Source organism: Nicotiana tabacum, chromosome 24 (genome assembly GCF_000715075.1).
Source record: "Nicotiana tabacum cultivar K326 chromosome 24, ASM71507v2, whole genome shotgun sequence".
NCBI lineage: Eukaryota > Viridiplantae > Streptophyta > Magnoliopsida > Solanales > Solanaceae > Nicotiana > Nicotiana tabacum.
Window position 1 is genome coordinate 73,684,930 of NC_134103.1, and position 144,179 is coordinate 73,829,108.

Genomic DNA, 144,179 nt, shown 5'->3' on the forward strand with positions numbered 1-144,179 from the left:
ACCATTCTGCGTGAAACAGAAAAAAATTGAAGAAATTTGACATCATAGTTGTCCAATGTGTCGAAAGAAGACCTATCTCTACTTACAAAGGGTAGGGAGAATGACAAGAAGCTACAGTATGGGAAGGATCCTTCTCAGTGGAAATGGTAGTGATGCTAGCTGAAATTTCATTGCCTCCAGCAAGTTGTGGTGCAGTTTCTGTTGATATTGAGGCTTTCGGACCACTTGGTGTTGGACTCGGAGATATAGGTGGCTTTAAATCTTCATAACTGTCAAGATTGAATTAGTCAGCAAATAAGCTACTCTATACTTGGTGTTTAAGTAGTTGGACTAACTCGAGGAATGACTTAACGCAGTGTATGGAGACAAAGGCCTTGCAGTCAGCAATTCTGCTTTGTCAGAAGTACCATCAACAACAACAGAGGCTACCGTATCGGGTTTCCCATCTTCTGCTCCACGTGCACTTACTAAGCGACCACCGGGAGGATTTGGGGTAGGAGATGTCGGCGGTTTAAGATCTTCATAACTGCATTAATAACAGTAATGATATGTAAGATTTCAGTGACATCAGTAGATAAAGCTTCAACTGATGTTTTCTTATTTTGCGTAGATGCATTCCTTAATGAGCATTAGATCAGGTTGCATGAGACAAGCACAGAGTGAAAATACAAAGCATATCTTTTGAATCAACTGATATCGCAGCATCCTTTCACATTTGAGGTGTTTCCTGAGTGCCTATCGGATTCTGCCACCATGAATCTGAAATTCCGTAATACTGTGGACCATGATGATTCTACTTGAAAGATTCTGGGGTGTCTTTACATCTTATATAAAGTCAACAACAGTGAAAATTAAAGTGGAGGCTGTGAATGAGCTTACAATATATAAGGAGAGGAAGGAGTTGTTTTCTTTTTGTCTGTCCGTTGAGTTGTGCTATCCGTGTCAGGGATTGAGCTTTCTGAAGAATTAATTTCGGAAGAAGAAGATGGTGAATCATTTGCTACCACTGTTGACATGGCTTTGCTCTCTTTGGTCGAACCTGTCCCGACGCTAGGGGTTGGAGTAGGAGATGTTGGTGGCTTTAGATCTTCATAGCTTCCAGAAAAAGAAAAAGAAAAAAGCATCTAGGTTAATTTGAAGAGGAAACATAAACCTAATAGAAAATAAATAAATCATCAAGCTTACACAGCATATGGAGAGAGTGGTGCTGCTGCCTTTAACTTTGTTTCAGCAGGTTCTTTCTCGAGCGAGGTGCTTGGGATCTCAGACGTAATACTGCTTGAAGCTGCAGGCTTCTGTAAATCACCAGTTTCCTAGAAATAATCGGTGTAATAAGTCTAAAACAGAAGATTCCTTCAAAAATAAGAAAAATGAAGTAACATTTGATAAAGATTATTGAATGCTTCAATATCATATTTTTGTATAAAAGCCAATTTGGTCAATATCATCTCTCTGTTTTCCGTGACGAACTAAATGAAATTACCTTGGTTGGTGAAACCTCAACACGTTGGGGAGGAATTTTTGCAAGAAGGTCCTCCATGGGGGTCAATGGTGCTGTTGTTTCTGCAATTACTTCAACCACTTTACAATATGAAAGGCTGCGGTTTTTTGCCATTACTGCCATTAGTTCTGCCACCTGATTTAATCAATCAGAGTTGTCTTAGCTTCTAACGGTAAAATTGCTAGCTCTTTATGTAAATAGAATTTGTGAGACTTAGCAAATACCTCAACCACTTTTCGTAATGTCAATAGATCTCGTACGTGCCACTTATGAATGTTCAAGAAAGTAAATACCGCTTATAAGAGGAGCTACCCCCTAACAGCCTAGTTAAAATGCTATTGGATGACACTAGAGATAACAAATGCATGTGGTTTTTAACTCATAATCGCTCGTCACCCACTTGGCCAATGGGATTATTCGTTATGTCCTCTTCATTATGTCCTGTAGGACTACTGTGCTTGTGAAATTTGAACCACAAATAAACATTTTAACCTTAGCAGTCAATCTATACTTCTAGTTGAAACTTGACACAGAAAAAAAAAAAGAACTTTTCACTGAGCAGAATATAAAACAGTAGCTAGTGCAATTCTCAACATGAAAATTATTTATGGAAACTGTTATACATCACAAGCCAATTGAATTTTCAAGTTGCAATGTATTTTCATGTCATGTCAAATTTTGTTATAGCAGAAAACATATCAACTTACACTAGAGAGGTATATGCTTGAAGAAATTCTAGTTGCAAATAAAGATTTGTAAAAACCTGAAGGTTCGACACTTGACCACCAAATAAAGTATCTTCCTCCGAAAGAAGAATATTATGAGTTTCTTTGTAAGAATCAGTAGGACGTTCCATTCCTCCAGGTCTCACAATCTGAAATAGCAGGGGAAATATAAGCACCATATTGCATTTCACACAAATCCAGATCACCTCACTTATGTAATCTTTCCAATGCATAAAATAGAAGAACTCACAGTATAAGGAAGCCCACTGGCGAGCAGTGCCTCCTCTGCTTTCCTTTTCCAAACAAGGACTCCCCAAAACAAACTTCCATACCAAAAGAAAAAGGAGAATCATATTCATATTTAAAGCCAAATAATCTTTCGGGGATTCTCATGTGAATCAGAAGACTCCCAGACTTACTTGAGAATGGCTGCAGGAAAACCGACCTTGTTTGTTCCCAAAGATGTGAGCAAGATAAAGTGGTCAACTTTTGCAGCAGTTGCTGCACGGAGAAAGATATCAACTTTCTGCCACTCATTCTATGTTAGTTTGAGTAATTTATTGGCAGCACATCTGATTTTAGTCAATACCAATTGCTTCTATAGGAACTAATTGAAGAGGACAACATGAGGAGAAATTATCTAGTATAACATTTCCTATAACAGTATGACCAACTTATTGGCATTGTAGTGAGGAAGTCTACAACTAAAATCAGAACTCTTTTTACCTGCATCAATAAGGTTCTTAGTGGCTTGGTAATCAATTCGATATGGTCCAGTAACATCAAAGATCTCCTTCTCACTGGCACCAATGCAACATATAACGATTGATGCATTGCCCAGTGCAGGCCTAATCCGATCAATTTTCTCCAGATCGCATTCCACAATTTCAAGCTTCTCTATAGCTGGGCTAAAGACCAAATGTAACATGTGATTTTCCAAAGAAGTACATTTACTCTAAACTGTTAATACCATAACCAGTTACCAGTCGTCCTTTCCACATCAATCTTACCTTTTGCTCCTCCGTCCGCAGCATTCTCAAGTTTCATCTGCTCAACACTCTGTAACAAGGAACACTTGATGAGTCATAAAGGATCTAGATGCACGTTAACCAGTAAAATTGATATGTTTCCACTAGTCAGAACTTTTACTTTGACAAGAGGTTGAGCTCTTTGAGCACTCCGAACTCCCGCTCGAACTTTAAAGCCTAATTTCAAAAGCTCCCTGAAAACATTCTGGTCTTTCAGCAAAACAGACTTAATAGCAGGTTTATTGGATTTATATAATCTAAAGTCAATGTTGTAAAAAAAAAAGTACAACCTTACAGTCCGAGAACCAACTTTACCGGTTGCACCGGCAACAAAAACAAGATTTCCATCTTTTGATTTGACATCTTTTGCAGGTTCCAATGAGCTAACTTTTGCTGCACATTCAGATATCCATATAATTATAACACCAGTTAGAAGGTTGCATATTTGTTAAGTACATCTAAATCACAACATACAGAAATGAATAAATTTGTTTCCTTCTAGAGATGGCTCCACAGGCCAGCTATCAGAAATCATCCTGTAAAAGCTCTCCAAATCATGCTTATAAAAGCTAATAGAAGATCATCCAGAAAAGGCATAATCATAAAAGGGCAGTCCGGTGCACTAAGCTCCCGCTATGCGCGGGGTCCGGGAAAGGATTGGACCACAAGGGTCTATTGTACGCAGTCTTACCCTACATTTCTGCAAGAGGCTGTTTACACGACTCAAACCCTTGACCTCCTGGTCACATGGCAGCAACTTTATTTAATGTAGGTGCAAATGCTCCCAATCTGTGGCCTACCATACTATCCGTTATATAAATAGCCAAATGCTCTTTTCCATCATGGATAGCAATAGTATGACCGATCATTGTGGGTATAATGGTAGATGCCCGGGGCCAAGTTACTATTATTTCTTTTACCAGTTACGTCAAGGCTTCCTTCAGAAAAGGCACAATCATATATCCCAAAAAATTCATCTATTTGAAGTTCATACACTGAGGAGTTTCTACCATGCCTTATAGGAAGAACATAGGACTCTACTATAAGCATTAAGCTGCTTCGGATTCAGGTACCACTTTCCTGATTGAGACCATCCGCCATTTGCAAGTTTGACGCATTGCCAGTAACTTTTGGTTGAATTTAATGAGGATTATTGACAATTAAATGCCACTTCTTTCCACTGTTACCAGTGATTAGATGAATGTCGAGCCAAATTTACAAATTACAAGGAAAAACAATCTAGAATCTAATTAGAAACTGTATTTAGTTGACTTCTGAACGAAATTCGAAGCTAAAAATTGCATTACCTGAAGTTTGAGCTCTGAAACGAAGGCATTTGAAGTTGTTGGAATTTGGGTTGTATCTCTTACTACTAGTCTGAATCAAAGTAAGAGGCTGTCCACACAAAAATGGCTTCTCTGCTAACCCATTTCGAGGTATATTGCTGGTGATGAGAGACTGTAGACAGCGGAGTTCCATTGCTGACATTCTTGATTTCGTTGGAAATCAGCAAATTAAAGTGAAAAGAAACTGTTGTAGTTGTGTGTTTAAACGGTTGGCAGGTATAAGCCATGTGGATGTAAAGGTGGAAAAGTCAGGAAATTCTGACCACATAGTGTATATCATAGCAACTCTTATAAATAATAAGTTATTCAATATTATCTATAAAAATAATCTTTTGTTTGGTTTAATATTGACTTCTAGAATTAAAAATATATTGGACAGAAAAACTTGTTTTCAAGAGCTATTCAAAAATAACAGATAAATTATACGTATATTATATATTTTTGGGATGTTGTCTGAGCAAAAGATTGAAAAAAATAATATTGGACGATTTACACGTTGCTAATAGTTTTTTTTGTTGTTGGTTAAACTGAAATTTTTTATTTAACCAAATAAAACATGTAAAGTTGACTCTTTTGGATTCAAGAGTCACATCTCACCGCGAAAAAAAACATCTCCATAAAACTTGGATGAAATTCATAAATAACCGGATTTACAAGTGGTAATTAAAAAATAGTCATAGTTTCAAAAGTAATCAAAATTTAATCACTTTTTATGTAAAGATAAATCTGAACGAATACACTGTTCAAAATCCGGAAAATATTGCAACATAATATACTGGAGTTCCAGTATAATATACCGGACTTCCAGTATAATATACCGGACTTCCAGCATAATATACTGATCCAACATAATATGCTGGAAGTTCATACACAGGTGCTCCAATCTTCAGTATATTATGCTGGCACTTTCCGTGTGTTGGAGTTCCAGCATAATATGCTGGAAGTTCATACACATGTGCACCAATCTCCAGTATATTATGCTGGAACTTTCCGTGTTGCAGCAAAATAGTGGCTATTTTTCAATAATTTTGCAAACTCTGGCTATTTTTTAATTATCAACCCGAAAACTGGCTAGCCCGTACCATTTTAATATAAAACTTAATTCTATACAGGATAAGTGTCACATTGCTAATAGTCATATAGTATTTTAACCTTTTAATTAGTCTTTTAATTGCATTTGCATCAATATGCTTAATTAGGGATCAACTTTAGACTTGCACTAGATTGGTTTTTCTACCATTTATTTCAAAGTTCTTGGTTTGAACTGTCGTTGAATACTTGCAATACTTGTCCATTTGTGAGTTGTGTTTCAATGAACGTGTGTGACATACTGACATTAGCCAGTTTCATCACGAGATATTTAAATACTTCATTTATTTTATTTTGTATGATGGTATTTGATTGAATATAAAGTTTAACATGTTAATTCGGCTTATCTAATATGGTGGTGATAGAAGAAAATATTAAAGTAATGGTTGAAAGAAAACAAACATCAATATCGATGTTTAGGTGTGAATAGTTTAAAATTTTACTTCAAAAGTTGATGAAAGTTATATAAAATTAGAATGGTGTCAAATACTATGAAACGTCTTAAAATGAAAGGAGTGTCAAATGGACTACAGGCTACAGCCCAACGAGTAATTACTTATATCATTTTCAAAAGCCAAACTAAATGAAAACAATTGACTGTAATGTACATGGACCCCTCAATATTTACCAAAAAGAATGTCAAAAGAATGAAGGAGAGTTTTGGCGTAACTGATAAAGTTGTTGTCATGTGACCAGAAGGTCACGGGTTCAAACTGTGGAAACAGTCTCTTGTAATAATGCAGGGTAAGACTGTGTACAATTGACCCTTCTATTCTGGTCCTTTCTTGGATCCCGCGCATAGTAAGAACTTAGTTTTTTTTTTTTTTTTTTTTATAATGTTAAAAGGATGGGAAGTTGAAGTAGCCACAACTTGCCACATTTGCTAGGCAATAAAAAAAACCAACACAAGACAAGAAGCAAACATGCAGAATCAAACTTCAGCTGATTCCCTTCCTTATATTAACCTCTCAAAAGTCCATAAACAGACTGATCAATATGTATATAAATTACAATGTAGAAAGATTTATAATAGGAGAAGAAGGCAACAATTGGAGTGAGCTTGCCCAGAGATGCCACCTTCAATAATGTACACTGACCCTTGTGTTAAAATAGGATCGAGTTTCGCTTGTTTGTTTCCTTTATTGAATTGAATTAGGAATCGATTGAAAGGGACTTGCCTATATTAGGACTTGATTGATTCTCCACTTCACCACCCCATGTTCTCACTCTCTCCTCTGCTTGAAGAGCCTGCAATATATAATTTCATTTCTTAGTTAGTGTGCCCGTATCTACCGCATTAAAAGGGAGCCCGATGTACGAAGCATTCTATGTTCACGCAAGGTGCGGGAAGGGCCGCACACCAAGGGGTATGACGTAGGCAACCTATCCTGATGCAAGCATCATTAGCTGATTCCACGGCTCGAACATGTGACCTATAGGTCACACACGGACAACTTTACCGTTGCTCCAAGGCTCCTCTTACTGATACATTAATATCATAACTAGTGGTAGGTATCTGGTGGAATAGTCGAAGTGCACACAAATTTTGATTCAGATACCACCGTTATGAAAAAGGAAGTCATAATTACCTGTTTGTGCCAACTAGTTCGAGCAATGATAACAAACTGGGAGAGGGTCTGAAGCAAGCTTCCAGCAAGCATAGCTGAAAGTATGCCTTCAACTCCAAATTTGAACTTGTAACCAAGCAATGCACCCATTGGTAATCCAAAACCATAATAACATCCAATGCTAATTAAGGCTACTTGAAGCTGCCATCCTGCACCAACTGCCACTCCTGTATTTTGCAAATTGGATTAATATTTATGCTCTACATCTACTTTTCCATGTTCAATATTTTCCTTTTCCTTTTCCTTTTCCTGAGATGATGCTAATCCAAAACTATTTGCAACGACCCCATTTGATCAAAAGTTCATGACATGCTACAATAAGTAGTTTCCATAGGTTCTAATAAAATGTTAGGGCGTCTAGTAACAAGAAAACATTTTTATAACTCGTTCAAATGACCTTTATAACTTGTTCTAACTGTGCTTGCCTGAGCCGAGAGTCTCTGGAAATAGCCTCTCTACCTGCATAAGGTAGGGGTAAGGTTTGCGTACACACTAGCCTCCCCAGACCCTATATGTAGGAATATGCCGGGCAATGTTGTTGTTGTTGTTGTTATTTTCGTGAACTTAGTTGCCTGGATTTGTGAGAAAATTTGTATATTCATGTACCACGAAAGTATATCAATCAGTAAAATTTAAAGAGAAATGTACCGAGTAGAACAGGTTGGATGCCATTAAGAAACATGATAGCTGCAAGAAATGTAGCCTAGTTTTGATGTCTCCCTTATCACATGCTGCTCATTTGTGAATAATCTTGGAAACTCTTTTTTGGTAGCTAATATTGTAGCTGAGAATACAAGGCCAATTACTGCTGATATCAAAACATTGACTGAAATTGAGAATTTTGCAGCTTTTGGATTTCCAGCTCCTAATTCATTAGAAACTCTCACACTGCAATGCCAGAATAATCTCGGGGTAAGGTAGATTTCCAACCAAATGGGGGAAAATTTGTTGAATAGAAGCAGAAAAATGTTATCATCCGAGTTAGTTTTGCTAACGAAAATCGTGTAAAGGTTACATGCTTTAAAACCATTACTCCTACTATGTTTCTTGGACTGTTTTCATTCTTTTTCTTGTGGTTTATTCGACCTTCTTCCGCTATGCATTGTTAAGGTGAGGCAACTAACCTGGTTGAAGATGTGAAACCATAGGCGACAGTCAGTGTCCATAGTTGCAAGCCGATGCTGCCATATCCAGATCAGTTGGTTAACAAATAGGATTGGTAGTGAAAGAGAAAATCAAGAATCAAAATTTGTGAGACAAGAAATGGGAGGTTATCTCAAAAACTGTTAAACCGAGAGGTGAAGGATGTAAAGTACAGTCAGACTTTTCTATAACAGAATCGCTATACAACAACCATTCACTATAAAAGTCAGGCTTCTTTTGGAACCAACTTCCATGCTATGTTATAATATATGTTCTCTATAACAGCACTTCGCTACAACAACCAAATGTTTTTTGGAACAAACGAGACTGTTATAGAGAGGTTTGACTGTATCTCAAGAATGTAGTCACTATGGAGCAACATTGTACTAACCAGATCGATATGGCGTCAACAGAAGTTGTAGCATTTTTAAAGCCTCCTACCATCAGAATCACTGCTGTGAAGTACCAAAACTCTAAACTGCCACCATTCAATTAGCCACATCAAAAAAATGATACAAGTTGAACATTACTCAAGTCTAGTACAAACTTTTCGAGGTTCCATTCACAACTTACCACACCATTATTGCAGAGGCAAGTGATAGCTTCAAGAAGTTAGTCAATGACTTGAAAGCGAGACACGAAAAACCAGTCCATGCCTCGGGAAAATAGCCCGAGATTATGTAAATAAACTGAGCAATGTCCAAAAGCCACCAAGAAACATTTCCAGCAATTGCAGCACCAAAAAGGCCCCACCCTGCCTTTACTACAAGAATCCAATTTAGCAATACATGTACTGCCAAACCTCCCATTGAAGTGATGGCCATGAACCAAACTTTACTCTGAGATTGCAGAAACTTTTGCATAGGAAAGTTGAGTGCATATGCAAACATTTGAGGAATGATCCAAATTGCATATTTTCCTGCAAGATGAGATATGTCTTTATCTTGATGTAGGAGCTTTAGTATTGGCGAGGTGAAGACGAACATTGGCGTGAGCAACAAAGACGTAAATCCAGTAATGATCCATGACCTCTGCAAGTAAACTCCAAGCATGTTGAACTGTCCTGCTCCGACTGCTTGACCACAAAGTGTTGCCAGAGCACTTGCCATCCCTAACTAATACCCAAAGAGTTAACAATGCAAAGAAATCTTTAATGAAAAGATCCAAATCATGTTAAACTTAGATACAGTCAAACTTCCCTATAACAAACATCCTCAATAGCAACACTTCAATAAACGGCCAAGTTTACTTTGGAACTAATTTTTCATGCTATGTTATAATATATGTTCTCTATAGACAAGGCTGTTATAGAGAGTGTTTGACTCCAGGGCAAGCGAGTTTTGTGGGTTCAAGTGAACCTATTGTTTTTTGGCTCGAACTATGAGAACATATGATATAATAAAGTCATAATGATTCTGAATCCACTAACTCTAGATCCTATTGTCGTCTATGTTATTAACAAGTTCAGGATGGAAAGTATAATTTTCATTTGAAGATTATTTCAAAGGGTCCAAAAGCAATTAAAGAGGAGCTTATTATCATACCATGACACCATAGACAAAGCCTGCTATAACATTATGAACTTCTGAGACTGCAGCAAGCTCTAAATCTCCCAATCTTCCAGCAAAGGCAGCTGTGACAAACTCAAGGGAGAACAAAGAGACTGCATTTAAAATAGCTGGTCCTGCTATTTGCCACACCTTCTTTGCTTCAACACACCATTTCTTGGCTATCTTTTTCTTTAGCTGAATGTCACCATCAGTTTCATGGCTGCCTATTTCAAAGGTCTTTTGTTCCATTTTAGAACCTGATGCTTGAAAATCTGTTGTTTTCTCTCTTTTACCTTTAAAAATGAATCATTGGATTCCCCCCTTTATGTCAAAACTAACTATACTAAAGAATTCAACACCCTGGAAATTTCACATGAATTGTCTAAGAAAAAAGGTGGATGTTTCTTTATTAGAAGTATAGTCAAAGTTATGTCTATTATATTATTATATGTATACATGTTCCTCCTTGTCTTTGTGTCTATTATTTATACAAATCATCTGCAAATTGAGTTATTAATCTATGGGTTTACAAAGTTCTAAAACATAATTTTGGCAGGTTATATGAGTTGGGTTTGGTATGCATAGTTATATCAAATATAATATTAATGTATAATAATATCCTGTCTGTTTCATGAGGTGTAAAAGATTTTCAAATTTGGGCTCCTCTGACCCTTTTTATTGACCAAGGACAATTTGGTAATATACTGTACATTGTCCTGTCAAATATAATATTAATGTATAATAATATCATGTCTGTTTCATGAGGTGTATAATAATATACTGCCCATTTTTATTGACCAAGGACAATAAGAAAAGATTATTGAAAATAGACAATAGGAGTTTAGTTGGCTAAGACCCCAACTTGTTGCCATTCAAACAGACTCTAATTCAATGCACACAGCAGAATCAAACTGAATTTAAGTTATATATATCGACCATGTACAGTATCAATGTAATTTAATCTATCATTATAGGTTACTTATCATTTTATCACTAGTTAATATTCATCAAAACTATTACGTATAATAACCTTATAACTGACTCGATTTATAACTAATAAAAAAACTGAAGTTGGCATCCTTGACATAAGACTCTGACTAGTTTCCATTCAAAGTTCAAACAGACTCTTAACTCATGGAACATTTTCATTTCCAACTTTTTGGAATTTGTTATAACAAATCAAGAATTAAAAAAAAAATTGACATTGACATACTTGACTTTAGTTCCCATTAGGTCCTTGAATCTTTTCAGGAAATTAGCAGTTTCACTTGAGTGGATTACCTTAAAAAAGGCATATGTCGATTTTTCTTAAATGGTTCGCAAAATGCACTAATGTTCAATTTGGCAAAGAATAATAACATCTCAGAGAATTTATTCATTATTTGTTTACCAATTAGCTCCATGTTCAAGAACGGCTGACAAAATAACGGGCTTAGTTGAACCTACAAAACTCGCTTTAAATCGAAAAAACAAGCCGACACGAATAGCCGAGAATAGGTAGGTCTCAAATCCTACCGGGGCCGTTATTGGACTTTTAGTGACGACATATATGACTTTTAGTGGCGACTAAAGTTGCCACAAAACATAAATAGGTAGGTCGACTGGCGCCATCATTGGACTTTTAATGGCGACATAATTAGCTTTTAAGGACGACTAAAGTTGCTACAAAAGTAAATAGGTACGTCGTTAATTCTACAGGCGCCGTTATTGGACTTTTAGGCAACCAAAGTGCTTAGTTGTGGTTTCTAATGGCCCACTATTTACAAGGGCAACCAAATCGACCTTTAGTGGCGACCTAATCGACATTTAGTGGCGACCAAATTTGCCGCAAAAAGCAGGTCGCGAATTCTACAAGCGTCGTTATTGGACATTTTAGTGGCGACTATGCTTGCCAAAAAAGGTGGGTCACCAATTCTACCGGCGCCGTTAATGGGACTTTTAGTGGTGACATAATTGACTTTTAATGGCCGACTGAAGTTGCCAGAAAAGGTGTCGCTAATTCTATTGTGCCTTATTGGACTTTTAGTGGCGATGTGATTGACCTTTAGTGGCACCTTAGTTGCCACAAAAAGTAAATAGATAGGTCACTAATTGTAGTGGCATCGTTATTGAACGTTTAGTGACGAAATAGCAGTTGAATCAGAAGAATGACGAAGATGATGACTATAGGGTCCCTCGATCCTTCGTGGTCCCCGATGATTCCGACGCTACCCAATCAACGGTCGAATAACTGGAGCAAATCATGCTAATCGAATATCTACCCGAGCGAAAGGTATACCTGGGCACGAGGTTAGATCCCGAGCTCAGAAAAAAGCTTATTCAATTTCTTATAGCTAACATGAACTGTTTCGCTTGGTCTCATCTTGACATAGCAGGGATCTCTTCGGAAATAACCACTCATAGACTAAGCTTGAATCCGAAATTCCATCCGGTAAAGCCAAAAAAAAAGGCTCCAGTCCGAGGTCAAACATGCCTTCATCAAGGACGAGGTAATCAAACTTCTTAAAATAGGATCCATTCGAGAAGTAAAATACCCCGAATTGCTAACAAATATGATGGTAGTCCCTAAGAAGGGAAACAAACTTAGAATGTGTATAGATTATAAAGACCTGAATAAAGCATGCCCTAAGGATTCTTTTCCTTTGCCTAATATCGATCGCATGATCGATGCCACGGCCGACCACGAGACTCTCAGTTTTTTCGATGCCTACTCCGGGTACAACCAGATACAGATGAACCCGGAGGATCAGGAAAAGACCTCGTTTATCACTAAGTACGGTATCTACTGTTATAACGTAATGTCATTCGGTCTAAAAAATACCGGTGCAACTTATCAACGCCTAGTAAACCGAATGTTCGAAAAACAAATAGGAAAATCAATAAAAGTTTATATTGATGACATGTTAGTTAAGTCCCTGCGAGCAGAGGACCATTTAAAGCATTTGCAGGAAACTTTCGACATACTGAGGGAGTACAATATGAACTCGATTGTCGGGGTTGAACTCAGGCAAGTTTTTGAATTAAATTCAAGTTTAACCCCGAGATCTGGTTAGGTTGGCTCGGGCAAGTTTCTTGGTTTCATGGTATCCAATCGAGGAATCGAGATCAACCCCGATAAAATCAAAGCTATCGAGGACATCACGATAGTAGATAATGTGAAGGTCGTGCAGAGGCTAACGGGACGGATAGCCGCCCTAGGACGATTCATTTCGAGATCCTCATATAGGAGCCACCGATTTTTCTCACTACTTAAGAATAAAAGCAACTTTGCATGGACTCTGAAATGCCAACAGGCTTTGGAGGGACTGAAGCGGTATTTATCGAGTCCGCCTCTACTTCATACCCCGAAAGTGGACGAACAACTTTACTTGTACTTAGCTGTCTCGGAGGTAGCGGTAAGTGGAGTCCTGGTTCGAGAAGAACGAGGTACGCAATTCCCTATTTATTATGTCAGTCGAACCTTAGGCGAGGCCGAAACTAGGTATCCACACTTAAAAAAATTAGTGCTTGCTTTAATAAGCGCCTCTAGAAAACTAAAACCATATTTCCAATGTCATCTGATACATGTTGTAACAACTTATCCTCTTCGAAGTATTTTGCACAAACCCGAGCTTTTGGGTCGATTGGCCAAATGGGCCATAGAAATTGGCAGGTATGATATTGAGTATCGACCCCGAACCTCTATTAAATCTCAAATCTTAGCGGACTTCATGGTTGACTTTACGTCGGACTTCGTACCCGAGATTGAAAGAGAACTACTGATAAAATCGGGTACCTATCCGGGAGTTTGGACCCTCTTTACGGATTGAGCCTCGAACACAAAGGGGTTCGGACTAGGCATCGTACTAAAATCGCCCACAGGTAATATAGTTAGAAAATCTATCAGAATTACAAAATTGACTAACAATAAGGTCGAGTATGAGGCCATGATTGTAGGTCTCGAACTAGCTAGAAGCTTGGGAGCGGAGGTCGTAGAGGCTAAGTGTAATTCCCTCCTCGTGGTAAAATAAGTTAACGAGATTTTCGAAGTCCGAAAAGATCGAATGAAGAGGTACTTAGATAAATTACAGGTGACTCTACATCGATTTAAGGAATGGAATTTGCAACATGTACCCCGAGAACAGAACAGCGAGACCGACGCCCTTGAAAACTTAGGTTCATTGGTTAAAGATGACGAACTCAACTCGGAGACTATCATACAACTCATAAGATCGGTGATCGAAGAAGGTCATGCCGAGATAAACTCCACGAGTCTAACCTGGGATTGGAGAAACAAAGATATAGAGTACTTCAAGAACGGGAAGCTTCCATCAGGTCCAAAGGAATCGAGAGCTCTGCGCATAAAGGCAGCACGGTTCACCATGTCCGAAGACGGAACGCTGTTTAGAAGAACGTTCTATGGACCATTGGCAATATGTTTGATATCGGGAGATACCGATTACATCCTACGGAAAATTCACGAAGGCACTTGTGGAAACCATTCTAATGCCGATTCGCTGGTCCACAGAGTAATCAGAGTAGGGTATTATTGGACCGATATGGGAAAGGATCAAGACCAAAAGGATCCTATTAACACTGTATCATCCCAGCGGGAACGGACAAGCCGAATCGACCACCAAAACCATCATCCAAAATCTTAAGAAGAGATTGACCGACGCCAAAGGAAAATGGAGAGAAATACTACCTGAGGTCCTATGGGCATACCACACAACATCGAAATCCAGTACCGGAGCAACGCCATTCTCATTGGTTTATGGCGCCGAAGCTCTGATCCCGGTTGAGGTCAGAGAACCTAGTATCAGGTTTCGATATGCAACAAATGAGTCAAATAACTATACCATGAATATGAGCCTAGAATTGTTGGACGAAAGATGAGAAGCCGCTCTCGTCCGATTGGCCGCCCAAAAATAGCGGATCGAAAGGTACTATAATCGAAGAACCAATCTTCGACATTTTAAAATCGGGGACTTGGTGCTAAGGAAGGTCACTCTCAACACCCAAAATCCGAATGAAGGGAAACTGGGTCCAAACTAGGAAGGATCGTATCAAGTTCTCGAAATCGTCAGAAAAGGATCCTACAAGCTCGGTGTGATAAACGGCAAACAACTATCGAGCAATTGGAACGTATCGTACCTAAAACGATACTACTGCTAAGGTATGACCCCCCCTCCCCCCCATGTTCATTTATATTTCTAAATTAACCTTTGCATGTATTCGACCAGAAACAAGATGGATTCTTCAACTCAAAGCCTTTAGGTCTGAAAGCACGCGTTGCACTCTTTTTTCCTTAGACCGGTTTTGTTCCAAATGGGTTTTTCAACGAGGTTTTTAATGAGGAAATCATTGATCGTACTAACTTAGAACAATTCAACAGTATCCGAGTCCTTTTTACAATCAACCTCGAATACTAGGGAGCATTGCCCTCAAATATTTCAAGTTCGATGCAAGGAAGTTACTTCATGGCAACATGGTATCGATAGGAAAAATTTGTAAGGGCCAAATGGTCAAATGAACCATGCCCGCATAGTTTGCTCGAGCCCTGGCGCAAAACATGAACACATGTATAATGACTTATAAAGAGAAATTTCTTCTTCACCGATATCTCATATCTCAGAAAGATTCTTCTACTTCATATTCTCGATCTATTATGTAAACAAGCTTAAGGGCCGACCATGACTGGAGTTCGAATAATTACCCCATAAATCGGGGACTTCCATCCGAAAAATCAATGAGATAAAGCTCTATAAATCCTAAGGGCTACCTTAATTCGAGTTCGAGAAATCATCCTCAATCGACTACAAAGCCTAAGGGCTACCTTAATTCGAGTTCGAGAAATCATCCTCACTCGACTCCAACGCCTAAGGGCTACCTTAACTCGAGTTCGATCAAACCCTCACTCGACTACAAAGCCTAAGGGCTACCTTAACTCAACTTCGAAAAAATCCTCACTCGACTACAAAGCCTAAGGGCTACCTTAATTCGAGTTCGAGAAAACACTCACTCGACCATAAAAGCCTAAGGGCTACATTGCTTCGAGTTCGAGCAAACCCTTACTCGACTACAAAGCCTAAGGGCTATCTTACTTCGAGTTCGAGCAGACACTCACTCGACCATAAAGCCTAAGGGCTACATTACTTCAAGTTCAAGTAAACACTCACTCAACCATAAAGCCTAAGGGCTGTTAATTTAATTCGAGTTCAAGCAAACACTCACTCGACCATAAAGCCTAAGGGCTACATTGCTTCGAGTTCGAGCAAACCCTCACTCGACTACAAAGCCTAAAGGCTACCTTACTTCGAGTTCGAGAAAACACTCACTCGACCATAAAGCCTAAGGGCTACATTGCTTCGAGTTCGAGCAAACCCTCACTCGACTACAAAGTCTAAGGGATATCTTACTTCGAGTTCGAGCAGACACTCACTCGACCATAAAGCCTAAGGGCTACATTGCTTCGAGTGTGAGCAAACCTTCACTCGTCTACAAAGCCTAAGGGTTACCTTACTTCTAGTTTGAGCAAACACTCACTCGACTATAAAGCCTAAGGGCTATTATTTTACTTCGAGTTCGAGCAAACACTCACTCAACCATAAAGCCTAAGGGCTGCATTACTTCGAGTTCGAACAAACCCTCACTCGACTACAAAGCCTAAGGGCTACCTTACTTCGAGTTCGAGCAGACACTCACTCGACCATAAAGCCTAAGGGCTACATTGCTTCGAGTTCGAGCAAACCCTCACTCGACTACAAAGCCTAAGAGCTATCTTAACTCGAGTTCGAGCAAACACTCACTCGACCATAAAGCCTAAGGACTATTTTTTACTTCGAGTTCGAGCAAATGCTCACTCGACCATAAAGCCTAAGGGCTGTTTTTTACTTCGAGTTCGAGCAAACGCTCACTCGACTATAAAGCCTAAGGGCTATTTTTTACTTCGAGTCCGAGCAAGCACTCACTCGACCATAAGGCCTAAGGGCTACACTAGTTCGATTTTGATCAAATTATCTGAACCAGGTCCTTAAGATACAAATTTCACTATTCTATAAGGCAGTAATAAAGAAAGTTTTTATATACATGTCAAAATCATTTACAAGGGCAACATGGCCCGATCAAATTTCTTTACAAAAGACCAAAAAGGTCTTATAAGAAATACAAAAATACTAAAAGACTTAGTCCTCGTTGGGAGCAGTGTCTTCGCCCTCGTGGCCCCCTTCACTTTCAGATCCGCTCACACTCCCGGTATCATCATCATCAGGAAAGGCCAACACTCTAGCTTTGGCTTCAAGCTCCTTAGCTTTCTCGATCTCGGCTGTTAAATCGAAGCCACAAGCATGAATCTCTTCGAGAGTCTCCCTTCGAGACTAGTATTTAGCATGCTTGGCAACCCAGTTTGCCCGAGCCTGAGAAACCTCAGCAACCTCATTTGCTCGAATTTGAGTAGCTTCGGCATCAGATTGATAAACGGCCAATATTGTATCAACATTGGCCATGGTTTTCTCGACCTCCGATTTGGCCGCTGCAAGTTCTGTGGCCAATCTCTCTCGATCAGAATTTGTTGAGTTCAACTAAGACTGGAACTCCTCGATTTTCTTGGCTTGCACCAAGGCTTTCTCTTTCAAGCTTAGGATTTGGGTCGAAGCCGAAGCCAGTTGAGTTCGGGCAGTCTCCTTTTCTGGGGCGAGGTGGTCCATGTTCTTCTTCCATTCCTCGGCCTCCGATTTTACTACGTCCACTTCAGCACGAAGCTGCCTAATCACATCGAACTTTTGCTCGACCTGCGGGACCAAATTATTAGCCATCACTCCCGAGTCAATATCATTAAATTAAAAGATTCTTTGTACCTGCTCGACCAGCTCAGCTTGTTCTTTACGAGATGCTTCCAGCTCAGCCCAAAGTCCTTTTACTTCTCCTTCTCTCTGCTCACTGAGAAGCTTTAAGGCATCTCTCTCCTTAGTAAGCCTTCAAACTTCGGCCTCGTACCGGCTCAGCTCCCCTCGGGATTGGAAAAACGCCTCGTGATAAAGCATAAAAGCCTACAAAAATAAGAAGGGATTATACAAGGAAAGAAAAACACAAGTATAAAAATTGGCAAAGAAAGTATGAACTTACCCGATTCAGGGTCTGTTGGGCTTCGTTAAAAAGGTAAGGCGCTCCCACCTCGCTCGAGCTCTTCTTCGGAGACTCCAAGTCAATCGGACCGGTGACATCTTCTACCCCGATAAAATAACCACGGAAAGGATCCTCTCCTCCATGGACTCCTTCCCCGTGACAAGTCACCACAGCTTGAGCATCACGTATCATCGATTGGGGAAAATAAGGGAAAGAGGGGTAATCCCCGATCTCTATCTCCCGGAGTAGGTCTCTTTGAGCGCCACTCAAGCTCAGTTTGTGCACTGGCATCCACCGCCTCTTCGACGATCTCTTTACCCTGAGGTAAAATGTCCTCGGTCTCCCTCTTCTCGGGAACTTGGGTCGAAGTCTCCTCATCGACCTCATCAAGCTTGGACGGAGTAGTATCAACTCCCACCGATACCGAAGTATTTTGAGTATCGGTGCTAGCCCGTACACGGGCCAACAACCCGAAATCACTTTCTTCTTCTTCTTCATCGTCATCCCTTAAACTCAGGACCGACTCCATAGTCAAAGGGATTGTGTTCACCTTGGGTTTATGAGACGCTCTCTTTTTGGGTTTTTGACCCTCGGAGTTCGAGGCCCTTTTTCTCTTAATCACCTTCTCCGGTTTTGAGATAGGTGGTAAAACTTCTTCATCACCTGATGGGGGTCTCATAACCGCATCTTTTACGAGACCTACAAAGAAAGAAAAGTAAGTAAAACTTATGCCTGAAAAAATACTTTAACAATAAGCAAATAGGTGAGCCAAGAAGAAGGTTTACCATGAGTACGAGCCTTTCACTGGCCCTTTGACAAATTGCGCCATGCGTGCTCGGCATATGTCGACATCGAAACCAAGCTCCTGACCCAGTTCTCGAGATGGGGAACCGCACCTGGAATCCAAGCAATGGATGTGTCAAGAAAAACACGGATAAGAAAAGATGAAGAAATAAGAACAACAAAAACTGAAAACGGAATCACACTTACGGTTCATATTCCATTTCTCGGGAAATGGCATACTCTCAGCCGGGATTAGGTCCGAGGTCTTCACTCGAACAAATCGGCCCATCCAGCCCCGAACTTTGTCTTCATCTATGCTCGAGGTGAATGCCTTGGTGGCCCGGCGTTAAAGCTTTATCACCCCACCTCGGTAAAGACGAGGGCTATATAATCTTACGAGGTGGTCGAGGGTGGAGGGAAGCCCGTCGATTTTGCTCACAAAGAAATGGAGCAATATTACAATCCTCCAGAAAGAAGGATATATTTGGATGAGGGTCACTTGGTACTTCTTGCAGAAGTCAATGATCACCGGATCGAGGGGACCCAGCATGAAAGGATAAGTGTAAATACTCAAGTACCCTTCCACGTGGGTAGTGATCGCTTCCTCCGGTGCCGGTATCACAACCTCTTTGTTTTCCCAACTACAATCTTTCTTCACCAAATCAAGAAGGCTTTTTGGTATCGAGCATATATATCTCGATACAGGCTCACATCGACCAGCAACCGATGAGGGTTTCTCGACCTTAAAGTCGGAATCGATAACACATCCTCCGGGAATGAGTTCTTCAAGGCGTGGCTCCACCATCGATTTCTCATCGGCCAACCGAGATGAGGAAGCAGCCTCTTTCTGAGGAACGATTTTAGATATCTTGGCCATCTAAATTTTCAAGAACAAAGAAGATGGGAAATTGAAATATTCTGGTGTTTGGTGAAGAACAAGAAAAGAAATTTTTAAACCTGGAAAAAGAGAACTTTGGAGGGGGCGAAGAACTGTGAAGGTTGGAATGAGAAGAGTTGAAGGTAAAAGTTTAAAATAATGAAGAAGGGGGGTTATTTATAGATTTCACAATGACGGTTCAAAATTGACAGTGGCAGACCATCGACTGACGCGCATTTAATACCTTGGTAACTGAACCGACGGGACATTTGTCATATACGTCACAATCGGGCTCGACGCGGACGTCAATGTATATCTAGTCAGAGGTTGAAAAATCATATCGTTTCTTGCCACATTCTTTCCGAAAAATGAGGGGACTATCTGTATACGATCAAAACCGAGTTTTCCCTTCGTATGACTAATCAAGATTGGGGCATGATGGACCGAGATTCGTCATTGTAATAACGAGCTATGATTTGAAGTTGGGTTGCTGAGTTCGAGCCCTAAAAACCGACCAAGGTCGGGATCAGCCAAGATCGATATCGAGCTCAGATAGAGGTCAAGCAAATAGAGACCGATCGAGACCGAAATCAGCCGAGACCGATATCGAGCCCAGATAGAGGTCGAGCGAATAGAGGCCGATCACGATCGAGAGCGGCCGAGTTCGAGCTCGAGCCAAGGGACAAAAAAGCTGTTATAATCGCATTTGGGGAGAGAATCTCGGCAAAAATCAAGGAAAAGACAATTAATTATTCTATCATGGGATCCACCTATGTATTTTTAATTATATCCAAAGTAGGATTCCTCCATTATATTAAGAGTAGGTGTCACGATCCAAACTAACCCCTGTCGTGATGGCACCTATCGTGGAACTAGGCAAGCCGACTCATTTCCAAAATAAACCGATATTTTCATTTCAAAGAAAATTTCAATGTTATTTAACATAAAAACCTTCGTAAAGGAGTTCAAATCAAAATAAAAGTGCAGGGAAAAGCCCGACATCGAGGTGTCACTAGTCATGAGCATCTACTACCATTTGTCTGACAATATCGAGACTAACATAGTCTGGAAAATAGCTAAATACAACTAAAGGAAGATAAGAGGGAGAAGAGCAGGGGCTGCGGTCGCCAAGCAGCTACCTTGCTATCCCCGAGAAAATCTGCAACCAGAATAATCAACAACCACTACCATGTCCAGCTACACCTGGATTTGCACACAAGGTGTAGGGAGTAACTTGAGTACGTCAACTCAGTAAGTAACAACAATAAATAAAGACTGAGCAATAGTGACGAGCAATAAAGCATATCAAGTTCATATCACAAAACTTCAGTAAAGTACAACATGCTTTAAAAATCAGTGTTTGAATCAAATCATCTCGTCTAAACCCGATTCTAGTAAAAATCATTTAAAGATATTTTTCAACAGTTTTTCAAACAGAGGAAAAATGCAAAGGTGAGCAAAAAGGAAGAAATCATAAACAGCCCCTTGGGAAAACCTTACAATCAGTCTTGCCACTCGGTCTTACCTCACAATCACTCATGCCTCCCAGTCACACAGCACTCAGCACTCGCACTCAGTAGGAACCTGCGCTCACTCAGGGTGTGTACAGACTCCGGAGGGGCTCCTTCAGCCCAAGCGCTATATCAAGCCAAATCATGGCATAAATCACTTAGGCCCTCGGCCTATATCAAACATGTTGCGGCGTGCAGCCCGATCCCATAATTATGCAACATGCTGCGGCGTGCAGCCCGATCCCATAAATATGCAACATGTTGCGGCGTGCAGCCCGATCTCATAAATATCCTCACAAATCAGGCCCTCGGCCTCACTCAGTCATAACCTCTCAAGCCACTCAGGCATTTCAGTAAAACAAGGCATTCGGTCCAAAACATTTATATGCATCAAAACAGAGTCATAAAACTGAGTTATGCGGTAAACAAGTATAATCATGACTGAGTATATATTTTTAATGGAAAACAGTGAGAGGATAGTAAGAAAAGGCCCCTAAGGGTCCAAACAACACTGGCACAAGGTCCAAACATGGCATTCAGCCCAATTTACAGAAACTCTTTCTAAAACATATAAGTATCATATAGTTTCAACAAAGTATGCAACTTTACAGTTTCTACGGGACGGACCAAGTCACAATCCCCAATAATGCACGCCCACACGCCCGTCACCTAGCATGTGCATCACTAAAAATAGTAGAATGATACAAAACTCCGGGGTTTTGTACCCTCAGTACTAGATTTATAATCGTTACTTACCTCAAACCGGTCAAAAATCTCTACCCCGCAATGCTCTTGCCTCTGGACTCGGCCTCTAAATGCTCCGAATCTATTCACAATCAGTACAATACCATCAATACGCGTTAATGGAATGAATTCCATAAGAAAAGCTACAAAATTAAACCAAAACCCGAAATTGGCTCAAACCCGGCCCCCGGGCCCACGTCTCGAAATCCAACAAAATTTATAAAACTAGAAAGCCCATTCACTCACGAGTCTAACCATACCAAATTCATAAAGATCTGACATCGTTTTGTCCTTCAAATCCTTAAATTACTCCTCCAAAAATCTCAAGCCCTAACCCCTCATTTTCACTAATTACATATTTAAACAACGGTAAATCACCATATATACGAGTATTAGGTCTCAAGTAACTTAACTCAATGAAAACCCCCTTGAATCCCTCTTCAAATCTCTCCCAAAAGCTCCAAAACCGAATAGAAATGGTGAAGAATGCACCAAAATTCGCGAAGTATGCAATATGTACCTTATGCCCAGGCTTCTCGCACCCGCGCGACCGCACCTGCGGTCCAAGGAGCTGCACCTGCACAACTCACTTATCCGCCCAGCCTCCTCATCTGCGGCAAACCCGTCGCACCTGCGCTTGAGCACCTGCGCATGGCGTGCCGCATCTGCGAAGCCAACCTTCTTCCTTCCTTCCGCTTCTGCGCCCAAGGTCTCGCACATGCGCATCCTGCCTAGCCCAGCATTGCCCGCACCTGTGAATACCTTTTGCGCACCAGCGACCTTGCACCTGCGACTTCTCCTTCCGCAGGTGCGGAAATAGCAGAAGCAGCAGCTCCAGCTGCAAATTCCAACTTCGACAAATCCGTTAACTACTCGGAATCACCCCGAGGCCCTCGCGGCCTCAACCAAAAATACCAACAAGTCATATATCAACATACAAACTTAGTCGAACCTTTGAATCACTCAAAACAACATCCAAACACCAAATTACCCTCGGATTCAAGCCTAAGAACTTCTAAATTTTCAAATTCGGCAACCGATGTCGAAACCAACCAAACCACGTCCGAATGACCTCAAATTTTGCACACACTTCACAAATGACACTACGAACCTACTCCAACTTCTGAAATTCCATTCCGACCCCGATATCAAATTTTCCACTACCGACCGAAATCGCCTAATTACTAATTTTGCCAATTTAAGCCTAATTCTATCACGGACCTCCAAATCACATTCCGGACACACTACTAAGTGCAAATCACCTAACGGAGCTAACAGAACCATCAGAATTTAAATCCGAGATCGTTTACACATAAGTCAACATCCGGTAAACTTTTCCAACTTAAGGTTCTAAATAAGAGACTAAGTGTCGTATTCCACTCTGAAACCACTCCGGATCCAAACCAACCAACCCGGTATAACACAATATAGCTAAATAACACATAAAGAAGCAGAAATGGGGGAAACAGGGCTATAACTCTTGAAACGACCGGCCGGGTCGTTACATCCTCCCCCTCTTAAACAACCGTTCGTCCTCGAACGGGTCTAGAAACATACCTGGAGTCTCAAATAGGTGTATATATCTGCTCCGCATCTCCCGCTCGGTCTCTAGGTGGCCTCCTCCACAGGCTGACCTCTCCACTGCACCTTCACTGAAGCTATATCCTTTGACCTCAACCTTCGAACATGCCGATCCAAAATAGCCACCGGCTCCACATCATAAGTCATATCACCCTCCAACTGAACCGTGCTGAAGTCTAAAACATGGGACGGATCTCTGATATACTTCCGGAGCATGGAAACATGAAACACTGGGTGCACACTCGACAAGCTGGGTGGCAAGGCAAGCTTATAAGCCACCTCCCCAATCCTCTGAAGCACCTCAAAAGGCCCAATGAACCGGGGGCTCAACTTGCCCCTCTTCCCAAACCTCATAACACCCTTCATGCGTGATACCTTCAGCAAAACCTTCTCCCCAACCATAAAAGATACATCACAGACCTTCCTATCCGCATAGCTCTTCTGCCTAGACTGCGTTGTGCGAAGCCGCTCCTGAATCAATTTTACCTTATCTAATGCATCCTGGACCAAGTCTGTAACCAAGAGCCTAGCCTCACCCGGCTCAAACCATCCAACCGGATATCTACACTGCCTCCCATATAAAGCCATGTACGGAGTCATCTGAATACTCGACTGATAACTGTTGTTATATGCAAACTCCGCGAGTGGCAGAAACTGGTCCCATGAACCCCCAAAGTCAATAACACAAGCGCGCAACATGTCCTCCAATATTTGAATAGTGCGCTCGGACTACCCGTCCGTCTGAGGGTGAAAAGTTGTGCTCAACTCAACTTGAGTACCCAACTCTCACTGCACGGCCCTCCAAAACTGCGATGTAAACTGAGTGCCCCTATCTGAAATGATGGAAACTGGGACACCATGCAGGCGAACAATCTCTCGGATATAAATCTCAGCCAACCGCTCTGAAGAGTAAGTAGTATCAACTGGAATGAAGTGCGCGGACTTGGTCAGCCGATCCACAATAACCCAAATAGCATCGAACTTCCTCGAAGTCCGTGAGAGCCCAACTACAAAGTCCATGGTGATCCGCTCCCACTTCCACTCCGAAATGTCTAATCCCTGAAGCAAGCCACCCGGTCTCTGATGCTCATACTTAACCTGCTGACAGTTGAGACACCGAGCTACAAACCCAACTATATCCTTCTTCATCCGCCTCCACCAATAGTGCTGCCTAAAATCCTGGTATATCTTCGCGGCACCCGGATGGATGGAATACCGCGAGTTGTGGGCCTCCTCAAGAATCAACTCTCGAAGCCCATCTACATTAGGCACACATATCCGGCCTTGTATTCTCAACACACCGTCACTACCAATAGTCACATCCCTAGCTTCACCTCTCAGAACCCTATCCTGAAGAACGAGTAAGTGGGGGTCATCATACTGACGCTCCCTGATACGGTCATAAAGAGAAGACCTGGAGACCACACAAGCCAATACCCGACTAGGCTCTAAAATATCCAATCTCACAAGCTGGCCCGCTAAGGCCTAAATATCCAATGCCAAGGGTCTCTCTGCTGCTAGAAGGTATGCTAAACTCCCCAAACTCTCCGCTCGGCTACTCAAAGCATCGGCCACCACATTGGCCTTCCCCGGATGGTACAAAATAGTGATATCATAGTCCTTAAGAAGCTCCAACCATCTTCGCTGACGCAAATTAAGATCCTTTTTCTTTAACAGATACTGCATACTCCAGTGATCAGTACAGATTTCACAATGAACCCCATACAAATAATGGCGCCAAATCTTTAAGGCGTGAACAATGGTTGCCAACTCAAGATCATGGACAAGATAGTTCTTCTCATGGGTCTTCAACTGGTGCGAGGTGTAGGCAATCACCCTACCCTTCTGCATCAAAACACAACCAATGCCTATCCTTGAGGCATCACAATACATAGTGTAAGAACCGGAAGCTGATGGCAGAACTAACACTGGAGTTGTGGTCAAAGCAGTCTTGAGCTTCTGAAAGCTCTCCTCACACTCATCTGACCACCTGAATGGAGCAACCTTTTGGGTCAATTTGGTCAAGGGCGATGCAATAGATGAAAATCCCTCCACAAAGCGATGGTAGTAACCCACCAAACCAAGAAAGCTCCTAATCTCTGTGGCTGAGGACGGTCTGGGCCAACTCTACACCGCCTCTATCTTCTTCGGGTCCACCTGAATACCCTCACTGGACACCACGTGCCCCAAGAATGCTACTGAACTGAGCCAAAACTCAAATTTTGAGAACTTTGCATAAAGCTTCTCCTCCCTTAATCTCTGAAATACAATCTTTAAATGCTGAGCGTGCTCCTCCTGGTTACGAGAGTACACCAGGATGTCATCAATGAATACAACAATGAATGAGTCCAAATAGGGCTGGAATACACTGTTCATCAAATGCATGAACGTTGTTGGGGCATTGGTCAACCCAAAATACATCACCAAGAACTCATAATGGTCATATAGGGTCCTGAAAGCTGTCTTAAGAATATCTGAATCCCGAATCTTCAGTTGGTGATAACCATACCTCAAATCAATCTTGGAGAACACCCTAGCTCCCTGAAGCTGGTCGAATAAATCATCAATACGAGGCAAAGGATACTTGTTCTTGACTGTGACCTTATTCAACTGCCTGTAATAAATACACATTCTCATGGAACCATCCTTCTTCTTCACAAATAGAACCGGTGCACCCTAAGGTGACATACTAGGCCGAATAAACCCCTTATCAAGTAGTTCATGAAGTTTTTCTTTCAATTCCTTCAACTCCGTCGGTGCCATACGATACGGTGGAATAGAAATGGGCTGAGTGCCCGGTACCAAATCAATACCAAAGTCAATATCCCTGTCATGCGGCATGCCCGGCAAGTCTGCAGGAAACACATCCGAAAATTCACTTACTACTGGAACAGAATTAATAGTAGGAGTCTCTGCACTAACATCCCTCACAAACGCCAAATAAGATAGGCAACCCTTCTCAACCATACGTTGAGCCTTCAAATATGAAATCACCCTGCTTGGTACATAATCTACAGAACCGCTCCACTCAACCCTCGGAAATCCCGGCATAGCTAACGTCACCGTCTTAGCGTGACAATCTAGAACGGCATGACATGGGGATAACCAATCCATACCCAATATCACATCAAAGTCAACCATACTGAGCAACAATAGATCCACTCGGGTCTCCAGACCCCCAATAGTCACCACACATGACCGATACACGTGGTCTACAATAATAGTATCGCCCACAGGAGTAGATACATGTACAGATGAAACTAAAGACTCACGGGGCATATCTATAAAGTGGAAAAAATACGAGAAAACATATGAATACGTGGAACCAGGGTCAAAAAATACTGAGGCATCTCTGTGGCAAACTGAGACAATACTTGTAATCTCAGCATCTGAAGCAATAGCATCTAGTCTGGCAGGGAGGGCATAGAAACGGGCCTGGCCACCCCCTCTAGGGCGACCCCTAGCTGACTCACCTCCACCCCGAGCTGATTGGGCGGGTGGTGAGGTAACGGTGCTGAAGTCGGAGGCTGACTCCTCTGCTAAGATAGACCTCCATGACGACGAGGACAATGCCTCCAAATATACTCAAGCTCCCCACACTCAAAACAACTCTCTGGTACTGGTGGCAGGAACTGAAGGGAACCCCTAGCACCGGGATAACTAGTAGAAGAACTTGGCATGGAAGAGCCCTGAATAGGTGGAGCACGGGACAAACTCTGAGCTGGAAGGGCACTAAGTGATGAGTGGCCCTGATGAGAACTGTGAGAACCATGGCTAGATAATGCACCACGATGAAATGGCCGAGCTGACTGAGCCTATCTGAAATGACGACCTCTACCGTGCTGGGACTGACCCCCAAAAGGAGCACTACTGAATCCACCCTGACCACGAGGTCTCTTGGCCTCCCTCTCAACCTTCTCCTGATCGCGAACCATCTCAATCTACCGAGCAATGTCGATAACCTCATCAAAGGTAGCACCTGAAACCCTCTCTCTGGTCATGAGCAACTGTAGCTGATAAGTGAGACCATCAATAAACCTCATGATCCTTTCCCTGTCCGTAGGGACCAACCAGATAGCATGACAGGCCAACTCCAAGAATCACATCTCATACTGCGTCACAGACATATCACCCTGGCGAAGCCGCTCAAACTGTCTGTGCATCTCCTCTCTGCGGAATCAAGCCACAAATATCTCCAAAAAGACCACGGAGAACTGTTGCCAAGTAAGGGGTGCTGCGCCAACAGGCCTACGCCTCTCGTATGTCTCCCACCATCTGAGTGCAGCCCCAGAAAACTGAAAGGTAGTGAATGAGACCCCACAAGTCTCCAAAATACCAGCAGTACGGAGTATCCTCTGATATCTGTCCAAGAAGTCCTGAGCATCCTCTCTCTCTGTGTGTGCCACTGAAAGGTGGTGGCTGGAGTCTCATAAACCACTCCAACCTACGCTGATCATCCTCAGGCATAGCAGGAACCACATAATCTTGAGCAACTGCAATCGGTTGGGCTGGTGGTGCCTCCGGTGTCTGAAGTCTCTGAACAACCTGCTCGGGCATGCGAGCAACAGGAGTTTGAGTGCCTCCCCCGGCCTAAGAAGTGGTTGTGGTCGTCGAGATAGAGACCTCCTGAGCAAGGCCAGTACACGCTGTCAGAATCTGAGCTAGGGCCTCCTGAAGGCCTGGAATCACAATAGGCACAGGTGGTGCTTGAGCTGGTGCATCAACAACTGGAATCTGGTCCTGATCTGGGACAACTTGTGGATCTGTGGGTACTTCCCCAGTTGCGGTACGGGCTACACCTCTGCCCCTACCACGGCCTCTACCGCTGCCTCGGCCTCTCGCGGCCCTGGCTGGTGGTAGTGGTGGCTGGCCCTCCTGACCGATAGTATGAGTCCTCACCATTTGTGAGAGAATAAAACAACAGATGCTTAGTTACTAGAATCAACAGATTCGCACGACAAGAATTCAAGAATGTGTAATCTTCCTAAAGGTTCTACAGCCTCTCGAAGAAAAGTACAGACGTCTCCGTACCAATCCGCAAGACTCTACTAAATTCGCCCATGACTCGTGAGACCTATGTAACCTAGGCTCTGATACCAATCTGTCATGACCCAAACTAACCCCTGTCGTGATGACGCCTATCGTGGAACTAGGCAAGCCGACTCATTTCCAAAACAAATCGATATTTTCATTTCAAAGAAAAATTCAATATTATTTAACATAAAAACCTTCATAAAGGAGTTCAAATCAAAATAAAAGTGCGGAGGAAAAAGTCCGACATCTGGGTGTCACTAGTCATGAGCATCTACTACCATTTGTCTGACAATATCGAGACTAACATAGTTCGGAAAACATCTAAATACAACTAAAGGAAGATAAGAGGGAGAAGATCAGGAGCTGCGGTCGCCAAGCAGCTACCTTGCTATCCCCGAGAAAATCTGCAACCAGAATAATCAACAACCACTACCGTGTCCAGCTACACCTGGATCTGCACACAAGGTGCAGGGAGTAACGTGAGTATGCCAACTCAGTAAGTAACAACAATAAATAAAGACTGAGCAGTAGTGACGAGCAATAAAGCATATCAAGTTCATAACACAAAAATTCAGTAAAGTACAGCATGCTTTAAAAATCAGTATTTGAATCAAATCATCTCGTCTAAACACGGTTCCAGTAAAAATCATTTAAAGATAATTTTTAACAGTTTTTCAAACAGAGGAAAAATGCAAAGGTGAGCAAAAATGAAGAAATCATACACAGCCCCTCGGGAAAACCTCTCAATCACTCTTGCCACTCGGGTTTACCTCACAATCACTCATGCCTCCCAGTCACTCAGCACTCGGCACTCGCACTCAGTAGGTACCTGCGCTCACTTGGGGTGTGTACAGACTCCAGAGGGGATCCTTCAGCCCAAGCGCTATATCAAGCCAAATCATGGCATAAATCACTCAGGCCCTCGGCCTATATCAAACATGTTGCGGCGTGCAGCCCGATCCCATAATTATGCAACATGCTGCGGCGTGCAGTCCGATCCCATAAATATGCAACATGCTGCGGCGTGCAGCCCGATCCCATAAATATCCTCACAAATCAGGCCCTCGGCCTCACTCAGTCATAAACCTCTCAAGCCACTCAGGCATTTCAGTAAAACAGGGCATTCGGTCGAAAATATTTGTATGTATCAAAATAGAGTCATAAAACTGAGTTATGCAGTAAACAAGTATAATAATGACTGAGTATAGATTTTCAATCGAAAATAGTGAGAGGATAGTAAGAAAAGGCCCCTAAGGGTTCAAACAATAATGGCACAAGGCCCAAACATGGCATTCAGCCCAATTTACAGAAACTCTTTCTAAAATATATAAGTATCATATAGTTTTAACAAAGTATGCAACTTTACAGTTGCTATGGGACGGACCAATTCTTAATCCCCAACAGTGCACGCCCACACGCCCGTCACCTAGCATGTGCGTCACTAAAAATAGTATAATGATACAAAAATCTGGGGTTTCGTACCCTCAGTACTAGATTTACAACCATTACTTACCTCAAACCGGTCAAATCTCTACCCCGCAATGCTCTTGCCTCTGGACTCGGCCTCCAAATGCTCCGAATCTATTCACAATCAGTGCAATACCATCAATACGCGCTAATGGAATGAATTCCACAAGAAAAGCTACAAAATTATACCAAAACCCGAAATTGGTTCAAACCCGGCCCCCGGGCCCACGTCTCGAAATCTGACAAAATTTATAAAACGAGAAAGCCCATTCACTTACGAGTCTAACGATACCAAATTCATAAAGATCTGACATCAATTGGTCTTTCAAATCCTTAAATTACTCCTCCAAAAATCTCAAGCCCTAACCCCTTATTTTCACTAATTACATGTTTAAACAACGGAAAATCACCATATATACGAGTATTAGGGCTCAAGTAACTTACCTCAATGAAAACCCCTTTGATTCCCTCTTCAAATCTCTCCCAAAAGCTCCAAATCCGAATAGAAATGGTGAAGAATGCACCAAAATTCGCGAAGTATGCAATATGTACCTTCTGCCCAGGCTTCTCGCACTTGCGGCCTTTTACTTGCACTCGCGCGACCGCACCTGCGGTCCAAGGAACCGCACCTGCACAACTTACTTATCCGCCCAGACTCCGCATCTGCGGCAAACGCGTCGCACCTGCGCGTGGCGCGCCGCATTTGCGAAGCCAGCCTTCTTCTTTCCTTCTGCATCTGCGCCCAAGGTCTCGCACCTGCGGGCTCGCAGATGCGATAGCCTTCTCGCACCTGCGCATCCTGCCTAGCCCAGCATTGCCCGCACCTGCGAACCCCCTTTGCACACCAGCGACCTTGCACCTGCGACTTCTCCTTCCGCAGGTGCGGAAATAGTAGAAGCAGCAGCTCTAGCTGCAAATTCCAACTTCGACAAATTCGTTAACCACCCGGAATCACCCCGAGGCCCTCGGGACCTCAACCAAAAATACCAACAAATCATATATCAACATACAAACTTAGTCGAACCTTCGAATCACTCAAAATAACATCCAAACACCAAATTACCCTCGGATTCAAGCCTAAGAACTTCTAAATTTTCAAATTCGGCAACCGATGCCGAAACCAACCAAATCACGTCCGAATGACCTCAAATTTTGCACACACGTCATAAATGACACTACAAACCTACTCCAACTTCCGAAATTCTATTCCGACCCTGATATCAAAATTTTCACTGCTGACCGAATTTGCCTAATTCCCAATTTCGCCAATTCAAGCCTAATTCTACCACGGACCTCCAAATCACATTCCGGACGCACTCCTAAGTCCAAATCACCTAACGGAGCTAACGGAACCATCAGAATTCAAATCCGAGATCGTTTACACATAGGTCAACATCTGGTTGACTTTTCCAACTTAAGGTTCTAAATAAGAGACTAAGTGTCTCATTCCACTCCGAAACCACTCCGGATCCGAACCAACCAACCTGGTATAACACAATACAGCTAAATAACACATAAAGAAGCAGAAATGGGGGAAACGGGGCTATAACTCTCGAAACGACCTGTCGGGTCGTTACAGTAGGTTATCATTGATTTAGGGGACTCAATTTATTCATTCACAGATCCATACATTGATACAGTCTCACATTTCAAAGATTATTGAGATTTACACACATATAGTAAAGATTATCCTTTTTCGAGCTTTGGACATTGATTCCTCTTGTTCATTTATAAATCATTCTCTACTCAATTTGGGTTTATATTCATTACTTTTTATAATCAATATTCGATATATTTCTACTTATTTTTTCGATTTGTACCAAGTTATACCACGTATCCTTAGAACCACGTATAAATTCAACTCTATCCGTTTTTCAGATAAACGTGTGCACATGACTTACAATACATTTTTGGTATTTATCAAACACTTAAATAATGATGTTGACAATTGTGCCGACCCGTCTTATCCTCACTGTCCTTCACCGTGTCCTTCTCCTACCTCATACAACCCCTTGAAAAGTACATAAGTAATGTTCTATAACTTTTTTTAGAAATGAGATGTGAATTTTTTTTTTAGTAACTGGAATCCCTCTTTTTCCAATTTAATGTACAAATCTTTCCGTTTTTCAAGTCGATCCAATCTATTTGTTCATAGAGCTATTTACTCAATCACAGGTTATCAAAAAAGAAAGAGAATGGATTTTTTTTTTTCTTTTAAAGAATAATAAAGAAAGAATCAAGTAATTTCATACGTTAGATTATTTTAACTTTAACAGAATAAGAAATCCCGTTTTTCAATATACAGTAATCTACAAGGTGGTGAAGTGAGATTAAATAAAAATTCCATTTCTTTAACGATACATGCAAAACTCAGCGTAAAGCAATAAAGGTGTACATAGTGCAGATATGGATCAGACTAGTGTCCAAAGAGCTGAGGATGAACTCGCAATTCAGTACATCCTGCTTACAAAGTGGATTTCAATGTACTGTCCAAAATAGGTTAAGCTTGCCACGGCTTCTCTTCTGCGGACTCCTACTATAGGCTACATACAGATATGCACAGCTACCAGTATATAGGAATTGTGCCAAAGATCACATCCTTACCAAATTAAGGCTGTCAGATACTTTCATTTCGAGTGACAGTACCAAAAAAGAAAATACATAAAATCTAACTTCTATCATGCTCGAGTATATTATCAAACTGGCATGAGTGGTCAATACTGAACTGAAGACGAAGGGCTAGCATTGAGAAGAGAGACTTCATCTTTCAGTGAAGTGGGGAACCCGTTGGAGTTGACAGTTCCATGTCAATGCACATATCCTCAGCTAGCAACGTTTCACTTACATCCTTACTTTCGTAGCCAAGCACATCTTGTCTATTGCTCAAGCCATATTCCTGCTCAGGAATGCCAAAAGGTTGATTCTGATTATATTCAGCACCAATAGATATCTCAGGGATATCATCCAGCAAGCTATTGATGTCACCACAGCTGGTCACAATGTCGGAAAAGTCACCATAGCAATCGTGCGTTTCTTGCATCAGGTAATTTGTGATTCCTGTGTTTACTTTATTTCCTTCTTCTTCCCACTTTTGGCTATCTTTCCCGATATGCCCGGGCTCAATAGCTATTGCTTTGTGCTTAGCAGTCCAATCTGGGCGACTCCACAGATACAATGGAGGGGAGTTGATGTTCCATTGCTCCATCTGCTGGTTATGCACATTAATTGATCCTGGCAGGTAAAAGGACTGGCATAACAAAACAAAAAACTAGTATCACACTCGCATTCGTAAGAGAAATGAGCGATAAAAATCTTAGGATTTCAATTTTTTGCACCTTGCCAGCCAAGATAATGTCATCTTCCCAAATTATATCGTATGGATTCTTTCTTTCATCAAGTCTGGAATGGTAGATAATTGATATATCAGGTGGTAAGCAGATAATCACTGAACTTGCAGTTTTCATAATTTAAATCTTCACCTTTTTGTTTCTTTCGGAACAGTAACAATAAGAAGCTTTGGTCTGAATGTAAGAGCCTTGCTTATAAATTCATTTGCCGAGGCAAAAGGGGGATTCAGCCCCATGATCTATTCAAGATGCAAGGTAAGATTGGTAATGCTTCAAAACAATGTTTAAGTCACACCAAGTTATGCAAAGCTGATGGTTTCCAACATACCAAATTGGATCCTTCTGGCAAGTCTCTTAAACCAACAGTCATCCAATCCCTCTTCTCAAAGTTGAAATTATTCTGGAGAGTTAAGAAATCCCAAGAAGTCGCTCATTAACTTACAAAACATAATCAGAGAAGGCACTAAGTTAATGAAATACAAAGCAAATGATCTAATAAGGGCAATGTGGACTTGAAGGATTCTAGCAAAAGTTGGATGAAGGTTTCATATTTGTAGTTTGTTTAGGAAGTACACAAGAGGAGACTAACATAGATTACAAATGCATTAACTTTTATCCCTACCCTTTCTACTATCGTTCAATCTATCGTACAATATCCAAGTCGATCGACCTGCTGTTTTGTAACTTATAGGATGATGTTCTTAATACAGTATTAGTTCAACTAACGGTTGCAAAATCAGCATAAATAAAATAAACAAAAAATAAAGCGTCCATATCTGTATCAATCTCCGGAAACCAATCAGATGCATCCTATTGTGAAGCATCAAAGCTTAGTTAAACAACAGTTTAAAAGACAAACTTAAGACTGGATTATGTATTACTCAGTGAGTTGAGATAAATTTAAGATCTAACGGCTTTAAAATCAAAAGATCATAGTGATTTCATGAAAGGAACATGTGTGGTCATACTTTCATACCTATATGAAACTACAAATTCACCGACATCTAAAATGTCGTGAATCACTCATACTAAATAACATTGTAGTGATGTGCTTTTGAGTTGGCTCGACAAACTAAATACTCCCTATAGCTCGGTGACTCGATTGAGCTTTGATCACGACTAATCATAGTCCTTTTCACGAGTCACAAACTATTTAACCAAGTCGAGTTGACTAGGTTGAACTTGGTAAGTTACCTCAGATTTTAAAGCAATGATAAGAAAACTTGCTCACTATATGGAGCATCTTATTGAGCACTGTAAGTGGCTACAAACTCAATTGACAAGGATGGCCTGTTGTCCAATAGTATAAACAACTTACTACATTGGTGATATCTCTTGTCTACGAGCCATTTTCCAAGTGTTTGGAGGACCGGTCTCTTCAACCTATCTTGTGCCTGATAACATAAACTTAAGCTAAATAATATTTGCACTTGGAAACTTCACCATGCCCTTAAAGAAAAACTCATTCCTCAACTACACATGATAAAAAAAAATATAATGCATATTTACATTCATTTTCTTCTAATTACAAGCCATTACAGTGGGTTTTATTTGCGCAATAACACACCACATGATGACTAGCTAATCTTATATTGTAAGCATTTGGTTGACGAACAAATCACAAGTACTGTTTGACTGGAGTAAAAAAGACTAGCTAGTTGTAACAGGAAGGGACCTACTCAAGAAGAGTTACTGCAAGAGGAAAATTAGAAAGAACTCAACAATTTTACTACCCCTCTTTTACCAAAAAACAGAACTCCCAGTAGTAATATGGTTCACCTGCAATTCAGATTTAATAATGATAATTCATGAAGGAAGCTGATATGATTATAAAATAATTTACCTTTGGTTGTATGAGATCAAAATTTCTGAAATGGCATTTTTTCCCCATTCTGTGTAGTTCTTCTTTCATCAAGCAGCTAAAGTCATTGGAGCCACAGCAGAAGTCCACTATCTGAACAAGAAAGCCTCAGTATTCAAAGAAATATGTAAAGCTGCATTCCTTCGAACAAGAATAAGAGAATGAAGAACTTAAGAATAAAAAAAATCAAAGCAAAAAGTGCTTGACAAGATGTTTATATGAGGTTTGCTGAATGGTAAAGGCACCCGCCGGTAAACACCAAAGGTTCTGAAACAAATTTCATTCCCCGCTGTTGGCCCTAAGAATTATTTTAATGATGAAAAAATTGGAGTAAAAGAATCTGTTTAGAGCTTGTAATCTGTCTTAGCAGGACAACAATATGCGACGAAGCCGACTAGATCAAATGACACAAAGAAGTTGAATCAAATGTTACTCTAAATGGAGACAAAACGCGATAATCCGAATAAGATCAACGCAAGACGCTTTCAAACTCGTTATTCAAGTTGTCAAAGCAAGAAAAGCAGTACAATTCAGAAGAAATTCAAGAAAGCTGATGCACTTGATGAGCAAGCGTGAAGTTCCAACAAAAGGAGAATAATTGAAGGACTCCGTCTCGTAACCAAAAAGTGTGGAGTCCCAAACAAGGAGATAAATTAGGTGTACAAGAAGCTGCAGACTAGCATGAAGACTTTAAAGTCCCTAGCAAGAGCATTTATGATCTGCCACGGTCAAGAAGTTGGATCTATCGAGAAAAGAGGAGATACTAATACAAGAAGGAGCGAAGACAATAACTTCACTGAATCTGCACATACTCAAAAACACTCAGAGATAGACTGAGATTGTACTAGATCTTATTGGCTTATACTTTTATCATTTTCAATAACAAAGCTTAGAAGTACATATTAAATTTCACAAGAATTGGGCGACTGGAAACTGTTTTGGAAGTTCAAAATTATGTGTAAGTCAAAAAAATACAGTTTACTCCCCCACCTGTACTTTCACCCAATTCCTTGCACAATCCCTCCCCTCCCCCCCCCCCCCCCAAAACCCACCAAAAACAAATAGCAAGAAAGAAAAGATAGGCAGGTTATGATGCTAATACAAGATGATCATATGGAAATAAAGAAGATCATATGGATTTTTTACCGTGTCACCATCTTGCACATACCATCTTAGTCTATTAACCACCTGCATATGGAAAATCATGCTATAATTTAGCCTCTAATTTGCATAAAACACATAATTAAGCCTGATGCCATTAATCAGTACAAGCAACAAAGAGTAGTGGGACAGAATATAATGTTTTGTCCAGCAAGTGCAAGAGACATAATCATGAATAATATTCTCTTATAACATTCCAAATGATTATCTTGACTTTCTTAGCCAAACAAGAGAGAGCATTTGAAATCTCTTATTATTTTGGGTGACGGTAGTGTTCGGGCCAGCTTGTAATAATATTCTATTTACAAAATTCCGCCAGGTGCCCGCTACCTCCCAACATCACAGGTACCTGGTAACTCTCCCCACCAAGGCTTGGGCACATGGTAAGAATCACCTAGTCTTTTTATTAGTGTCGAAAATGTTTACTATTGTAACTTTTACATCGTATGCCAAAATTATACTCTAATTATTTTCAAGAAGCACTCCTGGTGAACCTTGTTAGAGAACTGAAAACATGCATACGAAATTCCAGGGTATTCATCTGTTTCGTAATGTAGAATGTTTCTGGAGTAATATTTAACGTCACAGTGATTAGAAAAGCTGTGAAGATGGAAGACAGGGTTTACTAGTACACTGGCTTTATCGAGTAAGTTTTAAAGTTGCATCAATTAGAAAAATTATGAAGATGGAAGACAGTTTAGTTTACCAGTACAATGCAGCTTTATTATCACTTCCATTGAGATACAAGATCCGATAAAAAATGTAAAAGAAGTGCATACCTCCTTCAGTTTGTCCACCTTCGTGAAGTGGCGACCGAAAGATGTATAGCGCATGCCATTAAGAAAAGGGGCAAGATAAGATCCTAGCTTCTTCTGTAACATACAAGACAGAAAATGAAATATTTGCAAATCATTCATCAAATCGTCCATAAAAAACAACCACGAAATGCCCCATCAACCATATCTCACTGTAAAAATAGGTTATTGACACTAAGATTCACATCTTCCTTTAATAATTTTCAAGATCATTATTTCTCCTTGTACACGAGATATTGAGAACATCAAGGTGAACCAAATAAGCACTTTACCCCCAAAAAAAAAAAATTACTTTTCCACTCTAACACAAAAGCAATGGTGCCAATTCTCCAAATGCTGACATACAATAAGAATCTATCTTTTCACACTAATAGGAATGTGGAACTCGTAAAAAAATTAACAATATTCATGGAAATAAAAAACTTTAATTGCTGCGATGTATTTGTGATGCAACGCATGGAAGTTCAGGAGACTACCTTTAAGTACATGAATTATTTGTCTAGTCTTAAGCAAGAAATAATCCAGAGAAACCTAAAAAGTGCATAAGAAAGAATAGCTAGGGATTCTTTTCCACGAGCTAATAGAGGATATGGTTTTCAAGCACGCATCGATGCAGCAACTTCCAGAAGCTGAGGCAGATTTTGGTTTAATTTTTGGACTAGGTAGCAGCTAGACCATCAAAGGGAGTTATATTCTTTGCACAAAATAATTCATGTTCCAATGGAGTCAGTTAACCAGTAGCTATGACAAGCATCTTGTTTAATCACATGTGGGAACTTGTCAAAGTGCATCAGAATTCTATTGGTGCAACTACTAGAATCAATATTCTAATATACTCCTACAACTAGATCACCACCATCCAGTCCAAGCAATTCGAGAGAGAACTAGGGCATGTTACACTTTTTGTTGGGCTTGATTTAAAACCTAGAAGCTCTTTCCCTATCCTTTCTTTCTGTTCCAAGTATCTCTGATGCCATATCAACACTCCTCTTTCTTTCAGATTTGTTGTACATGACATGCACTCCCTATGTATGACCCACCAAGGGGAACATACTTCACCACACAGCATAAAACATTGGAGAAAGAAACTTGTCAACAAATTAAATCAGAAAATAATACATCAAGTCAGGAGAGCAAGAATATAGAAAGCCTGTGTTCATGTGTAAGAACATTTTTAGGTCCTATGGAGCAACCTTCCATCTGAAAATCTGAGTGAGAATTTCTGGTTCACAGACAGCTTTCGCATCTTCAATGCTGTGTCCTTCTTCTAGTTTCTTCAACGCTATTCCAATAGCCTGGTCCAGAACATAAAGGGGACAGAATTTCTATAAGAGGAGACTGCAGAAGAAATTAGAAGAAAAATTAAAAATTCAAGAGTACATTCTCTTCAATGCTGAACTAGTAGATATACCTTCACGGAACACTGAACTTTTCCCAAGGTAATGGCCTTGTCTGTGAAAACTTTTCGAGAGTTACTATCAATACATTTCCGGTTCTGCTCATTAATAAATTCCTCCACATTAAACGAAGAGGTAGAGTTTTTTATCAAAGTCATCATTCTGCATACCAAGTATAAAATGCAAAGTAAATAGGTTTAACAAAATGCATTTAACATCCATTTAAAGTTCTAACATGGATGGAACATATCATTTGAAACAAAGGGAAGGAGGATTCAAGTTTAAGAACATGATGAAGTCCATTTGAGCACCTCTTTTTCATTTCATTATCTTCCAATTCCCGTGTACTGCTGGCCTTCTTCATCACTGGCATAGCTGGTCGGACATTCATTGTCTTGCCACTAGAAGTACTTTGTGGGGCAAAGACAAACTTTGTACCCAGTGGCGCCTTCAATTTGCCTCTTTCTTGTGTTGGAGGCTTACATGGTTTTCCTGACAAAGATGTAAATATTTAGTAGACTTAATAGTTTGACCAATTATAGAACAAGAGCTTGTATAAGCCATTTTAGCACCTTTTCCATAAGAATCACCAACTTTAATAGCATTGTGCCTCGCTTCAAAAGGCTTTTTCATGTTCACGACACTTGTTTCAGTGAGAGCACCAAGAACCTTACTCCTTCGTGAGAGAATCCTCAAAGGTCCTGAAGATTGTGAGTTTGCATTCCCAACAACATATGGGAATAGGATATGGTCTCTTTTTGGAGTCCCAATTATAGGAATAATCTTGTGGTCCCTGGGCAAAGGTTGGCTTGGTAAATTTTTTAACAGAAATTCTCATGAATGTTCATGATTCCTGAAGTTCCAGATGATACTTACATACAGTATATCAAGATACGACTGGGCAAAAGATCATTCCAAGCCCTTCTCTGGATGTTCTTGTCATAATCGGAGGGCTCAAAAGCAATACATCTTAGAAGAGCCAACAAGAGAACACAGAACATGAGATGCCAGTACCTCTTTCGCCATTAGTATATTTAATCAAAGCATTCAAAATCAAAACAGTAGGATTAAGGAAACCTTGGTAAGCATCTGCGATGATATGCCCTTGGACAGCGTCTACAAATTGCAAATTGCATCTCAATTGTCTTTTTATCCTCTCCTTTCTTGCAGACAAAACATTTATGAGCAGGGCAAGTAAATGATTCTCCAGCTACAATTTGCTTCTGCAGCTCTAAGGCTCGACATTCATCACCAGGGAAAAGTAACACTGAGACGCATTTAGGATGAAAGAAGTGTCCACAAGTTGCAGAAACGCAAGGGAAGACCTTCGGGACATTGTGCAAATAAAATATAGGTGAGAAAATTAGATATAAAAATAGTATAAACAGTGATATGAAGAGATGGCAGATACGTAGAAGAAAATATTTATCAGTATCTCCAGTATTATGCAATTTCCAGTTCGTCCATATTCTGGGAATCAGAAATGCCTCCGGTTAACGCTGCAGAAACTCCAGCCCCCTTCTGAGGCTCTTCATTTGAGCAAAATGCAAAACAGACGGGTAAAACCGTAAAAGATTATGTTCTTGTTTCCTTGAGTATGTTCCGTGACAGGAAGCTGACAAATGGAATATAAACTTATGCAAGTTATTAGCTATGTTGGTAAGGAAATCTTCCTGGTTGCAGGAAATTGGAGCTCAGCCACAAATTCAAGGACCAAGAGGATTAAACATTTCCTATTATATGATAAAAATTACTTGCAATTTTTCAGAAGGTAGTAAGTAGAAGACGAACGTATATTTGAGAATCTGATATGTCAACGGTCAACTCGCTTTAATTCTAGCAAATCCCCCCCCCCCCAAAAAAAAAAAATCTCTCTTCGTTTTCTGCGTTTTTTTTTGTAAAATAGTGGTTTCCTGCATTTCTTTTACTGCAGTCAGATCTGGTTCTATATCCTCATAACAGAAGCAATTTTACCTCAAACCTGATCAATTCATTCCTTCAATCATCCCTCAAACCTATTTAGCATCCACTCCTCCTAGCTTAATAAGCATCCCACAGACCCCATGTCAGTGCTGCAACACCCCTCCACCTTACCCAATAGTCCAATATCAGCCTCGTGACGCAATTGAAGGATTGTAACACATAAAAATTTGATAATCACTGTTTTAGCTAAGAAAATGCCCTGTGAAACCGTTGTAATTTAGATACGGAGTCAGCTCAATTTCAACAAGAATTAAGTCATGTATGGATTGAGAAAACAGTTGCTCCCCAGATGCTGTAAGAGAAGATTTGTGTCTTTCTTTTTTTCTTTTTTCTCTTAAACTAAAGGCACTGGGAAAGGACACATATTTGAAACATCAAGTTTGAATATTTTTTCTATTAATGTTACCATTAGGCCTTCTTAATGTATTTCAAACCTGTTGCTAAGTATCACGCTGTTCCGTTGGGAACGTAGCCACTTTCACACATCTCAACTATTATTTGAGACATATTTTAACCAAACACCAGCATAGTCTAGACGACTAAGACATTTCTTAGTGTAGCCAAATCAGTTTATCTACTTTCAAGCAAAGGAAGTAACGTCTTAACAATCAAAAAGGGGATAATGATGGTAAAATTTCAGCTTGAATCTATATTCTGCAGCCCTTTATACAGAAGATGGGTATCAAATGGTATCAACTAAAAAAGATTCCTGATCATTTTCTCTATTTCAAACAGAAGCTAGACCTAAATAAAATACAGGTCCAAGCTACTTGCCTTTTGTCTAGATCTGGTGTAGCTTTAATGCTTTAAGATTTTTCAAACTTGTGCACATGTAAAAGCTCCCAAAATGATTTGATAGCCTTTACATGTGAAAGACATGTTTGCTATAACTAAATATTCATCTTCTCACAATCTATGTTGCACAGACTTGCTTAAAAAAAAATGTTGCACAGACTCTCCAAAAAAGGTCAAAAATAACATAATATTTTCGTAATCTATGTTGTACACTCTCAAGGAAACAATAACATAATATTGTCATAATCACCTGGAGGATCCGACACACACCCAGTAACATCTTGAGAGAGTCCGAGCAACATAGCTCGTAATTGGTCGGAGATAGGTTTTGAGTGATATAAAACAAGATTGAGTTATGATATAAGGCTTCCATACCACAAAAGATTAACCAAATGAAATAAAATAAAATAAAATAAAAGAAATAAAAGTTAAATCCAATATATAATCATTAGTGGAATCTGCTAATCTGTTAAAATCAGTTATCTCAACAATAAGTACAGACATTTCAACATAGATATTGGTGAAATATTATCTTCAAGTCAGAGAAGAAAATTAGAACTTTTGGCATTTCATGGATTCTACCCTTAAGATTTTCCTATTTGTATATAATGGACAAGAAATTCAAACCTCTGCACCAGATGATTTGTCAGATGACCCCAACAAGCCACAAGCAAAACATTGATGTTGTTGATATTGACAATTTTTGCACAAGAAGGTCTGGATTGCCTGTGAAATAGCCGCATGCTAAAACTTCTTTTGATTGTTAAAGGGAAGCCACATGCTAAAACTTTACAAACAACCATATGCTGAAAACTTTAAGCAATTCCTAGCAAAGTTTGATAAGCCCTTACATGATGCCAAATATAGAGAGAAGTAAAAAAAAAATTGAGAAACCAGGATAAGGATCAAAATATTCAGACTCCTACTTGTAGATTTCTGTAACCAAGAGATTCACAAGAAGATTCAACTCCAGATTCCACGGACGGATGGAAAGATCGTATGCAGCGGCCTTCACAACTGACAGACATGCAGACAGACAAGATTAAAGCTGTACAACACTCTGCAAAATGTTGAAGGACAAAAACAATAATTTTTCACGAACAATCTTAGGATTAAAATCACACAAGTGAATGAAAGTAAATGCAGGGCAAAATGCTATACAGAAACGATTTTAGCCAATCAAAAGGCAGCGACAAAATAGATGCAATCACATTCCTTCTAAAAGAGTTGACTGCTGATCTCTTTTATTAGCCTCTTTTTCTCTAGTATCTTTAAGATTTAGAGAGGAGCCAGATAACTTAGTCCAATAAAAAATCTAGTTACTTTTGTTATGATACTCAGTTCTTTAGATCAAACCAGCTAAATTCTAAAAGAATGGACTGACGGGACAAATATCAAGTTCTACTTATATTTCTTGGACGGAAGGAGAAGGGTAAGATTGCGGAGGCTAGGGATAAAAGACTTGAAGTTTTGTGATTTGGAGTTATGCTCCGTGGTATATAAATGTGACTCAAATTATTTTCTTAAAATCTTTTGAAGGAGGGTGGACGGTGGACCTGTGAATATTGGGGAAAGGGAAGACTTCTAGAGGGACGAACCCTGCCCCTAAGTGGTGCAGAATGAAACTGTAATCACTACTGTACAATTTCATACCCTCACTTGAATAAGCATCACTTTTAGGAGAAGCCAAGTAGTGATGCTAGCCAGTGTACTAGATCTCTATAATCTGCTAGTTGCTCTTTAGATTGATCAAAGGACCAATTTCTTTAAATTGGATGTAGCATCCTCAAGCACTGGAAGTGCTCTTTGGGACAATTTTCGGTGGCACTATGATACCTTGTTTTGACTTAACAAACAGCCTGTAATACAATTTACAGAAAAGACGAAAAAGACGATTACATGATAGCTCTGTTTCCCATTTTATAGGCTTCCTTCCCTATAAAATGTCTTCCCCCACAATTTCCAACATATTGTACCAACAATTTACAAACATTTTTCAGATAAACTAGTATCAAGGAGGAAGTGGAAATTCTGCAGGACCTAAATTTAGTAGAAATCTGTAAGATTGAAATTTTGTGAAGCTCCAAACTTTGACATTTGTATAAGCAACAAATATCACGAGTCATGATACATGGAATAGGAAGGATAGAGAAATAAGTCATTCACAACCAAATCATTCTACTTTAAGCTGCTAAGGAGGGAGAACATGGTTTACCGTCACTTCTCGGTCTGGATTCCTAAAGTACCACCTTTTTGCATGGTTAGAAACGTGAGAACCATCTTAACAACAGAGAAATTAGACCAAAAGTAAAAAGGAAGAAGGTTTAACGTTAATTGGCAATACACATGCAGGGGGGAAAAACTCAAGGGAGGATACCGGTTACTAACTGCTAGCGCATTGATTATGAGATGTTGCTTGGAACCAGTACGGAATTGAATGGATAATGGAGGGTACAGTAACGCTCCATAGCTGGGAAATCAGAACGACAAGAAGGAAGAAATAAAGCATGGGACGTGCCCCTTTGCGCCCCTTGTAATCAATCTGCAAAGAAAGAAATCGATGGGTGTTGAAGTGATTGAATTACATTTGCAAAGTTCCATTTTTGTCTTCTAAACTTTTGGAGCACCCATGAGATTCCAATTAGTATAGTTGTTGGATGCTCCTGGTAGAGAAACATACTTCTGTTTGAGATTTTTCACTTTTCGTACGCACCTTGTACAAGGGATTTCCTCCGTATTACATCACTAAAACCATTACTTTTTCAAGAAAAAAAAATGATTGCATGACGTACTTAAGTTGTTCTGAAAGTCATCAGTAACAAAGTTTCTGAGTTAGTTATGTATAATTTTAGCACTCCTAATTACTTTTACCAAAATTTTCTTTTATTTGCCCATGTTTAATGGTAACACACATTGGCAAGATTTAGATAGCTTATATTAGAAATACTGAGTTACCACAAAAGTTCTCCCCCATCATCACAAAGAGCACAAACATGATCAAATTGTTCATCTTCATCCTCATCTGAATCATCATTGGTACCACTATCAGCATCGTTATCGGTCTCAATAACAAAGTGGGGTCTCTTTTTTGCTCGATTGCACTGCTAGACAAACCACAATTAAGAACTGAAAATTCTTAATGAAGAATAAAACGAGATAACATATAAATTGCATCTAACCTCGTTATCGTCTATCCTCTTTTGTGATGTCTCCAAAAGAAATGCATTCAAATTCTGTTTCAAAATGTAAATCTCAATACAGGATAATGCCAGAAATGTTAACGTATATACAGTTAAAAAGCAGAAGCGAGTGATAGCACAAAAAGGTAAGACTCCATATTAGCAACTAAAAGAACTAGTTCTCCACAAAGGACAAGATGCAGTAGCCCACATAAGTTGCAAAAGCAAATAAATGACAGACCACTAGCGACACATTGAATAAGGATCAGACTAGTCATGCTACACTGAAATATATCTTCAACCTTAAACATAAAGGTCTCCTGATATGGCACTGATATTAGCTAATCTGACCTTTAAACTTCTAAGCTGAGTTTAATGATGGTCTCTCTTAATGACATGTGAACAACTTAGGAACTAAAGTTAGAAAAACAGTAAGGACCTCAAGCATTTTAACACATGCTCAACTAAGCATATAATGTTGGTCTTACAAAAAAGAGACATACTTAACTCCATTCAACAACCTTTGCAGTATGCACCAAGAGAATTAGGTAACCACACAGAAAGTGAACACAGCAATGCATAATAATACTAATAATTAAAGAATCACAACCTTGGAACTAGATATGTCTTTATCCCTTCTTGCAGCTTCTTTGATTGTTGGCATATGCTCTAGCAGATCATCTTTACAAGGTAGTACCTCGTATGCACTAAAAGAACTGATTTAGTGAATCCCATTATAACTAAAACTGACAATAAAATATTTAGGGTGCGTTTGGCATGGACTTTCCCATGTTTGGTTGGTCAAAATGTTTTAGAAACATTTTGTCTAGAAAAAACAAGTTCCTTAAAAATCAAGAAAATGACTTCCCTGGTGGGAATAGGGAAAACAAGTTCCATTAGTGAAACTGATTATCTCCTCCGCACCCCAAATCCCGACCCCCCTAACCCACTAACCCGCTCCACCCTCTCATTCCCACCCTCGACCTCCACCCTGCCTGACCACCCACCCCCATGTATTTGCCTAGATTCTATACAAATGCTTTAGGATAATTTTTTGTGCTTACTTGCAAATAACCAAAAAAGGTAAAAAAAAATCACTTATTTTTTAGGAAAATGTTTTTCCTTCATACCAAACACACCCTTAAAAGACTTAGGTGTAACATTTCAGTACCTAAAACTTTTCCCAATGTAATTCCACACAATCTCTCCAAATGTGTCTGGATTCTTCTTCACAAAGTGGAGGAAATGAACAGTGATGAGTATTGTTCTGATAGTGTCTGCGTAACTTTTTCGAGGTTTAAGGAGTTTAATCCAAATTTTATCTTTAGAAAGCACTTGAATTTCAGGCAGGGCATAAGAAAGTTCAAATCTCCATGCTAAAACCTTCTTATAAATGTGCTGAAGACCATCATCCGCAGTTCCACGCAAAAATATCTCCGCATTATTACTCACTGCCCCTCCAATTACGTCATCATCATCCTCCTCCCCCCACTGTAGAGGCAAAATGGAAAATGAAACAGGCTCTCCATTGCAGCCAACGAAATGGTAATTTGTTATGCAGTTTGGAACAATTTCGCCCTCTTCGTCAGATGATGCCATCAACAATAATTTTTGTAACAATATCGCCCTATTTGCCATAGTTAACAAAAGGTTGCATCAATATAAAGCGGAAAAAGAAGATTCTAGTAAAATTTCAATATATCGCCAGAATTTAAAACTGAGTGACAGAACTATGAACAGTAGGTGAACACAAGTAAGAGATCATTTGTAGTAAAAGAAAAAGTAGCAAAAGATAAGTCAAATTCCAAACCTACACTATGCAAGCTCTACTTTCTCAAAAAACCAAAAGCCATCGAGTGAGAAGTCAAAAACGCAAAAGCTTCTAAGCGCCAAAATCCTAACCATTATACTTGTTTTCCTTTTTCAAAAGTTTGTCCCAAAAATCCATTCACATGTATCAACCACTGTAAACCAAAACCTAGTCTATAACAAAAACCCACTTCACAAACAAAAAAATGAACTATATACTGTATAATAAAAAAGGTAAGAAAATACACTGATCACTTGAAGATAAGAGAAAAATCTTCAAGTGAAAAACAAAAAGAAAAGAGAGAGACTGTGATATAACAACTGTACTTCTACGATATAAGTAACATTTTAAGAAGAAGAAGAAGGAAAAGCACAATACCTCCCTAAAGTGGGTAACCTTTTCTGTTCAATTTCTGAAGAGAAATGAGACACAAATTACAAGGAAATAGAGAGAGGAAACACAAAGGAAATATGCTTCTGCTCTGCAAAAAAAGGTTTTTTTGTTTGTTTGATCAATGGTGAGAGTTTAGCGTGAGTTGAAAACCGTACTATGTACGTGACTAGTGTGTATAGCTGGAGACTTTCACAGAAATGGCAGTTGCTTTTTTGCAGAAATGGAAGTTTTTTAGTAAACATTGTCCTCTAAGTTTAGGAGTAGATTTAATGTTGTCCTCTATATATAATTGTGAGCATTTTGCATCCTCTAGTTTACAAATCTTGAGCAGATTTAGTCTAACTAACGGAACGATCCTGCAAACTTAACAGTATACATGATGTAAAAAAAAAAAGACCCAACTCTTCTTCCCCGCCGTTTTCTTTTTATCCTTCCTTTTCATTTTTCGTATCTTCTGAACAATTATATATACAGGTTTTTCAATATTGACATTAATCGTCGTTTCAATATTTTTAAATATTGAACTTTAATAATTGAATTCAAGTGAAATATTGAAATACTAGTTTAAAGGTGCATTTCAAGTACATATCAATTCCCATTAGATTACAAATCTTCAACTATGGCAAACTTTTTCATTAAAAATGAAGTGCTACAAACCTTTTCTTAACTTGAACTCAAATATTGTCCAAATGCCTACTTAGTTTTTGTTACTATTTCAAGATGTTGAAGACTTTCTAATATTTTTTTAATAATCATGGTATATGTCCACGCATTTCAACTTGTGTCCGCATGAATTTGAACGAGATACCTTATAATTATCAATTCCATAGAATTAAACGCAACTACTTAAGCTATAAGCAAATGATAAATTATCATGCTATGTTATATATCTGTTGTTCGAAAAACTCATCAACCTTTTAGCTCTTTCAAGTAGTAAAAGAATCCAAACATTCGATTCATATATGAAAATAGTGAATGTTAGAAAACAATGCTCAGATAGGTGATTAATTAGTGAGTATTTTAAGTTTATGAACTGGTCTAATTTCATCCCTTTGTAATTAAATGGTCTTCCAAGTTTTCATTTTGGTGCACTTTTGGTCCGCAACTGACGGAAAAAAGTTATGGAACATTTGGTTTAATTCACAAGAGAATTAAAAAGAAACATATTTACTTTTGTTTCTTTCTATCTGAAGTGTAACTAAATCACCAAACTCCATTGAATGACCATACAAAATTCGCACCAGCACTACATTACAATGGTTAATAAGAAAAGAATTGCATGCCTGAACAAAATGAGGGGGGAAAATCACATGTCTATACAGATGAATGTCAAAAATACAATATCATTGCTCTTTCTTTTTTTCCTGTATGGACAAAGTACACTTCATATGTTCATATACAACTCTTGAACTTTTGAATGCAAAAAGCAGCTAACCCCAAAAAACATATTTCCAATACAAACTTATCTATACATAGCAATACCCCACCCCCACCCCCCCAAAAAAAAGAAAAAAGGAAAACGACTGTTTTACAGGGGTCAAGAAGTTGTCCTATGAGTGAAAGCCATACAATCAATATGGCTGAGGATTTAGTATCAATGGTTTGATATCTGCGTTTCTGATATCTCTTGAACGAATGCCTATTTGTACGATATCAGCTAGTTAAACATCAAGTCCCGTTTGTTCCAACTCCGACTTAGAAGCCATGAGACTATCAGATTCCTTGGAAGAAGATGATTCAACTAATTCAGGGACTTGATCGAGCAAGCGATTGATTGCATCAGGAAACTCACCCTTGGCCCGGTTGGTCTTACCCCCCACCACCACCGATGTCCCATCTTGCAAGGCCCATAGCTTTTGAAAATTCACATAGAAACATGTAAAACTAATGAGATTTTTGTAAAATTTACTGTCTCAAAGTTGTTCATGGTTTGGCAGGACATTTACCTGTGTATGAGATAAATAACTGATGCAAGTTGTAAGCATTAGAGCACCAAAACCAGCATAGACAACAGGTACTCCTGGATCAGTCTGTAAAAACACGGTTCATATGAAACGGCAATCGCAAACAGAACATGAAAACAATTGGATTTCAGTGTTGCTATGATTCATCTCACTTACCTTTAGGTCAAGGCCACTACTGCCAATTGCATCTACAATAACAATTTTTGTTCCATCAATCTCAATTGGAAGCTTGGAATTAGGCCGTCTGACTCCAGCGAATTTTCCTTGTTTATCATAAAGAATAACTGACTGCAAATCACGTGCTAGCATTGATCTGGATTATGAGCCGCCAAAAGGACAAAAGAAAAATCAGAATACTTGACATAACAAGAACTCTTAGGACATAAGCTAGTCAGCAAGTTGAAGATTTCTATCGTCTCTTGAACTTTGTGTGCCTATTAAGAAAAACAAGCAGCTCAGACATCCATTTATCTACACCGTGTGTTAGAGTTAAAGAACATACATTCCCTTAACATTGGGCGAATCACCATCTTCGACTGGTAGGAAAGTACCAAAGAGCTTCTTGTCACCCCCATTCATTTGCAGTGGTGCCATAGCCAAATTAAAAGGACCTTTGCCATCCTTCAGAACTTGAAGCGCTGATATACTCCAATCTGTTTGGTATATAGTGATTCCCCCGTACCTTAATGGATCATTGACACTTATAGTCTTCCTCATTACTTCCTTTCCATTAAGGTCATATAGTGAAAGATCAGTATGGAACTGTGATACCTACAACACATATTAAAGACAAGGGGGAAACAAAATTGTCTCATAAGCTGATTTTGCATGCCTCCTTAGTACTAAAAAGAAAGCAAAAATCTGATTTTGCATACCTCCCCACTGTCATAGTAGTCCATGGAGAATCGATTGACATGAATCTCTGTACTGAAAGCATCAGAAGGAGTGGATAGAAACCCAGATGGTGAAAGTACATCACCCGCGACAAAATTTAAACCTTGTGGAACAGTCACAGCCCCTCTAAAGCTCCCGGTTGCACTAAGTGTTCCTCCAGACATTACAAGCAGCAGTGATAAATGTACGCCAATTGGAGCGAATCTACCTGCCAACCCTTTAAATGCATACAGAGCTGGCCCTTTCGAGAATACCTGGAGATACCGAGGTTGCTACAGGTCAATCCAAAAAGTCATATTTTTGAAGAAAATAAGAAACTAAAAGATGTTTGACAACAAGCCATGCAACTAGCAGAGACGAAGCCAGGATTTCAACTTTCGATTTCAGAACAGCGACTTCAAGTGCTAATAACTAGGTTCTAAATTTAACATTTATACATATTTAAGGAATTTTTTAACAAAAATACATTGTTCGAGCAAAAACTATTGGGTTCAACGAAACGCGTATCCGGGCTTCTAGCTCCACCCGTGCATGCAAGGACACATAACTGAAGTGAGCATCTATGATTCAGCATAATACCAATGTTCAATCTTGGAACAAAACAAAATCCCATCTTGTCGAACAAACAATCACTGTCTAAAATACTAGGACTAATAGGAAAAAGAAGATGCACTCTGTCTAAACCTCTATAGAGAAATATCTCATATCTCTTAAGAAAGTCGAAGTGCTTAACAACCTTAGACACAACACTTTTTAGTTCTCTATCATATACCCGAGCATCCCTCTGATTGACAGAAGCTAGAGTTGCTGATTCCTATGACAAACCCTTATAATCTTGACATTTCTACTACTAAACCAAGGAAAGAGAATAAAATGAGCAAAAACTAGGAGAAATGTTATATTTATACCTCGTATCCATCTCCCATCAGTATAACACCCAAGTCTTTAACTGATGCCCTAGGCAGAGTGTCTGCATATTCTTGCTTACGGATTGTCTCTGCCGAGTTTAAGAAAGACCATCTGCAGATTTAATCAATTAATTTTAGCCCCGGTTTTGGTTAAAGACCCCAAGAAGAAGAAGAAAAATCTTATTTAGGTGAACTGAAAAGCAGACCTTCTTGCTACCTTCACAAGGGGAATCTGTGTTGTGTATGTGCAGGCCATCAACGATGCTCCTAGAAGAGTCAATGTTCCTAGGAATACCGGTGATGAGAACATATGATCAAAGCCAAGGGTAAGAACCCATCTCCAAGAGAAAAAACCCAGGGAAGGATGATCGTCCGGAAACTTTTGAAAGTAGTAATCAGGTGCCTCGCCTTGGTCAATGAAAGTTCCTTCAGAGAAACAAATAAAAACGAAACAAAATCCACAGTTAGTCAGAATACTTGAATTTGAGAGAAACAAATAATAGGAAAAAGTGATCAGGATGTGTGACTTAAGATGGAACAAAAAGTTAATAGTAAAATTTAACATTTGAATAAGAACACTTATTGGACAAGAATTTCACGTACTATATCATCCACAGCTACTCAACCTATCACTCATAACATAACAAAGACTAAACTTTCTGGTTTCATGCTATATTTAAGACGAAAAAACTTTATAATGCTAAGATTTCGAGGAAAAAGCTCATAGTCATGCCAAGATGGAATGCGTAGGAATCTCTCTTCCTTATATAATATTAAGTGAAATGGGCTTGGAATATCACAAGAGCAAGATATCTTTTGTGGATTTTGTAGCGAAGATGAGATAGAATGAGAACTCCAAATTGAAATCCGATAATACAGAATATGAATGTGCCTATACTGCATGTTCTGCAGCATAGGTACGCAACTAGAACAGCTGCTGCTCAAATAATTAAGGATAAAGCTTATACATGGGGACACATGTATTATTATATAAATCATCCAGGATAATAAATGCAATAGGGTAAAGTTTCTACAGATCAGCGTTATCACATCATTATCATTTGTGCCTCTATCAAAATATGCATATAGCACACATGGGCGTATCCAATGAACACGCTTTGGGTTCATCTGAACTCATAACTATTGGCTTAGACCATGTATATGTCTTAAGAGATTCACTATATATATACAAATAATATATTTTGAACCCACTAAATTAGATGCAGGTATAGAATTACGCATTTGAACCCATAAAATTCAAATTTTGGATCCGCCTCTGAATTAGCACACATGCATGAAATACACTACATTTATCAATCAATCAATTATGCTCAATTCCGAACTAGTTGGGGTCGGCTATATGAATCCTCTATGTCTATTCCGCTTTGTCCGGCACATTTCACTAAATTTTACTAGTAAATAAGCTGTCTTTTAAGGCAAATTAGGAAACTGACAAGTAAGTCTTTACCAGTATCATAATTTATCTAGGCATTAACTGCACCTCAATAAACTATCAGAAAATTTTTCACATCTAAATTTGCAGATATGTAACTATACATTGAAATAAAGAAGAGTTTCAGTTTAATCTCAGCTGAAATTTTACCTAAGGCCATTAAGCCAGCAACAGCAAACATCTCAGCAATAGCCAAAGGCAAATTGGACAAAATTCCCAAAAATTTTCTAGGCAATTTCTTCAACAGTCCTGAACCAGAAACGCTATTTTTCTGCTCCACTTTCTTTTCACCATTTCCTATAGACCCTTCTTCTGCTTCAATAATTGGTGGTGCACTATCAGAATCAGGCACTGTAATCTGACCAGAAAAGCTTTTTTCATTGTTGGTTTTAGTTCCTTTAACTGTTTTGACTTTGAGCTTACATGTAAGAGTAAAGGAAAATGTGCGGCCACCTTTGTTGTTGTACACACCAAGAATTCGAGAATTGCGGATAAGGGGATAAGGTTTGAGATTTAAGGGATGAATTTGGTTTTGTATGTGTGACATTGTTGATGGTGTAGTTGAAATCTTTAGAGTTTCCATTGAAATTGTGTTGGGAATCTTGAGGAAAAAAAAAAGGGAAGATATTATAGGTTTTGTTCAGTCCATAATCCATATGTATGGAAGTGTAACGACCGGGTTCGTTAGTTTATCCACAAAGGTGTGCTTCAACTGTAATTATATTAGATATTTTTCAAAAAATACGAGAGGAATGTATATTTTTAGCTGTTGCAAAATATAAATCAATATATATTTTATGTACATATGTGTTGTATATATATTTTTTGGCTAGCGAATGTAATTATTTTCGACCAACCAACCAATTTGGTATTTTGGCCAAAATATAATACTAGTCATAGATTACGGGGAATAATTTTCCATGGTTTTCTTATTTGTACGTAATTATTATTTAGATGAAATAATTATTTTTTAATTATGATTTTTTATTTGTTTGAAGACATTTTAACTTATGAAATATGTAATTTATAGTACTTCTATGTAGTTTCTAAATAAAAATTTAAGAACTCGACATTCGAATTAGATGTGTTGACTCTTCTACCCGAACTTCAGACACATTTTCAAGGACAGAAAGAGTACTTATAAGTAGAGTAAAGTATTTGATTGGGTACATAATTTAAGAAATTAAGGAAACATTAACATGTAAGTCCAATACATGCGAAGTATAAAGAATATCCTTTAAAAGAAATGGTAGCGTGAAAGTTCTATGTGTCTTTTTATTTTTATTTTCCTTATTAAAGAATGAAATTTTATTTTAATGAATCCCATTAGGCAACAAGTCATGTTATTATGGATAAAATGAAGTTATTTACAAGATTAAGCAATTTCGAAAAAAGAGAAATATGTCATTAGTTTTTGCCTGACTGAAAAGGAAAAGGAAAAGGAAATGACCATGGAAGATAATAAAGTATTCATAACGAACAGAATATTCAAATATAATATTTTCATGAATTTCTCTAATAAAATACATAAAAAGTTATCTTTAATCCGTATGCGTTGAAAGCCTTCACTAATTCATCCAAATCTGATGTAATCAACATCCAAATATTGACCTCACAAGCTTTTGAATCAACCCCTAATACTCCAACCGTGGCATCTTCTAAAAATTCAACTTGTAATATGATTTCTAATTTGAATCTTTCCATTTAGGCTTACAGAAAATCTTGTAGTCTGACCAGATCACCCTCGATAGTGCACACAGTAAACATATATATATATATATATATATATATATATATATATATATATATGGCTCGGGCTGTGCTGCAAACATTGAATGGTATCGATTGATGTTTGGAAAGGTTTTTGAGGAAAAGAAATATGTTTCCTAACTATTTTCTAGTAAGGAAACACACGTCATTTTTGTTAAAAGCAAGTAATTGGGTTTTGGAAATTTAGCCAAAACCTAATAATAACCGAACGCCATTTAAGTTTCCCAATTACTCTCTAGGGTCCTATTTACTTGTCATATTAGTCTCTTACACATTTTAAAAATATTGTTAATAAAAAGATTTATTTGGCTAATTTATTCTTTAATCTTTCACCACGCTAATCTCTCCCCAATAAATGTTCGCTCTACTAATTTAAGGGCAAAATTGGAAAAAAATATTACTCCATTCTTTCTTAGTTTTGTAAAATGATACGTACTCCTGAAACAATTACTTTGACAAACATGACTAGTAAATAGGACCAGAGAAAATAATACCGACGGTTAAGACTCCTTTGTGTATTTTACCTATTATAACAGGTCATTTACCATATTACTCAAGTTATCAATCCATGCTTGCTATTAAAAGTTACCAGAAATTTGGGTCGTAAATAAGTTGATAATGTAAATTTTTTTACACGGTTAATTTATATAATCAAACTTGTAGTAAAATAGATGCAGATCAATTTGAATGCGAAACTCCACCAGATTTTAATGATAAAAAATATGGAGCTAATTATGGTGCAATAAAGAATAAATACCTAAGCCTAACTTTGAATACAATGAAAGATAACTGTGCACACTGCTTTTGCTAGACATACATAAGCCTACTACTCTAAGATATACACACATGATTAACAATTCTACATCTTAATTTCATCTCTAACACTTGGAATGAAAAAAGGATAGCCGGTGCATTAAGCTCCCGCTATGCGCGGCGTCCGGGGAAGGGCCGGACCACAAGGGTCTATTGTATGCAATCTTACCCTGCATTTCTGCAAGAGGCTGTTTCCACAGCTCGAATCTGTGACCTCATAGTCATATGGCATCAACTTTACCAGTTACACCACGCTCTCCTTCTAACACTTGGAATGAAACTCTACAAAATTAAAGAAACAACTAAGAGGAAACCAATAATCAAGAGAAACATCTTGATGAAGAACTTTGTCCCATCTACATGAGTTGAATGATGAAAACCATGAGCATAACCGCCATGAACTGAACTCGAAAACAGGTATGGAACTCCTGTAGTCGCACCGTATACAGTAGCATCATGAAATCCTTGCACATGAAGGTTAAAAAAGGCCGGAATAGCTCCAAATAAAGCAGATAATGTCAAGTTCCCAAACCTCGCACTTGCCATTGGCATGAACCCCCCAATCGGATCCAACTCATCGTGCTGGAAATAGTTCATATCTAGTGGCGGAGCTGTTTGTGGTCTTGGCCCGAATACTGGACGGTTAGGAATGCTCGTCCTAGGACGTACACGAGACCTCGGGTCAGAGGTTGCCTTGCCTCGGCCATATATGGGAACTAACTTCTGCTCTTCGATGAGAGCCTTACAAACAGGGCATTCGTGGGAATGTGAATGAACTTGTAACCATTCACAAAGACAAGGCCAACAATAAAGGTGGCCGCAAAGAGTCACAATAGGATCTTGAGCTATTTCAAAACAGATGTTGCATTCAAAATCGCCATGCTCACAATTCATATTATCTGAATGCATTGCATCCACTGATTCACCAGTCTCGTGATCCATATGCACAACCTTTGAATCAAGAAACCTGTCAAATATCACAACACAATTGCCTTACTATGAGGAAAAAGGCTTGAATTTGATTATCTACTGACACAAGATGCAAGTAATCACACTAAAGAGTGGATAAGGAGTAGAGGGGTAAACAGAGAGGAAATACAAAGTTATGAACCAAACAGAGAGTAGACAAATATTGCAGCCTTTTATTACATAAAGAAATAGAAACAGTAATCAGCCTTCAAAAAGGAGAACAAAAATATATAAACGTCCATCATTTTCTATCTTTTGCTAGATTTTCCTGGATTCCGAGATATTCTGAATCTTCTGAGATAACTTCTCTCCCCTCTTAAGGCCTTCAAATTTTATGAAGAAAGTTAACATGGACAGGTCCTAAACATCTAATATATAACCCATTCCCCTCCTGTTCTACTATCTTCTTCCACCATTTTTGTGTTTTACCCTGACAGTGGTGCAAGACTAATGAAGGAACAGGAAGGAAATGAATCTTCAATAGTCTCAAGAAGTGCCCACTCACCAAGTGATTTCCCTATATGAGAAAACACAAAATCAACTGTTGAAAATCGTCTAGGCCTCTACGGTAACTACTGCAAACTCATACGATCAGTATCGACATATATGTCTGATTCTTAGTTCTTGCTCATTAAAATCCTTGAAAAATCAATCAACCAATCCCAAACTAGTTGGGTTCGGCATTCTGAATCCACTATATTTTCCCTCAATTCAAGCCTATTCCATTCCAATACAGAATCATGAAGAAATAACATTACTAAAAACAACCGCATCCGCAAACACAGAGAGAGTCAAATAAACGACAACACATACTCTCAAGAGAACTAATTGGGAGACCTATATTAACAACATTTTTGGATTGTCTTAATGAATAAGAACAAATTCTAGCACTGTGCAGATTGAAGCCACCAAAAATTCAAGCCAAAAACCAGAATTCAACCCTAAACTCACTTTATCCATCCCCAACCCCTCCCCCCCCCCCCCCCACACACACACACAAAAAAAAACCAACCTGCCCCAGACCAATTTCTGTTCTTGACAGCTTTATAAGGAACCAACAGAAGCATGGAGTTATATAAAGATGGAAACTTTATCACAAGGAATACATAATATAGTTAGTTACCAATTAAGTGCTCACCTTAAAATTGGATTAAAAAAGGAAACACCACAGATCCAACCACAGATCACATAACAACAACAGCAAAAACTACCCTTTAATCTCAAACTATACTATTTAGAGTCAACTATATATATCTCCCACACCCTTTTTGCTCTATTTCAACCCATTTCTTTCCAACATGCGCAAATCACATAACAAGATCAATAATAAAATAAATACATGCATGGAATTAAAAGAGAAAAAGATTGAGAACCCACCTGAAATTAAGGGACAGAGGATGAGAATCTTGAGGGAGCTGGAAAAAAGGATATATTTTGAATCTGAAAAAGAAAAGAAAGAAAAGGAAAACAAGAATAGATGATAGTATTATTATCTAATAGTAGCAGCTAATTAACAAACACAGAACAGAACTAAGGGGCTTTTCTCTCCTTAACTGTAGTGTCGGTTGATGGATGGATCTTAATGTTAAAGTCTGTTAAGTTCTAATTTTTTCACTAACAATGATTACTACAAAAATGAATGAGAAACTATTATAACAGTCCATTAATTTTAAAGTGGTTTTTTTTTCAAATGTTATTAGTGACTTTAAATTTTTAGTTTTTCTACATTAAACTATATTTTATAAAAAAATTAAATGTATTAATTTTATTTTAACAATAGTTACCGTCCAAAAATTAAATATAATAATCTTTGTGCTCTAAACATTATCATTCTTTTTTACATTAAGGACAAAGGAATCTACTGTCTAGTGGAACATTAATCCAACAGTAAAAAACTTGAGACACTATCACTGTTTAAAGAGGCATATAAGTTTTAATCAGTTATTAATTTTTTATTTATCTGAATAATTTATACTAATATTTATTTAATGTTTACTTGGGTTCACGTGTGCATATGTACATAAATGAGTAATACAAGTGGATGTATCAACATAAAAAACGTGGAGAATTTTCGTCTGGTCACTCTCAAAGCTTGATAAAAGACAACGAGGGACTTGATTAGTGGCCAGAGATAATTTTGTTCTCATTTCTCAAAATATTTTGTTTTCATTTTCCTTCTATAATGTGACGACAAAAACAAATACGCAGTATTTGGTATCAGAAAATTCGTTAACTAAGAAACTCACTGAAAAGTCCAAAACAAGTATCAAGACAACAAAATATCTAATCAACGAATCAACAAAAGCATCTTAAGTTCTTAACTGCTTATGCTATTGATTACCTTTTGATCTCAATTTATAGGTTATGAATAACTAATTACCAGTTGTAACCATAATTTATCGTATCCACAAATTAAACATTAACTTTTTTATTTGAATTTAATTTGTAATCCATACATTTCCACATAGGATAAATGTTCAATGAGTCCATTGTCTTTTCTTTTTCCCCGATGATAATCATCTTTTTTCGTAAACCAAATGACCATTGTGTCTTATGTCTTGCAGTAATTTGTGACAAAATGAAAAAGGATCAATATAAACATATACAAATAAAACCTTTTGTCACTATACTATAGTAATTATTTCAACCTAGACAATGTAGATGGAAAAATCCTAGCTGCATTTGAACAACTAAGCTAATCCTCTCTTGAGCAAAGGGAGCAACTATGTACAAAACCACTGAAAGTCTTTAACACCTCTCAAGAAACTTTTCTAGCAAAATCAATTTCGGAACTCATAAGAGCCGTAGAAATGCAAAATGTAAGACTCACTATGTAGAGATTTTATGAGTGGTAAAGAGTGAATAGATCTATTCTCTATGGAAAACCATTGCAATAATGAAATGTTCTTGGGTTAAGCATCACTCTTCATCTTCAGAATCAGAAGTGCCAACAACTTGCTGTCTTGGACCTTCAATTGCACTGCTCACATTCCTTCGCTCAGGGCGAATAAAATCTGAAGCAAACTGGTTTGCTGATAAGAAATAAAGAAGAAAAATGAAACATTTAACTGAAAAGGAAAGGGGGGGGGGGGGGGAATTAGCACATAAATATGTAAATGAATACCATAAACTTATTTTTGTCAAGATACTTAACCAAAAGGACATTAATGATGAAAAGTATGTAACGATTAAGTAACACGAGATGCATGAAGGGAATGACTGATATCTAGAACACGAAATAGCAGCAAGTCCCAAGAGTATTTATTTGGCTACCTGATACGAAGGTCTTCATCAGAAGTGCCCTCACAAACTGGATTTCAGCTTGATGCAAGCTAACAAACTTGGACTGCAAGGGCAGGAATAATGCAAGGTTAAATGACATTGCAAAATTAGCTGCTTGCGAGTTGCACCTTAAAAAGATAATTAGCTTAAGCAAATTAAAGAGCCAGCCAGGTTGTGGATACTGATATAAGATCCAAAACCCAACTAATATATCGAACTGCTACAGACCAGGGTTTAGATGACTTAAGATCTATTTGAAGTAAAAATTAGTAGAAAATGGAATCCAACCCTTTGATCAGAAGGCATCCGATGACATCACACCTCATCAACCAAACATGAATCAAGAGTGTAATTCCTTCTTCTAACGTATAACTCGGAGACACAAGCTCCTTGCCCTTTGCTCCCCAACCCCACGAGAAGAAGGGAAAGAAACCAACAAGAGCCAAAACAGTAAGAAAGTAAAAGGCAAGAAAATAAAAACAAAAAAAAAAGGGAAATAGGAAGATGAAGTCTATAATTACCATTTGAGCATAAAAAAATCCAACTACTTGGTCCAGTCTGGCCTGATGCTTCAAGAGGAAAGGACGAAGATGATTCATATAAATTTGCCTTGCCCCCTGTCAGTAGCAAACAAAAGTACATACCATTTAGATACTCACAATGTTCACCAATTAGATTGTTCTGCCGGATCTGGAATTCATGGATGAAATGATGAAATGCATCCATAATTTGTGTAACATCAACATTGACGGGCGAAATCAGAAAGGTAAAACAAAAAGAGGCACTAAGTTCTGAATAAAGGTTTAAAGGGAGGAGACTGAGATTTAACAGTAGTTGTAAGACAAGTGACCACAAGAGGTTACTCAAACAGAGTGAGATTGCAACAGCCTTCCTGATAATGAGAGGGTAAGAGGAATTCCAGTACACAATCAGAAGATCAATGCAGTATAATGGTCTAAGGAACTCTGCACGTCATTTTAAGGCATGTTGAGAACAGACACATCTGCTTGTACAGGAGAAATATCCTGAACGATCCCTTAAGCAGGAGAACTTAAGAAAACAAAATTAGAGACAGATAAGGATGAATATAAGACAACACGAGCAACACAATGAGAAGAGCATCTTCTTTAGCTTACATCAGTAGTAGGGAGTTGAAGCCAAACAAGAAATGCAAACTTCATGTGGTAATACAGCGGAAACCTGATAAAATTGGAAGGACAAGAACATCAGCAGGCTTAACTAGCAGTCTAGCAGAAAAATGGTTGAGAAGTACAATGAGTGGAACATGAGCTATACCAGTAGAGAATCTTATCAGTCAATAACTCAACAATACTGAAAGACCCATAAGCTGCAAGCAACGGAAACTTCTTTCAGTTCTAAGTCCAAGAAATGCAACCAAATTATCGCGTAACCCAAGGGTACATGAAGAGAAACTATCAAAGAGAGACTGAACATTATAATACGAACTTACAGTCTGAGCAGGAATGCTATGCGGATTCACATAAAAATGAATTCCAATAAATGCCCATTAAAGCATATATACCTACCATGTATTAATATACTGTAGTCTCTCAACTTATTCCCAAATTCAAACATCTCTTGTTCCTCAGTATCATTGCAATCATAATCATTTTTATGTGGTTTATAGGTAATAGTCAATAGCTTCTTTAAAATAGTAATAGCAATTACTCATGACTTGCAACACAAAATTCCCCTTTTTGTTTTAGAAAGATACTTGCAACACTAAATGCAATTCTAATGTTCTACAGGCAACTATGTTAAGACATATTCTATGTTGAATTTGAGGCTACAGTTTTTTCAGCCTGTATCTAAATTCAACAACATCTGTACTAGAAGTAATATATCAATTAACGAGGGGCTATATGTAATGGTTTTGCCTAGAAAGTTGAAATACTAAAGTAAAAAAAGCTAGAGACTGGTGCTTACCACAAAATTAAATAGTAGTGTATTAAGAGATTTATAATCAATGGAGAAAAGCAATAAGAAAAATAAGCAACAGTACAAACCTGCCCAATACAGAAGCCACTTTTTCTGCTCATTTTCATCTCTTCCCTCAATTGCCTTAAATGTGGAATAAACAGGTAAAACAACCCCCACAGAACAGCTGTAGATGTCACATAATAAAATGCATCATCAATAACAGAAGCAATCTTCTCTAATCTTCCCAAATAAGAATCAATTTTTTAACAGAAAACAAATTTTCATAAATCATAAGCAGCAGTTTTAGTGAATAAAATTAAATAGCAGCTCACCATGCTGTCCGCACAACTATATTAGAACCCAGTGGAGAAAGAAGCAGTCTCAATCCAACCTGCATTGAATGGAATTTGCATTCATATAATTGATAGATTCTAAGATAACGGGAGAAAGCACCAAAAATATTCAATTTCTTTTGCTGAAGTAAGAGCAGCAATAGGTAATAGGGTATAAGTGATAAGTTGCAGCAACTTAAAAATTAAGTAAAATGAAGGCATATATATGCTTGTCACAAAGCCATATTACAACAAGTGTGAAGCGTAGATTCCACTCAAAATAATCCATCCTTGACTTAGAGAACTAATTCACAATTCCATCAACTGAGTGCAAAGAGAGAACTAAATCACAATTCAATCAACTGAGTGCAAAGAGATGTCAAAGATTAAAATGCAAATATGTGCGTACAGTTTAGATAGAAAGATGATGTTACAATGATTTTAGAAAACACACTTCGATACAAAGTCCTTGGACGTGTTAATGTTTAAAAAGAAGTATAACTATGTCCCCTTAACCATTCCATTACAAAAAATCCCTAAATGAACAAGAATAGAATAAAACCCTTCCCTAGCTCATGGTGACCTATCCATCATCCTTACCCCCTATTCAGTGTTAGGTAATCCACCTCTCATGAGACACTTGAGACAAAACATTAGTTCTTTGTGATTTAACCAAACAGCATTTTCAGTTCTGAAATTGAAGAGAATATAAAACAACTATGTCAGCTTTTTTCTGCTCCTTTTTTGTCTGGAAAATTATCGACACCATCTTATTTAATAAGGAATTGTCTACGCAATGTGTGTTTCACAAAATAAAGCTAGTTCCATCTTCAGATAAAGGAGAAGTGTTGTTGTAGGCCAATGGCCAACAAAAAAATAGTCTTAACTATAAAGTATCCTATGAATACTAAATTGGACTCGAATAGTACCAAATGAATAATTCATATAGCTGACCGTAACTAATTTGGAACTGAAGCATAGTTGGTTGACAGATTGATTGATTCAAGGAATTGTCTGCACTAGTTATTATATAGCAGCAGATATAATCGAAAGCTGATCATCCTCCTACACTGTCTAGTTGAATAGCATCAATCATTTCTTCATCCCAGATTTGAGAAATGTTTATTGCCAAGGCTGCTTTTGGTCATCCGAAAATCATGACGCACCTCCATCGTCACAACCACCATAAATGATTCCAATTTCAAACCACCGGCGCCAACCACCAAGCATCAACCAACTGTCGGTCACTACCGCACGAACCACTGAATCCCCTTAATGAAAATCCTAGCTCCGCCATCCGAAGTACTATTGAGTCTTTAAAAAGTCCTTTCTTTTCACCACTATTTACTACTATACCAACACTGGAGCATCCACAATCAACACTTGTATGAATCTTCTATATCTATTCCGTTCTAATTGGGCTCTCATGTGAGAAATTCATTCATCATATTCATAGTTAGGCAATTCTTTCCTACGGCTCTCCTAAATTTTCCACAACATAATAAAAATCGAAGATTGCAAATCAATAAAAATATTCATGTCAAGAAATAAAAGAAAAAATCAGAAACTCAAGCGCAAAAATAAATAAAAAGTGCATAAGAAGCGTATCAAAAGTGTAAACAAACCTCGGGATCCATCTGTTAAATCGATCAATTCTCGAGCAGTTGCTAGTTTTCCAGTAACGAATTGGCGCAACGTAACTTCTTGTGGAAGAAATAAGAAGTGTTTAACGGAGGTTTTTGCGTTCGGCGTTCGACTCAGTAACTCACCGGAAGATATCAGTTTTCAACTTATCTTATTTCCATCAATATCCTATTAAATTAAATTAAACTTCAGAATTTCGCAGTGAAAATTGTAAGAGTTAATTTCCCAAACGGTCATTCAACCTGATGAATTTACCTAGTAAAATCACTTTTCTTTGTGTTAGGACAAAAAAATCACTATTTCTCCAAAAGTCATAACCACCATAAAAGCCAATTTTTATAAGAAATTTTTTTTTACCCATATTAATAAATACATAATGTTAAAATTCGCATAAAATTATTAGATAATTTGTTTGAGTTATATAAACTTATAATAAAAATAAAGTATAAATCTATAAAATAAAAATGTTGTATTAGTTTAACTAACTGAATAAATGAAGAAATGTATTTATGAAAGTTTTCATATGCCTTACTGTGATTTCTGAGTATTTATGCCCGAATATCTTATAAAAATTAGTTCAAATAAAACGTAAAAATACTTTTATCATATTTTTTTTAATGTTTTATTAAATAAAATAAAATAAAAATTGATTCTTTTGGTCGTTGAAAAGATTATCATACAAAATTGATAGTGGCAATATAACGTTTAAAGAATAAATAATGTTGAATTAATATTTTACATATAAAGAACTTAATATAAAATTTATAGTGCGTTTATAATGCATTTTGACTTCTACTATTTTGCAATTCATGTGTCAATTTTGCATCTTTCTGTTTTCAAAATCATTGTGTTTTATATTCGTATAAGATTTTGCGAACTCATTAAAATATTCAAAAGAGATTAGTTAAAAACTAAACCAAAGATCAGAACAATTACTTATGAAATAATATTGAAAGAGTCCAGCAAGACAACAACTAATATATAATGGACAGAATTTTTTGGATTTGATTTGATGGAATTTTGTGATTATTTTGAATTTATAGTCCTATTATAATTTTATATAACCTTAAAAATTATTTAATAATTTAATACAATTGTAACATTATGTATTTATTGACATGGAGTAAAGTTGTCTTTTCTTAAGAAAAGTGGTTTTTATGGTAGTGTATGGCTTTTGGAGAAACAAGCGAATAGTTTAGTGATTTTTTTGTCCTAAAACAAAGGAAAGTGATTTTACTAGATAAATTCTCCAGTTGAATGGTCATTTGGGGAATTAACTCAAATTCTAAAAGCAGATTAATCATTAAAAGAAAATAGTACATCTTCTCTCCAAAAGTAAATAATATGAAAAACTATTTCGTAAAAGTATTTTCAAAAGAAGCCGTTTATAAAAATTTGGTCAAACATTTCTTAAAGAATTAGAATTAGGGAACTTTTAGCTAGATATGTAAAATTAGAAGCTTAATCGCCACTATGAAAGACATTTGAAATTAATTACCTAATATAACAAGATTTTTAAAACATGGCAACTCAGACAAGAGTGGGTTGCTCTAGTGGTAAGCACCCCGAGGGTTTATCGGAAACAGCCTCTCTACCCCAGGGTAAGGGTAAGGTCTGCGTACACACTACCCTCCCCAAATTCCATTAGTGGAATTATACTGGGTTGTTGTTGTTGTTTTAAAACATGGCAACTCCTAAATTTTAGGCTTCAAAATTTTCCCTATTTTCTCTTTCTTTCTCCATGCCTCTCCCCAACTATATACTAATGTATATAGTATAATAGTAACACTAGATCGACGTTGGCCCGTGCTAGCACGAGCCTAATAATTTAAACACGTATACGTGTGAAAATAGTATATGCGATAGCCAATTTTCGAATTCGTAATTATAAATAGCCAGCATTTGCAAAGTTATTAAAAAATAGCCAATATTTTAGCTGAAACAAGAAAAATTCTAGCATAATATACTGGATTTTGGAGCTCCCCCGTATAAACTTCTAGCAAATTATGGTGGAACTCCGATACATTATGAAACTCCAACACATTATGTTAGAATCTCATATGTAAAAAAATTTGAACTCCAGTGTATTATGCTGGAATTTTTACGGACTTTTAAGGGTGTTTTTTGTTTAGATTTTATCTTTACATGAAAAAATAGCTAAATTTCGATTACTTTTGAAATTGTGCCTATTTTTTAATAACCAGTTGTAAATCTGACTATTTCTGACTTTTTCCCCATATATGTAAACCTATTAGGGCTTGTTTAAGTCTTAGTGTAATTGAATTTGAATGTAATTTAATTAATAATACGGTTTGACATGTTTATCTGCATATGTAGTCATTTAGTCAATATGAATTAAGCATAATTGAAATGAAGTGATTATACTCTTCAATTCTCACATGGGATAAATTGATAATAACTAAGTGATGACATTCAAATTCTTGTTTTTTCTTTTTAAAAACATAATAAAAAAGAAAAACTCTTTTCCTCCTTTCATTTGTCTCTCAAAATGTATTTTATTGCTCCTAATTCCATTCCAGGTACTCCTTTACTCTTTAATTCTTTTTCCTACTTATTTCATACTTTCTCTTAGCGTGACATTTTTTTTTATTTTAACTATAGAGTATTCTTGCTGCTATTTCGGTTTCATGTCCTCCTTATTCCCTTTTTTTATTTGCATATTTTCCTGCTTTTATTTCTCTTATTATATACGTAGATTGTAGTACTTTGCAATTTCTTATACTTTATTTTCTTTATTTTTACTTATTTCATTTTTCAATAAATATTATGCTTTATTAATATATTTAAAATGCTATTTTTATTTTTCCTATATCGTATACAACAACAACAACAATAACAACAACAACATATCATGTGTAATCCCACAAGTAGGATCTGCGCGAGAGTAGTATATACACAAACCTTATTCGTATCTCGTTTTGTATCATATGGCACTCAAAATAACCAATTAAGTAAAGGACATACCAAAAAATTACTATTATTCGTTGCATAACATTCTAATAACACAAAAGAAATTTTGGCTCTCCAGCAACATTTATTGTAATGACCAAATAATGCTCGGTTTTTGTTAAGGTAAATTTTTTTGATATTCCTTCATTTTTTTGTTAGTTCTCAAGACAACAAAATTCGTATTTTAATTCGTTTATAAACAGTTAAAACGTATTCTAAAATTACAAATACTATTTCCTTCTAATAGCCAAGAATGATAAAATCATATCGTAGAAGCTAACAATCTTCGTGTATCAATTCTTGGAATTAATTAAAAGGTATCTCCAGTTTAAATCAAAAGAATACATTAATTCAAAAAGAAAAAGAAAACAAATGGTGGTCTACAAATATGAAAAGGAAATTAGCTTACAGACAACCATTTTGGGAAAGTAAAGAAGAGAAAAATGTGGCATTACAATGACATCATCAGTGTGAGGTTGTAAAGTGGAAGCCCAAGTAAGGGGTTTGGGGTTGGTGTGTCAAACCAAAAATATAATGGGCCCACCATAAGCAATACATTGAGCAGGGGCTGTTTCAACGTGGCACGAAAGCTGCTACTGACAATGTCCAAATAATGCAGCAGCGAGTATAACTCTTTCAAGCAACCTAAATATGTGAAATGTCGAAAATGTCTTGACAGTAAGCAGGCATGTCGTCCAGCTGCCTGTTAACTCCCTCTTATTAGATAGTAGAAAACCAAAAATCCACTACCTAATGGAGCTCACTCTAGCATTGTTTTTTTTGGGGCAAAGATCACTTTTAGCCTGCAATCAAAATTATTTAGGGGTCGTTTGGTAACAGGTATAAGAATAATGTTGAATAAGATATATTAGTAATTGTGAGATTAATTATGCTGATGTTAGTTATGCTGAAATTATTTATTATCTACTATTTGACTTGATATATTAAAGTATTGCATAATTTCTAAAAATATTAGTTGTTTACAAAAATACCCTCCAAAATATGGCGGAAAGTATTTGGAATAGGTTTTGACTTTTAAGGAGCAATTATGTCTTTAATCATGCTTATACAAGTATTAAAACCCCTTGCATTACTAATACTAGAGTTTGCTACGTACTATTAATTATACATATGATAATACCAAATAGGATGTATAACTAATAGAAATATTAGTTATACATAGGTTGAAAAATATACCAAATAAGGGATTAGTAATGCACAAAGTTAATGCTTGTATAATTTTTTCTAATACATTTTTTTTAATACCTCCTACCAAATGATCTCTTACATCCGATAGCCACAAAAGTGTTTAAATTTGCATATTTTTGTGTGTGTGTATATATATATACATTGGCTATTATTTTGAGAGCAGTTATAAAGTATCATTTCCTTCTTTTTATCACAAATCAATTTGGATCGCTAATTTAATTTCTCTGATTATCGTGATGATCATGGTTGAACCAAAAAACTTTCGTCTAGTGTATTTTATCAATAAAACTTTCGCTGTTTCCCAAGAGCTAACCCATGAATATGCAGCAAACTGTAATTATAGGTCATGCAATCTGCAATCTGCAATCTGCAATTCGCATACCATAAAATAAATATCCTTTCATAACGACAGCGAAGGGATGATAGCAATTGGAGTAATATATATTTGGGAAAAATACACATCTTCCTGAATCTGCTTTGTGTTTGATCACTTCGCTTCCAACTGGATTGTGATTAAGTGATGAATTAAGACCCTGATTAATACCCACAAAAGTGCTGAGTGTATCTGCAGGAGAGACAAAAATAGTAAAACAAGAGCGCTTTCTATAACCGTCTTCAGAATTAGGCTTTTGGACATTCCTGGATTGAAGAGTTGAGATATTTCTACGATACAAATTTGCAAGAGCCAGCTTCTTGTACTTCGAAGTGGTTAATGAGCAACACCAGCTTTTTCGTCATTGGAAAGCTAGCTACCATGTACTACTAAAGATTCATTTGCAACTAGTATTCTGTTTCTAGCACCCCATCTATGAGACCAAACTCCATGGCCTGCCATAAAGCAGTAAAGAAAGAAAATGTTTGCTTAATCAGATGGATTCTGTCTCATGCCCACCGAAAAAAGGGTATTGAAGGAAAGTGAAATCAGATAAAATAGAATCATATATACACCACAGGAAACTGCTTTAGAAATTGGCAACAAGCTTTCGAGGCATCTAGAAACGCTCTAGCAAGGAGTAGCATCTAAAGTACTAGCATACAAGTTATAACATGAGTAAAATTACCTCTGAGACAGACAAAAAACGATCCCTTTCAGTGTACTGTTGCACCTTCTCAATTGGTTGGCCAGTAAAGGCGACATACATCTTGTCGATTTTCTGTATAAGAAAGTAGAATATCAACTCAATCACAAAGTCCTGGAATATACACTACTATTAACTACTCTGACCGGAGTTTTAGCTCAATCACAAAGTCCTGGAACATATACTACTACTATTAACTACTCTGATCGGAGTTTTAGCTGAAGGACCATCAATGTTAGCTTATAATAATACACTGAAGGTTGCAACCCATGTATAAAGATAAATTGAAATTTTGGTGATTCATTCCATCACGTATGCATCCCCGTCAACATTTTTTTTTTTTTTACTATGTTACATAAAAGACCATGTCCACAAACCAGTAAACTGAAAGTGAAGTTTAAAAAGACACTTCTTTATGGTCATCATGGTCCTATGCTGTGTCAGTATAGTTTTCAAAATTACAACAAATAGAGAAAGGAAGTCCAGGGAACCTTCTATGTATCATTATGCTTAATCTGGATTCTGGATTATTGTATAACAATGAGTTTGTAGTAGCGTACAACAAATACCAAGTGAACCTCCATCAACTTAGCTTAATGACCCTATTAGACAAGTTTTTTATCTGTATGGTATACTACAATATGGTTTGTGAAGAAGTTTCAACAACAACTATCTTATGATCATGTTTATTTAGTGCGTAACTTTCATTCATATACAATTTCCCTATATATCCTATGAGTCGTCAAAATTTTCTGAGTCACGTCAAATCAAGAAGATTCGTGTTGGTGACATTGCTGATATAAATCAAAACGTTGCATAGCAAATTTATTAGAAAGGCTTTCAGTTTATTTTTCACTTTTTGTTACTGTATACTTTGATTGTACCATCGCACCATGGTCCTGTCTAGATTATCATATTAAAATTATGCTGGTGTCAATCTTTCAAAGGGCAGTGTAAGTAACAGCTAATTATCTGCCATGATATTTCCTGTATATTCTTTGATTGTCATCAGAATCTTTTTTATTAAATGTTGCTATACATATTCGACAAACCCTCAATGTGGTACATGATACATATCCTGATCTGACCACTATGACCACTATCAGGAGATAGAAACTTTGCTTGCAAATTTTAGGTTGGTGCCCATGAAAACAAAACTCTCTAGTACTCTTTACTTATCATTTTATTTCCGCCCTTAGGGAGTGGGGCGACAAGAAAAAGATAACAAGATAACAAGAGCAATAAATTTAATTTGGAGGCTGAGCAAAGATAATCTTCTTCAGAACCCAACTGTAGATTATCAGAAAGAGAAGGTTGAATAAGAAAAATTACTAACATGACGAGATTGAACCGCTTCGTTCACTTGGCGCCGCACATCTTCCACATGACCCTAAAGCAGCAAGTACAAGTAGGCTTTTAATAAAAATACAACCAGTTTAAGCAGCAAAAATGGAAGCATCTTCATACAGTTCTGAACTAACAGAAATATTCTAAAAAATATTACCTCTCTTCTAATTGTTTTATATTAGAGACATCTCTTTAGCATAAAACGAATAGCAACACTCTATGTAGTGAATTTTTTGTACTGAATTTCATTAAGAGCTTCTAATATAATGCGGAATTGCCCTTACTATATACGCATTTCCTTGTACATTTGGACTAATACATTAATCTACCTTTTTTAAAAAAAATTGACATCATTTCTAGGAAATAATTTTGTATGTCTTTTCTTTGATAAGGAATTTCATGTCTTTTCTTATACATGAAACAAAAAGTGAGTTTCGTTATGCCTACCCAAAAAAAAACTGCAAAAAGGAAAAAATATACCACAGATTGGCACATACCAAGTCTTTAGTCGTACAATCACTTTATTGCACCATTACAAAGTTTAGTACAATCAATTTTACAAATTTTTGTCAGAACAAATTAGCTGTTGATGTTCTTTTAACTGTTTGGGAAATTTATATTAGAAAAAAGGTAACAAAGAGTGCTCATTATTCAAATAGGAAATTTAAAAAAAAACATTTTATTAAAAGAAAAGAGTTGAAGAATGCACAAAAAATAGAAGAAATGAAGAAAATAAATATAAGTTGAAGGAAGATTATAATTGTTTCTTGGGTAATCCAGTGGCCCAATTTTTCAGGGGAGAGGGTGTTTCTTAATACCTTAAAGGGGAAACAACAATGTCTCAGTCCCAAACAAGTTGGGGAAAATGTTTGTAATATTTCCAAATCAGAGGAAAGGTAGTTGTACTACACCCAAAGTAACACATCTTGACTGAAATTCTCATTAAACTTTTAAAAGAGATTAAAACTTACTCCACAACCACTTTGAGGTTGATGAATCATTATGCGTGCATTTGGCATTGCATACCTCATGCCCTTTTCTCCACCGGCAAGAAGAAGTGCTCCTTGGCTTGCAGCTACTCCGAAACATACTGTACCAACCTTAGGCTTTATCTGAAAAAGAAGTCATTGCTTGAAGCATAGTTATTGTAAGAACATAATTCCAAGCAGTAGAGCATATAGGCAACTGAAAGTTGTTCAAAATTTGATTAAACAGAGTGACTATAGACACTATAAAGTGGCATACTTACCCATGACATGCAGTCATATATTGCCAAGACAGAGTAGGTACTTCCACCAGGACAGTTAAGATAGATCTGATATTGCAAAATATGGACATAACTGTAAACAAGACCTTTCTATATTCAACTTGATTAAACAAATCTAGCTATATGGTTATGGCAAAGCAAAGCAGTACCAAAATATCTGCATTTTCATCGATAGTTGCGAGGGTCACAAGTTGTGATATAACTCTCTGAGCAACTGCGGAGTTGATTGGTTGTCCAATGAAGATAATTCGATTCCTGAATAACACAGTAGAGAGATCCAAAGGTCCCCCTGGTGTCATCACGGCAGGCATGATGGGTGGATTCCCCTTTTTTGCTTCGATAACACCATAGCTGTTTCCATGAATTTCAAAACATGAGTGTTATATTATCCGGGTGGCATGTTTCGACCAATGATTTGGTCTATGTGTGTGAACATTGACCAAGTGTATTTTCAAAGACCACCGAGTACTCAAGAGACATTCAATAATGCAATATTTCTGCTTGCGAGTTAAGTGCAGGCTGGCTGACCATCTTTTCAGAATGCACATTTGGGTCTATGCTTGAGTCTTATTTCTTCACTCTGTAATTATATATTTTGGATAAATTGTTTCAACACTTCCCTACGAGAGATTGTTGTCTTTTTACCTATTTACCCCAGCTTTTTAAGACCTAGCAAGCACCAAAACAATATCAAAGCGGGCATGACAATTTATGCTCTTCGACATATTTTCAGTTTCAAACGAGCGACGTGCCACACATCAATACCATCAAAGTGAAAGTGAAGATAAGCTACTCATAGTAAATTTCAGTAACTCTATTTCTAGTTATTGAAGGAAGAACACAAAGCATCACCAATTAAGGAAAACAACAGTAAGCTCATCTCAAGAGCAAGGAAAATTTATCTAAGTTCTAGATCGAAGAACGTCTGTTCTTAATAAGTGTTGAGAACATCTCTTCACTCTTATTGACTTCTTACAAAACCACATCACTGCATTACTACATCTGGTAGTATATTTAACCAAAATATGACCTTTTAAAGCAATATGTTTAGAGCAAAATATACTCCACAAGTATAGAAAAGTCTGAGCGCTAAGGGGTTGTTTGGTTACAAGGACAAGGGATTATAATCCTGGATAAAATGTAGGATTAGTTTATCCCACGTTTGGTAGAATCTTCAGTTCCGGGATTGTTTATACCTCAATTGTGGTATAAATTTATACTACATCCAATGTGGCAAAATGACACTTTTGACCTTCTCCAAAGCTTTCCTCACAAAGTCTTTTAAGAAAGTCAAGGTTAAAATTGAAAATAAAAGTTTATCGAAGCTTAAGCTTATAAATTTTTTTTATCGAAGTTTAACCTTAAAAAAAAGTTTATCGAAGTTTATCTAGCTTAACAAAAGACATGCTTATATTATACCCCGCACATCACATTTTTAGTCAAATGAACCAAACATCTATCAAATATCCACCAAAATATTCCCGCCATTATTTGATCCCCATATTATAATCCCCACATTATAATCCCATAAACTTGTTCATAAACCAAACTAGTCTAAGGATAGAAGATAAACCTTGAATTGGTAAGACCACTGGATTCGTTCTCATTGAGCTTTAACGGGGTTCTCAGAGTCTTGCCAGAAAATCCTAGAAATTGAAAGAACAGAAATACAACCAAATCATCACCACAAAAAACAAAATTAGAAAAAATCATAAAACATTCCGTTTCAAGATAATTAAGTAGCTAACTAAGTCACTAACTAACTCGAATTCCGTTGCTAATCGAAAACTTAACTTACCAATAGCTGATGAATCAGAATACGGACTTCGGAGAACAGAAACTATCTGCTTCCTTAAGCTTCGGCAGAAAAGTAATTAGTATTAATTTGTTCTCAAAATCAAAAAATAAACAAGTAAAGTAGGAACAAAAACGTAAATTTATCAGGCATTCGAAAAGCAATTATGAAAAGCTAGTGTATAAATTACCTAGAAGAAAACAAAGACGAAGAAGACGTTTGCTGCCGGAAAGAGACTGGAATAATTGACGTTCCGGTGATGGCAGACGTTACCATTTTATTGCTCCGGCCAGATTCGGTGACGGAGTACTAGAGGGAGAGTGTTCGCCGGCGGAGTTAAGAGCTATCCCACGAGCATTCTGGTAAAAAAAGGGGATAAGAAACTGGGATAACCCGAATAATTGTTGGATCTTTATTGGGCTTTAACATTTTATTTTGAATTGGTCTATTAAAGCCCAATTAACTGCTAACGTGGAAGTGCACAGTTAGCCACTAATTAGAGCTGTATTTACTCTTAAGCCACTGTTTAAAATGTATTTACTCTTTAGCCAGTGCTTTAATAAATTTTTACCTGTCCAGACGAAAATACCTTTCTGCTAGATATGGTGTCTTCATGAGTGTTGTGTAAATATTAAGGGCAACGTGTCTTGAATTACCTTCTGTTTTAAACATTAGGACATCATGTCTTTAACTTCATATGTGTAGTGTAACTGTTAAGGACATGGTGTCCTTAACTTCATGAGTATTGTGTAAATATTAAGGACAAAGTGTCCTATATTTGCATCTTCTGTTGTTAAACTTTAGGACAACATGTCCTTAACTTAATATGTGCAGTGTAAATGTTAAGGACATGTTGTCCTTAACTTCATATGTACACTGTAAATTTTATGGACAAAGTGTCCTTTAACTTCATGAGTGCTATGTAAATATTAAGGACAAAGTGTCTTGTATTTGCACCTTTTGTTGTTAAACTTTAGGACATCATGTCCTTAATTTCATGAGTGTTGTGTAAGAATTAAGGACAAAATATCCTTAATATTTACACATTACTCATGAAGGTAAGGATACAGTGTCCTTAATATTTATACAGTACTCATGAAAAAAGGGTAAAACTAGGGATGACAAACGGGCAGGTCGGATATGAGCGTGTCGAAAATGGATAATTTAAAAAGCGAATAAATTATCCGACCCGACCCGTATTTGAGACAGATAAAAAATGGGTTATCCGACGGATAATATGGATATCCATATTATCCATGTCTTCTTGAATATGATCACTTATGGGAGAATTCCTAGTCTTCCAAACTTGAGGAACTCCCAATTTGAGGCTTTACAAATGTAAAAGTTGAATACATTAGTTATTCATTTGGTTAACCATTTTCTAAGTAGATAATATGGTTCTTATCCATATTCGACACGCCTTTAAAAAGCTTTTTATCCGGACTATTTTTTTAATGGATAATAGAGGTGGATATACTACAAGAAATGTGATCTTTTGTAGCGACCCGTATAGTCGCCACAAAGGTTATGGTTTCTATGGCGACTCACGTAAGTTGCTACTAAACGTTATAGCTGTAGTAGCGACTGTTGAAGTCGCCTTAGAAAGAAAATATTCAGTGGCGACTATACTTAAGTTGACACAAATGCTCTAATTTCGCAAAGGCAAAAATCAGGTTCAGAAAGGTATTGTAGCGACCTTTTAGAAATCGCCACAAAAAGAGCTCTTGTGGCGACACAGTCGCCTCTGTATCTTTTTGTACAAAAAATTAAAAATTAAAAATTAAAAGTAAAAACTGTTATAAAATAAAGACTGTAAAGTAAAGACAAGTATAAAGAGAAACTGATATATTATTCAACTTCAAATTCATGTACATAATGAACTGAAAACTCCTCTATTTATAGAAGAAAGGAAGCAGCTGCGAGGCTTTTCAGGAAGCAGTTGCAAGGCTTTTCTTTAGCTGCTTGTAAGTTGTCTGCATGAGCTGCTTGCAACCTGCCTGTTTAATAAGAAGCTGCTGCAAATCATTTCATTGAGCTGCTTGCAACCTGCCTGCATCAGCTGCTTGTAGATAAACTTCAACAGAGTACTAAATGGATAATCTTCTTCAGGAAGATTATCTATAGCGGAGTAATAAATGAACATCCACAATATAATTATTTTTATAACACTCCCCCTTGAATGTTCATTAAAAGGTATTGTGCCTCGTTAAAACCTTACTAGGAAAAACCCAGTGGAAAAAATTCTAGTGAAGGAAAAAGAGTACACATATTTAGTAATACGCATTTCTAGATGCCTCATTAAAAACCTTATAAGGAAAACCCTGTGGGAAAAAATCTTAGTAAGGAAAAAAGAGTACATCGCGTATTTTACTCCCCCTGATGAAAACCTTATTTCAAATATTTGAGTCTCCGCATTCCAATCTTGTATACCATCTTCTCAAAAGTTGAAGTTGGCAAAGATTTAGTGAATAAATCTGCTGGATTGTCACTTGAACGGATTTGCTGCACATCAATGTCACCATTTTTCTGAAGATCGTGTGTGTAGAATAATTTTGGTAAAATGTGCTTCGTTCTATCTCCTTTTATAAATCCTCTCTTCAATTGGGCTATGCATGCAGCATTGTCTTCGTATAAAATTGTGGATCTTTTATCACACTCCAAACCACATTTTTCTTGAATAAAATGAATCATTGATCTCAACCATACGCATTCCCTACTTGCTTCATGAATAGCTATTATCTCAGCATGATTTGAAGAAGTAGCAACAATTGACTGCTTTGTGGAGCGCCATGATATGACAGTACCTCCACATGTAAACACGTACCCGGTTTGAGATCGAGCTTTATGGGGATCAGATAAATAACCTGCATCTGCATAACCAACAAGATCTGCACTATCTTTGTTAGCATAAAACAAACCCATATCAAGAGTTCCCTTTAAATATCGCAATATATGCTTAATCCCGTTCCAATGTCTCCGTGTAGGAGAAGAGCTATATCTTGCTAGTAAATTAACAGAAAATGCTATGTCAGGCCTTGTAGCATTAGCAAGATACATAAGTGCACCAATTGCACTGAGATAGGGTGTTTCAGGACCCAGGAGTTCCTCATCCTCTTCTGGAGGTCGGAACGGGTCCTTATTCACTTCAAGTGATCGAACAACCATTGGTGTACTCAATGGGTGCGCTTTGTCCATGTAAAAGCGTTTTAAGACCCTTTCTGTATAGGCAGATTGATGCATAAAGATCCCATTTGCTAAATATTCAATTTGCAGTCCAAGACAAAGTTTTGTCTTTCCAAGATCTTTCATCTCAAATTCTTTCTTAAGATATTCAATTGCCTTTTGGAGCTCTTCTGGAGTTCCAACAAGATTTATGTCATCAACATAAACAGCAAGTATAACAAATTCTGAAGTCATTTTCTTTATAAAAATATATGGACAAATAACATCATTTATGTAACCCTCTTTCAGCAAATATTCACTGAGGCGATTATACCACATGCGCCCAGATTGCTTTAAACCGTACAAAGATCTTTGTAATCTGATTGAGTACATTTCCCGAGATTTTGAATATGCTTCAGGCATTTTAAATCCTTCAGGGATTTTCATGTAAATCTCATTATCAAGTGCCCCGTACAGATAAGCTGTAACCACATCCATCATATGTAATTCAAGCCTTTCACGTAAGGTTAAACTGATGAGATATCGAAATGTTATGGCATCCATAACGGGTGAATATGTTTCTTCATAATTGACTTCAGGTCGTTGTGAGAATCCTTGTGCGACAAGGCGAGCCTTGTATCTTTCAACTTCATTTTGCTCATTCCTTTTTCGCACAAAAACCCATTTATGACCAACTGGTTTTATACCAGCAGGTGTTTGGACTACTGGTCCAAAGACCTCTCTTTTAGCAAGTGCGTTCAATTCTAATTGAATTGCCCCTTGCCATTTTGGCCAATCAGATCTTTGTTGACATTCTTTGACAGATCGGGGTTCAAAATCCTCACTATCTTGCATAATGTTAAGTGCAACATTATATGCAAAAATATTATTCACCACTATTTCAGATCGATTTAAATTAATCCCATCACCAGTAGAACTTATTAAAAGTTCATCGCTCACTTGAGCCTCGGGTTTATTGATTTCTTCAAGAATCTCATAACTAATCAGATCTTGGGTCTCTTCAGGAGATCCCTTCATAATATCATTTTGATCATTTGTCGATTTTCTTTTTCTAGGATTTCGATCCTTAGAACCCATAGGCCTACCACGCTTCAGGCGTGCTTTAGGTTCATTAGCTCTCATGCTAATAGATGGTCCTGCTGGGACATCAATTCGGATAGGCACATTCTCTGCAGGGATATGTGACTTAGTTATCCTTTTCAAATCAGTAAATGCGTCTGACATTTGATTTGCTATATTCTGTAAATGGATGATCTTCTGGACCTCCTGATTACATATAGGGGTACGTGGATCAAAGTGAGATAATGATGAAACTTTTCACACAATTTCTCTTTTGATTTCCTTTTTCTCTCCCCCTAATTGTGGGAAATTTGTTTCATCAAATCGACAATCTGCAAATCGAGCAGTAAATAAATCTCCCGTCAATGGTTTAAGATAGCGAATAATAGAGGGTGATTCAAACCCAATATATATTCCTAACTTTCTTTGGGGGCCCATCTTACTGCGCTGTGGTGGTGCTACTGGCACATATACAGCACATCCAAAAATTCGTAGATGGGCAATATTTGGTTCATGACCAAAAACTAATTGTGACGGAGAATATTTATTATAATGTGTTGGTCTGAGACGGATAAGTGATGCTGCGTGCAAGATAGCATGGCCCCAAACAGTAATGGGCAATTTTGTTTTCATAAGTAGTGGCCTTGCTATCAATTGTAATTGTTTAATGAATGACTCTGCAAGGCCATTTTGAGTATGAACATAAGCTACAGGATGTTCAACTTTTATCCCAACTGATAGACAGTAATCATCAAAAGCTTGAGATGAGAATTCTCCAGCATTATCAAGGCGAATAGCCTTTATAGGATAATCTGGGAATTGTGCCCTTAATCGAATTATTTGGGCTAATAACTTTGCAAATGCCAGGTTGCGAGATGATAATAGGCACACATGAGACCATCTTGAAGATGCATCTATTAGGACCATAAAATATCTAAACAACCCACTTAGTGGGTGAATAGGTCCACATATATCCCCATGTATACGTTCTAAGAAGGTAGGGGACTCAATGCCAACCTTCATTGGTGATGGTCTAGTGATCATTTGCCTTGATAACAAGCATCACAAGAAAATTCATTATTTGTAAGAATCTTCAGGTTCTTTAATGGATGCCCAATCGAATTTTCAGTAATTCATCTCATCATTATTGATCCAGGATGGCCCAAACGGCCATGCCAAAGCACAAAAGTATTTGAATCAGTAAACTTCTGGTTTACGATAGAGTGTGATTCAACTGTACTAATCTTTGAATAATATAAGCCAGAAGATAAAGTTGGTAACTTTTCTACAATGCATTTCTGGCCAGAAATATTCTTTGTAATACAAAGATATTCCACATTCATTTCATCTATTGTCTCAACATGATACCCATTTCGGCGGATATCTATAAAACTCAACAAGTTTCTTCGGGACTTGGAGGAGTACAATGCATTGTCGATAATAAGTTTTGTTCCCTTAGACAGAAATACAATAGCTCTTCCGGAGCCTTCAATCAAACTTATATTACCAGAAATTGTAGAAACATTTGCTTTTTCCTTATGCAAATAAGAAAAGTATTTCTGATCTTTGAATATGGCATGAGTTGTTCCACTATCAACTACACAAATATCTTCATGATTGGTCTTTGATCCAAACATAATTTGAGGATTATCCATATTCTTCAAAATGACATAAACAAAATAAATATGATAGTAAATATTATAACTTTTATTTATGTACAACAATTACATAACTATACTATCTACTACAAATAACAGAAATTAAAATATTTACATCTCTACAGATTCACTACCGATCACATGACTTGTTTCTCCTTCTGGGAGTGCAAAGTAATCAGCTACATCCAAATGCATGAAGTCTAAATTATCTTCAGAAATAAAATTTGCTTCAGCATTTTTCTCTGTCTTCTTCAGGGAAGCTTGATATAGCTCAACCAGGTGCTTTGGCGTACGGCATGTACGTGACCAGTGCCCTTTTCCTCCACATCTATAGCATGCATTTTCTGGCTTTGCTGCTTGCACCGCTTCATGCTTTTGTTCCTTTCTTTTCCACTGCTGGTGGTGAGGAGGGTTCTTTGGTGCATTATTATTACCACGATTAGAGTTTTCTCCCCGACCACGGCCATGACCATGACTGGGGCCACGTCCTCTTCCACGTTTAGCTTGGTGGAAGTTCGTCTCATTCACTTCTGGGAATGGACAAGAACCAGTAGGTCGGCTTTCATGGTTTTTCATTAATAGCCCATTATGTTGCTCGGCTACAAGAAGATGTGAGATAAGTTCAGAATACTTTTTGAATCCCATCTCTCGATATTGCTACTGCAGGAGCATATTCGAGGCATGAAAAGTGGTGAAAGTTTTCTCCAACATATCATGATCAGTAATATTATTACCACATATTTTCAATTGGGAAATAATTCTGAACATAGCAGAATTATATTCATTAATAGATTTAAAATCTTGTAGCCTTAGATGAGTCCAATCATAACGTGCCTGTGGAAGAACGACCATCTTCAGGTGGTCATATCTATCTTTCAAATTACTCCACAGTATGACTGGATCTTTAACAGTAAGATATTCCATTTTCAGGCCCTCATCAAGGTGATGGCGTAGGAATATCATTGCTTTGGCACGGTCTTGGTTTGATGTCTGATTTTTATCTTTGATGGTGTCTGCCAGACCCACCGCATCAAGATGAATTTCGGCATCAAACACCCAAGACATGTAGCTTTTGCCCGATATATCCAGGGCTACAAACTCAAGTTTAGAAAGATTTGACATTATTTAGAAAAAGAAAGTTCGTACCTCTGATACTTTCAAAGTATTTGCTCGAGATGGCAGAGTCTCGTGCTGATAACGTGTTATAAAATAAAGACTGTAAAGTAAAGACAAGTATAGAGAGAAACTGATATATTATTCAACTTCAAATTCATGTACATAATGAACTGAAAACTCCTCTATTTATAGAAGAAAGGAAGCAGCTGCGAGGCTTTTCAGGAAGCAGCTGCAAGGCTTTTCTTTAGCTGCTTGTAAGCTGTCTGCATGAGCTGCTTGCAACCTGCCTATTTAATAAGAAGCTGCTGCAAATCATTTCATTGAGCTGCTTGCAACCTGCCTGCATCAGCTGCTTGTAGATAAACTTCAACAGAGTACTAAATGGATAATCTTCTTCAGGAAGATTATATATAGCGGAGTAATAAATGAACATCCACAATATAATTATTTTCATAACAAAAACTGAGTATTGAAGCAAATCTTGCTAATTCCAATTAGCCCCAATCTCTTCAAATCCAACTCTCTCACGCCTCTCTCTTCATTTGACTTCAACTTCAACACCACATTTACAAACACCCAGATATGTGAGATTCACTAATTCACACCGGAGAAGAGAACCCAGCACAAAGAACCCTAAATCGTCTCCGACTTAGAACCCTAAACCTTGTCCAACTCCTCTTGTCCTGGCGATAGAGCCCTAGAAAGGTAGCTACATCCTACAATTGGTCAAAATCTTTGCATCTTTCGGGATAAACAAGCCCCATCGGAGCTCATTAACGTTGTAAACAATATCGAGATGAGGTATTTTACCCTTTCTCTTCTCTCACCTGTCGATTTGCTTATCCCACTAACATAGATCGGGTTTGTTTCTTTGTTTTCTTTCAAGATCTAACTTTTGAGAGCTAATGTGGTACGCATTGAAACCTAGAAGTGGTTGATGGTGTCTACCTGAAGAGCTTCGGTTGAAGCTTCAAGAGTTTTGTATTTTTCCAGAATTCCCAAATTGTAAAAGGTCCATATCTTCCTAGTTCAATTTTTTTATTACTCAAACTTAAACTTGGGTAAGAATATTTTGTGTTTGTTCTTTTCATTTCTTTCTATATTCTAAGTAGTTTACAAATCATATTGCTCGTGAAACAATGTCACTAAATATTTTTTTTCTACATAAGGTTTATGCTTCTTCATTTCTTTCTATGTTTTAATTAGTTTGCAAATTTTATTATGGTATTTTAGGTTTCATCGTGAAGCTAGAAATGTATTCTATTTGCTATCGAGTTCGAATCTTTTTTCCAAGGGTGAGATTTGATTGGGGAAAACAATGCATTGTTGGTAGAAAGCATATCACCTAAGAAGTTGACTCAAGAATTTATTTTATTTTAGGTTTCAGATTTTCATAGGATGATGACAAGAGGGCAACAAGATCAGCTTTTCTTCATTGTTGATCTTTACAAACGTAATCTGTATCCTCAAATAATAGATACAAGGATTATAAATCTGTAGCCACTAAACTAGTTATTTTATGAACTAATTTTCTGCAAGTAATACAAGAATCATTGCTTCATGTTCTGATTTAGCGTTGAAGTACAACCAGATCAAGTGTTTTTGGAACTTGAATTGCTTCCACATAGGACAGTAACACCAAACAGCTAAGTTGTATTAGGTGAAATAGTGCTTTGGCTTCTAATTATGTGTTCCTCAATATAATTTTGGGGCAAAATAGTTTTTTTTTTAAACATAAATTTTATTGTTATCTGTTACCTTTGTTATGCCACAAGCTATAGCTAAATTTTTTTAAACTATGCAAAGCAATAAGTCTTTCTAGTTAATGTCATAGCCTCTTTATTTTAACAAATGCTTAGGAATTTCTTTTCCGTGTGAAGGTTAGATAGGTGTGCTCCAACTCTACAGATATGAAAATGTTGAACTCCCAGCACCATCCACATTAACATGTAAATTTTGCTATGGTAAGAGATGTTGTTGATCCAAAAAATCGCCAATCACAAACAGATTAACCAACATATTCTACTTGACAAATTTCATATTGAAGAATAGATAAATATGAAATTCTCATAGGTGAGTATAACAATTTGATTGAGCAAAATGAATATTAGTAACTTTAAACCCATAGGTTGCTGGCTAATATTTCTCTGTTCTTATCAAATAGTAGATGCATTTTGAATTAGATGATATCTCTTCTAAAAATAGAATCATTCAGGACGTATGCAATTCATGGATTAGCTTGTGGTGCACTTGAAGACTTTGACCTTGTGTAAAAAAGATAAATTGTCGCAACCCAAACCAATGGGCCGCTACAGGCACCCGGTGCCTTACTCAACTGAGTACCAATATAACGTATTTTTCGTATTATACTATAATAGGTAAATAAACCAGAAAGGCTGTCATGAGATGAATTGAAATAAGCATGAGGGAATACTCGACATAAGATGAGCCAACATGATATACCGACTTATACATATGACGCACAGGCCTATAAGACCAAAATGATCATTTATATACTGAACATACGCCGACAAGGTCATACATCTTTCATATACATGACATATTTCTACATGCCTCTAAAAGTAGATAAATACCATAAAGGTCGGGACATGGGCCTGCCATACCAATCAATACATGTCCAAATCATACTGACCAAATAAGCAACTCCGGAGCAAATGGAGCGCACCAACACCTTCCGCTGAGCTAATAGCCTACTTGGAGGACTCTCAACCTGTTTATCGGGACCTGCAGGCATGAAATACAGCGTCCCCAGGCAAAAGGGACGTCAGTACAAATAATGTACCGAGTATGTAAGGAATGAAAATCAGTAAATAAAAAATACGAGAGAAACATGGAGTAAAAGACTTAACATGTAAGTCTGTATAGCTCTGTGAATCGTTTAATATTTATAATGTCGTGCATATGCGTATAAATATTATATCATGCATAGTATATGCGTACATAACATCATCAAGCCCTCTAAGAGCATCCCATCATTTCATCACGGCCACTGTGGAAAAAATCATCTACATATACCAGCTGATCAGGTGGTGGTGCGTATATAACGCCGTAACCTTTTCCAATATATCATACATATATAATATACGCGTATATAACACCTTCTGGTCATGTGTCCATGTACATGTATAAATGAATGAAATGCATAATAAGTACGTTAATAAGATTTCTCGGAATGTCACAAGATCAATATGCCTTTGATTAATATCAACTACGTATTTTTCTGAGACCCATGAACAGAAGATATAATAATAATTCACATAGGGAATCAAGAACATAGGCACCTCTAATACTTCTATGAATAGAGTCATTTATGATAGTAATACATTTGCTCGTTTCGTTTGTATCGTATGGATCATGCCAAAAGGAAAGAAGGGATAGCCTTAACATACCTGAGCCGATTCTCTTGATAACCCCTCTAACACACGTCAATCACGAAAAAACACGTAACGACAAGATCGAGGTAGGGAAAAATCCGTATGATATTGATATTCTTGAGAAAGGTTGTACTGTGCTCCCTTAGAATTTGCAATTCACGTTGCACCTTGTAGGGGTTCATAAGAATTCCTTTTGAGAATTCCATCCGTTACTTATCAAGCATTTTTATTTCCCTTTAATGATGTAGGGAGGTGGTTTTTAATCATAGTGAGTGGGGCCCACTTTAGATGATGACTTAGCCCAAAATTCTCCTAAATATGCCACCTAATACATAAACCAAAGAGTCATTGTCACCTAAATTGTCTTGCTGCCATGTTGAGGGTGATGTCCCCACCTAATAATTATTCATAATTTCCTAATTACATGGCTAATCTCTCATTAAACCAATAATTAACCCATTTCCCATATAATTAAGTAATATCCTAGTTTACTTAAAATACTAATCACTTTTAACATACTTTATATATCTTACTATCACGGTCATGTGGTACCTTGTATGGCACTAGTCCATAAATACGGGGTATTATAGTTTGAACCGTATTTTATCTCCAAATGTCAAACTTCGACGAAACTCATTTTTTTCAATTCGCTTACCCTCTCACATTCACGAATTTACTTATCACTTGTTTGAAATAGCATAATACTTATAACCTCAAAATAATTTTGTCCTTGAACTGATGTCAATTATCTTACGACAAATTCAACATACAATACTACGGGGTATAGCATCGTCGTAATACTGCAGAGCGTAACATCATTCTTCCCTTTAGAACATTCGTCCTCGAATGTTGACTGATGCACTTATCGGTCTTACAACCGGATAGCTTTTAGTAATGGTTTTAATACTGTCCTTGCCATTTAGGCAACTCTTCTGTGAATAAATCCAAAGTTCAGGGCATTCCCACCTTTAGGCCTCTTTCTCACACCATGGCCTGTGGTTGGAATTCTTCCAATCTCGTAATTCTTGCTACCTTCTGTCATGCAGCCTGTACGACTTTTTCCTTGTATGTGCGCCTATGCGACTCTTCCCTCCAGCTTTTAGCCAATCTCTAGGCCTCACTTTTGGAACATATACAGAACTTGACAAGATGTCCCTCTGGCATCTATAGGTATGCTGAAGTTCTTCACTCGGTATTTTGTCAAACTTACGAATATTGCTATATCTTATTTCATAGACCCAGTTATCTATTCGTATGACTTTACTGTATCTATGTAGGTCATACTATACCATAACTCTTACTTCAATTTATTATTACCGAGGTCTACCACCCAACTCCAGGTTACTCTCTTGCTATTTATCATATATGTATAAATCTAAGTCCTTCAATGCTTCCTTATTACTGTTCATCTAAAGAATGGCATCTTTATCTCCTCTCATACGTTGGAACTATATCCATGTATTGTTGATTTATCTTAATGTTGATCCATAATCTACCACTGATAACTTGAACCTTTTACGTAATACATTGTCACTAGGGCTCACGTCGCATCGAGGAATATTTGAAGTGATTTGCCTGATCCACCTAGGAATGATACTATACTTCAATAGTTGTATTTCTTAGCAGCCCAATGTGATTCATCTTATGGGGATATTCTAATCCCGTGCAATTCATGAAATCGCTTTTCTTTAGATCATTACTCAATCGGATGTCTAAACGACATCCTCTTATCTATCACAATTATACCCTTATTCTACTACCAAGGCAATATTCCATCTTTTCTAAATGCTACTAGTCTTAGACTCCTTTGAGTTCATTCAGGCTATACTGAGCTTTCTATAACTTAGAGAAACCATCAGCTCTCTTGTTTTCATGGGCTTAATCCCGAAAACTTATCCATTCTCGTCACCTTCTCACTAACCTTTTCTTATCCTTACTCCTGTCTTCCTAAAACCGTGTCGCTCTACCATACTTTCGCTTGCGGCCTACACATATCTATTTATACTATTCACAAACTTCCTTCAACTTGCTTGCACCATATATTTCCTTATGTTATTCTGGAACATCAAGCGAGACATCACATCGTCTCTAACTCTTCTTTACTCTCTTAATTAGACCTCTCGATACTTAGAAACCATAGGCTGGAAGACATGCCGCTGACGATGCCACTATCATTCCTGGATACTGAATCCCAACGCTTCTAGCCCTCTATATGAAGTATAGATTATTCATAACCTTCTGCAACTGAGTATCTCATACATTGTCCACCTTTACCGTACTAACCTTAAAATCTCATATCGTATCTTCTACCTCTTTCATAACCCCCCTTCCACATAGATATAATTCACTTCCACAACTTGAAACTCTCTTATAATACTTGCACCTCTGGTGCATACACAATCTGATGGGAGCTCTATACTGACTTCTTATAAGGCTGGTACTCTTCTAACTGGCTTTTGTCTTAGTTCCCACGCATGCCAGAATTTTTGTGCAACTCATATGATCTCGAATTTTACTTTTGGTTTCACTTCCCGCTTATTAGCCACGATAGGTGCCACTTTCTTATGGAGTGCATGCAATGTTGTAGTGAGACTGCTATTACAAAACCATTTCTTCTTCAAGTTACTATGCTTGGGTTGAAGCTCTTTTCCTTATTTCCTTAGCTAATCTTTTGTTGTAGTACTTGAGGAACACCCTCTGACTCTTATAAAGTTGCGAGCTTATTAAATCATTTACCATACGAAAATTCCATGCTCATGTGCTTGTAGGGTTGCTTCTGAACTGAAATTTTGGTTGTCTTCCCAGTGAGACTTTCTTTTATTTCCGTAACATTCATACGGTACCTTTAACTACCCCAACTCCTATATGAATATTTCTCAAGGTTCACGATATCATTATCTGCAAGACTGGATTCACTATGTTGGGGTTCACTATGTTTATCTTGCACATTCTACTGATTTGTCTGTATCCTCTTATCTCGACATAACTAGGCTCTTGCTTAATTAACTACTAACTGCTCGTTGATCCATACTCATATCTATATTTCGCGTAATCTCTCTTGGGATATGTCCTTTGTCCTAACTTACCTATCACACTCGCTCCTTATTTATTACTAACATCTCGGGCAGGAACCCTTACTTCCTTTCCTTGACATCGTGTTTGCATAATGTTCTGAATTCGTAGAATATCTGTAGGATTTGAATAAATGACATGTCATCCCTTTCTCATTTTTATCACATTCTTCCTTTATCATTCCAAAGTTACTAGAACCACTTAACTCTGACTTAATGCCACATCACTCCATATTTCTCCCTTTTGGGGAGTACTAAGATTTAGTACTACGATGATCTATGTATAGATGTTTTACATCTTCATCTTTGGCATCTTTCACATCATCGATGATCCTTACTTGCCTTGCTAAAATCCTTCTGTACCAAGGATAACAAAATTTCTTACTCACGAGGGTGACACCTAGTATAACTGGCACACATAGTCCCTTAATCTTAACTTTTCTCACATTGCTTGCTTTAGGGAAGCGTCTTCCTGAATGACCTTTAAAGGTTATTCTTATATCGTCCATTCTATTATCGCCGGAACGCAATCTCTGAAATTCTCATGATGCCGACTATTATCAAATCACTCAGTCCCTAATTCATATTTAGTTTATCTTTTTCACCAGCCCATACTGATTTCTATTACTCTAGGGTCTAAGTTTTCCTTCTGGTAGTCGTGTTGGAGTCACGAACTTATTTCTCGAAATGAGGATATGACTCTATGGCATATACTCTTTTGTTTTCTCAAGGACTATCACCTCTCGTCCTTTCCTTCACTTGACTATAGACTCTGTAATACTGTCATTTTTTTGACCTACCATTGTTATCCATGTATCACATCCTACTCATAATGCTTCATTAACTCTCTTCTTATTTCCCTGCTAATATTTTTGTCTATCACTTTATTCCGAAAACTTCAACAAGACGTTCTTTTTCTTTTAGCTCCCCTTGTTCCATCCACTGGCTCTTCGGGTTGCCTAACATTCTCTCTCTACTAGGGACGGGAGCCACACTAGGTAATATTTATCCCTTCCAGGCTTCCAGTGCCTATCTTTGATTTTTTTTTAAAACATTCTAGAATTCATATCTAGATATACTATTCTAAAGTCACCATCTGGGTGTCTCACAAGGAGATCTATTAGCACACTAGCAATATCCTTCGGAAATGTCAACTAACGCAAACAATCCATCCACCATTTTAGGTTACTTTAACCCCAGCCGGATCCTGATATCCCGTCCTTCTCTTAAACTATATTTGTTAGTTCCCATAAGGCATAACTGAGATGGGTGTGGCCGATTGTACATACATTTGTTATTGTTGAAGATAACTCAAAATGTTTATATTTCTCTGCCTGAATTGTAAATACTGATAATCTTCATTAACTGGACGTCTCATACCCTTCTTTACCTTGCTTCTTTTACTTTTTGAAACTGTATCCATCTTCAGATTATCTTATTCTTTTTACCATATGGGTAGATAGATATTCATACCTTAGGGCTTCTTAATAGGCTTACACATTTTAGTACACACATGATCTGCTGAAGACCTCACATTTACTCATCATAAGCATGATGCAAAATCGAGTTCCTCTGACTCAACTCTTCCACAACTATATCTCTTACCAACCGTATTTCTGGATGTAGGTATCATCTTATTACGAATAAAATAGAATTTAGGAGTTTGAATTCTTACAAGTGAGCTCTACCACACGATCTAGAGTAAGAAGAAAGAGTGACAGTCCTAAATGCCCTGTAGCCTCCTGCTTATAAGTGTGGTGCAAAGTGCACCCATAAACAAAACTATACTAGACACGGCTTGTAGACTCCCTAGGACGGAACTGCTCTAATACTACTTTTGTCACGACCCAAACCAATGGGCCGCGACGGGCACCCGGTGCCTTACTCAACCGAGTACCAACATAACGTATTTTTCGTATTATACTATCATAGGTAAATGAACCAGAAAGGCTGTCATGAGATGACTTGAAATAAGCATGAGGGAATACTCAACATAAGATGACCCAACATGATATACCGACTTATACATATGACGTACGGGCCTATACGACCAAAATGATCACTCATACACTAAACATAGGCCGACAAGGCCATACAATCTTTCATATACATGACATATGTCTACGAGCCTCTAAGAGTAGATAAATACCATAAAGGTCGGGACAGGGTCCTGCCATACCAATTAATACATGTCCAAATCATACTGACCAAATAGGCAATTCCAGAGCAAATGGAGCGCACCAACACCTTCCGCTGAGCTGATAGCCTATTTGGAGGGCTCTCAACCTGTCTATCGGGACCAGCGGGCATGAAACGCAGCGTCCCCAGACAAAAGGAACGTCAATACAAATAATGTACCGAGTATGTAAGGAATGAAAATCAGTAAATAAAAGACATGAGAGAACACATGAAGTAAAAGACTCAACATGTAAGTCTAAATAACTCTATGAATTGTTTAATATTTATAATGTCGTGCATATGCGTATAAATGTCATATCATGCATAGGTATATACATACATAACATCATCAAGCCTCTCAGGGCATCTCATCATATCATCTCGGCCACTATGGGCAAAATCATCAACATATACCAGCTGATCAGGTGGTGGTACGTATATAATGTCGTAACCTTTTCCCATATCCCATACATATATAAGATATGCGTATATAATATCATCTGGTCATGGGTCAATATACATATATAAATGCATGAAATGCATAAGAAGTACGTTAATAATATTTCTCGGAATATCATAAGATCAATATGCCTTCGATTAATATCAACTGCGTATTTTTCTGAGACCCATGAACAGGCGATATAATAATAATAATTCACATGGTGAATCAAGAACATAGGCACCTCTAATACTTCTATGAATAGAGTCATTTATGATAGTTATACATTTGCTCGTTTCGTTTGTATCGTATGGATCATGCCAAAAAGAAAAAAAAGAGATAGCCTTAACATACCTGAGCCGATTCTCTTGACAACCCCTCTAACACACGTCAATCACGACAAAACACATAACAGCAAGATCGAGGTAGGAGAAAATCCGTATGATATTGATATTCTTGAGAAAGGTTGTACCGTGCTCCCTTAGAATTTGCAATTTACGTTGCACCTTGTAGGGTTTCATAAGAATCCTTTTGAGAATTTCATCTGTTACTTAGCAAGCATTTTTATTTCCCTTTAATGATGTAGGGAGGTGGTTTTTTAATCATAGTGAGTGGGCCCCACTTTAGGTGATGACTTAGCCCAAATTTTTTCTAAATATGCCACCTAATACATAAACTAAAGAGTCATTGTCACCTAAATTGTCTTGCTGCCACTTGGGGGTGATGTCCCCACCTAATAATTATCCACAATTTCCTAATCACATGATTAATCTCTCATTAAATCAATAATTAACTCATTTCCCATATAATTAAGTAATATCCTAGTTTACTTAAAATACTAATTACTTTTAACACACTTTATATACCTTACTATCATGGACATGTGGTACCTTGTATGACACTAGTCCATAAATACGGGGTATTATAGCTTGGACCGTATTTTATCTCCAAATGTCAAACTTCGACGAAACTCATTTTTTTCGATTCACTTACCCTCTCACCTTCATGAATTTACTTATCACTTGTTTAAAATAGCATAATACTTATATCCTCAAAATAATCTTTTTCTTGAACTGATGTCAATTATCTTACGATAAATTCAACGTACAATACTACGGGGTGTAACATCGTCGTAATACTGCATAGCGTAACAGTAATGCAGGTTAATAGTTGCTACTAGAGTTTGCTCGTAACTGTGTTAATTCCTGCTTCAGTTTAAAGTAAGATGTGATGATACACGAAGAAGTCCTTGAACTAGTTGTGTATTATTTCCTTAAAGATGTAATTTGTATTGAAATACTACCTCTAAGTAAATTTTAGTTGCCTTGTCACTCGAAAATGAAAGTGTGTTGAGAAATTGATCATACTTTAAAATGTCAATGTACAGAGGGAAAAGTCTAATAGTTGGTGCAAAGTGTCTAAGCAAAATATTGATCTTAATACATGTAGTTGTCTCTCCACTTGTGGACTTCTCTGTGCATGCTGATGTAAGCCTAAATATATACAAAAATGTACAGTTACAAAGCCAAATAGATGTTTCCATCTACTATCCTATTAATATACTAAATACAACTAGTTACAGAAGTAACCCACTTTATTTGCAGAAACAAAATAACAATATATTTAAGTTCTTAGTATTAATAAAAATTCTAATAACAAATCTAATCCTCTATTCACGGTATTAGTTATCAATTGTTGTCCAATATTGTTTGACTAAGATGTGCAAGCCAGATACACTACTAAAAATCTGCTAAAAACCGATCAAATATTTCCGACCAACATTGATCGGTCAAAAAAAGCGACCAAAAACCGTCCAGCTTGGACGGAAACTGGAAAAAAAATAATTTACATTTTTTTAAAACTAAATACCGACCAACGTTGGTCGGTAAATTGGTCAACGAATTGACCCAGCTGGTCAGACAAGAAAATTTTGGATTACCGACCAACGTTGGTCGGTAATCTGGATCCAATTTTTTAAATTTTAATAATTATTTTATTATTTAAAATATTTTATAATATTTAAGAATTTATATTTAAAATTACCGACCAACGTTGGTCGGTTAATGTAGGGGAAGCATTTACCGACCAACTTTGGTCGGTAATTGTTATTTTCTGCAAAATAACCGATCAAAGTTGGTCGGTTATTACGTCAACATTGGTCAAACTTTCGAATTACTTTTATATTTACTATCTAAATAATATAAATATAATTCGTTAACACTTTTGTAATACAAATAATGAATACACTAACATATACTATATATAACATGCTATATATGTAGTTAAAGTAGTACAACGAAGCGTGTTATTATATATATATATATATATATATATATATATATATAATCTAGTTTCAATTAATAGTTTGATAATAGTAGTTTATAATCAAAAACCTAAAAATGTATGGAAGTGACATTTGGAACAATTACACAACTCTAGTCTAGATAGATACTCGACTCCATTCCTAGTTCCCTGTGGAAATCGATCGGGGTCGGGTTCTTTTAGGGATAGACTTGTGAAGATCCTAATTAGTATATATAATTTATCATCAAATATATCTATTTGTAAATTGATTCATCGACTTATAACTTACTTAGATGCATCGATGAATATTAAAAACAAAACGTTTGACCTATATCGACTAATAGTAAAAACAAAACATCTCGACCTATATCGATTAATCTATGCCATGCAACGTTTGACCTATATCGACTAATAGTAAAAACAAAACGTCTCGACCTATATCGATTAATCTATGTCATACATTATTATGATGAATGAATGAAAAATAGAAGAATTAATACTAAACATCTTTGACATATATATATATATATATATGGATCACAAATTAAATAAACGAAAGAAGTTATTAGTATTAAGTAAACGAGTTAAATTAATAGGTCAAACATGGTCAAACTTTAACAAACTATATATATACACACTAACATATACTATAACAAGCTATATATATAGTTAAAGTATTACAGTGAAGTGTGTTTTTTTTAGTGTGTGTGTATATATATATATATATATATATATATATATATATATATATATATATATATATATAGAGGTATAGCCGTATATATATAAGAACACGAAGCGCTAGGATCACAGGGTCGGGTTCTTTTAGGGATAGACTTGGGAAGATACTAATTAGTATATATACTTTATCATCAAATATATCTATTTATAAATTGATTCATCGACTTATAACTTACTTAGATGTATCGATGAATATTAATCGATGATTCATCATAACGTCTCGACCTATATATCGATTAATCTATGTCATGCATTATTAGTGATGAACGAATGAAAAAAGAAGTTATTAGCATCAATTACAATATAGTGTATGTGTGTGTGTGAGAACTTACTCACATACTTAAATTATAACTTAGAAAATTTACTTAGATAGATGCTATTATAATTTATTAAAATTAAATAGTTAATATAATTATTTATAAAGATTATGCTTATAGTTTATAATTATTTATAATAATTGCATAGTTAAATAAAATAAATGCTTGTAGTTTATAATATTTTTTTATAGTTTATAATATTTTAAGAAAAAACACAAAAAAAAGAAGAATTAATTTTTTGTTTTAAAAAACCGACCAAAGTTAGTCGGTTTTTGGTCAAACTGTCAACACTTAATGTACCGACCAAAATTACCGACCAACTTTGGTCGGTAATTCTGAAATCAGAATTGAAAAACGGGGGAACCCCCATTTCTCTCTTATTTTCCCCTCTCCTTCTCTATTTCCCTCACTCAAAACCTTCCCCTCTCCTTCTCTATTTCCCTCACATAAATCACATTCCCCACCCCGCGTCGCCACCGCCCAGCCGTCGCCGTCGCTGCTACCACTGCCACTGCCGCCTCTCTCCTTCTCCATATCCTAAAAATTCTAGGTTTGAATTACAACTCATTTATTTATTATTTCTAGGTTTTGTTAATTAGTTGTGAATTAGTTTCAATTGTTTAGTATTTTAATTATTTGAACATTGTATTTTATTGAGGATTATGGTTTAGGTCTTGTTTTAATTAGTTTTATTAATTAGTTTTATTAACTAATTAGTTTTATTAATTAGTCAATTAGTTATGAATTAGTTTTAATTGATGAGTGTTTCAATTTTGAGTTTGTATTGTCTTGAATAGTTTAGTTAGAATTGAATTATTAACTTTGTATTATCTTGAATAGTTTAGTTAGAATCTAGGGTTTATGATTTGTTCTTGTGAATCGAACTTTTAGGGTATGGGTTGAATTTCTTTAGTTTAGTTAGTTTATGTTTAAACTCATAGGATATGAATTGAAATTTTAGTTTTTAGGATTTGTTCTTGTGAATTGAACTTTTAGGATATAAATTGGTGTAATTAGGAAAAAATAATTATCTTGAATTAACTAAAAAAGATATAATTAATTTATAATTATAGAATAAATTAGTTTGTTCTTGTAAATCGAACTTTTAGGGTATAGGTTGAATTTTTTTAATTTAGTTAGTTTATGTTTAAACTCGTAGGATATGGATTGAAATTTTAGTTTGTAGGATTTGTTCTTGTGAATTGAACTTTTAGGATATGAATTGAACTTTTAAGATATGAATTGGACCTTCTGGATATGAATTGAACTTTTAGGATATAAATTGGTGTAATTAGGAGCCAATTATTATCTTGAATTAACTAAAAAAGATATAATTAATTTATAATTATAGAATAAATTAATTTGTTCTTGTGAATCGAACTTTTAGGGTATGGGTTGAATTTCTTTAGTTTAGTTAGTTTATGTTTAAACTCGTAGGATATGAATTGAAATTTTAGTTTTTAGGATTTGTTCTTGTGAATTGAACTTTTAGGATATGAATTGAACTTTTAAGATATGAATTGGACCTTTTGGATATGAATTGAACTTTTAGGATATAAATTGGTGTAATTAGGAGCCAATTATCATCTTGAATTAACTAAAAAAGATATAATTAATTTATAATTATAGAATAAATTAATTTGTTCTTGTTTTATTTGTATAGATGGAACATCGTACTTGGATGTACAATTGGAATTATCCTAATCGGCGGGGATTGCGGGAGGATTTTGTAGAAGGGGTTGATGACTTTATTAGACATGCAATGTCACTTCCACCATACCAAAGTGAAGGAGTAATTAGGTGCCCTTGTGTCAGGTGCGATTATATGAAGTTTAAAAAATCGGAGGAAGTTAAGCTTCATCTTTATAGGAAGGGGTTTATAGAGAATTACTTTGTATGGACTAATCATGGAGAGGTCGATGGTAGCCGTAGGATATTTCATAACATGGTTGTTGGTGAAAGTAGTAGAATACAAATCTTGATTCTAGAATTCATGATATGGTTGCGGATGCTTTTGGGATGCACTTCGGGGGTAAGCCCAATAAAAATGTTGAACAAACTCCTAATGATGACGCAAAACTTTTTTATGAACAGTTAGAGGAAGCTAGTCGTCCACTACGTGAAGGAAGTCCGCACTCTGAGCTGTCTGTTGCAGTTAGATTACTAAGTATCAAATCTGATTGGAATATTTCTCAAGCAGCCATGGACTCTTTCATTGACCTTATGAGTGAACTAGTTGACCCTAATATCAACTTACCTGGTGATTTCTATAAGGCAAAGAGATTGGTTTCTAAGTTAGGACTTTCGTCAATGAGAATTGATTGTTGTGAAGATGGTTGCATGTTATATTATAAAGATGATGCAACTTTAGACAGTTGTAAATTTTGCGAAAAGCCTCGTTTCAAGAGGCTTTCCAGCAGGAATATGGTCGCTGTCAAGGCGATGCATTATTTACCTCTTATACCTAGGTTAAAGAGGTTATATGCGTCGATGAGTTCTGCTCCTCATATGAGATGTCACTTTAAAAATAGAAGACCACCTGGTGTTATGTGTCATCCTTCAGATGGAGATGCTTGGAAGCACTTTGATAGGGCATATCCAGATTTTGCTAGTGAACCAAGGAACATTCGGTTAGGTCTGTGTGCGGATGGCTTCACGTCTTTTTCTATATTTGCGACACCATATTCATGTTGGCCTGTCTTTCTTATACCTTATAATCTACCACCTGAGTTGTGTATGACTAGTCTATATATATTCTTAAATTGTATTATCCCCGGTCCACGTAATCCGAAAAGTTTGATTGATGTATATTTGCAACCTTTGATTGATGAGCTAAAACAATTGTGGTATGATGGTGCTAAAACATATGACATATCAACCAAGCAGAATTTCAATTTGCGTGCTAATTTAATGTGGACTATTAATGATTTTCCTGCGTATGGAATGTTGTCTGGGTGGATGACTGCTGGGAAGCTAGCTTGTCCTTACTGCATGAAAAATAGTAAAGCGTTCACTTTGAAACATGGCCGAAAGCAATCATGGTTTGATTGTCACCGTCAATTCTTGCCTGATGATCATGAGTTTAGAAGGATGAAAAATGCATTCAAAAAGAATAAAGTGGAATATGATTCTCCACCTCCGATACTTTCAGGTGAGGAAATTTGGGAGAGGGTCCAGAACTTCAGTAAAGTTAATTCTCCACCTTATAGATTCCCCGGATATGGTGTTAATCATAATTGGATAAAACAAAGTATATTTTGGGAGTTGCCTTATTAGAAGGATAATCTTCTCCGACACAACCTTGATGTCATGCATATTGAGAAGAATTATTTTGATAATTTGTTCAACACAGTGATGGATGTTAAAGGTAGGACAAAAGATAACCCGAAGGCTAGAATGGACTTACAAGAATATTGCAGGCGGCCTGAATTATACTTGCAGACAACAAACAATGGTAAGGTGTTCAAGTCCAAAGCAAGTTACACATTCACTTTGGAGGAAAGACGACAAATTTGTGATTGTGTTACGAAATTGAAGATGCTTGAGGGTTATGCATCGAATCTTGGAAAAAAGTAGATATGGAGGTAGGGAAGTTGAGCCATTTGAAAAGTCATGACTGCCATGTTTTCATGGAGACCTTAGTGCCTATTGTATTTTGTGGTTTGCCTGAAAGAATCTGGAAACCCATCACAAAGATTAGTTTGTTTTTCAAAGACTTGTGTTCTACCACATTAAGGGAAGAAAACCTACTTCGGATGGACCAGAACATCCGTGTAATTTCTAGTAAGATGGAAAAAATATTCCCATGTGGTTTCTATGATGTGATGGAACACCTTCCAATACACCTTGTACACGAGGCACGACTTGGAGGGCCTGTTCAATGCAGATGGATGTATCCTTTTGAGAGGTAATATTATAAGTTTGATGTAATATTCTATTTTATTTGAATGTTCTTGGCTAACATGACATTATGTAGGACAATTGGAAAATGCAAATAATTTGTTAAGTAGAAGAATAAGATTGAAGGATCTATATGCGAAGCCTATTTTGCAAAGAAAACTGTACATTTTTGTTCTTATTATTTTGAGAGTAACGTGCCATGTTCTAGGAATAGGCCCAATAGGCACACAGTCGAATGTGTGAATGATCCATTATATCCACCAATGTCCATATTCAATCAACCAGGCCGATGTTCTAAGGATGTTAGAAAGAGAAGTTTGAGTGATATGGAGTACAAGTCAGCTACACTTCATGTGTTGCTAATTTGTCCCGAAGTTGTACCATTTCTCAAGTAAGTATTTATTTATTAGTTATCAAAAATGTAAAATTTACTGTGACTACATATTGATGCAACTACTAAAAATATTTGATATGTCATAGTCACTTCGTGGGTCAATTTGGCCATGATGCTCTATATACGAGATTTGATACATGGTTCAAACAGTTTGTAAGTGTGTGTGTGTGTGTGTGTGTGTGTATATATATATATAAACAGTTTGTAAGTATATATATACACACGTAGTGAATGTATAAAAATTGATTCATAAGTTGTGCTAACTTATGAATTTGTTTAACACTATGTAGGTAAATAATCCAAATAATGGTGTAAATTAATTTTTGAAAGATATATCTTGGGGACCTGGGCTTCAGGTCACAACAATGTCTAAGTACGTAGTGAATGGTTATAAGTTTCATACAGAGGATTGCTCTAAAAATAAAAATAGCAACAACAGCGGGGTGTGGGTTCAAGGTGGTGATGGCAACCAAGTTGGAGATATTGATTATTATGGTGTGGTCAAAGAAATATTACAACTAGAATATACAGGTTGGCCATATAAGAAATTGATACTCTTTAGATGCAAGTGGTTTGACCCAAATCCAACAAGAGGTACAAGAGTACACAACTAATACAACATAATTGAGGTTAATCATACGAGGGTGTATGATCGCTATGATCCTTTCATAATTGCACATAACGTCAGGCAAGTGTATTATGATCCTTATCCATTGCGGTGAAATAAGTCCGATTGATGGGTTGTAATAAAAACTAAGCCTGTAGGTAGGGTGGAAGTTGAGAATGTGTTAGATGTTGTATACCAAAACGATATCTCCAATGTTCACCAAATAGTGGACGATCAGTTAGAAAATGATTTGAAACATTCTGAACGCATATCGGAAGAAGTTGATATAAATGAAGTAACAATTAAAGAAAATGAGGACGAAGAATCAACTGATGAAGCTCAAACAAGTGAGGACGAAGAATTCTCGGACAAGGAACAATACGTCGACGAGGATTAAAAAGTTAGTTTTTTAAAGCACTCTCGTTTTATAGCTAGTTTCTTATATGTTTCAATCTAAATGTGTATTATATTATATAGATGGAAGGCAAGGATCAAGGTAATAATGACCCTACTAGTTCTAGGGGTCGAGAAAAGGGTAGGAAGGGAAAGAGAAGGGTAGAAAATAATACTCCCTTTTGTCCACCCTTTTCAGAGATGCCTATGTCTTATCCTCCACCACACGGCTATACTGAGCTGCCACAGCATCACGAGCCGTACACCTTCATTCAGACACCGGGTCTTCCATCACAGGGCCATAGGACTATATGTCCGACATACAGTCCAGCTGCCTCACAGCCATCTGCATCGCATCCATCTACATCACATCCACACGGATCACATCCCTACATATCACAGCCACATGGATCGCATCCATCCATGTCACAGCCATCGGTATCACATCCACTTGGGTCATATCCAGCTATGTCGCAGTCACAGGGATCGCAACCATCTTCATCATCGACTCCATCTATTACAGGCCTTCGCCTGCGAGGCAGTAGCTCTAACCCGCCTACACCATCTTCACATGCCTCTGATACACATGCTTCGGATGGTGTTGACGAGGTAGTGCATTATGATTGATATGGCAGGATCATCATAGTCTCTGAGGGTGATGGGTAAGTGTTATTCATTATTTTTGCGTTTATTGATTTGTAACATTTTTACTAAGATATTAATGTATTTTTATTATTAAATTGCAGGTTCAGACCGGGTAATAAGACTACGAAGATAATCACCAATGCCATCAGAAAGCTTTATGATGGCCTTTATGCGACTTGGACTGATTGCCCATTCTCTCTGAAGGAGCAAATTTTCAATCAATTTAAGGTATAAATATTCTTTTAAATAGTTTAATAATTTATATTTATGATGTTTCCATCTAATATTTAACTTTTGAAATACAGAGCAAGTGTGTATGGGAAGATCGCTATAGTGCGGAAGTAGCTGTAAATTTTTATCATAAAGCTTGCAAGAGATTGACGGATGCTTTCTCGGATGCTAGAAAGAAGAACAAGAGGCCTGGCTGGTTACTTGAGAATTTGTGGAATGATTTACAAAGGCAATGGCTTACCGTAGAGTTCTTAGAGAGGAGCGAAAAAAGAAAGAAAGCTCGCGCATCCGAGAAGGGAGGTTCCTTGCACACTGGAGGTGCGATCAGCCTAGGGACAATAAAAAGAAGATTGGTACGTAATTGCTTAAATTATTTTACTTTTCTAAGTATATCTATTCTGCTTATTAACTAAATTAATTTGTTTTCAGGAAAAGAAGTATGGGTGTCCAATGAGTCATGATGAGCTATTCAAGGAGACGCATATTGTGAAGAAGAAGAAAGAGGGGGATCAAGATAGGTGGGTCGAGGACCGGGCCTCGACTGCATATGTAAGCTTTCAATTTTCTTTAAGTATTATAATTTACTTTTATAAAAATTTTGAAATACTGATTTAATTTAAAATAATATAGGGTCGCTACTAAAGTCACGTGGAGGAATTCATCCGTAGTCATCCAGCTGGTGAATCAGGTGAGCCAACCCAACCTTTGGACGAGGATGCTGAAAGAATATGGTTGGAGTCTGTTGGTGGTCCAAAATGGGGAAAGGTATACGGGCTTCCTACTAAAAACTTCCATCGCTATAAGTATGGAATGCGAGGAATAGGGACTTCCTCGCAAGGCGAGCAACTTAATAGGGAGAGCCTCTCCGCTATGCGGGAGACAGTGACAAAGTTCACATCCGAGCTAGAAGCGGCCAAGGAAAGAGAAAGGCTTAGAGATGCTCAATTCTTTGGCATGCAACTCAGATCAGAACTCTCCTATCTAGTGGAGCTTTTCCGTTGCCCCGATCTCATGAGTCATCTCCAGAGGGTCAACCTCCACGTAATCGTTCCTCCCGTCCTGCTTGTGATCGTTCCTCCCGTCCTCCCCGTGATCGTTCTTCCCGTCCTCCACAAGACCGTTCTCTATATCGTCTTGTAAATGAAATTTCATCAGACGGTGATGATAATGTTGTAGAAAACACCCCTTGACTTTTATATACTTTGAACTAGACAAATAGAACCAGTTTTGAACTAGTTGTAATTAGTTTTAACTTGGTTTTGGATTTTTATGTTCAATTGAACTTTAATTTATTAGTTTTAAAGTATTTATTGAATGTTTTGGTTGTTGTTGTTGTGTTGTTGTTGTTGTTGTTGTTATTGTTGTTGTTGTTGTTGTTGTTGTTGTTGTTGTTGTTGTTGTTGTTGTTGTTGTTGTTGTTGTTGTTGTTGTTGTTGTTGTTGTTGTTGTTGTTGTTGTTGTTGTTATTAGGTGTATTGGTATGCTGGCAGGTGGTGTAGCTGCCAAAACATGTATTTTATGCCAAAATTAAACCCAAAAAAACCGACCAAAGTTGGTCGGTTTTTAATTAAAAAAAATAAATTATTCCAAAATACCGACCAAAGTTGGTCGGTTAATGAACATTGAATTCCCAGAATTCAACATTACCGACCAACTTTGGTCGGTATTTTGCCTGCACTGTTGAGATTACCGACCATAGTTGGTCGGTAATATTTAATTTTAATTATTTTAAAAAAATATATATTTTCAATTAACGACCAAAGTTGGTCGGTTTTTTAAATTTTAATAATTAATAAAAAAACATAATTTAGTTAAACCGACCAACTTTGGTCGGTAAAATTAAATTAATAAAATATGTTTCCGACCAAAGTTGGTCGGTAAGTACTTAAACTTGTCAGATTGTCGTTTTAAGCTACCGACCAACATTGGTCGGTAAGCCATTCCGACCATCAAAATACTGTCCACACCCTAATGGTCGCGTTTTGGTCGGTAATTGGCCATAATCGACCAACTTTGATCGATTTTTTGGGTCGGTTTTTAGCGAATTTCTAGTAGTGATATAATGCTCGAGAAGTAGGCTTTGGAACTACCAACTATACGTATGGTCATGTGGCAGATACATTAGTGGTTGTTGATTAATCTTTCTTTCTGTTGTTAAGCTGAGATAAATGAAGTATCAAATATATGTTTAATTAAACTAGGACTAATGATATTTTCAAATAAATTTACTACTTTGAGACTTGTATTTCTTTACAAATTCTCGTTGTATATGACTTTTGAGAATTCCTTTTTGTCTAGACTTTTTGTTGCTTATGAAGGGTGGACGTACCCTCTGATCTCAGCTATCACCACAAAAAGAATCTGCATAAGTACAGTTTAGATCATGGGCATCATTTGACAATTTTGAATTTCTGAATTTTGTGGGCATGGATCAAACTATTTTGTATAACTTTGCTTAGTCATGTTGTCTCTTTGCTTTCTTAATTGTATTTGGCAATCTTTATTGTTGTCACCCCTTTTACAGTTTACTATCATCATTAAATTATGACATTGTCAAACTGATTTTGTGGTTTTTTCCTTAATTACAAGGACACGACTCTTAAACAAATCATAAATATGGCACCGATCGAGGAGTTTGAAGGCACTTAATTTTTTTTGGCCATATGTATGTATGTACATTGACAATGACAATGATGTAGTTCGTAGTGTATATTTGATTGACTTATTAGTAATAAAAGTAAGTATTCGGCTCGGGAAATATTGTTGTGTTTGTTGGGTGGATGCTTTTAATATTGGTACGCAATTGATACAAATATACTTGTATATTAATACTAGGTCACCCCTAGAAACCTATTAGAAATTTGGCCATTGTATTTATTGAAAGAATACGATTTAGTGGCGACTTAATTTTGTCACAAAAACAGTTTGCATTCATGGCAACTACAGTCGCCACAATCCTCAAGCTAGTGTGGCGATTAGAGTTGTCACTGAAGGTACAATTGCTTTTGTGGCGAGAATAGTCGCCACTAAAAGTCACTATTTAGTGGCGACCTTCTTAAATTCTTTTTTGTGGATCATTCTTCTGTGGTGAGTTTGTTCCTCATTTGTGGCGACTTTTGTCGCTACTAAATATAGATTTTGTGGCGACTGGAAGGAGTCGTCACAAATGACATTCAGTAACACTTGCACTGGCAGGAACCATAAGATCGCTGGTAAAAACATTTAGCAGCGACTTTCTAGCTTTTTGTAGCGATTTAGGTCGCCACAATAGGTCCGAATTCTTGTAGTGATAACTTTATTCTTTTAACCATTTTACCACCTGTAGGTAAAACTGTCTTTTCGTATTAATTTTAATAGAGTAGTGGCTATTTTTGCTCAGCATTAAAAATGTTGGATAAAAACTAAATACCAAATTAAAAAGTAGCTACCTCGAGCTATTTCTACTGCTAATGGACCTGTATCCCAAAGGGATCTTTACACAAATAGCCGGTCGAACTCATTGCTTGTTTTTTCTAGCCAGTATACAAAGATGATTATACATCAATATATACATATTATATATGAATTATATATATATTATACATCTACCAGCTATTTTAGCTTTAAGCGCTTGGGCAGGCAGCTATTTATGTTAATTTTTCTATCCCGAAATTCTCCAGAAATTTGCAGAAATACGATACTTTTTTGGCTGCTCTTTAACTTTTGACCCTCGCTTGCCCTATGGGCAAAATTTTAAGGTCAAAAGTTAAAAGTGTTATCCATGGGACAAGCAAGGGGCAACACTTGTTAAACTTGAAGTTCAGCCGTGAGACAAGGGGAATCAAAATCTCATGACCATCTACTTTGAGAGGTACTTATGTATTTTACCCCGAATTCACGATCTTGACAAATGTGATATAAAAAATGAAAATTTTCTACACAAAGTAGCAATATAGATTACAAAAATAATCTCACTGTACAGAGAAGAAAAAAATTAAGTCATGCTTTAAAGATGTTTGATAGATATACCTATGCATGCCCTCAAATTAACTAGACAGAAAAGAATTTCACTAACGAAAAAGTTTGCTATGATCTAAAAATGCGAAAAACCACTTCTTTTAATCATGTAGTCTTTTTGTTTTTTGGTTAGTCTCCCTACTTTTTGGTTTTTATTTTTCAGGAGCATGCGACATACCTACTACTATAAGGTATAGTATATAATAATATATAAAGAATTAATCAAGGGGTCTAGCTCAAAAATAGCTTATATAAATGAAATTCCAAACCATTACATATATCACATATATGGAGGGAGAGAGCCGAGGGTCTATCGGAAACAGTCTCTACCCAGGATAGGAGTAAGGTCTGCGTACACACTACTCTCCCTACACCCCACTAATAAAAATATAGTGGGTTGTTGTTGTACATATATCACACATTCAAATGAAAATTTTCAATGAAAACGATAAAAGGGATTACAAAAACTCATCACAAAAGTTCATGAATAGAAAAAATAACAAACAAATGACATGCACCATACACAAAAAAAAAAGAAAAAAAAAAAGAAAACTTATAAGTCCAAGTGACACGTGGTGGTCTGAGAACTCTTCGTTGAAGAAACAGGCACCATAGGTTTACACAAAAGCTTCAGCTTCCGATGACTGGATTTCCAAATTCCAACCTTAAACCTTATCTTAGCCCTAACTTTGATCTCCATTTCCACAGCTCCGGCCGTCCTCTCCGTCTTCAGATCACGAGCAACATCACCGTACAACGCCACGTCTTTCGCCGGAAGGAAAAGATCCAAATAAGTCACGTTACGACGAGGCTGAAAGAATGGTTCCACATTGTTAAAAGCAATTTGTTGAGAGTTGTAAAACAGTTTCACTTCAAAACTGTCGTAATATATAGACACCCTACTATTGGTATTGAAAGCTTTTAACGTGAAGTTGAAATTTCCATACAAATGGTCATTTTTGGTCATGTTGTAGCCATGCAATGAAGCATTTTCAATTGAGTAAATTGGTTTTCGTGGCTTCACTGCTAACCAAATGACAAGTATTGTTATGCCAACGATAACGATTAGGGTTAAGAGTATAAGGGCTATGCATTTCACGGGGCTTAGCCGCCGTGGCTTGGCGCCGTTTTGTGGCGGTGGTGCGGTCATAACGGGCATTTTGACGGTGGAGATTGTGGAATGAAGAAGTTGCTATAATTGATCAAAATTCTGATCAATGTAACTAATTATATACGAAAGAAAAACTAGAGAATGTTCATATGGAGAAGCTACTGTACTTTTTCTAATTTCAAAGTTCTTGTTCCATTATATAGGGAAAAGAAGATAAAGGTTAAAGGTGACAGCGATATCTTTTTTTTCTTTAAGCTTTTGGTTCCTTGACTGTAACTCAAGAGATCTCAGAGTTGCCAACAGAGGCTCAGCTAGAGCACGACCTATGGATTCGGCCGAATCCAATAGCTTTTGTACGGTGTATTTGTCTTAAGAAATTTATCGAATATATACAATTTATTAGTTTAGAACCCAGTAACTTAAACAGATTAGATTTTCCGAAACCATAAACTTTAAATCTTAACACCGCCTTTGATGGCCAACTCCAATTATCCAATGAATATGTGTCGTTCTTTTACTTTTTTCTGTAATAACTTTTGTTATCCTATTGAAGCATATATTTTTCATTGTTAACTCATAAAGACACACAGCGTGTTTATTGCATGAATATTCTTATCTTGCATGAAGAAAAAAGACAAGGAAAAGGTGCGTATAACTATATCTTGTTGATATATATATATTTCATGCTTAGTTAACAAGTTATTCGAAAACCATCTCTCTAAAGTTATTCTTTAAAGATGTTACTAATTTGATAGATATGCCTATGCATGCCCTCAAACAAGACAGAAAATAATCTCACTAACGAAAAAGTTTGCTATGATCTAAAAATGGGAAAACCCACTTCTTTTAATCATGTAGTCATTTTTTGTTTGGTTAGTCTCCCCACTTTTGGTTTTTGGTTTTTATGTTTCAGGAGCATGCGACATACGTACTATAATATATAGTATTATATAATTGACGAGTGTTGTAACGACCCGCCCGGTCGTTTTGAGAATTAGAGTCCCGATCCCCTATTATCTGCTTTTCCCATATTTGTTTCTGCTTTTGGGATTTGCCGGAGTGCTTGGTTATGGAATTCGGGGAGTTTTGGGACATTTAGTCCCTAGTTGTTAGTTTAAGCCTTAGAGATTGGACCGTAGTCGGAACTGTATGAAGACGGATCCGGAATGGAATTCCGTCAACTCCGTTAGCTCCGTTGAGTGATTTTGAGCTTAAGAGTATGTCCGGAATGTATTTCGGAGGTCTGTAGTAGATTTAGACTTGAATTGGCGAAAGTTAGATTTTCGGCGATTTAGGCCGATAGTGGAATTTTTGATATCGAGCTCGGAATGGATTTTCGGAAGTGACTGTAGGTTCGTAGTGTCATTTGTGACATGTGTGTAAAATTTGAGGTCATTCGGACTAGATTTGATGTGTTTCGGCGTCGTTTGTAGAAATTGGAAAAATTCTAAATTCTTAGGCTTGAATCCGTGCTTAATTCATGATTTTGGTATTGTTCTATGTGGTTTGAAGGCTCGACTAAGTTCGTATGGTGTTATAGGATTAGTTGGTAGGTTTGGTTGAGGTCCCGGGGGCCTCGGGTGTGTTTCAGGTGCTTAACAGGTGGAAACTTGGACTTAGAGGAATTTTTGAGTTGCTCGTTCTGGTGTTTTCGCACCTGCGGTGGGGAGTTCGCAGGTGCGTCCTTGCAGAAGCGAGGCTGGGATCGTAGGTGCGCTTTTAGGCCGGGGAGTCAGTGGTCGCAGATGCGACGAATGAGCCACAAGAGCGGAGCCGCATATGCGGAAGGGCAGTCGCAGATGCGGAGGTGAGAAGGACCCAAGGTTCCGCAGAAGCAGACGATTGAGCGCAGAAGCGCATCCGCAGGTGCGAACTCAAGCGCTCAGGTGCGGACCCATCCCAAGTAAGTGGACTTCACACCTGCGATGGGTTATCCGCAGGTGCGTGACCGCAGGTGCGGTCCTAGGTAGATGCGGAAATCGCTGGGCAGAAAAGGGGATTTCTAGGGTTTGAATTTTCGTAACACAAAATTCGATTTAAAGCTCGGTGGGAGATGATTTCTCGAGGAATTTTGAAGGAGAACTATTGGGTAACTAATTCTAACTCTATTTTAATCATAATACATTAATCTATTATTATTTTCCTCGTCTAATTAAGGAAATTGAGGGTAGAAGTTTGGAAATAGGGAAAAATGTTCCCCAATTGAAAATCTGAAATTTGAATGGGAATTTGACGTCGGATTTAGATGATTTTTGTTCGAGTGAAATCATGAATGAATGGGTGTTCATAATTTATATGGTTTACCCGATTCTTAGACGTGGGCCCGGGGAGACTTTTTGGGCGTTTCCCCTAATTTCACGCTTTAGTTTCGAATTAATTAGTTAAATTAGTTACTTGTAGATATATTTACATTATGCAATTAATTTGAATAGATTCGGGCCATTTGGAGTCGGATACTCATGGCAAGAACGTGATATCAAGTTGATTTGAGCGGTCGAGGTAAGTGGCTTGTCTAACCTTGTGTTGGGGACTTTTCCCTTAAGATGTTTGATATTAATTGATGTGTGGGCGTCGTGTACGTGAGGTGACGAGTACGTACATGGGCTGTTATTGCAAAAATCCCATTTTTTCCTTTTTAAATCATAAACTGTTTTCCCTTATTAAATTGCACTAATACGTTTAATTATAGCTTAGATTAGAGGAGCATGCTTACGTGTTTTAACTGCCTATTTGACATTCTGTGCGCCATGCTTAGTTAAGTCCCTACTTTCCTTATATGTGTTCAGTATAAACTGTATAACTCGATGCCATACCTGCCATTTCATCTTGCGTTGCATATTTAAATTGGGACTACAGACGTATTTCAGGAGATTCCCCTGTCTTGTATATTTATTTTGGGACTACGGATGTATTCCGGGAGATCTGCCTGTACTGCATATTCATTTGGAACTACGAGATGGTATCCCAGGAGATTTCCCATTGTGTTTACCTTGTTCTGAGCCGAGGGCTCCCTTAACTGTTAAATTTTCAAGAATTTCTTTAACTGTGTTACCGTAAATTTTACTTATATCTTCTACGGTTTAATTTATTATATTTACTCCGGTAGGGCCTTGACCTGACCTCGTCACTACTCGACCAAGGTTAGGCTTGACACTTACTGAATACCATTGTGGTGTACTCATGCCCTTTCCTGTACATGTTTTCGTGTGCAAATCCAGGTGCGAGCTATCAGCCTCGGGGTTAGTGCGTGATGCTAATTTTAGGAGACTTCAAGGTACTACTGCTTGCGTCCGCAGATCTTCGGAGTCCCCTTCTACTCTCTCGCCTAGAGACTTTCTTTATTATCTTCAGACTTTTGTATAGAGCTACATAGATTATAGCAGCTTGTGACTTAGTGATATTTCGGGTCTTGAAAAATTATTTTGTATATGTCGAGCGGTACTACTCTTGGCTATTCACAATATGCTGTTGATCTTTAAAAATGTTGTGTTTTCTTTATATTTTTCGTAATATTAGGCTTACCTAGTCGTAAAGACTAGGTGCCATCATGACACCTTACGAAGGGTTAATTTGGGTCGTGACGAGTGTCTGGCGTGTATAAAATTTAAACTCGTACCCTGTCAAATTATAGTATAGAAAGATGTCGAACCCACAGAGATTGGTTTATCTATTCTACAGATGTTTCTTGTTTTAATTACTATTTGAGAAAATCAGGAAGAGTTGAGTTGTGAATTAACTAACTAAAAATGCATGAATAGAGCAATAAAAAATATTTTATTTTTCACAAATATAATAAAAAGGTGTTGGGATCATAACTTCACTTAATATTTCTATTATATAATAGATAAAATTATCCTTCAATTTCTATTTCTCACAAATGTATAAATGCCTCTCACGATTACATTTATATATTATTACTTAAAATAAACAATTAATTACAGTCCTCTCATATTACTTAAGTTGAACAATTAATTACAATCCCCTCGGTTATACAAGTTAATCGTCAAAATAGTAATATTAAAGAGCCAGAAATATATGCTTAAACTAAAACTTGTACTTTTTAGTAAGTCACTTTCGGTTACCCTACTTGTTATAACTGATTACTATAATATTCGGCTCTTTCGATTACAAATAAGTGTAGAATCAATTTTAACATATAAGAGTTAGATGTCACTAAATAAAAGTTAACATCAATCAATACCAAAATTAACTATATTACTCTTCCGCCTCTTTCGATTACAGAATTAGTAAGAAGTTAATATGTAGTACGAAATAGATAGATGTTAACAAATTAAATAACACCTAACTATAAAGCCGATAAAATTTAAATGGAAAAAAATTTATCTCAAACATGTGAAATTGAGGGATAATATCTACTATTATATAGAAATACTAAGATCTGTCATTCTCCCAACACAAGAAAAGTTACTCCATAATGGAGTTTGTACTGACAACGAAAATATTCTTGCCCATTAAATAAGAAAATTTAAAGAAATATTCAACAGAATAATTCCCCCTATTTAATTAAAAATAGGTGCTAGAGTAATTTTCAACATTATAATTTATTCGGAACTAGAAATGAAGATACTGTAATAGTTAAAAGAAGAAAAGAAAGTACTGAAAGAAGCAAGGAAAAGAAGAAACTCTCCTCTCAATTTTATGTTATGTAGCTCAATGTAGCGCTATTTATAGGTGGAAAAGTACTGATTTCTCACATAAATTTTCCCAAGTTGGCAACTTGCATGTACTTGTAGTTGTAAAGTTTGCTGAAATGTAATCCTCCAAATCGGCAAGTGGGCCATTTGCTTGAATTTTTTCATGTGCACAAATACTTTCATCATTTGTCAAGTTGCATAGACCGCTTTACTTTTAACTTTTCATCATCATAGTTCTTCTTTGCAAATTTGAAAATTGAACTTTTTCTTCTCATTGTTCCTTTTTCTTATTAGTTTAATTATTTCCTGCAAAGAAAGTAAAAGTATTAGTACTAAAAATTAGATTCCAGCTCAACTTATGCATGATATTTTTCTCTTATTAAATTCTCTCACACTTAAATGTTTGCTTGTCCTTGAGCAAAAAATAAATTCTAATAAACATGGTAGCTAAACACTTTAAGTAAAATCATGAGAAGTTTTGACATAAAAGAATTAACTAAGACCAATCCACGAGTTCAAACAACTTTTAACCGTACTCATGTTCACCTATTGAGAACTGAAATCACAATATTTTCTAATCCTGAGTGTGTCTCACCAAATGAAGAGAGATACCCATATATCACACAATATATAGATACAAGAACAAAGAAGGGAATATATAAAAAATATTCGCTCACTCTCAACAAAGAAGTACCTCAAGCTACTAAAAATTGTCATAAGCTTGATTATCATGTGGTTCTCCACTAATATAGGAGTCTTTGAGTTGAGATTGTGTAGGAATTTTGCAAGGTTGTAATGTAGGCTTAGGGATGGGTAGGATATATATAGATAATAGTGACTCAAATTCCCTATAGGGACTACATATTTATTGTCTTTCCTCTCGTTTAAACAATAATACTCTATTTTGTTTCATCTTTTTTCACAATTATTTTTTATAATTTTACTAAAAACATATTTTTTCAGTTGTAACATATACTTTTTTTTTTACTTTTTGCTTTTAACAGAGAAAAATACTTTAAAGAAATACATATATAACAAACATATTCCTCTACCCCCAAGCTTAAATAATATCATGTCCTCATGATAAACAAATTAAAAATAAAAGAAGATAAAGGAGCTTCCCTGATTTATTTCGATTCTGGCCTCATTTCCTTTTTCTTGGCTTCTCAAGTTTTTTCTCATATAACAAAGACAAGATTATGGCAACGAAAATGTTCTTTTTCATGATAGGAGAAAACTTTCATTGTCGAAAGCATGGGAGTGCTTCTTTATCGTGAAAAAATATATTAATACATACTACATACACACATATATATAATATAATACAAACATGCAATTATTGATTTTTTTTTACTTTCTTTTTTTTTAAGAAAAAAAAAACTAATTTTATTATATATATTTACTAGAAAGGAAATATTATATTTTACTGCTAATAATTACTTAAAATATTAAAGAGAGGGAGAGAAAATAGTTCTGAGTTTAATGTCGCGAGCTCGACTTATTTATAAAATTAGGCAAAAAGGATTGTTGAAGCCTGTTTGTCAAATACTTTGCTGATATAAGGCTTCAAACGATGATCGTTTACTTTGAATTTGTCTCCCCCCATCTATATGTTGTATTTCAATGGCACCATAGGGGGTCACTTTTGTTACAATATACGGTCCTGACCAACGTGACTTGAATTTTCCCGTGAATAATTCAACCGGCTATTGTACCAAAGAACTTTGTCTCCAATTGTAAACTCCTTATGGCGAATGAAGTTATCATGCCATTTTTTTGTCTTTTCTTTGTACAATTTAGCATTTTCATATGCTTCAAGTCTGAACTCCTCCAATTCATCAAGCTGCAACAGACTATTTTTACCTGCATCTGGCAAATTTAGATTTAACAACTTTATAGCCCAATATGCTTTATGTTCTAGTTCCACAGGTAAATGACAAGCTTTTTCAAAAACTAGTCTATAAGGAGATATGCCTATGGGAGTTTTGAAAGCAGTTCTGTATGCCCATAAAGCATCATTTAACTTTAAAGACCAATCATTTCGAGAAGAACCAACATTTTTTTTAATTTTTTTTAATTCTCTATTGGATACTTCAACTTGCCTGCTTGTTTGAGCATGATATGGAGTTCCTGTTTTATGAGTTACTCCATATCTTGATAACAAACTAGCGAATTGTTTATTTACAAAATGAGTTCCCTGATCGCTTATGATAACTTGAGGAGTTTCAAATCTAGAAAATATATTTTTCTTGAGAAAAGCACAAACAACTTGAGCATCATTTTTTCTAGTAGCCATTGCTTCTACCCATTTTGAAACATAGTCAACAACAACTAAAATATATTCATATCCATTTGAAGGAGAAAAAGGACCCATAAAATCAATGCCCTAAACATCAAATATTTCACACACAAGGATAGAGTTAAGAGGCATCTCATCCTTTTTTGATATGTTACTGCTTCTCTGGCATTGTCGCAAGTGGAGACATAATTTCATGCATCTCTAAATAAAGTGGGCTAGAAAAAACTAGCTTCAAACACTTTTGCGGCTGTTCTTCTTCCTCCATAATGTCCTCCTACAGCTCCATCCTGACAATGGCTTAAGATATTGTTCAGCTCTGTTTCTGGTACACATCTCCTAATCATGCCATCTGTACAAAATTTAAACAAGTAAGGATCTTCCCAAAAATAATATCTTATTTATTTTTTGAGTTTTTTCCGTTGTTAGTAAGACAAATCTTTTGGGATTCATCCTCCAACTCAGTAGTTGGCAATGTCAGATTTCACGACCCAATTTCTCCTATTGTCCGTGATGGCGCCTAACGTTACCGCTAGGCAAGTCTACGATGAATTTACTACGTGATTACTTCTTTTAACAAGCTTACAAGTAATTAAGTTTCATGTATTTAGAAATTTGCAAATTAGAGAGTCAAATGAATAAAATAAAAGCATCTGAATGCACGCATAAATACGCAGATGTCACGACCCAAAATTTTAACCTGTCGTGATGGTGCCTATCTCAGTAGTAGGCAAACCGACAACATCAATAATTCATGATTTCCTTTCAATTTAAAAATGTAACGTTTAATACAATACCAAAATCTTAGCAAAAATCTGATACAACACTCCCAAAACCTGATGTCACTGAGTATATGAGCATCTAATATGAATACAAATCTGGGAAAGTACGGTCTACAATAGTCTAAGACCAAAAATACAGTAATACAGAGATAGGGAAGGAGAGACAAGGCCTGCAAAACACGACAACTACCTCTGAATCTCCGGAAAATCAGCTGTACGGAAGAATCAACACCCGCTATATCCGAAAAAACCTGAATCTATACACGAAGTGCATGGTGTAGTATGAGTACAACCAACTCAGCAAGTAACAATAATAAATAAGGAACTGAAGATAGTAACGAGCTACACAGTTATGGTTCATTTCCAGTAATCCCATCAAAGAATAGACATGCTATCAAATCTTGCAGTTTAATGTCAAATCAATTTTTATACAGTTCCTGTTCATGTAATCCGTATATCAACAATCTTTTAGAGATTTCACGACAATGACAAATAGCAACTAAATGCAACAACAAATAGAAATCAAGTACAACCTCTCAGGACATCAATCGCTCACTGGGCTCCCAGCCCTCACTCAATGGGTACCCGCGCTCACTGGGGGTGTACAGACTCATGAGGGGCTCCTACAGCCCAAGCGCTATAAGCACAGATAACTCACGTGCTGTGCGGACAACTCACGTGCCATAATATAAATATCTGGATCCGCATGGCCAACTCACGTGCTGCACGGCCAACTCATGTGCAATAATAATATAAGGATCCGCACGGCCTACTCACGTGCAATAATAAGCCAATAAGGCCTGCTGCAGGCGGGCAGTCCCGGTCCATAAAATATCCTCACAATCAGGCCCTCGGCCTCCCTCAGTCATAAATCTCTCCAGTCTCTCGGGCTCTCAATAATCATGAAATCAGACCAAACAACAATGATATGATGTATCAATAATAATAACAGAGGCTGAGATAAAATGTGCAAGTAAAAACTGAGACGGAGTAAATATAGCATTTATCAGGCAATTCAACAAGTACACGACCTTTGTGGGTCCCAACAATACTATCACATAGGCTAAGCATGATTTCTAACATGATGTACAGACAAATTTTATCAACACATAGAGGACATATAGCTAATAACAAATTATTCAACTTTACAGTTTTCCGGGACGGACCAAGTCATAATCCCCTCGGTGCACACCCACACGCTCGTCACCTACCATGTGCGTCACCTCCAAAATAATCACATGATACCAAAATCCGGGGTTTAATACCCCAGGATCAGATTTAAAACTGTTACTTACCTCAAACCGTGCGATTCTTTATTCCGCTATGCCTTTTCCACGAGAATTGGTCTCCAAAAGCCTCGTATCTAGCCACAATTAATTCGATTAAGTCAATACCAATTATTGTAATTAATTCCATAAGGAAATACTAATTTTTTCAATAAAATCCGAAATTAACTCAAAAATCACCTGTAGGTCCCACGTCTCAGAACCCGACAAAAGTTATAGAATATGAACGCTCATCTAACCACGAGTCCAACCATTTCTCCAAAATCCAACACCAACTCGACCCTCAAATCTTCAATTAATGTCTATGAAGATTTCTACCATTTTCAATCCAATCCTTGCCCATTTGAACTTAACAATCTTTCCACAACCTTATAGGTATGTATACAAGATATTCTTACACCCAAGAATCATACTATAAATCACCCATTCTTATTCCAATCCCGAAATTGAAGGATTGAGGAAAGAAATTCTTACCTCTTTGAAGCCCTAGCAAGATCCTTGTGAAATCTTCAAACCTTGAACAAGAATTGATGGATAATTGACCAAGTCTTCACTTTCTCTCTCTAAAATGCTCTCACCTCTCTCTAAAATATCAGATTTTGGCTAAAAAATGAGCTTCAAGGGCTATAAATCGAAGTTGGGTCGGGTTAAAAATTAGAAAGAAAAGAAGCTCCGACGCAGTTATGCGGTCGCATTTGCGATCGCATAACAGGTATGCGGTCCGCATACCGACCGCATAATTTGGCCTCCAAAGCTGGGCGTTACTGACCTGTTCTGCGGTCATTATGCGGTCCACATACTTGTTCTGCGGTCGCATAATGCACCGCAAAATAGGTCTGCGGTCGCATAGTGCACCGCATATTTTCCTCAAATCTTGCCCCACTACTGATCCACTTTGCGACCATTATGCGGTCCGCAGAGTGATTCTGCGACCGCATAGTGGTCGCAGAAATGACTATTTTCCGACAAATTTTTCCTTTACACTTCGGTGCATTGTTCAACCCAAAACCTTAATTTCTTTAGCAAACTTTCTCTGGTATCGTTACACATAAGTTAACATCCTGTCAACCTTTTCAACTTAAATTCTAAACCTTGGAAATAAGGCTCCAAATCATTTCAAAACCTTACCGAACCCAAACCAATTACCCCAACAAGCCAAATAACAATTGTAATTCATAATTTGAGCAGTAAATGGGGGAACGGGATTGCAATAGTCAAAACGACCGGCCGGGTCGTTACAGTAGATACTCCAAAAATATAAAGTCTATCCAAATGTGTGCCAATATCTGGTGTCACAAGTGTATGAGCACTAATAGATTACACAAAACTCTAGCCATTGTCTGAAATGAAAAATATATAGAAATAAATATAAAGGAGAGACTCTAGGTGCTGCGGAACAACTCAGGAATGCAGCTCACCACTAGGCCTTGGGATATCTGGGATGCACGCCGGTAATACCGCCTGATGCACCTGCCTCAGATCCTGTATGATTAGTGCAGAAGTGTAGCATGAGTACATAAATGTCACGACCCAAAATTCCACCACAGGCATCGTGATGGCACTTAGTCTCTAAGACTAAGTAAGCCGATTAAAATTACAATTCAAGCTAATTTTTTATTATTAAATAGGTAATCAAAACCAACATCGGAAATATTCACAAACGACCTCCCAAGACTGGTAATACTGAGTCATGAACTCTACTGAATACATGAAATGATCTCAAGGATCGAATATACAATATTGTTCGAATAAGAGTTGACAGTACAATAAAATAGAAAGACTCCAAGGGATTACGACGACCGAGCAGCTCTACCTGGAATCCTTGCGATCTCACTTTAACTCTGTCTGAGTCCGATAACTCCAATACCTGACTCTGCACAAAAATGTGCAGAAGTGTAGTATGAGTATACCACGGTCGGTACCCAGTAAGTATCAAGACTAACCTCAGTGGAGTAGAGACGAGGTACAGTCAAGACACTCACTAGTCTAATAACCTGTGCAATATGATATACAAAATAATAGGAAACAAATAACAATAAGGGCAACACAAACCAACCAATGATATGCACAACAGGGCAACAAGAACGCCATTAATATCGCTCAACAGATAATAAATATAAGTACACCAAATTAAATCAAGTCCTTCAAATAAATATCTTTGAAATATAATTCTTTCCATAAATCTCTTTCAAACATAATTTCCTCAATTAGGTATCTTTCAAATATAATTTTTTCAATAAATACTTTTTGAATAAAAATCCTTCCAAATAAATATTTAGAATATAATTCTTTCGATAAAAAGTCATCATTTGACACCCCATTTCATAATCATAAAAATACGGGTCTCAGCCCTTTTCATATTGTTGTAACACGGGACTCAGCGCACTTTCATATTTTCATGGCACCCTGTGCCCATATTTCTATCAAAACCGCACGGATAACTCACGTGCCAATAGTAAAAATCATCATATTTTTCCAGCACCTCGTACCCATATTTCTTTCATAACTGCCCAGACAACTCACGTACCAATAATATAATCACTATATTTCCCTGGCATCTTGTGCCTGCATTTCATTTCACATTTGCACGAACAGTTCACGTGCCAATAACATCATCATTATATTTCCTTGGCACCTCGTGCCCATTTTTCATATCACATATGCACGGACAATTCACATGCCAATATTATCATTACTTACTCACGGCACCTCGTGCCCACATTTCTTTTCATAATCTGCCTAGCAATAGCCACGTGCTCCCAATTTCAACATAGATCAAATCAATTGGCACGGAAACACCCTTCGTGTATTTTTCTCTTTCTCACCGTGCATACATATAACAATACCAACTAGGTGGGAGAAAAGTCAATAACAATAAAAAAAATAAAGTGGAAGGCACACAATAAGCAATAATGACTACAAGTCACATAGAAAACCTAAGTGCACAATAACATCTCAAGATACAGGCCTAAATAAATACACAACGAAAATATATCACAATATAATGTATATATTTTATCCTCGCCTGCACGGAAACATCCTTCGTACCATGAACATATAATAATATAAAAATAATGGCACGACATCAACCTTCGTGCTTTTACACTCACAATGGCACGACATCACCCTTTGTGCTTTACACTCACAATATGGCACAACATCACCCTTCGTGCTTTACACTCACAATGGCATGACATCACCCTTCGTGCTTTACACTCACAATATGGCACGTCATCAACCTTTGTGCTTTACACTCTCTCTCACATGATAATATAATTCAAATGGCACGACATCACCATTTGTGCTTTACACTCTTCCTTACCAAGCACATATATATCATTGACAAGCAAGGTAGGAAGTATAAATAACATCTAGGAGAGTGTTTAAACCACAACACAATACAATAATTCATATCACAATTTGCCACTGACCACAATCAAATTCCAAATATGTAGCAGAATCAATAAATTTCTCAACAAATAGCCCAAGGCTCCACACGGCATATATAAAATCTCAAAAACAACCACAAGGATGGGAAAATTACTCATCACAAGACAACACCTTCTTTAATCCAATTTTTTTGATAAATATATAAATGCCTCAATTAAACATATTTAATTAATTATTTCTATATGAAAATCCATAATGTGATTATTTCCAATAAATATCAAATCAACAACACTCGGAATTTACATAAAAATCCAAGTGACACTAATACCAAATGATCATATAAAATACAAATCCGACAAACAAGGAATGAGGCATAACAAATCAAGGATTTACTAAGTTCCAACAATTTTCCAATTTAATACATAAGGGCGTCTACGAATTTCAACCGATATAACTTGCACATATAAACCAAGTACGTACTCGTCACCTCGCGTACATGATTTTAAATTACACAATTTCCACATAAGACTCAATGCCTAAGGGGTAATTCCCTCACTCAAGGTTAGGCAAGATACTTACTTCATTTCGCAATCAATTTCAAGATTCCAATAAACCTTTTCCTCGCGAATTCGTGTCCGAAAGCTTCAAATCTAGTCACAAACAATTCGATATACTCAACACGAATTGTAGGAATTAATTTCATATGAAAATACTAATTTTTCAACAAAATCCGAAATTTAACTCAAAAATCGCCCATGGGGACCACATCTTGGAATCCGACAAAACTCACAAAATCCAACAATCCATTCAATTATAAGTCCACCCATACCAATTTTATCAAATTCCGATATTGGATTGACCTTCAAATCTTCATTTTACATTTTTGGAAGATTTTCCAAAAATCTGGTTTTTGTTCCATAAATTTACGGATTCATGATGTAAATGAGTATGGAATTATGAAATATAATTAATATAGGATAAGGAACACTTACCCCAATGTTTACCCGTGAAAATCGCCCAAAAATTGCCAGAACCGAGCTCCCCAACTATTTTTATGTCAAAAATGGCCAAAAAATCCGTTTATAGAGCCTCTGGTGTTTTCGAGCGTCACAGGTAGCATGGGGCGCTGCCTGTGGCGCTATTTCCAGTACCCTTAAATATCTCAGTGCCAGGGCTAGCGCCCCACGCTACCCTGGGCGCTCGCGGCGACGGAAAATCTTTTTCGATACGGAAATGGGCATAACTCTCTCATACGATGTCCGAATTCGACGATTCTTTTTGCTATGAATCCAAAATTTTAATACGGATCTAATGATTCAATCAAAACCGAATTTAGAGATCATTTGGTTAATGTGATACCACGTATTCTTGAAGAATCGATGTCGAAATATAGCAAATCAAGTCCGATTGATCTCAAATTTTGCATACAAGTCATAATACATCATATGAAGCTATTCGAGACTTCAAATAGTAGAGAGGAGTGTAATTACTCAAAACAACGAGCCGGGTTATTACGATAAATAACATGTACCTAGTAAGTATCAAGTCTAACCTCTAAGAAGTAGTGACGAGGGGTCGACTTCGAAACTTACTATGGGATAAAAATATGAATACATAAAATTTAAAACAAACATAAGTTATGTAAATGATAGTAATAATTCCTTGACAAGCAGGAGAAAATAATTATTTCACAAAGTAATAATTTCCAAATAAATTTCCGTCATTTATAAGGGTAATCCCGTAAGCCACAAAAACAATGTCATGTATGATTAGACTCCGAGTATTACTAGCACGATTTATGCCGAGGTCGTACGACCCAATCCAGAATAACATGTACACTGCTGAGGGACATGCAACACGATCCATAGATGCATCTATCTACTGCCGAGGCGTTCGGCCTGCTCCACAAGAAGAAAGGATACTTTATAAGCATTTGACTTGACGTTATAACAGGGCTAGTACACAATATAATAAAATTTCTATTAACGGTCAAATAATCCGTTAAAATTTCAAGTAAGTGAAATTCGATCTTTTACAATTCCTCTAACAAGTTCTAATATAATTTTAGGCACTTAAATTAACAAGTAGGGAGCACACACTTCAAGTAATCCATGGTTTGGGTCCTAAGCTACCCGGACGTTAGCATGAATAGTAGCTATGCACGGACTCTCATTACCTCGTACGTACGTAGACCCCACAATTAGAAGCAAATATTAATTTAAATCACATATGGGGTAAATTCCCTCTTACAAGGTTAGACAAGAGACTTTATCTCGTCCCAAAGCTCAATTTCCGGCCTCAAATTCACTCCAAAGCCTCAATTCGGTGCCGAACAATCCAAAACTTGTCAAATGTTGTATAAATCGATTAATATATGTTCAAAAGTTCATATTCTAACCATTAAAGTGATTATACAACCCCAATTGGAGGATCCCTAAAATTCATCCCCGGGCCCATGTGCCCGGATTTCGGAAATTTTTGAAGAAAGTTGTTACACATATCCTCACGAACTCAAATATATAGTTTTCACTCAATTCCATAACCATTTTCTTGGTTAAATCTTATTTTTATCAAAACCTAGGGTTATTCATCTAAACCCATAATTTTCACAAATTTTCATGTTTAAATCTACCCATGATCTATGTATTAAACTCACATTGCATAGAAATTACTTACCTCAATTAGCCAAGTGGAAATCCCCCTCTTTAAAGCTCCACAATTTCTCAAGGGTGCAATAAAATGAACCCAAAATAGCCTAAGTCCCATTTTAAAAGGACCACTCTGCCTCCAGCGATTCCGCACTTGCGGTCGCTGGGCCGCATCTGCGGACCAAGGTCCGCTTTTGCGGAAGTGCCTAAGGCTGGCTGCTTTCGCTTTTGCGGGCGGGATTCTGCTTCTGCGATCCCGCTCCTGCGCTTGTTTCCCTGCTTCTGCGGACCACAAGCCAATGTCCAAAGCCGCTTCTGCGGCCACAAGCTCGCATATGCATGCTCGCTTCTGCGGCAAGTTCGTCGCACCTGCAACCCTATTCCGCTTCTGCGATGGCCTTCTTCGCATATGCGCCTCCGCAGGTGTGGTCCATTCGCCGCTTCTGCGATCAATGGATAGCCTGTGCTGCAATGCTTCTGCGGTCCATGGCTCGCTTCTGCGAGCTCGCACCTACGGCTAGCCCTCCGCGGGTGCGATTACACCAGAAGCCTAGTGCTTCAGCTTCCCTTCTAAGTCAAAATGAGTTACGCGCCTCGTCCGATTAACACCCGAGGCCTCGCCTAAACATACTATTGAGTTTGAAATCATAAAACAAACTCGCTCGGACCCTCAGAACGCATAAAACAACATCAAAACTAAGGATCACCCTCCAAACCAAATTGAATCAACTTATGAACTTCAAGTTCTTTCAACTTACTCCGAATGCGCCGAAACATACTTAAACTACTCGGAATGACACCAAATTTTGCGTGCAAGTCGCATATCACCATACGGAACTATTCTCAGACTCGGAATCCCAAACGGACCTCTATAACATCAAACCCTACTTCGAACCAAATTTAATGAACTTTTAAACCTTCAAGTTGCCAACTATCAATATTAGGCGCCGAAATGCTCCCGGGTCATCCAAAATCTGATACGAACATACGCCCAAGTCTAAAATTATCATACGAACCTTTTGAAACCATCAAATCCCAGTTCCGGAGTCGTTTACTCAAAACGCTAACCAAAGTCAAACTTGGCCCTTTTTGCCAACCTTTAGGATCCAAGTGTTCCGATTTCAACATGAACCCTTTCAAATCCCAAACTAACCATCCCTGGAAGTCATAAAATAGTAAAAGTACATACGTGGAGTCTTATTTAGGGCAACGGGGTTCTAGAAGGTAAAATGACCGGTCGGGTCGTTATATTAGTAAACCAAGGTGTTTGATTTGTAACTATTGCGATTGTATAAACATGCTCATCAGGAAATTCCTCCTTGATATTTGTTGTCTCCGTTGGAGGATTTTCCTAATGTGATAAATAGTCAGCTACCTGATTTTCTGAACCTCTCCTATCTTTTATTTCAAGATCAAATTCTTGCAAAAGAAGTATCCATCTTAGCAATCTGGGTCTAGCATCTTTCTTTGCTAAGAGATACTTTAAAGCAGCATGACCAGTGAATACTGTAACCTTCGTTCCTATCAAATATGAATGAAAATTTTCAAATGCAAATACTACTGCAAGTAGCTCCTTCTCAGCTGTGGCATAATTCTTTTGAGCTTCATTGAGGGTTCTATTGGGCGTAGTAAATAGGCCTGAAAATCTTGTCGCTCTTTTGTCCCAATATCGCTCCAACTGCTACATCATTTACATCACACATTATTTTAAATGGTTCGCTCCAATCAGGAGAAACAACAATTGGAGCATTAGTTAGATGTTTCTTGAGAATCTCAAATGATTTCCTTTAATTATCTGAAAATTCAAACTTCACATCTTTCATCAGTAGGTTAGTCAGAGGTATTAAAATTTTTAAAAAATATTTTATAAACCTTCTATAAAAACCTGCATGCTCTAAGAAGCTTCTAATACCTTTAACAGTGGTAGGAGGGAGTAATCCTGCTATAAGATTAATTTTATCCGTATCAACTTCTATTCCTTTAGCACATATTTTATGTCCTAAAACAATTCCCTATGTTACCATGAAGTGACATTTTTCCCAATTAAGAACCAAATTTGTCTCTTCACATATTTTAAGTACCAAAGTTAAATGATGGAGACAATCTTCAAATGTCTTACCAAAAAGTGTGAAATCATCCATGAAAATTTCTAGAAACTTTTCAGTCATGTCTGAGAAAATTCCCGACATGCAATGCTGAAATGTAGCAAGAGTGTTACATAATCCAAATGGCATTCTTTTGTAAGCATACGTACATTGGGGTATGTGAATGTGGTTTTCTCCTGGAGCAATTGGCATCTAATTATATCCAAAGTATCCATCAAGAAAACAGTAAAAACCATGGCATGTAACTCTTTTAAGCATTTGGTCAATAAAAGGTAAAGGAAAATAATTTTTCCTTGTGGCATCATTAAGTCTTCTCTAATCAATACATACTATCCATCATATGACTGTTCTAAAGTAGGTATGAGTTAGTTATCTTCATTTCTTATTACTGTCATACCTCCTTCTTTGGTACTACCTGCACCGGACTTACCCAAGGGCTATCAGATATCGGATAGATGATGCCTGCCACTAGAAGTTTCACTACTTCTTTCTTGACGACTTCTTGCATTGCTGGGTTCAGTCTCCTTTGGGGTTGGACTATTGGCTTGTAATTATCCTTCATAAGGATCCTATGCGTGCAAATAGCTGGACTGATTCCTTTGATGTCAGCTATAGTCCACCCTAAGGCTCTTTTGTGTTATCTTAAAACTCTAATTAGTTTTATTTCCTGTTCTTCAATCAAAGAAGATGAAATAATTACTGGAAATAATTCAGGTTTAAGAAAAATATATTTCAAATGAGAAGGAAAAGTTTTCAGTTCAATTTTTTGTTGAACTTCTTCTAGTGAGACTTTCTCATTTTCTAAATCTTTTTTCAGCATTTCAGTTTCTTTTCTGATTGTGGTGTCATCATCACTTGTGGTACCTCACTTTTTCAAACATCTTTCTAATGAATCAGTAATTAACTGGTTATCTTTATGTCACGACCCAATTCCATCTTAGGTCGTGATGGCGCCCAACATCATTGTTAGGCAAGCCAACACTGATCAAAGTAATGGTTTACCATTTAAATAAAATACTAAGTGGATAACATTTCCTCATTTGTTAAAGAGATTTAGAAATTTGCTAATGTGACATAATTAAACGGAAGCAAACGAGTACAAATCGTAATCATGTAGGCATAACCAAAATCATAAGTCTACTAGTTTGTGTGCCAAGACCTGGTGTCACAAGTATGTGGGAAATCTAGTAGAATATACAAAAGAACACTAGCCTACTGTATGAAATGAAATAGACAGAAACAAAATAAAATATAAGGGAGACTCCGGTTGCTGCAGAACGGCTCGGAAGACAGCCCACCGTGAAGTCTCGAGATGGGGATCAAATCTGCGCACTAGACTGGTAACCAGATGCACCTGCCTAGATCCTGTACAATTAAGTACATGAGTGTAGTGTGAGTACATAAATAATATGTACCCAGTAAGTATCTAGCCTAACCTCGAAGAAGTAGTGATATCGGGGTAGACTCCGACACTTACTAGGACCAATAATATGATAATATGAAATTCTAATTAATCATGATATACAATAATAAGACCCGGAACAAGAAATAACTGATTAAGTCTTCAGAAATATTTAAGAGCTTGAATCACTTCCTTCCTTTAAAACATATGATCACACAAACAATGAATTTATACCGATTATGAAAGGAACTTCCAGTTTTATTATCACACACGAATACCACCAAGGACGTTCGGCTCGATCTAACATAGATATAAATTGTGCCCTGCCGAGGGTCAAATGACGCGAACCATAGATCCATCTATTACCCCGCTCACGAATCATACATGCGACGCGGTCAAATATAAATTTATCCATAAATCATAACTCTTCCTTGATTGTTTTCAAAATAAAGACAACTCGACTTGGAGCTTTTAAATCCATAAAAATCCTCAACTCTGTTACATTTGATATAGTTAACAATTATGATCAAATAACGGTGTCCACAAGCATGGTGTAAACGTAAAACTACCTGGACATAAACAGGAATAGTACCTACGTACGGACACTCGTCACTTCGTGCGTACGTAGCCCCCACAAATAACAACACATATTAATTAAGTTCACCTATGGGGTAAGTTCCCTCTTACAAGGTTAGAAAAGAGACTTAGCTCGTCTCGAATCTTACTTCCCAATTTAAGAATGCGTTCAAACCTCGAAATTTGATGCCAAACGACTCGGAACTAGCCAAACATAATATAAATCGATCAATCTATTGCTCAAAAGTTCATATATCCACTATTAAAGTGATTACCCAACCAAAATTGCAAGATTCCTAAAATTCACCTCCGGGCCCACATGCTCGGATTCCGGAAATGTTTAAAGAAGGTTTTTACCCATAACCTTAGAAACATGAATATATGATTTTTACTGAATTCCATAACAAATTTTGTGTTTAAATCTTATTTTTATCAAAAATATAGGTTTTCACCTAAACCCATGATTTTCACTCATTTACATGTTATAATCTACCGATAAACTATGTATTTAACTCACATTAAGTAGAAATTACTTACCTCACAAAGCTAGGTCGAAATTTCCTCCTTCAAAGCTCTCAAATCGCCCAAGAGTGAGAGAAAATGTTATAAAAATGGCCTTAAGTCCGTATTAAATGAGCCCTCACTACCCAACGACTTTCGCACTTGCGATGCTTTGGGCCGCACCTGCGGAAAATTCCTCGCAGGTGCGCCTTTCCCTCATCTGGTCAGGCTCCGCATCTGCGGACTAGAAGGGCCGCTTCTGCGAGCCTAGCCTCATCTGCGACCATGTCTCTCGCACCTGTGCTCATGCAGGTGCGCCCAATATTCCGCATCTGCGGATTCTGGGTTGCCCTCCGTTTCTCGCTTATACGGCTCGTGGATCGCACCTCCGAGCCTGCACCTGCGGCTGACCAAGCGCAGGTGCGATTATGACAGATCTGGGAGCTTCAGTTGTTGCTCCAAGCTCCCAACTTGGTCCGAGCCTCGTCCGATTGACACTTGGGGCCCCCGGGGCCCCGTCCGAACATACCAACAAGTTTAGAATCATAAAACGGACTCGCTCAAACTCTCGGAATGCCCGAAACAACCTTAAAACTAAGAATCATACTCCAAAACCAATTGAATCAAACTTATGAACTTCAAGTTCTTATATTCACTCAAAATGCGCTGAAACGTACTTAGACTACTCAGATTGACACCAAACTTTGCGTGCAGGTCTTAAATTACATTACGGAGCTATTCCCGATCTCGAAATTTCGTTTGGACCTCGATATCACCAAAAGCCTCTGCGCGGCCGCGATTGGAATTATGCGGACCGTGGTTGCTGAAGTTCAGAGAGCTTACATTTAAGCAAAAACAAGAAGTGCGATCCGCGTCACGATTATGCAGCCGCGGAAGTCTCCTACGCGACCGCGATGGAAATTATGCGGTCCGCAAAACCCACATCCAGAAGTGAAGAACACGGACCACGATCAGAATTACGCGGTCGCTAAAGCAGGAGTGAGGCCGCAATCAGAATTACGCGGCCGCGTAACCTCCGCAGTCAGAATTATGCGGCCGCATAACCTCCGCAGGGGTATTTTTATCCGGAAATTTTAGCTTAGTATAAATAGAACTTTTCGTCATTTCTAGGTTATGTTGTGTATTTTGCTGAGGACGTGAGACGGCTGGAACTTCCCTTTTGGGCAATTGTGTATTAGATTCACCTTATAACATTAGATTTCATCTTTTAATCTAGTATTATGAATTTTATCTTCTTTTCATCTTTGATTTCTGCTGTTGCTATGAGTAGCTAGACCCATAGTTAGGGTTGTGACCCAGCCCTATTGTGGGTATTTAATGCGTACTGAATTTTACGGCTTGAATGTTTACGGGTTAGTGATACTTAACCTAGTTCTTGCTAGAATTGTAGAATTAGTGGTTGCAAACACTGATTCATGCCTTTATGACTTGGTCTCTTCTTGAGAAAGAGGGATTAAGTCTAGGAAAACTAGGCTAACAAGGAATTGGGGTGAACTCAAGAAATTGATAGACCCAATTAAAGGGTTAAACCTAGAGATAGTAATACCCGACTTGAGCTAATATCACAGGACTTGCATGAACACCCATTTGGACTTGAGAAAGCCAAATCGGGCAAAATCACTCAAACTATCGAGAGATATAGAGTGAGTTCTTGGGTGTGATAGCTATATTACGACCCCAAATTAATCAAGCTTGCCCTAGATTCTTGCTACCCGTTAGATGTCCACCTAGGCGAAAGTCACTACCCTAGTCCTTTTAAATACTTGAAAACCAACATAAAAAATATTGTACTTAGCTTTAATCATTGCATACAACAGAATAGAATTAGAAGTAGAATCAAAACCAAAATGTGTGGAAGCGTAATTACGAACAAAACACGCATTTAGACTTAGATATAAACCTAATTCCAAATCAATTAGCTCCCTTTGGATTCGATCCCGACCTTGTTGGGTAAAACTGCATCGACCATCCTCGCTACTCAATAGTAGTGCAGGCTTGGACCCGATCAATATTTGGCGTCGTTGCCGAGGAGTTAGACAGTCTTAGCTATATATCTAACTATTTGTGTGTTTCATTTTTCTTTCCTTTTGTTTTTCTATTTTTTGTATGTCAATTACTTTTAGGTACCAAATGGCTCTTAACGAGGTCCTCGGACATATTCCTCAGGGGGAGGAGGTAGATAAAAATGAAGTGGATGAGGTTCATCTTAAACCTTAAGTAAAAAGAAGAGGCCGCCCGCCTCATGACAACGTTCCCCCCCCCCCCCCCCCCCAAACCTCCTCCAAGGGCAGCACACCGGGTGTTGCCCAATAAAGGCTACGCAAGTGCAATTGTCCCTCCCCGGATTCGGGCGGGCAGTTTTCAAATAACCAATGTCATGCTTACTCTCTTGGAACAAAGGGGTTTCTTCACCGGAGCTCCACATCAGAATGCATATAAGCATTTCAAAGGTTTTGTAGACACATGCTGGGGGAGCAAGCAGACGAATGTATCTGAGGACGCTTTGAGGTTAAGGCTTTTCCCTTTCTCACTTAGAGGGAAGGCTTTAAATTGGCTTGATATGCTACCTAACCATTCCATCTCCACTTGGGATGAGTTGGCCGAGAAGTTCATAGTGAAGTTCTTTTCTTTGGGACATATGGAAACATTGAGAGATGAAATCCTTGCATTTTAACCAAGAGCCAAATGAACCGTTACATGAGATTTGGGAACGGTACCGGACAATTGTCAAAGAATGTCCCAACAATGATATGACTGAAGCAATGATCCATCAAACCTTTTATAGGGGTATCAACACAACTAACCAGAGTGTGGTGAATCAACTCGCATAGGGTAACTTCATGAACACGCCATATTCAGAAGCATGTGAAATATTAGATGAGATGGCAGACACCTCTTCAGCTTGTCAAAGTCGGGCCAACGTTCCTCAGGGTGACCCTAATGTTATCCACCTTCACAAGGAACTTCATGATCAGGAAAAGCCATAACAGAGTTGACAACTACCATGGATCAGTTAGCCAAGGCATAACTTTAGCAAGTTCAGGGGCCAAAGCAAGTAAATGCCATGGAAGGAGTGAATGTAATGGTTAATAAGAGGATACAAAGAGGTCAACAAGTTCAACACAATCAGGATCAATTTGAGCAAAGTGGTAGTGGGTATAACCAAGATAACTCTTATGACGATCAAAGTGAAGAGGTTCAATATGTGAACAATTACCAAGGTCAACGGAGCAATGCTCCAAATCAACAACAGTGGAGATCACAGGGAAACAATCAAAATTGGGGCAACCAAGGCCAAGGGAATTGGAATAGTGGCAACAACAACAATTCGAACAATTGGGGGAATAACAATAAAAATTGGGGGAATCAAGGAAATAACCAAGGCAATTGGGGTTGCAACAATAATAGTAATTGGGGAGGCAATTGAAACCAAGGGGGTTGGAACAACAATAATCAAGAGAACCGGGGGTCGGGCTCTCAAAGGCTTCTGATGTATCAACAACCCAACATCCCGCCTCCATATCCGTCACAAGGGCAAAGTTCTTCCAATAATGAGATGGGACGAATAGAAAGTATGTTTAAGTAAATGATGGAAATAAATGTTGAATCTGATGCCCAAATAGCCTCCCACAACACTTCTATCCGCAGCTTGGAAGTCCAAATGGGTCAAATTTCTCAAGCCTTGAATACTCTCCCTAAGGGGGCACTACCAAGTGATAGGGTAGTAAACCCAAAGGGTGGAAACAATACGGGCCATGCTATGGCGGCGACTACAAGAAGTGATAGAGGTGGAGGTGCTAGTACCTCCAATCCAAGAAAGACCGTGAATGATGATGTGGTTGTGCAAGAAGAGGATGAGCCAAGAAATGATGAGAATATGAACGATGAAGTGAGGATAGACATTGATGAAAACGTGGAGGAGGCACAAGATGATGTGAATTCGTCTAAGGAACACGTGATAGACATACCGGATCAGGCAGTGCCCCAAGCCAAGGCTCCTTTGCCAAGGCCTCCTCCACCATATCCTCAAAGGCTCGCCAAGCCAAACAATGAGAACCAATTCAAGAAATTCATTGATATGATGAAAAGTTTGTCCATAAATGTGCCTTTGGTTGAAGCTCTAAAACAAATGTCGGGATATGCCAAGTTCATGAAGGACTTGGTAACAAAGAAGAGGTCAATGAACTGTGAGACGATCAAAATGACACATCAAGTGAGTGCCATTGTGCATTCCATGGCTTCAAAGCTAGAAGATCCCGATGCCTTTACAATTCCATGCACTATTGGTAGTGTTAATTTCGCCAAAGCCTTATGTGATTTGGGAGCGAGCATTAATTTGATGCCATATTCTATGTTTAAGACATTGGGGATTGGGCAACCAAGACCTACTTCCATGAGGTTGCAAATAGCAGACCGAACAATGAAGAGGCCATTGGGGATAATTGATGATGTGCTAGTTCGGGTCGACAAGTTCATACTTCCCGCAGATTTTGTGATACTCGACTGTGAGGTTGACTATGAGGTGCCAATCATATTGGGGAGACCTTTCCTAGCTACAGGGAAAGCCTTAGTTTATGTGGAAGCTGGGGAGCTCACCTTCCGGGTAGGCGATAAAAAAGTTGTGTTCCACGTGTGCAAGTCAATGAGGCAACCTAATAGCAACGAAGTATGTTCATTTGTGGATCTTTTGACTGAGGTGATTGTTGATGACAAAATTGCTATGATGAATGTGGAAGACCCTTTGGAAGCTGTGTTGTTGAATCATGATGAGGATGAGAAGGAAGGCTTGGTATAATGTGCAAATGCTTTGCAAGGAATGGGATCCTACACATATGAACCCCGAAAACTTTCCTTGGACCTTGAGAACCGGAAGACTCCACCAACAAAGCCCTCAATCGAGGAGCCACCAATATTGGAGTTGAAGCCCTTGCCTTCACACCTCAGGTATGAGTTATTAGGCCCTTGTTCCACATTACCTGTTATTCTTTCTTCGTGCTTAACTAACGTGCTGGTAGATTCCACCCTTGCAGTGCTTCAAAGAAGGAAGAAGGCAATAGGTTGGACATTGACGGATATTCGAGGTATAAGTCCCACCTTTTGTATGCACAAAATCATATTGGAGAAAGATGCCAAACCTTCCGTGGAACATCAAATGAGGTTAAACTAGGCCATGCAAGAGGTAGTCAAGAAAGAGATCATCAAGTGGCTAGATGCAAGGGTTGTGTATCCCATTTCTTATAGTTCATGGACTTCGCCGGTATAATGTGTCCCAAAGCAGGAGGGCATGACTGTGATCACAAATGATAGAAATGAATTGATCCCCACAAGAACTGTCACTGGTTGGAAGGTATGCATGGATTATAGAAAGCTGAACAAAGTGACCCGGAAAGATCATTTTCCATTGCCATTTCTTGACCAAATGTTGGATAGACTTGCCGGACGTGCTTATTATTGATTTTTGGATGGGTATTCTGGATATAAACAGATTCTCATTGTACCTGAAGACCAAGAGAAAACCACCTTCACTTGTCCATATGGCACATTTGCATTCTCAAGGATTCTGTTTGGTTTGTGTAATGCACCGGCTACTTTTTAATGGTGTATGATGGCAATATTTACGGATATGGTGGAGGACTCCCTCGAGGTGTTCATGGATGATTTCAGTGTTGTGGGGGATTCCTTTGAAAAATGCTTGGATAATCTTGATAAAGTGTTGGCCCGATGTGAGGAGACCAACTTAGTGCTTAATTGGGAGAAGTGCCACTTTATGGTCGAGGAGGGCATTGTCCTCGGCCATAAGATCTCCAAGAACGGTATTGAAGTGGACAAAGCAAAAATTGAAGTGATATCATAACTCCCTCCTCCGACTTCCGTCAAGGGAGTGAGGAGCTTTCTTGATCACGCGGGGTTTTACCGTAGGTTCATTAAGGATTTCTCAAAAGTGATGAACCCCTTATGCAAGTTGTTGGAAAAAGATGCCAAGTTTGTGTTCAATGATGATTGCATGTAATCTTTTGAGCTACTCAAGTTTAGGTTGACTACCACTCCCATCATTACCGCACCCAATTGGAGCTTACCATTTGGGGAGACCTTTCCTAGCTACAGGGAAAGCCTTAGTTGATGTGGAAGCTGGGGAGCTTACCTTCCGGGTGGGCGATAAAAAAGTTGTGTTCCACGTGTGCAAGTCAATGAGGCAGCCTAATAGCAACGAAGTATGTTCATTTGTGGATCTTTTGAATGAGGTGCTTGTTGATGACAAAAGTGCTATGATGAATGTGGAAGACCCTTTGGAAGCTGTGTTGTTGAATCATGATGAGGATGAGAAGGAAGGCTTGGTAGAATGTGCAAATGCTTTGCAAGGAATGAGATCCTACACATATGAACCCCGAAAACTTTCCTTGGACCTTGAGAACCGGAAGACTCCACCAACAAAGCCCTCAATCGAGGAGCCACCAATATTGGAGTTGAAGCCCTTGCCTTCACACCTCAGGTATGAGTTATTAGGCCCTTGTTCCACATTACCTGTTATTCTTTCTTCGTGCTTAACTAACGTGCTGGTAGATTCCACCCTTGCAGTGCTTCAAAGAAGGAAGAAGGCAATAGGTTGGACATTGGCGGATATTCGGGGTATAAGTCCCACCTTTTGTATGCACAAAATCATATTGGAGAAAGATGCCAAACCTTTCGTGGAACATCAAATGAGGTTAAACTAGGCCATGCAAGAGGTAGTCAAGAAAGAGATCATCAAGTGGCTAGATGCAAGGGTTGTGTATCCCATTTCTGATAGTTCATGGACTTCGCCGGTATAATGTGTCCCAAAGCAGGAGGGCATGACTGTGATCACAAATGATAGAAATGAATTGATCCCCACAAGAACTTTCACTGGTTGGAAGGTATGCATGGATTATAGGAAGCTGAACAAAGTGACCCGGAAAGATCATTTTCCATTGCCATTTCTTGACCAAATGTTGGATAGACTTGCCGGACGTGCTTATTATTGATTTTTGGATGGGTATTCTGGATATAAACAGATTCTCATTGTACCTGAAGACCAAGAGAAAACCACCTTCACTTGTCTGTATGGCACATTTGCGTTCTCAAGGATTCCGTTTGGTTTGTGTAATGCACCGGCTACTTTTTAATGGTGTATGATGGCAATATTTACGGATATGGTGGAGGACTCCCTCGAGGTGTTCATGGATGATTTCAGTGTTGTGGGGGATTCCTTTGAAAAATGCTTGGATAATCTTGATAAAGTGTTGGCCCGATGTGAGGAGACCAACTTAGTGCTTAATTGGGAGAAGTGCCACTTTATGGTCGAGGAGGGCATTGTCCTCGGCCATAAGATCTTCAAGAACAGTATTGAAGTGGACAAAGCAAAAATTGAAGTGATATCATAACTCCCTCCTCCGACTTCCATCAAGGGAGTGAGGAGTTTTCTTGGTCACGCGGGGTTTTACCGTAGGTTCATCAAGGATTTCTCAAAAGTGATGAAACCCTTATGCAAGTTGTTGGAAAAAGATGCCAAGTTTGTGTTCAATGATGATTGCATGTAATCTTTTGAGCTACTCAAGTTTAGGTTGACTACCACTCCCATCATTACCGCACCCAATTGGAGCTTACCATTTGAGCTCATGTGCAATGCTAGCGACGTTGCGGTAAGAGCGGTATTGGGGCAAAGAATCAACAAAATATTTCATCCAGTCTATTATGCAAGCAAAACAATGAACGATGCCCAAGTCAACTATACGGTGACCGAGAAAGAGCTATTAGCCATTGTCTTCGCCATGGAAAAGTTCTGCCCGTACCTCATGGGTACCTAAGTGATTGTGCACACCGATCACGCAGCACTTCATCATTTGATGAGTAAATAGGACTCTAAGGCTAGGTTGATGAGATGGGTTCTTCTTCTACAAGAGTTTGACCTTGAAATCATAGACCGAAAAGGGAGTGAGAATCAAGTGGCGGACCACTTGTCCCACTTGGAAGAGGAGGGACGGCCCCATGATGGCCTCGAGATTAATGATTCATTTTCGGATGAACAACTCCTCTCCGTGTCTGTGACTGGGATACCTTGGTTCACTGATGTGGCTAACTTTCTTGTGACCGGCATTGTCCCGAATGAGCTCTCTTCAAACCAAAGGAAGAAGCTCAAACGGGACTGCTTGGATTATTATTGGGACGAGCCATATCTTTTCAAAATTTGCAATGATGGTGTTATCCGGAGATGTATTCCGAAAGAAGAGCAATTGAGTATTCTTGAAGCTTTCCATTCCTCGCCCTAAGGTGGTCACCATGTTGGGGCGAGAACTTCTACAAAGGTCCTAAGCACTGGATTCTATTGGCCTACCTTGTACAAAGATGCTAGCGAGCTCGTTAGGAGTTGTGATGAGTGCCAAAGAGCCGGTGGAATTTCCAAGAAGAATGAAATGCCTCTCACCACCATCCTTGAGATTGATATTTTTCAACGTGTGGGGCATCGACTTTATGGGGCCATTTGTGAGTTCATATGGGAATATTTATATTCTTGTTGTTGTGGATTATGTTTCCAAATAGGTTGAAGTTGTGGCTTTGCCCAACAATGAGGCACAGAGTGTGGTGGCTTTCTTAAAGAAAAATATCTTCATAAGGTTCGGCACCCCAAGAGCTATCATTAGTGATGGGGGTTCTCATTTTTGCAACAAAGTCTTTGACACTTTACTTTCCAAGTATGGTGTCAATCATAAGGTGTCAACCCCCTATCATCCCCAGGCAAGTGGACAGGTTGAAGTCTCCAACAGAGAGATCAAGAGCATTATATCCAAGACTGTCAATGCAAATCGGACTGATTGGTCAAGGAAACCTGACGATGCTTTATGGGCATATATAACAGCTTACAAGACTCCAATTGGTATGTCTCTATACCGGTTGGTATTTGGGAAAGCATGTCATCTTTTGGTTGAATTAGAGCACAAGGCTATGTGGGCGCTAAAGAAATTGAACCTTGAATGGGATGTAGCTACCAATCTCCGAGTAGAGCAACTAAATAAACTTGATGAGTTCCGATTCCATGCTTATTCCAGCTCGTCCTTGTATAAGGACAAGATGAAGTACTTACATGATAAGTATATCCGAAACAAAGAATTCAAGGAAGGTGACTTGGTTCTTCTATTCAACTCTCGGTTATGGATGTTTCGGGGAAAGCTCAAGTCGAAGTGGAGTGGTCCTTTCGAAGTGGTACATGTGACTCCTTTCGGTGCTCTAGATTTTAAAAACAAGAATGGTGAGATCTTTAGAGTCAATGGGCACCGAGTGAAGCACTACCTTGGCAATATTGATGATAGCCACGTTGTGGCATTGATCCATTTCAAATGATGATGGTAACATTGTCACGCCCTAATCTCGGGGAGCGCGACCGGCGCTCAACCGAGTGAACTCGGTCGAGCAAGCCTATTAAACCTTTCCTACCCGACTCATTCATAATCCAAAAAGGGAACGCATCACCATTTTTAAAACAGGGGAGAGATCAGTTATATAAATATATAAGCGTTGCTAGTTCATTTTTTCATTATATACATTATATCATAGTTAGGTTTCCTAAATACAACTCGATCCAACGACCACCCCAACATACATACATGACCCACATAAATGTCTACGGAGCCTCTAAGGGTACAAAAGAGCAACATGACAATGCCGGCAACAAGGCCCCGACTATACCTCAAAATATGAAAACTTATACAAAAGAAGGACTACATGACCCCTGGGAGGAATAGGGCTCACCAAGACTGCTGTGAGGAGAGAAAAAGAGCACCACTATCTGCGATCGGCACTATCTGCGATGGAACCACCTACATCTATTCAAAGATGTAGCGCCCCCGACAAAACGGACGTTAGTACTGTCGAATAGTACTAGTATGTAAGGCAAACACCAATATTAGTAGGATGAACAGTGAAACAAAGAGAAGACAGTCATAATAATCAATAAGTACTTCACAGAAATACAAAGAAACACCAAGTAAGGATCACATAATTTCCAATTCAATCTTTCCATCTTTTTAGGTTAATAATCTTTAGTGCCAAAGCCACAACTCGTAATGCCACCACGTTTTTACTCGGAGTCCGGTCTCGGCCCGACCGGCTAAGCCATCTCAAGTAGGACATATCCATATCCACATTGTAAATCAATGATTCCAATACAAATGCCACCATGTGTACAGCATGGCATCCGATCTCGGCTAAGCCATCTCACTTGAGACATAACCTCTTTCCCATCTTTCGTTACATGGCACAAACAACCTCATTTATTAAGTAGTTCTGGGCACTTGGGAATATTTTACAATTCAAGTCTTTCCCTTTGTATTCGTTCAAATAACATCATCAATCATGTTGATAAGTACCATCACATAAGGCATTTCACACATAAGGGAAAGAGCTTGGAAAATCATGATTTCGTTCTCAAATAGCATGATGACATGGTAACCATCTAAAACAATTAGGGAACATGAATCTTTCAATCCAACACACTAAAGCAAACAATTCTAGTATGATCAAGTTGGAACTTACACCAATTATTCGGACACCAGGAGTTCGATTCTAAGAAGAAAAGAGTTAGCCATACATACCTCAATTGCGCTTCTTTAGATTCTACAATTATCTGGAACCCTTAGCAACCTTAATCTATTTTTGCAATATACAAATTGAACCAAAAATTAGGAAAATATTCATAGTTCTAGTTCACTTTTTTTATTTTTCCCACACTCTTTATCACATGCATGTAAGATAAACCACTCTCATACCCATGAAGTATTAACCTAGTACCCCATTATAGCTATGTTTGAAATTAAGAGCTGGGGTGATCAAATCTTACCTTTTTGGATGAAGAATTTGGTGCTCTGCATGAGTATTTCCAAGCTTTGAGTGATGGCTGAAGATTAATTGATGAAAATTAGGCCCTCCCTCTAGAACCCTCTCTCTCCCACACTAGAAATATGAGAAATGAGCTTCAAAATGGACTAAAGGGGTGTTTTAACGGAATGGGGGTCGGGTTTTAAATTAAGAAAATAGGTGCCGCGACACAGGTCTGCGGTCGCAAATACGATCGCATAATGGTTATGCGATCCGCAAAGTGACCGTAGAAATGGCCCTCAAGGGCCTGAACTTACGGCCCAGGTATGCGACCAGTATGCAGTCCGCATACTCGTTCTGCGGTCGCATAATGCACCACAGAACTCCCTCAGCAAAAACTCACGAGGGATTATGCGATCGATATGCAGTCTGCATAGTGGTTATGCGGTCGCATAATCGACCGCAAAGCTGACCTCAAATTGGCCAACGTACTGCTTCACTCTGCGGCCATCATGCGGTCCACAGAGTGATTATGCGGTCGCATAATGGGTCGCAGAAATGCGTCCTTCTGCGAAACATTTTCCTCTAAGTCCGTGGGGTACTGTTCAAACATGAATCTATCTTGGCACCACGAAACCCCGAGTTTTTAGTTTAAATGTTTTTACGGGTCCTTACAAATGTACGTCGTGCCGCGACGTTAAATCAGGCGCTTCTTGGGAGGCAACCTATGTGTTTTTCTTTCTTTTGATTTTCTTCGAAGATTAGACATTGTTTTGGACTAACTTGTTGTGAAGTGTATATAGGAATTGGTCGTGCAGTGCAGGTAATTGGCAAGAAAAGTTTGGCTAAATGGTGAACATTCACGGACTGCGCTCAAAATTTCACGGACCGCATGAGCACTTCGCGACCACACAATTCTGCGCGCGGTCGTGTAGCTGAAATGGGAAAATTACTAAATCTCTGAAGTTGACCTGTCAAAATTCCTTCAGAGTTCGCGGTCCACATTTAAATTTTTGCGATCCGCTCAAATTGTGCAGCCGCGGCCAGTTTTTCGCGGACCGCGCCTGTGCACCTGAGGCAGACCTACAGAAAGGTAAAGAGTGCGGACCGCGACAAAATTTCGCGGCCGCACTCAGGTAAGGCGGTGGAGTCACTGGGTTCTGAGTATAAATAGGAGTTCTTAAAATATTTCACACTTTACGAACCCTAACCTCTCAAACTCACCTAAAGCATTGTGCATCCTTACTTGGTTTCAAACTCAACCTATTCTCATCAATTGTCAATTTCCTACCACATTTTACAACTGGTATGTTCAATTCAATAATTTGATTTTATATTTTTCTTTTCTTTTCTCTCTGTTTTAATTTTTCTTTTTAGATAGGGTTAAAATCATGCCAAAATGTCAAATTAATGTTTAATTTTTGATTAACAACATATGGTTAGTGTTTGTATGCATAATGGGGGTTGGGGTTAGTAACTTTGCATGTTTAATTGCTACAATTCTTGGGTAATTAGTTAAAACCTTAGATTTAGGTGTTCATCAGTGCCGATTTATGTTGAATTTCGCAGTCGCGGTCATTTTTCCGCGGTCCGCGATAGGGTATGCAGTCGCATCCAAATATTACGTGGTACGCGATACCCTAGCTTCAAGGCACTGATAGTTGTTTAGAATTTGCAGGCGCGGTCATTTTTGCGTTGTCCGCGATTGGTCTTTCGCGGCCGCACCCAACTTTTCGCGGTCCGTGCGTTTGAACTTCAAAGACTCTATCATTTGCCTTTGCGGCCGCGTTCATTTTTATGCGGTCCGCAATTGGTCTTTTGCGGCCACACTCATTTTTGTGAGGTCTGCCGTTGATCAAGTTCAGATAGCCAGTAGTCTGAGCCTGGCCTCTTCGCGGCCGCATTCACTTTTACGCGGTCAGCGATGGGCAGTTCGCGGCCGCACTCGTTTTTGTGCGGTCCGCGATGCCCTGTTCTGAGAAGCATTGTTATTCATTTCATCTGTATTGCTTTAACACATAATTGAACCCCAATTCTAACTGTCTTTCACTACTTGTGTGTTGCAGAAATTGGTGCGTTCTCGTGGGAGAGGAGACACTTCAAAGAGGAGAGCAGAATCCTCCCGAGGCCAGGGTAAAGGAAAGCAAATCTTACCTTTAGTAACTCAAAGGGTAGTAGGCAAAAAGGCTACCTTCGTTAGACCTCTTGCCGACTCCTCGGACACAAGTAAATACCTCTCATCCCGGAAGACGTCTGAGGGGGATTCTGTACAACCACAACTGGGGGCACAACCACAACAACTCCCCAGCAGATTCCATTTAGTAGATGAGCCTACCTCATTCTCTAGTTCTTCTGGTGGCTCAGAGGGAGGTAGTCAGGCATCTGAACCATCTTCCCCACCTTCTACAACACCTGCCTCAACAGCTGCCCCAATAAATATTGATGATGATGACGAGGTCCCGGATGGCGGGAGAGGGGGTGATACAGTTATGGGAGGCCTGGCTAGATCAAAGAAGTCGGAGGTGTAGGCTGATAGGTTTGTAAGTGAGAAGGCGTATGGCAAAATTCGGGAATGGTGGCCCCAAAGGTCGCTTACTATTGAGCGACAATTCATAACAAAAGACCTAAGCCAGCACAATCTAAATGTCCTACGACAATTTACGGAGAGAAAATGATGGAAATGTTCCGGTTGAAAGATGCAAATGAATACCTCGTCAAGAAATTTTATGCCAATGTTACCCACATCAAAAATGGTACAAAGGTGACGAAGGTCCGGAACTTGAAAATCCGGTTTGATGGAGATGCATTGAACAGTTATGTAGGGTTTGAGGAGGTCGAGGCAATGCAATACCTGGAGAAGCTAGCCTTGAGTGATGCAGTTTGCCCATGGCTAGCTGAGATACTTGCTATTCCGAGGCCGACACCTGCATGGCTCACAACTGGAGTTCAAATTGTCAGAGCCACCCTTAACTTTGAAGCAAAAGGGTGGGCAACATTCGTGTGCAGCCGTCTTTACCTGTGCCAGCATGAGAATGTCCTTCCACTATCGCGGGCAGTATTGATAGCTTCCATCATAGCAGGCTATCCTATTAAAGTAGGAAACTTGATGTCCTACAACATCTCCAATGAAGTTCAAAAGAAGAAAGATCATATCCCTACCCTAACTTCCTCACAGAGTATTTCCACGACCAAGGGGTAGAGCCGAGGCATTTTGATGTAGAGATGAAGGCTAAAAAGCCTTTCTCATGGTACCACCTCCAGGGAGCGGACAAACCTAAGTTCAAGGGTAAAGCCACTACTCCCACTGGTCAGTCTAAAGAGCCAGGGGTAGTGGCCACCGGGTCAGTTGCTGAGCCCTCCACAACAGCCGGTACTTCTACTGGAGCAGCTGCCATGCCTCCTCCTTCCTCCAGGCCATCCATCACAGTACCATTATCTATGCCTTCATATTCTACCTACCCTCAGACTGCACTGTGGGTTTCATAGACACTATCCAGCCTCAACAACTGGATGCAGGCAGCTACCACAAAGCTGTATGTCCTATCTAGTGCAGTAGCAACATAATCTTCAGCCCCATCAGAGCTTCAGGTACCTCCATCATTGGAGGAATCTTTGAAGAAGATTCTGGACAACTAGAACAAGATTCTGGACGACCATAAGAAGATCCGGGAGACTCTTGACACACATGGGAGGATTATCAAGGATTTGGGGAAGCAGGTGAAGAAGATGCGAAAAACTTAGGCATCTAAGGATTCGGTGGAGAAGTTAAGCAAAGAGGTTCAGAAGATTACTTCTGCCGGTGATATTCCACTGGACATGCTCATGGGGGAGACAGCCCCAGCAGCACCTACACCAGTGCATGAGGCATCAGATGCATCAGCTGGCCAGTCTGAGGAGCCGGCTGCCACTACACATATTGCTGAGGAGATGATACGGATGCTCAGGCACCCCGTGGTCCCCCAGTCAGAGGATGTAGAGATCTAGTTAGAGGACACGAAGGGAGCTGATGATCCTATGCAGTCTGAGGACCTCACTCATATTCCTGACTTGATGCAGCCTGATGCAGACAGAGACCACATAGGGAGTTCTCTTGACTCTCTAACCTTTCCCTGATCTTATTTTGATATTAGCATTGAGGACAATGCTATTTTTAATTTGGGGGGGTAGGGGTGGGGGTGGTCCATTTTGATTTGATTTGTGATGGCATTTGGTATGTAATAACTATGACACTATTTTTCTATATCATTATTTACCGTTATTTTCACTTTTGGTATTTATATAATTTTACCATTCGATGTATATCTATTCATTTCCATTATGTATTTATTCATTTACTCCATTTTGTACATATTCAGTTTACTTTCCGTAGTTTACTTCATAACTTCTTTCGTTATTTTGCTTTAATAGCTTAGCTTCTTATTTCCTCTAGTAGATTCTTTCTAAGTTTTTAGTTTTTTTTTTACATTTTGTGTGAACAATAAGCCTTTGGTTTTCTTAATGCCACGGTTCTTTCCAAAGGTGGATGTTGTGTGAACCGGGTGGCTCTTCCCAACGACGGATGGCGTGACAACCTTCTTAAGGGATCGAGTCTGTTTTCTTTTTGTTTTGGTGTATATAATAGTAATAATGAATAAAAGTGTCTCAAGAAGGCTTCACTTGGTACTAACACATTTACCTTCGACCTCATGGTTAGAGACAAGTTGATTGGCAAATATTAGCTCTAGTTGTGACCTTTAGACTCTTGCGTTGACTAAAACAATCATCGAGTGGTTTCCTTGAGCCATTTGTGATTTCCAATCTTAGCTAGGGTTGTTGTGGGCCCTCGACTCTATTTTTTTCAACAATCCAGCAGCTTGAGAGGTGAGGTATTGAATTGCAAGTCCAAGTCTCATGACAATAAGTCTAGAACTTGCCCTGAATGTTTGTCTAGGCAAAATTCTAAGTGTAGCTCGACTTGAGAAATGATTGTGGGCTCTCCTTGGTCTAATTTGAACCTTGAAAGCTTCTGTAGCCTACCAATATGATATCCCTAGTCAATTCCTTTGAGCCTAAGCCTTTTTCATTCAATAGCTCAACTTATGCATGATATGTTTCTCTTATCAATAATATAACTGATATATAGCTTAAAGTATATATATATTTATATGTATATCGCATCATGTTTTACTCATGTTTCGTGGATTTTGGATGCAAAATGTATTGATTTATGTTAATTTATGGTATTTTTATATGTAGGAATTATCCGGAGGCAATATGGGGCAAAAGGTACGAGATTAGAGTCAAAAAGAAGTAAAAGATGAAAAATTGGCCATTGTAGCGCCACAGGCAGCGTGGGGCGCTACCTGTGGCACCATTTCTAGAATGCTTATTTTCTCAGTTCCAGGGCTAGTGCCCCACGCTGCCCTAGGCGCTGGTGATGGAAACTTCTCCAACTTTGCCTGGGACAAGGTTATTTAGGCCTAAGTCCTATCCAACGCGTATAAAAGCAAGACTAAGCCTATTTTGAGAGGGGAGACGCCACTTTGAAGAAAAAATACAAATGAGGAACATCCAGGAGTGAGGATATCTCAGTTTTCTTCATATTTTCTTAGTATTTTCAATTATTCAACACTTGTGAATTTGTTTTGATACTATCATGAGTAGCTAAAACCCATAATTCTAGGGTTGTGATTTAGCCATGAATATTGTCCTTTAAAGTTGACTTAACCTTGATTACAATTCACCAATATACGGTTGTTTCTTCAAATTCTGTGATTAGTTGCTTAATTGTCTGGCCGGCAATTAGGTTCTATTTACTATGTATGCTATGCTTGGGAAAGCCATGTTTAGATAGAGAAGAATTGAAGAGAGCATGATCTTAACTCTGACTAGGGCGGATTTATGTTTAGGATAGGAATATACCTAGTCATCATGCTTAATTAAATATTGTAATATTAATGCGATCTTAATAGATTGATTCCATAGGAATATAGGCGTTAATCTGTTTTGAATAGGCGAGTAGTACTTCGGGAGAAGGCTGCGAGAGCAATTATTCGATTAATTATCAATCATGAGTGAATTGTATGAAAGGGAGAGTTAATTAAAACACAATAGGATTGGTGAATTGATCACAACCCTGCAATACTCGTCTCTACTGAATACACAACAACCATTTTGCTGCTTGATAAATTAGTTACTTGTTAGAATTATTGCGTAGAATAAACACACTTTTGAACTCGAAAATACTTGACTGAATAATAATCTTTGTGAAACTAGTGGGTAGTTAACACAAGTATATGTGGGTTCAACACTCGACTTATCATTTTATTACTTGTACGACCACGTATACTTGCGTATGCATTTGGGAGCAACACGTTTTTGGCATTGTTGCCGAGGACTTGAATATTGACTACTTTTTAATTATATATTGCATCAAGTCTAACTTTCTTATTGGTTGCTCTGCTCTCATAAACTTTCATTAAATGCGAAGGGTCAGAAGCCAAGATAGACTTCAAGGCTTTGACCCCGAACCTGAGAGAACATTTCACAGGAGGTTGAGGGAAGCAAGGGACACATATAATCTTCAGGCACTTGTTCAATTTCTTATGGACATGGAAGATGAGCAACATATGGCTGTTCAGGAGCTGGTGATGCCCAACATTGCTAATATCACCTCCAGCATTGTGAAGCCCAAAATCACTGGGCACTTTGAGCTGAAACAGAGCATGATCCAACTACTACATGCGAATGGGCAGTTTGTGGGTATTCCACACGAGGATCCACAACAGCACATCCTGAACTTCTTGGATATTAGTGATACTTATATCACTAACAGAGTCACTCCATACTATGTGAGACTCATATGGTTCTCATTCTTTCTGTTAGGTGAAGCAAAGCGATGGTTGAAGGCGAAACCAACTAATTCTATTACATCATGGAATGATCTGATGAGGAAATTTTTGGCAAGGTTCTTTCCTTAAGGAAAAACTGCAAAGATCATAAGTGAGATAGTCACCTTCAAACAGAAATCAGAGGAATCTTTATATTCAGCTTGGGAAAGGTTCAAGGGGTTGCTCAGAGACTGTCCTCATCAAAATTAAATAAATAAAGTGTTAGCTCACACTTTCATAGAAGGGCTACATCCTGAAACAAAAATTATGGTGGATGCTGCAGCGGGAGGTCAAGTGTTGGAGAAAAGCTTCGATGAGATATATGCATTATTGAACAAATTCTCCAAAAGCAATCCAGATTGGCAAGGAGAGATGGGCATACACACAATGCAAAAATCTACAGGAGTTCTCGAGTTAGATGTCGTCTCTACATTATCAGCGCAGATTGCCACACTGGCCAACCAAGTCAATCAGATGACTTTGGTTATTAACAAGCTCAGCCAGTGCAACAAGTTCAAATATTTTGTGAAGTATGTGAAGAGGGTAACATGAGCGACTTATACCCAGTTAATACGGAGTCTGTATATTTTGTGGGTAACATAAATAAGGGCCAGACAAATCAGTATGGGAACACTTACAATCCTAACTGGAGGAACCACCCAAACTTCTCTTGGGGTGGAAACTAAGGTGCCCAGAATCAATACAGGCCACAAGCGCCTCAATAGCAATATAGACCACCTCAAGCTGAACAACCTACAAATCCGACGAGTCACCTTGAGGAGATGATGAAGAAACTAATGACTGACCAGCAAGCTTAAGAAGCAGCTCACGTTACAGCGATTCAAAATTTGGAGCGACAAATGGGGCAACTTGCCAGTGCCCAAAATACTCGACCAGTTGGAGATCTTCCAAGCGACATGAGGCTAATCCTAAGACATCTATTAATGTTGTGTCATTGAGGAATGGGAAACAGTTAGAAGAAGTCTAGTCGAAAAAGAGAAAGTAAGTGACCTTTCATGAGAAATCGACCACCATAGAAGCAGAATCCAAAAAATTAAAGGAGTCAGAGAAGCCAGCTGAAGAGGCGGTGGCTAAGCAACTCCACTATTAGTTGCAAGGCCACCACCTTCATTCCCTTAGAGATTGCAGAAAGTGAAGGATAATGCGGCCTATAATTTTTTTTGATATTTTGAAGCAGGTGCAAATCAACATTCCACTGGTAGACATCCTGCAAGAAGTTCCCAAATATGCCAAATACATCAAGGATATAGTGGTAAATAAGAGGAGGTTGACAGAGTTTGAGACTGTGGCACTCACTGAAGAATGTAGCTCAAGAATTCAAAGCAAGCTACCTAAAAAATTGAAGGATCCAAGTAGTTTCACTATCCAAATCTCGATTGGTAAGCATGCAGTGGGGCGAGCTTTGTGTGATCTTGGAGCGAGCATCAATTTGATGCCGCTATCTACATTTAAACAATTGGGGTTGGGTGAGCCGCGTCCAACCACGGTAATTCTACATTTGGCTGATTGCTCCCTTGCTCATCCTGAAAGAGTGATTGAAGATGTGTAAGTTCAAGTGGGTTCTTTTATATTCCCTACTGATTTCATTATCTTGGACTATGAGCCTGATCAGGAAGTCCCATTTATTTTGGGGCATCAATTCTTAGCAACGGGCCGAGCTATTATTGATGTATGTGAAGGAAAGATGATGATGAGAGTAGGTGATCGAGTGGAGATATTCAATATGTATAAAGCACTTAGATTGCCAGCCCACTATGAAGAGTTATCCATGATTTCTGTGGTAGAAAGTGATGTGACGCATTGGTGCCTTATATGAGTCACATATATCCTCTTGAACGAGCGTTGATTGGGGATGAGGAAGACAATGAAGATAAGATGATAGAATAAATTGAGCAAGTACTTGACATGTCTTGCTATTATGTCCATGGGTTTGTGTAACGACCCGGCCGGTCATTTAGAGCATTTAAGTCTCGTTTGGTGGCATAAGGCCCTGAGCAGCTTCATATTATGTGTATTGACTTACGTGCGTGGTTGAATTCGGTTACCGGTTGTTTCGGAGTGATTTGGGATACTTAGTCCCTAAAACAGAAGCTTAAGTCTTAGGATTTTGACCATAGTCAGAACTATGTGAAGACGACTCTGGAATGGAGTTTTGTTGGTTCCATTAGCTCTGTTGGGTGATTTTGGATATAGGAGCGTGTCCGGACTAAAAATTCGAGGTCTGTAGCTGATTTAAGCTTGAAACGGCGAAAGTCGAATATTTGGAGATTTGGACCAGAAGTGAACTTTTTGATATCAGGGTCGGAATGCAATTCTGAGAGTTAGAACAGCTCTGTTGTGTTATTTGGGACTTGCCTGCAAAATTTGACGTCATTCCGGGTTGATTTGATAGGTTTCGACACGGGTTTTAGAAGTTGAAAGATTTGAAAATTTATAAGTTCGATTCATGGTGCGATTCGTAGTTTCGACATTGTTTGATGTGATTTGAGACCCCGAGCGGGTCCGTGTTAGGGTATAGAACTTGTTGGTATATTTTTGAGGGGGTCCCGAGGGCCCCGGGTGTTTTTCGGACGAGTTGCAGATGATTTCCATGGTTTTGGGGAGGTTTGAGTTCTGGTGTAATCACACTTGCGGATCTTGGGCGCAGGTGCGAAGATGAAGGCGCAGGTGCGAGAAGAGCTAGACTTGGGATCCTCCGCAGATGCGGAGAATTTGTGCGCATCAGCAGCTCCGCAGGTGCGAAAGGAAGCGCATGTGCGGTTTGGACGTGCGCACTTGCGGTCGCGCAGATGCGGCTAATTATGTGGCAGGTATGGTCACGCCTGGGCAGAAAAGAGAAATTCGAGGGTTTGATTTCATTCTTCATTTTTGGACTTGAGAGCTAGGAATTTGGCGATATTTCGAGGGATTTTCAGAGGAAGATTTGGGGTAATGATTCCTAACTCGTTTTTGGTTGTATTCCATTAATCTATAGTTGTTTTTTCCATTTAGTTTCGGAATTTTGGGGTTGAAATTGGGAAAAATTGGAAGAACTTCTTCAATAAAGATTTCGAGATTTGAAAGGGGATTTGTGGTCGGATTTGAGTAATTTTTATATGGTTGGACTCGTGAGTGAATGGGTGTTCATATTTTGTGATTTTTACCAGATTCCGAGACGTGGGCCTGGGTCGACTTTTCAGGGCAAATTTCGGATTTTTTGTTAAAATATTAATTTTATTAATTAAATGAGTCTATTATCGTTGTATTCATGATATGCAATTGTGTTTGGTTAGATTTGGACCATTCAGAGTCGAATAATTGAGGAAAGGGCATTCTTACGGACTGTTTGAGCTTGGTTTGAGGTAAGTATCTTGCCTAACCTTGTGTGTGGGATTTTCCCCTTAGGATTTGAGTCTTCTATGTTGATTGTAGTCCATGCACGCGAGGTGACGAGTGCGTGCTCGGACTTAGTTGTGAAATGTTGGCCTTTTAGGATTCTTAGGTCTTTATATTCACTGAGTATGAAGTTGTTCTTGATATGATTAAGTTCTTATTTTACTAGTTTTACCTCTACATGCTTTAATTAGAATTAATT

General features: G+C 37.9%; 7 protein-coding genes, 1 long non-coding RNA gene, 1 other non-coding gene and 1 pseudogene across 12 annotated transcripts in view; 1 reads left to right on the forward strand and 9 right to left on the reverse strand.

Annotated features, from left to right (window-relative positions):
* LOC107784902 (protein TIC 62, chloroplastic) overlaps positions 1 to 4,860 on the reverse strand; it is a 6,203-nt gene extending 1,343 nt beyond the window's left edge. The window contains exons 1-13 of the mRNA XM_016606100.2: positions 4,562 to 4,860; positions 3,545 to 3,647; positions 3,376 to 3,448; positions 3,237 to 3,285; positions 2,953 to 3,129; positions 2,646 to 2,727; positions 2,477 to 2,549; positions 2,265 to 2,375; positions 1,484 to 1,636; positions 1,186 to 1,313; positions 880 to 1,095; positions 353 to 526; positions 87 to 269 (exon numbers count right to left, since the gene is read on the reverse strand). Of these exons, the coding sequence (XP_016461586.1) occupies positions 87 to 269; positions 353 to 526; positions 880 to 1,095; positions 1,186 to 1,313; positions 1,484 to 1,636; positions 2,265 to 2,375; positions 2,477 to 2,549; positions 2,646 to 2,727; positions 2,953 to 3,129; positions 3,237 to 3,285; positions 3,376 to 3,448; positions 3,545 to 3,647; positions 4,562 to 4,742 (1,703 nt within the window). The 5' untranslated portion in view covers positions 4,743 to 4,860. The remainder of the gene's footprint in view (positions 1 to 86; positions 270 to 352; positions 527 to 879; positions 1,096 to 1,185; positions 1,314 to 1,483; positions 1,637 to 2,264; positions 2,376 to 2,476; positions 2,550 to 2,645; positions 2,728 to 2,952; positions 3,130 to 3,236; positions 3,286 to 3,375; positions 3,449 to 3,544; positions 3,648 to 4,561) is intronic.
* Positions 4,861 to 6,626: 1,766 nt separating this feature from the next.
* LOC107784892 (protein DETOXIFICATION 33-like) lies at positions 6,627 to 10,394 on the reverse strand (annotated as a pseudogene).
* Positions 10,395 to 32,435: 22,041 nt separating this feature from the next.
* Positions 32,436 to 47,019, reverse strand: LOC107811364 (protein ENHANCED DOWNY MILDEW 2). Of its 2 annotated transcripts, XM_016636274.2 has the most exons (20): positions 46,837 to 47,019; positions 45,820 to 46,275; positions 45,259 to 45,355; positions 44,649 to 44,702; positions 44,425 to 44,570; positions 42,396 to 42,486; positions 42,097 to 42,195; positions 39,769 to 40,016; positions 39,568 to 39,660; positions 39,264 to 39,484; positions 39,003 to 39,183; positions 38,706 to 38,853; positions 38,488 to 38,589; positions 37,259 to 37,351; positions 36,465 to 36,506; positions 35,301 to 35,411; positions 33,786 to 33,857; positions 33,590 to 33,696; positions 33,446 to 33,509; positions 32,436 to 33,357 (listed from the first exon to the last, which is right to left on the reverse strand). In XM_016636274.2, exons 2-20 carry the CDS (start codon positions 46,245 to 46,247, stop codon positions 32,878 to 32,880), a joined length of 2,877 nt encoding a protein of 958 aa, XP_016491760.1. In that variant the 5' UTR covers positions 46,248 to 46,275; positions 46,837 to 47,019; the 3' UTR covers positions 32,436 to 32,877. The 2 variants fall into 2 exon arrangements, with proteins under 2 accessions (XP_016491760.1, XP_016491762.1); XM_016636276.2 differs by lacking the exon at positions 46,837 to 47,019 and having other exon boundaries at positions 42,396 to 42,529; positions 45,820 to 46,218.
* Positions 47,020 to 48,180: 1,161 nt separating this feature from the next.
* LOC107811366 (cytochrome c biogenesis protein CCS1, chloroplastic-like) lies at positions 48,181 to 52,780 on the reverse strand. Its single transcript, XM_016636280.2, has 8 exons — positions 52,221 to 52,780; positions 50,824 to 51,043; positions 50,618 to 50,729; positions 49,691 to 49,963; positions 49,318 to 49,586; positions 48,972 to 49,128; positions 48,798 to 48,881; positions 48,181 to 48,704 (listed from the first exon to the last, which is right to left on the reverse strand). The coding sequence occupies exons 1-8, from the start codon at positions 52,651 to 52,653 to the stop codon at positions 48,513 to 48,515; spliced, it is 1,740 nt and encodes a 579-aa protein (XP_016491766.1). The 5' UTR covers positions 52,654 to 52,780; the 3' UTR covers positions 48,181 to 48,512.
* A 1,748-nt stretch (positions 52,781 to 54,528) lies between these two features.
* Positions 54,529 to 57,202, reverse strand: LOC107811368 (uncharacterized). Of its 2 annotated transcripts, none has more exons than XM_016636282.2 (2): positions 57,000 to 57,202; positions 54,529 to 55,620 (listed from the first exon to the last, which is right to left on the reverse strand). In XM_016636282.2, the coding sequence occupies exon 2, from the start codon at positions 55,593 to 55,595 to the stop codon at positions 54,936 to 54,938; it is 660 nt and encodes a 219-aa protein (XP_016491768.1). In that variant the 5' UTR covers positions 55,596 to 55,620; positions 57,000 to 57,202; the 3' UTR covers positions 54,529 to 54,935. The 2 variants fall into 2 exon arrangements, with proteins under 2 accessions (XP_016491768.1, XP_075104378.1); XM_075248277.1 differs by lacking the exon at positions 57,000 to 57,202 and adding an exon at positions 56,761 to 56,952.
* Positions 57,203 to 58,162: 960 nt separating this feature from the next.
* On the reverse strand, positions 58,163 to 62,970 carry LOC107811367 (HVA22-like protein k). The gene is made up of 8 exons (XM_016636281.2): positions 62,803 to 62,970; positions 61,178 to 61,236; positions 60,932 to 61,029; positions 60,201 to 60,252; positions 60,041 to 60,104; positions 59,426 to 59,521; positions 58,896 to 58,968; positions 58,163 to 58,654 (listed from the first exon to the last, which is right to left on the reverse strand). The coding sequence occupies exons 1-8, from the start codon at positions 62,812 to 62,814 to the stop codon at positions 58,542 to 58,544; spliced, it is 567 nt and encodes a 188-aa protein (XP_016491767.2). The 5' UTR covers positions 62,815 to 62,970; the 3' UTR covers positions 58,163 to 58,541.
* A 4,384-nt stretch (positions 62,971 to 67,354) lies between these two features.
* On the reverse strand, positions 67,355 to 72,866 carry LOC107811365 (ATP-dependent Clp protease proteolytic subunit 6, chloroplastic-like). 2 transcript variants are annotated; one of them, XM_016636279.2, is made up of 9 exons: positions 72,679 to 72,866; positions 72,492 to 72,544; positions 72,267 to 72,339; positions 70,843 to 71,044; positions 70,676 to 70,741; positions 70,398 to 70,538; positions 69,416 to 69,469; positions 68,062 to 68,154; positions 67,355 to 67,828 (listed from the first exon to the last, which is right to left on the reverse strand). In XM_016636279.2, the coding sequence occupies exons 1-9, from the start codon at positions 72,762 to 72,764 to the stop codon at positions 67,781 to 67,783; spliced, it is 816 nt and encodes a 271-aa protein (XP_016491765.1). In that variant the 5' UTR covers positions 72,765 to 72,866; the 3' UTR covers positions 67,355 to 67,780.
* Positions 72,867 to 79,862: 6,996 nt separating this feature from the next.
* On the forward strand, positions 79,863 to 80,688 carry LOC142178444 (uncharacterized). The gene is made up of 2 exons (XR_012706585.1): positions 79,863 to 80,305; positions 80,391 to 80,688. It is a non-coding gene; the product is annotated as an uncharacterized LOC142178444 (long non-coding RNA).
* A 21,659-nt stretch (positions 80,689 to 102,347) lies between these two features.
* On the reverse strand, positions 102,348 to 103,385 carry LOC107765229 (uncharacterized protein At1g08160-like). The gene has a single exon (XM_016583854.2). It carries the CDS (start codon positions 103,272 to 103,274, stop codon positions 102,669 to 102,671), a length of 606 nt encoding a protein of 201 aa, XP_016439340.1. The 5' UTR covers positions 103,275 to 103,385; the 3' UTR covers positions 102,348 to 102,668.
* Positions 103,386 to 140,687: 37,302 nt separating this feature from the next.
* Positions 140,688 to 140,792, reverse strand: LOC142178676 (small nucleolar RNA R71). Its single transcript, XR_012706943.1, has one exon. It is a non-coding gene; the product is annotated as a small nucleolar RNA R71 (small nucleolar RNA).
* Between the last annotated feature and the right edge of the window lie 3,387 nt (positions 140,793 to 144,179).

Excerpts from the sequence above, each read along its gene's own strand:
- LOC107811365 (XM_016636279.2), bottom strand. The coding sequence starts at position 72,764 with ATGGTAACGTCTGCCATCACCGGAACGTCAATTATTCCAGTCTCTTTC. Across the intron at positions 72,545-72,678 it reads TCGTCTTTGTTTTCTTCTAG|GAAGCAGATAGTTTCTGTTC; the intron begins GTAATTTATACA and ends CCGAAGCTTAAG. Across the intron at positions 70,539-70,675 it reads TATATGACTGCATGTCATGG|ATAAAGCCTAAGGTTGGTAC; the intron begins GTAAGTATGCCA and ends CTTCTTTTTCAG.
- LOC107811364 (XM_016636274.2), bottom strand. The coding sequence starts at position 46,247 with ATGGCATCATCTGACGAAGAGGGCGAAATTGTTCCAAACTGCATAACA. Across the intron at positions 39,661-39,768 it reads CATCGCAGATGCTTACCAAG|ATGTATTGCTTTTGAGCCCT; the intron begins GTTTCCTTAATC and ends GGCTCTTCTAAG. Across the intron at positions 35,412-36,464 it reads ATGTGCAAGATGGTGACACG|ATAGTGGACTTCTGCTGTGG; the intron begins GTAAAAAATCCA and ends TTTCTTGTTCAG.
- LOC107811367 (XM_016636281.2), bottom strand. Across the intron at positions 60,253-60,931 it reads GTGGCTTCTGTATTGGGCAG|CTTATGGGTCTTTCAGTATT; the intron begins GTTTGTACTGTT and ends CGTTGCTTGCAG. Across the intron at positions 58,655-58,895 it reads GATGAAGACCTTCGTATCAG|CAAACCAGTTTGCTTCAGAT; the intron begins GTAGCCAAATAA and ends ATTTCTTATCAG.
- LOC107811368 (XM_016636282.2), bottom strand. The coding sequence starts at position 55,595 with ATGGATCACGAGACTGGTGAATCAGTGGATGCAATGCATTCAGATAAT.
- LOC107811366 (XM_016636280.2), bottom strand. The coding sequence starts at position 52,653 with ATGGAAACTCTAAAGATTTCAACTACACCATCAACAATGTCACACATA. Across the intron at positions 51,044-52,220 it reads TGCTGGCTTAATGGCCTTAG|GAACTTTCATTGACCAAGGC; the intron begins GTAAAATTTCAG and ends GTTTCTCTGAAG. Across the intron at positions 49,587-49,690 it reads ACTACTATGACAGTGGGGAG|GTATCACAGTTCCATACTGA; the intron begins GTATGCAAAATC and ends TATGTGTTGTAG.
- LOC107765229 (XM_016583854.2), bottom strand. The coding sequence starts at position 103,274 with ATGCCCGTTATGACCGCACCACCGCCACAAAACGGCGCCAAGCCACGG.